General features: G+C 42.8%; 1 protein-coding gene and 1 long non-coding RNA gene across 2 annotated transcripts; one reads left to right on the top strand and one right to left on the bottom strand.

The window, feature by feature from the left end:
• Positions 1-32,269: 32,269 nt before the first annotated feature.
• Positions 32,270-46,833, bottom strand: LOC131478137 (uncharacterized). Its single transcript, XR_009244323.1, has 3 exons — positions 46,624-46,833; positions 33,366-33,449; positions 32,270-32,407 (listed from the first exon to the last, which is right to left on the bottom strand). It is a non-coding gene; the product is annotated as an uncharacterized LOC131478137 (long non-coding RNA).
• A 6,216-nt stretch (positions 46,834-53,049) lies between these two features.
• FAR2 (fatty acyl-CoA reductase 2) lies at positions 53,050-141,044 on the top strand. The gene is made up of 12 exons (XM_004592641.4): positions 53,050-53,165; positions 100,684-100,912; positions 111,756-111,931; positions 112,776-112,955; positions 120,436-120,613; positions 122,293-122,337; positions 125,026-125,144; positions 125,731-125,798; positions 130,553-130,724; positions 134,327-134,456; positions 139,395-139,522; positions 140,726-141,044. Exons 2-12 carry the CDS (start codon positions 100,724-100,726, stop codon positions 140,886-140,888), a joined length of 1,548 nt encoding a protein of 515 aa, XP_004592698.2. The 5' UTR covers positions 53,050-53,165; positions 100,684-100,723; the 3' UTR covers positions 140,889-141,044.
• The last annotated feature ends 3,135 nt before the right edge of the window (positions 141,045-144,179 follow it).

Raw genomic sequence — 144,179 nt, 5'->3', positions numbered from 1 at the left:
CAACTCCTCAGATTGTCACCATGATTTAATCATGGGAGCTCTAACTTAAAAACTAAATCTAATTTCAACGTCTTCTCATGACTCACTTTGGAGTAATATGATTGCATTAGCTTTCTTTTCTTATTTCTTCTTTTCTTCTTCTTTTTTTTTTTAATATTGGAAACACCCAAACTAATATTCAAACGATAGCAGGAAGCCTTAAGGCAAAGGGCCATGAGAAAACACTTGAAAGAAAAGTTTGTGAATCAGTCAGAGAAACTAAAAAGTCTCTACACCTAAATAGTTTCATAAATTAACATGCTGATCCCAAGTCACCTGAAACTCAAAGAAATTTTGTATAACGAACTGAATAGCAACTTTGCTATTATGATTATGTACATGGTTATGCAGCTGTAAGCATTTGTTGTTAACTCTCACAGAACAACACTGGAAACTACAGAATTTTATCATCTGTAAATTATAATTAATGATGTTGCTTCTAGGAACCTGAACACACTTAGCCACACATCACTGTTCCCACACAGTTATTGGAATCTCCAAAGAAAAGTTTTCATTAAAAATTATCAAATCATCACAGAAGGTGGAGGGTGGTGAATAAGCAAGTGGGGTTACAGAGAACATAGTGGAGTCTGATATGAGAGCCCAGACCTGAAACTCACTGGATCAATTCACAAAGAGAGGACTGGCAATCAGACTCACAAGAGACCTCTCACAGGAAACTCTACAGGCCAGAAGAGAATGGAGCAACATAGTAAAGATTCTGAAAGCAAAAATGAACGCCATGGTGTACAGCTCTTGTAAAAATTGCATATATTGGTGAGAAACAAGGAATTATTTCTGCTGTAACACCTGCCTGAAACAAGCAAGTCCCAAGATATATATTTTTCATATTTTATCTTCACATTTAGAAAACAAGTCTGTGTTGGCATTAAACTGGTAATGTTCTTCCAGTTGGTTATATGCCAAGAATTTGCAGCTCTCTTGAAAAACATAAAAATCCTGATGTTGTCATCACAGCATAGCAAATTCTGCTTTCAAATATTCTTGAAAATGAAATGAAAAATATTGGGGTGATCCTAAAGGGTTAACTTTATTAAAGAAAGACCGTTTGCTCAAGAAAAAAAAAAACGCATGAAAATTTAGACTAAGAAAACACAGAGCAGCTCCTATACACATGGACACCTGGTGGCTTAGCTGTAGAGGTGCTCGAACAACGGCTGGGACTTAGAAAATACATTTCAAAATTTGTTTCGCCACATAAACTGGTTAAACAAGACCCTGGAAAGCCCAAAGAAAGTGAAAGAAAATGTTTTGACTTTACCTGACATGATTCTCTAACGTGAAAGTGTTCTTTGAGGAAATGACGTTGCAAAACCAAATTCTTTAGTTTCCAGCTCTGCTTGGGCCAGAGAATAAGGTTGGATAAGTTTCAAATCTCGTTGAAAAGCAGCCAGAAAAATTGCAAATCTGGATTGAATCATAGTTTTAATCTCTTCTCTTAAAACCTTATGCCTGGTCTGACAAGCTGACTTTGGGAGAAGAGGGGTAGGACTTGGTGGGCTGTGCGCACACTGAGATCTGCTCAGATGCCCTCTGTGGGTTTCTGAATGGGGACGGGGTCACAGAAGTCACAGGAAAGCACCATTCAGAAGGTGCGTTTCTTTAGTGGTCTTTGACCTTCAAGGAACAAACAAAAATTTGGGCTGTTGTCTTCTTCAGACATTCACTTCAGTAGTCACTACTCTGCAGTTTTAACTTCTTCGAGTAAACTGTTGAATTCTAAAAATTATTTCTGAATGGGAATTAGATATTAAATTTTATTATATGCTCTTTCTAGCAGCTACCGAAAAAAAATGGCTCTTGTACTTAAGGGCAGAACTACTAACGTCTACATCACATTATTAAAATCTCATGTTACAGGGCCCGGCAGCGTGGCCTAGTGGCTAAAGTCCTCGCCTTAAAAGCCCTGGGATCCCATATGGGCGCTGGTTCTAATCCCGGCAGCTCCACTTCCCATCCAGCTCCCTGCTTGTGGCCTGGGAAAGCAGTCGAGGACGGCCCAAAGATTTGGGACCCTGCACCCGTGTGGGAGACCCGGAAGAGGTTCCAGGTTCCCGGCATCGGATCGGTGCGCATCGGCCCTTCCCGGCATCGGCCCGTTGCGGCTCACTTGGGGAGTGAATCAGTGGACGGAAGATCTTCCTCTCTGTCTCTCCTCCTCTCTGTATATCTGACTTTGTAATAAAATAAATAAATCTTTTAAAAAAAAATCTCATGTTACAGCATGCCTTGATGACATAATTTCCTTTGATTTCCAATTATTGATCATTTAACTGGAGACTCCCTCATCTGTGCTCACATGTATGACATTCTATTGCAGGCTACATGTGTTAGGTCTTGGAACCACATTGATGTTCAGCTAACTGGCTCTTCTTCCTTCATGTTATGTAACATAGAGTGTGTTATAGAAATTATTTCATCTTGAGTTTCAAAAAGTAGAGCAATAAATCCAACAGACCCTAAAGCATTTCCTGAAGATAAATCTTTAGTTATAATTAGACTAAATTAGGCCAAGGATCCTTACAAGGATGTTTTAAATTTTTGCTTGAGGTGTAGAGAGACAGACCTGTAGGCAGGCAGGGAGAAACAGAGCGAGCTGTTCTCACCCCCACAACCCCTTCAACAGCAAAGGCAGAGCCATGGCTGACCCCAGGAGTGAGGAACTCAAGTTTCTTATAGCAGCAGCAGTAACCCACATGCCTGGGTTATCAACAGGGCCTCTCCGGATCTGCAACAGCAGGAAGACAGGACCAGGAACCAGAGCCAGATGTTTGACACAAGTGCTTCCTTACAAGCAGACTGAATGTCTGCCCCCAAACGATAATTGTTTAAAAATGTGTTTTGTTTGTTTTAGAGGTGGAGTCCGGGGACAAGAAGAGAAATGGAGAGGCCTTCATCTGCTGACGGACTCCTGTGCAGGCCACAACTGCCAGAACTGACGTGGTCAGAGCTAGGACCCTGGACTTCAGCAGGGTCTCCTTCACGAGTGGCAGTCCTCAATGGGCCATCACCAGAGGGCATCCCAGAGACCGGAATGACATTGTGCGATGCAAAGTTTAGTTATATCACTTAAGCATAGTTTGGAAGACACTGAGGATAAAGTGCCACAATTCTTAGCTAGACCCCAAATAGAAAATGTACGCTTCATATTTATACAATAACCTCACTGAACCAAATCTCTCGGCACAACAGAAGTGAGGTTTCCCTAGCTTTATGACCACAATCCTTCACTCTTCATGAGACACCTGTGCCTATTTCTTAACATTTTGAATATAAAATGAAAAAAAAAAATCTAGGTTATGTTTTACGTAGAAAGCACTGTATTGCTGTGTTGTTGCTGCTGTTTCAGGTATGTTTAGGTTATAAGGAAGCAGGGAGGGGATTCCAGTTGGATTCTCTGTCATCTTTTCAGGTCTTTAATGTCCTTTCATCAGACTCCTATTCGAATCCAGGATTCATACTTTCAGCTGAAAACTATGGGGTATCTCTTTTGTTACTAAAAGCTGTCCATAAGTTGCCATTTGTTCCTCTGATTTCCGTTTCCCTTCAGGGCAGGCTATGTCCAGCCCTTAGGCTGGCAGATTGCTGATCCATTTTTCACTGACAACAAGAAATAGTAAAAGACCGCACAAACAGAAAAGATTATAATCCTGCCTTATCATCAACACTCTATTCACAAAAACAATAATTAGGAATAACTCTTGGACTGGACACAATGACCTAGTGGCTAAATCCTTGCCTTGAATGCACCGGGATCCCATCTGGGCACCAGTTTATGTTCTGCCTGCTCTACTTCCCATTCAGCTTGCTGCGTGGGGCCTGGAAAAGCGGTGGAAGATGGCCCAAAGCCTTGGAACTCTGCATCCACTTGGGAGACCCAAAGAAGCTCCTGGCTCCTGGCTTCAGAACAGCCTAGCTCTGGCCATTGCAGCCACTTGGGGAGTGAACCAGAGGATGAGAGATCTTCCCCTCTGACTCTCCTTCTCTCTGTAAAATCTGCCTTTCCTATAAAAATAAATATCTCTTAAAAAATAATTCTTATCTAATGTATGTAAGAAATTTTAACAGTAAAGAGATGTGGAGCAATTTAACTTTGGGGTATACATCCAAATAAGTAAAAAGAAAGACCTTAGCTGTTTGTACAGCACTATTCCTAATAACATTTTTTTTGATCACCAACAGATGAAAACAACTCAAACGTCCATTTAAGAAGATTGGATACACAAATATGGACATACTCATACATGCATTACATGTAGTTCACCCTAAAAGAAGCCACAGACTTGGAGAAAATATCTGCAAAAAACTATAAGAAAGGAATAACATCAACAACTTACAAATAATGACAGCTTCCCCAGGCTTTCAGGGACCTGCTCAGTTTCACATCACCCAGATTGTTGGAAAGACTAGCAGAAATGAGTTGTCTGGTGATGGCTATAAAACAGTGACGAAGGCTTGGGACTAGCAGCATCAGTCATGCAGTCATACAATAATGTAGGTCCCAGAAACCTGCTCTGCACAGGACCCTGGCCATCCCTCCCACTGAAGACCTCAGCAGGCCTGTGGCCACCATCTACCCTCTTCCCCAGGACTGGACACCAACAGCCCCATTTGATAAACAGAGAGCCCCAGAAGCTTTGGCCAGGAGGAAACAAACATCCAATCCAGTAGCAGTGATCTCTATGAGGCCCCTGCTGCATTAAGTGCTCCTCTCTCTTCCATTTGTGTCACCATAGCCACAATATACACACCCACAAGCTGCCCCAGTTCCCACCACTACATATGCACCCGTGTCTTACCCATGTGTGTGCACACACACAGGTAGCCACAATCCCAACACTGGATCTGCAGCTGTAACTGTGTATGCAGCTGGCCCATGCAGTTGTACGCACACATCTCTCACAGCCATGTGTGTGGAGTCGGTCCTGCCTTCCATCACTTGCACCCACTGCACCTTGACGTTACAGTTGGCCTCTGAGTCCTGATTCATGTCACTAGCCTCCAATGCCACGTGTCAGTCCTCGGCCAGCCTTTGCACTCACGTTCCTTCACACCACCAGCCCCAATCCGTGGGTCCCCACAGGCACACATGTGTTCACAGTTGGTCACATACCCATCTCTAGGCCAAGCCTCTGCTGACTCATGAATGGCCACAGTTAGCTCCTGCGATCACACATATGCCTATACTGACCCAATTTCTTCATAATCCAGAAGTCAAAAAGCAAGGACAAATGTGTTTTAAAAGCAGCAGAGATAAGAAGCACATCACATACAAGTAAGTGCCAATGAGGCTAACAGGATTTCTCAATCGGCACCTTGCAGGCCATGAGAGAGTAGAAAGTTGTCCGTATAATAACACAAGGACAAAACTCTACACTCTTAAGACTCTGAAAAATTGTCCTTCAGAAAAATAGGAAAAGATATCTACCCAGACAAACAAAGGTGGGGGATTAATTACAAAAAAAGCTACAGTTATTAAAACAAAAAAGTTGTTCATCCATTACTAAAAGTAAGTACATAGTCAAATTTAGAATGCTGTAATACTGCAATAATGATATGTAAATCAGTTTATAATTTAGAATAAATGTTAATGAGCAAACGTATAGAAATGACCCTAGGATATAGGCATTTGGAAACGAAATTAGGAAACCACTTGGCATGGTTACATCCCATATTAGAGTGATTGATTTCTAGCCCAAGTTGAACACTTATAGTATTCAACAAACAAACTATAACACTTAGCTGTATTTTTATGTACTAACAACCATTAAGAAAAATACTACTCTGATAGCATCAAAAAGCAAAAAATACACAGGAATGAATTCAATCAAGAAAGCCAAAGAGCTATACTGAAAATTACAAAACAATAGCAAAAGTAATCAAAGAAGAAATAGAGAACCCATGTTCATAGGCTGAAAGAATTCACATTGATTAAAATGTCCCTGCTATCAAAGTGATCTATACAGCCAATGCAATCCTATCACAACTCCAATCACAGGAAAAATGTGAACCATATGTCCAGTAAGGAGTTAATACTCCCCAAATTATGTAATTCATTCAACTTGACACGAAAAATACAGGAGTATACAAGCCTTAGGAAGGATCTAGGCACATGGAGACCATGACATCCTATTCAGGTGAATGTAAATCAGTACAGCCATTATGTAAGACAAAATACAGATTTCTAAAATAATAACAAATGCACTACCAGGCACCAGCATTGTGACACAGCACATGAGGCTGCCGCCTTCCATGACTGCTAGTTCAAGTACTAGCTGCTCATCTTCCAATCCAGCTCCCTGCTAATGTTTCTGGAACAGCAGTGCAAGATAGCCCAAGCCCTTTATGCCTCTGCCACCCTAGTGGGAGCCCAGGATGGAATTTTTGGCTCCTGGCCTTGACCTAGCCTAGCCCTGGCCATTGCAGGCATCTGGAAGTGCATTATGAATGGAAATAAATAAGAATAGCACTCCATAAAATCTGTTAATCCCACTTCTGGGTAGATACCAAAAGGAAGTAAACCCAGTCTCTCCAAGAGAGTCATTAACATCATTATTTGCAATAGCTTAATACGGCAACAACCTAAGTTATCTATCAACAGACAAAAGGAAATGTGTTGTGATATGATGTGTCTGTGTGTTGGGCATATGCTGTGGTTTGTTGCCCAAAGTAACTGTATTATGGGTTGATGCAACCTATAGATCCTGAGTCCTATTAATCTCAGAAAGGATTAACACCCATTGCCTGGCAGCAAGCTAGGGCTCTCATTTCTGCTTTGTTTGCCACTAGCGCACACTATGACAAAGCAAGGACCCTCCACCAGTGTCTGTTACACACACCTGCTAACTACTCTCTCATGCACCCCCGCAACGAGCTTCACTACATGACAGGAGTGTCGTGCCATGGAGGCACTGACCTCAAGCTGCAGACTCAGGGATACTCTTCTCTTCAGAGAGTGCCCAGGCTCAGGTAGATTGTTGCAGCAACAGAAAATAGGTTAAGACAATGTGTGTGTGTGTGTGTGTGTGTTCACAATAGACTATTTTAAAATAGCAGATTAAGAGGAAAAGAGGACAGAGGTAGAAGGAGAAGAGGAGAGACAAATGGGTGGAAAGACAGTCTTCCATCTGTTGATTCATTTCCCAAAGCCTACAAAAGCTGCGGGTGGGCCAGGTTGCAGCAAGAGCCAGGAATTCCGTTGTAATCTCCACGTGGGTGGCTGGGATGTACCTGCCAGGGAAATCGAGCATTATCTGCTGGGTTCATTAGCAGAAATGCAGGAATGGAAGCACGGAGCAGCCACAACCGGCTCTGGCACTCTGATACGGGACACATGTGCCCCAAGCAGCAGTTTAACTCACTACATCACAATGCCTGTTCCTGCAATGGACTATGATTGAGCACTCCAAAGAAGAAATCCGGCCATTCACAGCAACATGGAGAACACTGTGCCAAGTGAAATAAGTAAGACACAGAAAGTAAAATATTACATAATCTCACCTATACGAGGAGTGCAAAGCCAGTTTAACTCCTAGCAACAGACAGCAGGGAGCTGGGTGAGCAAAAATGACTTGTTGGTCAAAGCAGCAAAGTTTCAAATCTCCAGTTGTAAGTGAGCAAGAACTGCACTTCTAAAGCAGGATGTGATGACCACAGTTATTAAGGAAGTAACAAACTGCTGAATTTCACCTGGAGGAAAAGATCTCACGTTCTCTTGTTACACACACACACAAAATGATGATGGATATGATAATTAGGGTGGAATAACGTAACCAGTTCTAGAGATACATCAAACAACCATGTTTTATACTCTAATTATATACAATTTTTGTCAATAATGCAATAAAGCTGGGTGCTGTAGGGGAAGATCTGGAGACAGTGACAATGGTTGCACAATAATCTAAAAGCATTTTACATTTTGCATTTGCATTATTACATTACATACTACATTTATATTATTTACCATAATAATGTAAAAGCACTTAATACTACTCAATTATAACTAACATAATCAAATGGTAGTATTACATTAGGTTTATGTTATGAAAATTTTTTAAAGTGAGGGGAAAAAATACATTCATATTTTTAGAATACCTGCATTTCCTATGACATCGGTGCCTAATAAAATTGAACAATGATACAGATGATCCTTATGCCCCAGAACCAAGGCTGTATGTGATTTTAGGCTTTGAAAAATAGCTCGGTTTTCTTATTTTCTTCAGCTCACTTTATTCAAAGGTCTAAAGATCTAAAATCCTTTGTGAAAAAGTTTCCATCACAGGACAAACCTGAACTCTCCTAAAGTGTTTTTGCTCTGAACTATGCCTTTGTCAATACCCTTACAACAATCCTGTTGGGTAAATAGGAACTTTCTCCACATGATGAAGCCAACTAAAGAATTTTGAGAAATTTACTTGAGATGAGCACTTGGGACAGAATAGAGTTTTGAAACGGGGTCTAAAACCAAAGATTGTGTTCAGATTTATTACAGAATTTATAAGTATCTCCATCGTGGTCTATATCACGCATTAATATAAATTCTTAAATATATCTTGTGATTTTAAAAACACATCATACAAGGAATAGTTTCCACACGTTCTAAATCTTCCATGTCCTTGCCTGACATTACTTCATTCTGAAAGATAAAATCTTTTTCGGCCCACTTGGCCCATTCTAATTGATTCCTTTTGTGGGAGAAATGGGATATGTATATTCATTAATCCATAGAAATGACTGAACAAAAAGGCCTAGTGTTTCTGATTCGCCACCGTAAGGTTCCAGGAACCCAGCGAACGACATGACATAATTCTACACCTCTCCATCCAAGGCGCACTTTTCCTGGAAATCATTTCCTGGAGATGTGGGTACAACCAGCTCTATCCCTTCATGTGAAACTAGGCGATACAATTCCATCCTATTCTACTTTGGCTCCTAAAATTGCTCAGCATCAGAAATCCACCATGAAGCACCAAAAGTTACCAGGAAGGCTGGCTCGGTGCCTGAAACATGAAACAGAACTCAAGGCAATCCCTGGACAAGTCTTCACTGCAAGGGAAGTACCTCATGTTTTAAATTGATAGATTATTTATTAAGATGTTTTAGGCAAGCAGAAAAAACAGCACAAACCACAGAGGGTTCCCACATGCTCTATACTCCACCAATCCTTTTTTCTTCTTTTTTTTTTTTGAAAATACATCTATTTTTAAAGACTTCTTTATTTTTAATGAAAACCAGATTTGCACAGAGAAGGGAGACAGACAGAAAGATCTTCCATCTGCTGGTTCACTCTCCAAGCAGTTGCAACTTCCTGAGCTGTGACAATCCAAAGCCAGGAGCAGGAGCTTGCTCTGGGTCTCCCACGCAGGTGCAGGTTCCCAAGGCTTTGGGCCATCCTCCACTGCCTTCCTAGACCACAAGCAGGGAACTGGAAGGTAGATGGAGCAGCCAGGATCCAAACTGGCACCCATATGGGATGCTAGTGGATGCAAGGCAAGGACTTTAGCCACTAGGCTACCACGCCGGGCCTGAAATTCCTTTATTTTTAACAGCTTGCATTAATGTTGTACATTTATACATTGTTAAGGTAATAGCAATACATTACTACTAACTAAAGTGAATGCTTAATTTAGGGTTCACTCTTGCATTGTGTGATTCTATAGGTTTAATCAATACACAAGGACATGTGCCCATCACTACAGTGCTGTACAAACAGCCCCTGCGCTTCCTCTGGAGCTCCGGGCAACCACTACTCTGCCACCACCGCCACAGCTTCGTCTTTCCCATCAAAGCACGCAGTTAGGAATCATCCCACAGGCCTTTTCAAATTGGCATCTTCGCTTCACAAAAAGCATTTAAGCTGTTTCCAAGCCATTTTCTGACTTGATAACTCATCTATTTTTAATCACCGGAGAACTGCATTTCCAATTTATCCATCCATCTGTTGAAGGACATCATGGGTACTTCCAAGTTTTGATGATGTATCTACGCCGTACACAGTCCTGCCGGAGTCTGGTAAATAAAATGTACCTTTGGGTAAACACCAGAGAGCATAATTGCAGGGTCACATGAGTGTAATTATTTTTGTAGAAAACTCCCATTCTCTCTTCGAAAGTGAATCTATCATTTTGCATACCAACACTTGTGCTTTTCTGCTTCTCTATATCCTCACTGACATTTAAGGTCATTGGTGTTTAGATTCCGGCATTTTAACAGGAACGTTTTGGTATCTCATGGCTGTTTTAATTTTTAGATCCCTTATGGCACATGATGTTGAGCGTCTGATGTGTTTCATTGTCATTTATGGATTTTTTTGGTTAAGGATCCTTTGTTCAGACCTTTTGCCCATTTTCAATTGAATTTTAAAATTTTTGTTATTGTTGGGTTTTCTGAGATCTTTGTACATTCAATATGTGTTTGGAAAAGATTTTCTTCCAGCCTGTGGCTGGCTTTGTATTCCAATTCATTGTTGTAGTTTTCAGGAGACATTATTGGGCCCAGTGCCGAAACCTAGTGGTTAAAGTCCTCGTGTTGCATGCACTGGAATCCCATATTGGCATCAGTTCATATCCCAGCTGCTTCACTTCCCATCCAGCTCCCTGTTTGTGGCCTGGGAAAGCAGTCGAGGACACCCAAAACCTTGGGACCTTGAACCTGTGTGGGAGACCCAGAACAAGCTCCTGACTCCTGGCTTCGGAGGGGCTTAGCTCTGATCCTTATGGCCAATTGGGGAGTGAACCAGTGGATGGAAGATCTTTTTTGCTGTCTTGCCTTCTCTCTATAAATCTGTTTTTCCAATAAAAATAAATAAATCTTTTAAAAAAGGAGAGACATTATTTAATTTTGATAAAATAGTGCATTAATCTTTTTCTTTTGGTGTTGTAACTAAGAAATATGAGCAAACTAAAAGTCACCTAGATTTTTCTTTGTTTTATTTTGTGAATTTATAGTTAACCTGTTGAACACACAATTTTTTGGGACATCCTCCACTGCCTTCCCACTGGAAGGAAAGTAGAGCAGCCGGGATATGAACCAGTGCCCATACGGGATCCCGGCACATGCAAAGTGAGGACTTTAAGTCCTAATATGCTGGGCCCTTGAACACACAACTTTTAAAGAGTGATGTTTTCTATTACATTTGTCCTGACATTTGAAAATCTGTGGCAAAATAATAATTATAATTATAGTAAAGATGATGATAATGATGATGATGTCTGGCTTTCCTAATTATTTTCTACTCTCTTTTATGGATTTAAATAATTTCAGTCTATTTCATAAGTACTTTTCCTTGAAACAATTTCTATTTCCTCTCTGTTAATTGCCTGAGCTAAAAATAGACTGCCAAGGGACTAAAATTAGAGAAGACTGTTAAATTCACAATAGAAGCATTCCTGTAAAATTTGCACTGTAATTTTATAACCATTTTAGGATGATGATAGCATTGATCCCACCAAGAAGTTCTCAGTATTAGACATCCCATCTTCAAGACTGGGCAGTACCTGGCTTGGTCAGAGAGACATAGGCACACAGAATCATAGAGATAACACCTGCCGAACTCAGGGAGCTGGCAGTCCGAAGAAAATGGACTTCATACAACTCCGGCTGATTGTTTTCACATTATTTTAAGCTCCCAATTATCCTTTTTTATCTTGATATATTTCCAAATAAATCAAGGCTTTAACTGCAGAACAAATAAATGAAATACAAATCTTAAATACATCAAAATGATCTTAAAATTAAAAAAAGGTGAAATACATAAAAACAGATCAAATTCAGTGAACCACCTCACATCTGCACGTTACTGAATTGTCTTCAGCTAGGTATGCAGAGATGCTGCGATAGCTTACAAAACCAGGCAGAGAAATCTGCAAGGTGATTAAGCACCTCAGGGCACTACAGCCCTTCAAATGCTGACAGAATCCACAGTTACCCACTGTCCCAAATGTCTCTCATCATCTGTGAACACATCAAAAGAACAATGACTCCGTTTTTGCACCTTTCTGGCACCTCACTTAACACAAGACTGCAGCAGCTCATCAACCTTGTGTAATGAAAGGCAGCATGTCAATAAGGTCAAGACTTCTTTCAGAAAACACCACGCACGTCCCTTTTTTCACTTGGATATGCCTTTTGGTTTGTTTAATCTGAATCTTTGCTGGAATAAAAACAATTGTTTATAGGATTTTAGGTTGGAAGAAGTGGCTATGTTGTCCAGGAATGCCCATTAATACTCTATACTACATACCCATCTCTGACTCTCTCTTTATGACATGGTCATAGCTGATATTTATGAAGTGCAACGTGCTTTTCCAATGACTGCGATTGACTTGCTGAGAGAGCTCTACTTTCTCCTCACTTTAAAAAAAGATATTTATTTATGTATTTGTTTATTTAAAAGGCAGAGAATCAGAGACTCTATTTTCAACGCCATTGTATACATGAATAAAATGGGGCTGGGAGATGCATGAGTTGTCCATGATCACACAGTGGTAGGGACTACTTCACCCAAAACAACTCGGCTCCACTTGCTTTTATAAATATCGTGGAACCAAAATCCAGCAATTCCTGCCACAATCTCCAAATCTTCAACTGGTTTCTTAATTCCAGAAGTGGGCCTCTCAAAATCCCCCCCCCCCCCACACACACACACTATATCACTGTAATTTAGCAAACGTGAAGCCTACCCAGGTCGTTTCCTGGCTTTAGTTCATCATGCCTTTCCTGCGCACTGTACAAAAAAAGATCAGCCCAGCATGCTCTGTGTGCAGGTGCCTGACTCCTAGCCCTAATAGCCTATGCCCATATGAACACCGAAGCAATGGAAAGTGGCTCGTCATCCCTCACACACACTCTTGTGTTTTATGTGTGGATGGTTCCTCTTCAAGACTTTGCCAAAGACTTGTTCCATCAGGGAAACATTGGCTATTAACCTCCAAGAATCTTTCCCTCATAAAACATTGCCCTACAGTCCACACATCACTGGGGGATACTCTCTTCCTTGCATGGCACAGATAGAATGCATCCTAGAATTTTATTTCTGATGATACAATTCCCTTTAAGATGGCGGGTATAGTATAATATAGAGCATAACATAGTCTCATTAGATGACAGGCTCTTTGAAGGCAGAAAAAACCTCACTCACCTTTAATTATATGAAGGGATTACAAGAGGGAAGAGAGACCTTCCAGGGCTGGAAGATGGAAGAGTCATCAGTGATACACCAGGAATTGGTCCAGAGGTTTTCACTGCTATGAAAACTCGGCAGAGAGGAAACCCAGCAGTTCTCACCTGAGTCTACCTGTGGCCAGCTGCTTCCAGAAAGTCACAGAGCCTCTTCTAGGTCTTCAGCTTTTGAGCAGTTTGCCATAGACTAGACAGATCCTGAAAGGAGAAGCACAGAATGTATTAGCAAATGTAGAAAATGAATTCTCAGCTCAGAACAGGAGTAGAGCTGAGAAACATCCTGGTTGTGGCACTAAGTCAGTGTTGATGAAACTTCACTTGTATCATAGAATCGACAGGAAATTTTGAATTAAAAATAGTCACTTTTTCATGTAGCTGCCAAGACATAAATCTTGCTACAGTCCCCTCCAATTCTTTTTAGAATCAAATGACATTGATTGCCATTCTCTAATTTTTCTTTGCAAGCCTAACATCCGTTCATTTATTTTTTTAGTTTCAATAAGTCATTGGCTTCAGTGTGGCAGCTGTCTCAGAATAGGACTGTCTTGCGAACTTAGAATAAAAGACAGGAAAGCAATTTTTAAATGTAAAACTCTATTTTAAGTTCTTCATAAACACTGAGACTAAATCATGCTATTGACATTAACCCCACTGATTTTGACTTCAATTTATTCATTCAATGGGAAAGCACTGAGTCTCTACATCCACAATACTATTTGAAAATGCATTGTGTTGTTGCCAAGGAACTGGCTCACTAACCTCGTAGGCCTGTTGACATGAATAAGTCCTGATTTATGTTGAATGAAGAGGGTTCTTAGAACTGGGTGTTTGGACATCTTTCATCTAACTAGCCAAGGTGGGACGGATGTTGGCCACAGAGACCATGCTGTTTCAGCTGGCATCAAGAGCTGAAGTCTCTCATGCAGGTGCTTCCTGATCTCAGCCCAAGAAACTCATTGTAAGCCATGGCCAGGTTGTTGACTTGGGATTGTCGTAGTGTTGTTACACTGAGATGCACAATGTGAAAAATGCTCACAATTAAGTAGCACAGCAGAAGGAAGAATTTTAGAGCTTGACTTTCAACCACATTGATTGTTAATTATTCTTGGATTACCCATCTCTTTTGCATCTTGTTTACTGGATAAGAAAAGCTGTTATGTCACTTGCCAAAACCACAAGTAGGATGGAATTGCAAAATATCTGGAAAATGGAATAGGTAAGTTCTTTGGTGTAAAACATTTTGAAATTCGTGTATAATTTTTAAAGATTTATATAATTATTTGAAAGTCATTGCTAGAGAGAGAGAGAGATGATATCTTCTCTTCGCTGGTTCATATGCCAGATGGCCACAATGGGCAGTGCTGAGCCAGGATGAAGTCAGGAGCCAGGAGTATCATGCAGATCTGCCATGTGAGTGCAGGGCCCTGAACACTTGGGCCATCTTCCACTGCCTTCCTCAGGCCTCTATCAAGGAGTAGCCATCTGGGACGCTGCTGTCACGTAAAGTTCCAAAAACTTTATGAAATGCCTTTGTGTTTCACAACCATGATTGCAGAGGGCAAGTTTTGCTCACATTTGCAAACACACGCACACACTACAATATACATTCTCCACTGATAGACATTCTGAATTCCTTTTCATAAATGCAGTTAACTCCAATTAATGTTTTCAGCTGCTGCTAGGTATAACAGTAATGTCTACCTCACAAAATCATTGCAAGAACTAATGAACAAATACAGTTATAACAGATGTTATTTAAGGGTTATATATTGTTATTCATGTAAAAGTCACAATATTTTTAGATATGCCTACAATTTAGATGACATGGAAACCAGGCTGTAGGGAACCCCCTCCCCTAATAAAAACTTTGTCAATTATAAACAGGAGCACAAATAGTATAAAGAATAAAGTTCATCTCCATCTAGGATGATGACGGTATTAAGTTAAGTGAGACCTCTCCAGAATTTTTAATGTTTGTGAGGGATCAAAGATGATGATTGAGTTTCATGAAGACAAAGGGTTCTGGAGTTCAAGCAAGAGTATAAATACAAGAGGCTCACTTACAGGGAGAGAATCCAAAAGACTGCTGGGGATAGAGAACAGATGGCCAACACTAAATTTAATCTTCTGTCTTGGAGTCAAGTTGATCGACAAAATCAATGTGAGAGTTTGGAAACCAGCACCATACTGAAAATTGTAACCCTGCATGTGCTCACCCCACTCCGAGCTCCCTTAGAGAGATGTGCCATGGATGAGTCTGCTTACGAAGTTGTAAAGTCTCAGACATTGTGGTATGGCCAAGTTACGGCATCATGATTGGACAAGCCAGGCTATGGAGTCCCAAGCCACAGATACTACAGCAGGCACAATTATCAGCTTTGGTACCCAATTCCACCCCTCATCAATCTTTGTATGGGAAGAGGATCAATTGAAATTAAACTGGATTCAGAAAAAGCAGCAAGAATCAACAACATCAACTGTTGGAAGGCCACAGGGGGATGGCTGGATGGATGACGCATCAGGGAACTGTTGGGTCTTGACGGCAGAAGCACTGACTCAGCTCTTACTGAAGCTCCTGGAGATACTTGAGATCCGGCCTAAGCCTACAGTTGCTGAAACAAATGTGGGTGCTGGCTCACATGCTTGGCAAAGTCCACACTTCCCCACAACTTCCTAAGCATGTACAAGTCTCTTTTTATCCTGAAATATACAGGTGATGAAAAAACATTTCAGTGAGGTTCCAAGATCAGAGACCGAGACAAAAGGCCTTTAATGGTGAAGTCAAGAAGCCCCAGTTTTATGCCTACTTTTTCCCCATGGGCAAAGCTAAGGATCACCGTAGGGTCTTTTCTGTAGGGTTGTGATGAGATGTAGATGAATTCAAGGCACCATTGGACCACACTTCAACACCAGGAAAATTTTTGGATCAAGCATTTACCAACATCAGAGAGGGACAAAGCTTTGGAGTGCGAGGAGGATTTGGGTAATAAGAATAAAACACACAAAACTTCACAGAAAATCCTGGGTCTCAGAATCTATCAAGTACCTGCCCAACAGCATGCTTTTGCTATGGAATGCTGAAAGTCAAATGTCTTATTTTACTTTTGGTTCAATTTGTTACTTTTTTTTTTTTACAACTCATCAAAGCTTAGTTGTATTAAATAGTGCACATGGACTCTTAAATTTATATGTGACTACAAGGGTATGCTAAAAGATGCATGGAAAATTTAAAAGATAAGTTCCCCTTCAGTGCAAAAAAATGGGTATTATAAAAAAGTTATACATGATTTACATATAAATTCATATTTTATGTGACTTTTTTGAATGGCACTCATATAAGTAATTTTCAATGTAACACTAAATCATGTTACCAATTTGACTTTTTTCACCTTATCTTGGCAATCACAGGAATATTAGATATTAGAATAATCAAATAGAAATTTTCTCTATATACAGGTTTTTAATATTATTTGTTAGTTTTTTTAAACAAAACAATATGGAATCTAAATCACTTTTATTTAAAACAAAACAATATGGAATCTAAGTCACTTTTATTTAAAACCAATGATCAGCGATTCAATTTTCAGTTTGACTTCCGATTCAAACAATTTTTAACCTTTTTAGCAGTATTTTTATAACTTAAAAATACATTTTCAAAATTTTATTTCAACTTAATTCAAGGCTTTTGGAAAATAATTGCAAACCCTGTACCTTCTAAATATAATTTTGCATTTTAATCTTTTTATTGTTACTGAAAATAGAATACAACTAATGCTATTACCTTTGATTTAATAATATAACCAGTGGTTTGCCTAAAGGAAGGCAAGAAACACCAATTTCTGTAAATCAATAAGAATTAGTACATCTTCATATAATTACTCCCCGTAATACTGGCAGCCCTTCAAATCAGTGTTCACACACATACAATAGTGACATTCAGTGATTGTGGTACTTTAACAAGTTTAGTTATACAAAACTCATGCCTTACACATCATTATTTTACCACCCGAAGTTATGCTTGTCAAAGTGGAATTGTCAAAAAGTTTTGATGTGATAATTTGTAAGATGAATGGGTACTGCAGCACAGTTGCGAATCAATATCTAGTCAAGCTGCACTTGGCTTTGGCAACAGATCTCCTAACATTTCAGGCATATTTGCATGGATGTTCCCTGTTTTATAATTCCTCATGTTTCATTATTGTTTCTACCTATCCTCCACTCTGGCTTCTGGTTATTGCCATTACATACAAATCTTTCTGGTAGATGTAGACAAAGCATGGCAGTCAAGTCCAAGTGTACTGAATCATGATTGGACACTTGGAGCCACTTGCCATACCAGTAGATGCTATACTGTTACAAGGTCGACACTTGGAACATTGTTGATTTCAAACTGTGAAGACATACAAAGTATTCTGCATGAATTTATTTGTCCTTTGGGCAATAATTACACCTAAATTCTTTCATTCCATGAAACATGAAGAAAACAATTAAAGATTTATTTGTTTTATTGGGAAGGTGGATATACAGAGAGGAGGAGAGACAGAGAGGAAGATCTTCCATCCGATGATTCACTCCCCAAGTGAGCCGCAACGGCTGGTGCTGCGCCAATCCGAAGCCAGGAGCCAGCAACTTCTTTCCAGGTTTTGGGCCGTCCTCGATTGCTTTCCCAGGCCACAACACAAGCAGGGAGCTGGACTAGAACCAGCGCCCATATGAAATCCCGGCACATTCAAGGCGGGGACCTTAACCATTACGCTATCGCACTGGGCCCATGAAGAAAATTTCTTCCAAGGTCCTATACATTCTAAGTGAACTTAATATTACAAAGTCTCTCTCCCAGAAATGAAAGCAAGTCCTCTATCTGAGAGAATAAAATCAGAGATAAGCTACCAACATCTTTCTTCAGGATTTTGATATCTTATCCTTTTATTCATTCCTAGAAGCCGTAAATTTTCACAAACATTTTCTATCTCATTTCACCCTGGACGAATGTGCATTTAAACCTATCATGATTGCAGTATCACACAGCACAGTTCCGCTGCCTTTGAGATCCTCCGTGTTCTGCAGGCGTAGCCTTTCCCCCTCCAATCCCTGCTCATCACTGACCCCTTTTACTGTCTCCATCATCTCTGCCATTGCCAGGAAGGAACAGAACAGGAATCATGCGGTATATAATCTTTTCATATTAACTTTTCTTTATTCAGTATTATGCTTGGAGTTTTCACTTTTACCTCTGATTCTCTGAAGAAGAGAGAGGGGCTGGACATGCAGTTAATAAGCACTTGTGCCTTCACAATTAAGCTTCCATAAAAATTCCAAAGCCGTGGTGTGTGGTTTGTGTGCAGTAACAGAGTACACCCAATGCTAGGGAGGTGGTGCGCCCCGACTCCAAGACACTGAAGCTTCTGTATTTGGCACCTTAACACAGCCTGCACGGCATGCCTGTTCATCTTGCCACTCACTGCAGTCTCTATGATATGCACAACAAATCAACAGTTGGATTAGTCCATTGCTATGATGAAATATCTTGGGCCAACTAATATTATAAAGAAATTGGTTTTGGGCCCGGCGGCGTGGCCTAGCGGCTAAAGTCCTCGCCTTGAAAGCCCCGGGATCCCATATGGGCGCCGGTTCTAATCCTGGCAGCTCCACTTCCCATCCAGCTCCCTGCTTGTGGCCTGGGAAAGCAGTTGAGGACGGTCCAATGCATTGGGACACTGCACCCGTATGGGAGACCCGGAAGAGGTTCCAGGTTCCCGGCTTCGGATCGGCACACATCGGCCCGTTGCGGCTCACTTGGGGAGTGCATCATCGGACGGAAGATCTTCCTCTCTGTCTCTCCTCTGTATATATCTGGCTGTAATAAAATGAATAAATCTTAAAAAAAAAAAAAAAGAAATTGGTTTTACTTACTTCGCAGTTTTGGAGGCTAGATGTTCCAACAACACTGTAATGGCTCATAGAGAACCAAGATGGACCAGAGTCAAGCTTTTATAGAAGGAACCAGGTTCCCAGCATAAACCACTTAGTCCCTCTTCAAAAATCCAGCTGATATGGAGGAAGAAGGCAGGGAAATAAAGGTAGTGATAACTGAGCTGAAATAGTTTTCGTAATTTCTGTGTAGCGCTGCATTGTAACTCTACCCCCTTGGGTTTAATCCAATATGGCCAATTTCCCATAATACACCTGTATCTTATTTGGACACCAGGGCCACATGGAAGTTGTGCTCCACATGAAGACGCCAAAAAAAATTCCTAGAAAGGCCACAGAAGTGAAACTTCATCCAATTTGTATATTTAATTAGGGGGCCACCCATTACTGCATAAAAGAGGCTGATACATATAGATTAAAAAAAAAAAAAACCTGCTTCAAGATCATGCTCATGGATTGTTCTCTGCCTTCATCCGCTCTTCCTCCTCACTGGCAACTCTCTGGCTCACTCATGACAGATGTCTCTCCATAAGGAGTTTCCTGCTCACTTTCAGGTGCAAATGTGTCTTTGTCCTCTCTATTAAACAAACCCAGCTCTCACTTAAGCACTGTGTCTATGCCTCTGCTTTGAATTCTTCTCTCAGCAGGAACAAGACTTTGGAATAAAAATTAAGATACTCATTCCCAAAACGCAAACACCTCCCCCCATTAGCCTGGACACCAGGCTCACAACACACAAATCTTTACAGGGATGATAACATTCAACTTGCAAGTGCAAGTGCTGCTGATAAATTAAATCAAACTTTCCAGTGGCCAGTCAGAAGTGTGGATAACAAGCCACTACTTACAACTGGCATCAGATATGGGGGCATTCTTGTGAGACCGAACTGTTAACATATGATACCTGATTTCCACTCCAGGTGTGCTGTGTCAGAATTCAGTTGCATTGCAGAATACTCACTTGATGTCTGTTGCAGGACTGTATGGTATATAAAGAAACAGTACTCAAAAAACATTTGGCATCAGAAATGTGCTGAATGTGTGAGAATAGCAAAAATATACTGAGTTTTCCCTATTTGTATACTTTATTTCAAAACTTTGTGACTGCTCTGAAGTTCACAAAGTACATTCAACCTAAATAGATTTGGAGTAATACTGTGATATTTCACAGATGGTGTTGATATTTTCCAATAACACACTACTTGTAAAGCTTCCTTCCTATCCCTCAAGTCAATGCCACCAATGATTTCGCACACACATACACACAATTACACACACATACAATCACAAGTATTCAGATACTTGCATGAGTACCAATCGCCTTATGCTACCATAACTTTATGTGATTGCATCTCTTAGATCAATTAACCAAAAAATAGTAAGTTTCTATTTGGCCTTCAGTGTTTGATAATCTACCTGTCTTTATGTAGTTCTATTTTCCCTCTCTCTGAAGAACTGAACTTAACATTTAAAGTCCTCTGGCAAAGACTCTCAATTTCTGAGAAACCTTATATTTTCCTCCATTTCAGAATTATTTCAAAAGGTACAGAATTCAAACCTGTGGTTTCATTCTCCAGCACTCTGTTGTATTTTTTTTAGAAGTCAGAAGTAATTATCTTTGCTCTTCTGGCTTATTTTAAACATTTTTTTCTTTTTAAAAAAATTTTCCACTGTAAATACTCTATGCCCATGTATAACAGTTTGGAGGGTGCTTTTGGTTTTAGCATTTATCTTGTTTAATCTGGGTAACATCTGACATTAATTTGGAAAATATTTCAGGCATTATTGCTTCGGTTCTTTCTTCTTTCCTTCTACTGCTGGACTTTCCAGTATGCATATCTGATACCGTTTGAAGTTGTCCTGTCCTTCTTTGATATTTCTTTCTTTTTCCCTCTTGTTTGTAGGAGAGCTCAAACACTCTTCCCTCAGCCATGCCAAGTCTACTAAGAAGTCTACCTTGTTACAGTATTTTCTCTAACATTTCTTCCGGATTCTTCCTCAGACTTTTCATTTGTCTGCTTAAATCATCTGTTTGAGCTTGTTCCCAGGAAAGCCCTTCAACAGTTATACTTTTTTTAAATTGTCTGACCAGATAATTTAAGCATTGTTGCCAGTTCCCATGCTTTGAAGCTTGTTCAGCTTCTGTTTAGAGTTGCTTGCTTGGTGTTTGTGGGTCTTTCAGACTAAGGCAGGGGAAATCATTTCACAGACCTGAAGGGCCTGTGCTCCAGGACTGGGACCTTTTCCAGTGAGTCCCCATTTCACTTCTTCTCTTCGCAAGGGACAGCCACGTTCTGATGAGACTCCAGCGGGTGAAGCTGTGGGAAAACAATTTCTCTCATAGGCAGACATCGTTAAGAGAAGACAGGATGTTCTGACAGCTCAAAACGGTTCCTTTTCTCTTCTTCCTACCGGAAATGTGCAGGGCTCTTCCTGATACTCATAAGGAACCTGGTGGAGCTCCTGGAGAAGAAGCCATACACAGGTGGAGTCCTCTGCCTCACCAGGACAACCGAGTCATTCCAGAATTCTTACATCTCAGAGATGCCAACATTGAGCCTCTGGAAATTCACCAATCATACTTTAGACTGATGTCGCCTCTGGAGGTTTCTGCTCTGGTAGGCAGGCATGCCTCGTCCTTCTCTGATTTTCAGGGCAGCAGCTTGCCCTGCAACATCACCTCCCTGATAAATTGAAGAGCACTAAGGTTTCATCGTGTTCTGCTGTAAGGTCATTGTTAGGAGGAAGTGGTAATTTCCAGCATTCTTTCGTAATTAAAATATTTTAAAGATAACTTTGCAAAGATGTGTAGACATGACCATATGATACACTGGTTTACATTTCAATCTCCCATTCCATTTGCCCATCTTGCCTGCTATTACCCTCTTCCACTCTCTCCACCTGCATTCATAAGTGCCCTCTCCCACCACCCAGGCGATGAGGGAGAGGACAGGATTATTAACTTTTTTTCAAGCTTTCATCTTGTACCTAGGGAAACATTCTAAGTTCAGCACATATAAGATGCACCAAGTGATAAAGTTTTGCCTAAAAGGTGACAAAGCCAACATACACACACATAAGCACGGATTGCCCCACGCAAAGATGGTCATAAGGAGTAGGTGGTGGGCCAAGAGAAGAGAGGAGGTTGAGGACAGGATGCAGCGAGAGAACACGCTAGCACCTCGTCCTGTCACAGTCTTCCGTGAGGAATGAGCTCCAGTTATTGGACTTCAGGTTAGGGGGAGGGGAGGTTACCTATACAGGCACGAAGGCATCTGGGAGTTTTATGATACCTCCATAAACTTGGGGGGGGGGAGTGGGAGACTAAACATACATATCTTCACGGCATCTTCCCCAAGGTCCTGGATGAATTCCAGCAAAGGGAACATATCAATTGATAAGGAGAACAGAATGCTTCTGCCATATTAGTAACATATTCATCACCCAGTACATATATTCCAAGTTTTTCCTTTTGCTCTCATGCGCCTAGATATCTATTTAGATATACACACCTTTGACAAAGCAATTGGACCATGGTTTTGTAGAAACAAAATTTTATTATACATGCTTTTTAACATGTTGCTTTCCTCAGAAAATCAACCTCTTCAGACTAGTGCAATTTAACAACACAGCTTTAATTTACTCATTCGTGCATCATTAGGTAGCTCAGCTCTACCCACTCTGTAGCCTCAACCTGAATTCTCTGGATGTCCTCCAGCCCATTCACAGAGCACTCCTGGTGTTCATGAGCTCAGGCTTAAGGAAACCTCAGTGCACAGTGTACTACACTTGAAATCAGAAAACTGGGGTTTACTCTTCACTGTTAAACTCCCCCCATGGCCAGTAAACACACTGTGTAACTTTAAAGACACCTCTGGAGTGTGAACAAAACCTTAACTAGTTGCCTCCAAAACATGGCCAGATAATGAAAAAATGATTTTCCCTTTGTAATAGCAAACAACTCCTGAATAAACGATGAAGTGTTTCTTGGTTCTACTTCCAATTGGGCCATTGTCCATCTAGTGAAAGGTGACATTCGAGGGGATTCCACAGGACCTTTAAATGGTTGCCCTCTGGTTCACAAACCTTGTGTTTCCCTACTTGAATGCAGTGGGCCTGCAAATACGATGGGTTTCGCTGTTATGACTGTATGTTCTATGATGAAACTGACAGCCCCAAACGGGTTGATTTTGAGCTCATCCAAAGGGAGGTGAACTTAGCTAGGGCTTCTCTAAATGAGTGTTGTCCCTTAAAAATGGTGAGAGATTTGAAGAGAGAAAAAGGGAATTCTTTCATACCTGTGCTGATCCTGCGACTGCTGACTCCTGGACAGCTGACCTGGAGTACTTCTGATAACAAATGGGTATTTTTTTCAATGCTTTTCATGCAGCAACAAAAAACTAACACATGGGCCTTAAGTGAGACAAACAGACCTGTCCCCACACTCACATAAAGTGAGGTAGAAGGATCAAACAACCAGCTTTGCAATACTAAAACCACTGTATTTTTAGGATCCTTCTCTAAGTCAAAATCAGAGCTGCATTTCCATGATACTACCAGATGTTGGATAAAGTACTTGATTAATCCAACAGCACTGGGAAGAAAAGACAGTGTTCTGGAACACTGGATTTATTCACAACTTCCGATTTTCCAGGTTGTGGCACATTTTGTAAGTATCTCACTTGTTAAGTGAGAACTTCCTGGCAGGTTTACAGAGGAAGGCTTGTCTTCTGTGGTTGAGGTGAACTGTGGAGCCCGAGAGCAGTGGTGAGAGACAGGTTTCAAAAGCAGAGGTCAGTTATTGCAACAAATATCGGGATTTCAGCGACCAAGAGCAGTGTTCCCTTCTAGTTGAGGCTGAATTCAAACGCATGGGAGTCACACGGCATCACACTGTGTTAGAATTCAGAACAGAACCGGTTGTACAAATTCAGATGCTGGTATCATTATTATTTTAACTGTATTTGGGCCTGAGAGTTTGGTTTGCAAGATGATGATTTTTTTTTTGTCATGTCCTTTGGCCATCTCTTCAAAAGTTGATGAGAATTTTATGAAGATACCCATTTGAAATGGTCTTAAGTCCTATCAATCTTTCAAGACAAAAAAAAAAAAAAAGTTACCTGGATGAATGTCTTTTGGTTTTCCCATGCAGATGGCTTCAATGACAAAGACACACTTCTGTGGTTCTGGAGATGAGCAGGCTCAGGGAAGCTGAAGGGAGGGCTTTCCCAGGGGCTCCACGGGAGCCCTCGTACCTGCCACTTCCAGATCCTCATGGCTGCTGACACTGCTAGTCTTACCTGACTGCCTGTCTTCACATCACCTCCTCCTATCTCCTCTGCCATTCTGTTTCTATAACAGAGGTATCAGCCACTCGACTTGGACCACACTGGGTAATCGAAGATATCGTCTCAAGATCCTTAATTATATACGCACATGCTTCTTTCGAGCAACATCATATCCGCCGTTCCAACAATCTGAAGGGGGATTATCGCTAGGTTAAATCATACTCCCCTCAAAATATTCACCTGCTGAAGTCTGAAAGGTCGTTGCGGATTTAATTAGTTAAAATGGGATCACAGTGCAAACTTTGATCCAGTATGGATGATATCCTTCTTGCACAACGAGGAACCTTGGAAACAGACATGAACACATGGAGAACACCCTACACACAGTCCTAGCTCTACAGCTCACGTGTGGCTGGGTATTCACCCAAAATGACATGAGATTCATGGTACAGATTCTTCTCACCTCAGAATCCGCCTCGGAGGAATCAGCCCTGCAGACAGGTGGCTCTTGGGTGGTCAGCTTCCATAATAAAGCAGTCCCTCCTTCGTGGTGGCAGCTCCTAGCAAAAGGCATGAGACACTAAGAATATCCAGAATCACATCTTAAATGATAACATTATGGTCTTGACATCAATGCTATATTTTAACTAATGAGCATTGCATGGAATGCTTGTGCTTTTTTTTTTCAACTTTATAAATAATGGCAATCAATGTGCAACTCTGTCCCCCTGGGGTTTACTTTCTGCAGGTTATTGCCTGTGGAGACATGCTAAGAAATGGGAATACTTCCTTGAAAGATCTAGAACAATATAAAAAAAATTCTGTTTCGTGCCTAGGGAACACGAGGCTCCTGCTTTCCCAAGAGCTGGAGTAAAATTGCGGGATGATTTCCACACTGCTCACAGGCATCTGGCAGGATCCTGTCAAGGTCTGCCGTAGGCATTTGGGGCTCACCTTCCATGTTCTACCCTGGGGAAGCGGTGGAGGAGTTTGCATTTGTTCGCAGTTTGTTCTCTAGGCCTGGCTTTCAGGCAGTGAGTCCCTAGAGCCAACTGACCACAGTGTTTTAGGGTCCACTTTGCCTCCCAAGTGGCATCGAAGAGAATTCTACGCTGGTGCGATTCTTGTGTAAAAGCCTGAGATAGGTTCTTTCACTAACACCAACCTGCAATGGGTTGGATTCTATTCCTCAGCAGCAGGTGGACTGCTGAACGGAAGAGATTGAAGACAGCTGAAGGCACCATTTTGGCGTTTCCTAATGTTGCACAGCTAACAGCAGAGCCAGGGCGGGCACTGGCAGTCTCCAGCGCTCCGGGGATGGGGGTCCAGGACCGCCTGTCCATCTCGCCACTGGTCTACAGGACCTGCTCCAGCTTTCACGGTTTAAAATTTAACAATGCTCAACACTTCCCTCCCACCCCCCTCCCGCACCACACCCGGAAAAAAAAGCTACAAGGCTAGGCAAGGAAACGCCTTTAGAAAAATCCAGAGAAGTGAGGCCCATCCCATTCCTGCTGCCTTCATCCCCAAACCTACCCTCTCCTGCCTCCCACGCGCTCACACATCACACATTGGCTTTTCCCACCGCCGGCAGGCAGAGCCCCAGGTCCAGCAAACTGCTTCCAGAGGAGCCCCCCAGCCAGGGTCACTGACAACTGGCTGCCCCAGAAGGGCATGCAGGACGCCTCCGCAGCGCCTGGGACAATCCAGGGCAATTGGGGTGTGCAGTGTGGACAATGTAGACCGGTCGGGAAAACCGAGGCTTGGGGCCTGCCTTTCCCGCTAAGGAGCTGAGGGTGGGGGAAGGTGCAAGCCCCTCTGCTCCTACCGGCTGTTCAACCCAGGACAGGTCTCCTTTCGCCAGGTGTGGGCTCTCTTTTTCCAGACCAGGCCAGAGAGGAGCGCCTGTCCGCCCTCGCGCGGGTTCCACAAGCCCGGGTGCCCCCACGCGCGCGCACATCTAGTCGGGGAGCGGGGGCTCGGCGCGCGGCTGCATGAATGGGAGCCCGGAGCGGGCTCGCGCGCGGCCGCTCTGCCCTCGAGGCCGTCGCCCAGCAGCCTGCAGAGGCCCCCCGGACTCTTCGCCCTCCTCTCGCCCGGGCGGAGGCTGCCGCAGGCTCGGCGCCCGGCGGTGGAGGCAGCGGCGGCGGCGGCGGGGAAGGTCGGAGGGAGGGCGAGTTCCTCCCGCCCCACACCCAAGGCTGCGAGCCGGATATATAGTGTCACGTTCGGGAGCGCGACGAGCAAAGCGGCTGTCTCGAGGCGGGAGCGCTAACACGCAGCCACGGGGAAGAACCCGACCTCCGGCCCCTGAGGTGAACCGCACCCCTTCACTCGGAGCCGGAGCCGGAGCCGCAGGTACTCTGGAGAGCCGCCGCCTCGCCGCGCGCCGAGCCCACGCGCGCTCCGAAGGCGAAGCCGGCGCGGGGAACGCCCAGCCGGGAAGGGGGCTCGGGCCGGGCGCCGGGTGGGAGCATCTGGTCAGGGTGGCCGTGAGGCGTGGAGAGGTGGCGGCCTCGCCCGGGCCTCAGAGGCCATCCACGGCCGCGCCCCCCACGGGCCCCTGAGGAGCGCGCGGCCGTCGGCCCAGCCATCCCCGGCGGGGCACGCCTGGAGGCGCGCCCCGGAAGGGGCCTGCTCGGGCGCCGCGCTGTGACTGGGGTCCCCACAACAGCCTCGTGGACCCCTGAGGTTATACCTGGAGGGCGCGCGCAGGTTCCCGGGCCACGTGGGGCAGAGCCGGGCCGCGCCGAGCCACCCGGAACCTGGACTACGTCCTGCACGCCCCCCGCCCCCGACCCGGCCCCACCCGAGGCTGCGTGCGTCCTGACCCTGCGGCTCGCGTCTCACGGGCTTCACGAACCGCAGGGTAGCCCCCGGCCGAGTGAGCTCGCCTTTGGAAGTTTGCGGCCTGGGGCGGGGAGGGGCCAGGCGCAGGTGCCTGGAGCCGCTAAGGCGTGCAGCTGGGGGAAGGACTGCTTAGGATCCCGCGCCTGTGGCTCGCGGCGGGGCTATTACAGTGGATGAAAAACAATGCGTGCGCGACCTTATCCTAGAAACCCCAGGCACGCGTCCCCCTGGCAGCCGCCCACACCTTCTCCTGTGGGCTGAGGGCAGGGAGAGGTGGTAGAATAGGAGTGCGTTTTCCTCGATGGCGTGAGCTTGCGGGTGGAGCATGTAGGGTGCCCCATCGTGCTAGAAGCGAGGGCAGGTTGGGAACGGCAGTGGACTCGGAAACTCAAGTGGATGGTGGTCCGTAGCTGCCAGCAGGCTGTATGGGGAGGAGAGTGACGCGATGCGCTGGGCAGACTTGAGTGTCAGAACTGCTCTTCTGTCTTGTGTGTGTCGAAGTTAGAGATGTGTTTGAGGGCATTGTTCTAGTCTCAAAGTCCTCAGAAGAGGGGAGGGGGCCGAACTGCGGAAACGAGGTGGGAGGTTCAGTCAACCTGGCCTTTAGGACTGTTTGTGTCTGAGATTTCTAGAGATGGCCATGAGGTTTTTGCCCCCCACCCCACCCCCGCGCGCGCGGACACACACACACACACACACACACACGTTTCTTCCCTGGCATTACCGGGATCCCAGTGATTATAGCCTTCTGTCTCCTGCTTTATTAACAAGCCTTCTTTGGGTCTTTGACACTGGGTTGTAAAATAGATGGAAAGCACGAGTTTACGAGTTGCTCAATCTGTATAGATATTAAGGAAATTAATGAAAAGGACACACTTTGCCTAAGGAAGAGAAAATATAACATTCGGTTGGAGGAGAAGTTTCTTTGAATGGGGGGGAATACATGAAACAGGCCGACTTTGGGTATCACCTTGGGGTGTGTAAAGGATAGGGTTGTTTTGATCACCTCTCCCCTGGAGATGCACCCTGGAGTACCTTTCCTCTGAGTGACACTCAGTCCTGTTACCATGGCAACACCCTTGCATTGGTGAACACTGTCAAATTCACAGGTATACCCTTCCCAGAGGGCCCTGCAGGTGACAGCCAGCATGCCTGTTCCTGCCAGTGCGCCCAGTAGAACAGCGTGTGATTTTTGTGAGAACAGTTATTTGTTCTCAGACACGCATTCTGAGTTAACAGCAGCTTGAAGAGCTGTGAAGTAGGAACACATACAGGTGCATGTTAACAGGTGGAATTCCACCCGTACCTGCTGGAGTCCACAGTCTGCTCCATGCACTGCTTCTTTCACGTTGGGTGGCCATGAGCCCAGGCGGGAGTCTTCATGGAGACGCCAGTTGCTGGCCCACAGAGCCCTGGACGGTGAATTCACGGGCTGCAGTCATTGCTGCAAATGGTGGCCTGCCACCGAGGCGACAGCTCGGGCCAGGAACAGCATTGGGCCGAATGGCAGCACTGTCGTGTAACTGTCTCTGGTTTGAGGTGAGCTCCTCCGTGGGAACCTGGGTTTTCACAGCCGCTTACACATGCGTCCCTGGAATTGTCACGGAAGCGCCTCTGTGTTTCAGACTTTCTCTACTGACAAAATGTAGACAACAAACTGGTCACAGTTTCTCCTGTATCTTAAAGGTTGGTGCATTTATCACCTCCGCTACAGAGATAGTAAGTGTAATTGTCTGCTGACCCTGAGTAATTCTGTGCTAATAAAGGTGTTATTGTTGCAGGCTTAACCTTTCTACTCCATTCTTTCTAAAAGGTGCTTGCAGAAATTTGGCCAAACACATTTCAAAGGTCACGGAACATTTATAATGCTTATTTTTGTGAAAAATGAGACAAGGCTGCCTTCAACTGAAGTGTGGACAAACCTTGAGAAAGATTAAGGCATATAGGATTTGACATACTTCTTAAAATATAACACTACTTCAAAAGATCCGTGTTATACTAGCATTAAACTTACAAAGTTTTTAAATTCTTGTAGCTTTTTCCATGATATGAATTTTCCATGAACTTTTTGAAGGTCCCGCACATTATTATTTAGACAGGAGTGGAATTTGCACCTGGAAATACAGAAATTCTTGGATCCCAAAGACGCTTTCTGAACTGAGTCTGAGTTGAACAATGAGCAACCGAGTCCATGATAGACTCAGTTTCGGGGGCGGGGGAAGTAATCTGGGCTTTCCTTAATGTTTAAAATGCATATGTTCAATATCTTCACCAACTTGACCTTTTCAATACTCCAGGACATACCAAATCAATAAAGTATACCTCATCCTTTACTAACTTGTCTTCACGTTCTGGCCTCTGGTGCTGGCCAAAGAGCAGCTCGTGAAACCTGCAGGGGTCCCCAGCACCCCATGTGCCTTCCTTGACCATTTCTCTTTGATGTCAGAACTTGCCTTTGTCCCAGCTTCCCAGTCATCACCCTGCTAAGCCTTGAGGAGAAGAAGGAATAAAAGGCAATGAATTTCCTGCAGTATCAAGGCTAATCATGTTGCTTCTACGCAGCCACTCAGGCCAGGGCTGTGATGGGTACTTTAGGAGAGTGTGCACTAGGCCTTGTTTTCTCCAGGAAATGATTAACAAGGCCAAACCTGTAAGATGCAAGGCACGGTGGAAGGTAAGTTGTTACTGGGCCAGTGAAGATTAGGCATCAAATGAGGGTTGCAGAAGTGCTGTGAGTCCTCAGGAACAGTATGAAAGAGAACACGCCGCCGAGGGTGTAGCCTAAGAGGACAGGGATATGAGGTCACCTTGTAGCTCTGGTCCTGAGATGACCAAAGGAGTCTTTTGGCTGACAATTGTGCAAAAAAGAGAAATCTGGATGGAGCTGCAGTTACATGCAGGGGTTGGGGTGGGGAGGCAGATCGAGGGCATGGGGAACAGCAGGGTGTGTTGGGGGGTGATTGACCTAGGCATTAAGGCATCTGCCTGCCACAAGATGCCAGCTGCAGCTCATGACTCCAGCTCCCAGCTAGTGTAGACCGCGGGAAGCAGTGGTGACCAGTGATCGGGTTCCTGACACCTGTGTGGGAGACCCGGCCTGAGTTCCCAGCTTCTGACTTAGGCCCCCATCCACCTGAGCCTGTTGTGTGCATTTGAAGAGTGAATCAGAAGATATAGGTACTCCTCCTCTCTCTCTGCTTCTTGACCTCTCACATTTAAAAAGAAGCAAATTTTGAAAAAGCTAAAGATGAAATTGTAAGAGAACCTCCCACCGTTTTGCTTCGTTCGCATGACCAATGATTATTAAGCCCATTGCCAACTCTGATGTTCCCACCCATAGTTATAAGCAAAGTGAATGTGCTCCCTCTCCTCCTGGAACTTAACCAGCATCGTAAAACAGACACAGAAAGAAACTGAGAAGTAGTATGGAGAATGGAGTCTGTGCAGTCGCTGGTGACTCGGTGCTCTGGCAAGGGCTCAAGAAAGACGTGTGAGAGAAGCATGGATGTGAAGTTGATGAGAGAGACATGGGTGGAGAGGGAGAGAAGCAGGGAGACTGGGACGCAGGAATAGCATGAGGCAGGGACACCACGTCCAAGGGACAGAAGGAAGAGCCATGCGGCAGAGGCTGGAGGCTGCTCGTGCGTGACCTCACAGGCCTGGGTGAAGGTTGCGCTGTCTTTCAGTGGTGGACACCTTTGAAGGCTTTTAAGCCGTAGACTGTCTTTGTGTGTATTTTTGTGGGGGCGGGGGAACTCTTTATGCTGGGCATAAGGAGAATGGATGGGAGGGATAAAGGGCTGGCTAGGGGAAGCCCAAGTAGGATGTGGTTGCAGTCTAGGGCCCCAAGGCCCAGGAAGATGGCGGAGGCATGCAGACTTTGAGAGTTGAATTGATGCCACAGAGAGATGGCTGGAACCTGGGAGGTGAGTGAGCCAGAACAAAGCCTGAGTCCCTTAGCAGGGTGCTGGATGGTGATTAGCCAGACAACAGGTTCGCATGCGTGTGACTTGGGATGGTTGGACAGTACATGAAAACAGCTAGGGACAGCCCTTGCCAGCCCCTATGGCCAGTGTGTCACTGCTGGCATGGGGTGTCACAGCAAGGGGGGCGTTTTTGCCTTTTGGGCAGAAGTCTGTGCCATGTATCTTTTAAACCACACTTGCTTTGTATACTATTTTGGAAACGTTTTCGTCACAACAGATGTAGCTCCCGCTTTTCTGGAGCCAATGGATAGAATATGGTTTAATGCCCTAAACCGACAAGAACCAGAGGAGAAAGGTCCGATCCTTACAAAGGTCTTGCTCTAAAACGTAATTCACTGCCCTGCTTGAAAGCTGTTTGCTTCTCTCTGTTGGCCTCAGGAGGATTCCCAGAACCCTGTCTGTGGATTGCTGGTTTTGGGGGAAGTTAGTAGCAGTGAAGTGAAAAACCTAAAGCGTCCCTAATCATGTTAGTTTGAGAAACATTTGATTTAACCTAGTTAAGCAGTTTTACTGTGCATTAAGACTCATCAAAAAAAGAAGGGATGTTTTTATGTCACATTTCCTAAACGTACATGACCTTGAAATGCTTTTTTAGCAGGACATCTAAGAGAGCCAGCATTCATCATAACCCCCGTTGGGAAATGATGCCCTATATTAGCAGAGGAAACCCTTTAACTTCCACAGCTCTTCATTAACCATAAGCCTCTCTCGTTTCCTTAATGCCACTTCATTCAGAAAGAGCAGGAGGCCATCCCGAGTCCATTAGTCAGCATTACGTTGATGATGACCACAGTTCTGCAGCGTGGAGGAAACGCACAAGCAAGATACGCAGCCTGATTGAACGACAAATGCTCTCGTTTGAGTCTAGTTTTTCCTTGCCTGTGAAGACTCTGCAGGGTCTAGACTCTAGATTTCACATGTAGAACCTGTACCATGCACAGTGGGGAAGCCTTCCCAGGGCCCCTCTGGTGCTGTTGCCTGTCCCGGCCTTCTTTGGTATTTGCAGCTGATGGCTTGGAGGACGGTACAAGGTGACCGCATGGGCCATCAGTAGGAGCAGTGATTTTGCAGGAAGTCTCCGATGTGTTCTGTCCTGCTTCCCCGTACATGTACCTGGTGTTATGGAGGAGGCGTAGGTGCAATCTGTGACAAAGGACAAGGCAACAGCCTCCTGGCAACTCACCCAGCTCTGTACTGTGGCTGTGGTGTCAGCCATGGGAATGGGCTAGTGACCGCCTGATTGTCCATTCTGGAAACAGCTCATATATTTTTCAGTGGTTGAGAAAAATCAGAAGAAAACTATTCGGTACTATGGGGGAAAAGAGCCTGAAATTCAAATTTTAATGTCTGTACGTGAAGTTTTATTAGGAAGGAACCAGCATAATTTCTTTGGTAATCTCATTGTCTGTGGCTGCCTCAGTGCTCTGATGAATGTCTAATTGTGGCCTCCGAAGCCTGATGTATTACCATCAGGCCCTTTACAGAAAATATGTTGCTGATCCTTGCCCTGGGTTATCCAACTCCCCAACCATAGGTTATTTTTAAGAAAGGTTTATGTATTTCTTTGGAAGCCAGAGAGGGGGAGGAGATGGAGAAATAGCACCATAGGTGATTCGACTGCCTTGCTTTCTTTTTACTTCATAAATTAGAGGGTGAAAGTACAACAGATAAGTTGGGTTCCTTGGAACTCATCAAACACTGACAGCATCACAGTGCTACTTTGGGGGATAACTAGTATCACTAAGGTTACATGCCAATGCAAAGAGCAGAAGGTAGGCTCGACACTTGTCAAACATTGCACCTCATACAAAGGGTGGTCCTTCAGATAAACATGACTGACCACAGCCTCCAGAGGAGGCAGGGACCATTAAGCCTAATGTTACTTTTTTGTTGAAATATGCCACCTCTGAACATGGATTTTCTGAGAGTAGTCACACCTGGGTCTTACTTGGGGTGGAACCATTTTTTTTTTTATTAATGAACATGGTTAGGATGAGTGACGATGTAGGGGAGACAGTCTAAATTCTGGGTGACAAAGCACACGTGTCCATATCCTCACCCTGCACCTTACCAAATCAAAGTCTGGTGTAAGGGTCCTCAGGTGTTTCTGAATTAGCAAATTGGGGGACAGATGGTCCACGCAGTTCCATGGAATCTAGAATCAAAAGGAAGACCCTTAGGGTAGGTGCTATGCCCTATCCATGCTGTCACAGTCTTTCCAGTCCCGGATGTTCTTTGTGATTCAGTGTGGAATAGTGGGCCCATAGTGATTAGAAGAGTTTATTTGCTAGGAGACTCCAGCTTTTAAAAAGAAAAGTGGTGTTGGGTGCCACCGTCATTTTATAGACATTTTCTCACTTTATTCAATACCTATAGCAATTCAAATTATATATTTCTGTGAATAGCCAACAATGGTGTTAAGTAAACATTGAAAAAAAAAGTGTAGTCTTACTATAGTTGCCTGACACTAAGAATAGCATTTCTTTATTGTGTTAGTCATGGTTTCCTTAGAGGTCCTGGATAGTTTTGTATCCTTAACTTCTGCAGTCAAAGAAAAGCATTGTCTGCCTACAAATAACATGTTTCCCATATGGCTTTGACACATTCTATTATATTTAATTCAACTTTATGTTCAAATGGCTTCTCCACAGATGATCCTCAAACTATCCCAGCACATTTGCGAAGAGAAGAAAGGAAGGTGAAGGTTTTCCCAAGGAACTGTAGAAAAGATAAAATTTGGCCTGGCACAATGGCCAGTGGCTAAATCCTCGCTTTGCATTTGCCAGGATCCCGTATGGGTGCTGTTTCATGTCCCTGCTGCTCCATTTCCCTTTCAGGCCCCTGTTTGTGGGTTGGGAGAGCAGTGGAGGATGGATCAAAGCCTTGGCATCCTGTACCCATATGCAAGACCTGGAGGAGGCTTCAGGCTTCCAGTCGGCTCAGGTCTGGCCATTGGAGCCACTTGGGGAGTGAACCAGAAAATGGGGGGGGGTCTCTTTCTGTCTCTCCTTCTCTTTCTAAATCTGCCTTTCCAATGAAAATAAGTGAATCTTTAAAAGAAATGAAGCAAGGAAGGAAGGAGGGGGGAGAGAGAGAGAGAAAGAAGGAAGGAAGGAAGTTAGGGTGGAAGGAAGAAAAGAATGCATTTCCCTAATCTTGTGTTTTAACTGAGGAGTTGTTGGGTAACATTAGACAGCAAATAACAGGATGATCATAGAAGGCAAGAAAAATATCTAAGAAATCATTTTCATCGGGAAAATGCCATGTATTAAAAGAAGGAAAAAGAAAGACAGTGGGGGAGGGAGAAGGAAAGAAAGAGGTGCTGATTAGCTGTTCATCTCAGGTAGCAAGAGGAGAACTTCAATAAAAGTCAGCAAAGTTGCCAGGGATCCTTGACGGCAAGGAAGAGCTCTAAGTGTGGCTCAGATGCACGCATATTTGCAGGCAATAGAGTTAGAGCCACCAGGGCACAATACTGGGAAAAAAGCAAAACTGTTTTCCCGGTAGAATTGAGAGTCTGAATAAAAGAAGTAATAATGCAGTGTGCACAGATGTGTTCAGTGTTTGTTCATTATTATCAAGAAATGGCATTTGACACTAAAAATTGTGTGCAAGTAGAGGTGGTATAGTTTTAGCCAGTAATAAAAGCACATACATATATATATATATTTTAAAGATTTATTTATGTTCTTATTGGAAAGGCAGATTTACAGAGAGAAGGAGAGACAGAAAGATCTTCCATCTGCTGGTTCACTCCCTACATGATTACAATGGCTAGAGCTAATCTGAAGACAGGAATCAGGAGCCTGCTGGTCTCCTATGTGGCTGCAGTATCCCAAGTCCTTGAATAGTACTCCGCTGTTTTCTCAGGCCACAAGCAGGGAGCTGAATGGGAAGTAGAGCAGCTGGAATGTGAACTGGTATCCATATGGGATCCTTACGTTTGCAAGGTGAGGATTTAGCCACTGAGCCATTGCACTAGGCCCTGATTAAGGCGTCTTAAAGATGGATAGTATTCACTTAATAAAAGCACAGAGCTGTTTGTCAGAAGCTTAAAAGAAACTGTCCATTTAAACCTTTATGTCCCTGGAGAATATGAATAAATATTCATTAATAACCATTAATAAAACCAGTCTTATGTTGGTCTTTTTTTAAAAAAAAATTCTTTAGCACTGACACTATTGTCTCATTTTGAATTGACTTTTATTTCATTTGTGTTCCATTTACACAAGACCTCCAGGACACTCTGTACTGATGATAAGCAGATGATCTCAGAATTGATTGTGCACCTGGAATCTTACTAAGAATGTCCAAAGCACTGAGATTCATTTATCAGACTATCCTGAAAAGCTTTAGGATCTTTGCTGCTATCAAAGAGTTAATTTCTCTCATCTAAAGAAGGAGATTGCTTCTTAGCAACCTGTACTTGTCAAAACTCTCCCCTTAGTCCCCTTGTGACATTCCCTCTTCTTTTCTGCTATTTTGGTCTGGTCCTGCTGGAGGCGACAGTTACGCAAGTGCCGCTGAGTGCCTTGCTGATCACAGGATTGCACATTAGGTCAGTGTAGGTCTGCCTCACTTCCCTCAAATTAGACTTTTCTCAACTCCTCAACGCACTGTTTGCTGGCACTTGTCAAATCATCTTGCATATAATCATAGTTGGGACTACAGATAGCTTTATCTTAACGATATTCACAGTGTAAACTGTGGAATGCTCAGGTATCATATCTAATTGGTCCAGGTCCCTCATTTTATAGGTGATGCCAAACACAGAAAGCCAGTCACCATATATCTATTTTTTTTTTAAGATTTATCTATTTTTATTGGAAAGTCGGATATACAGAGGGGAGGAGAGACAGGGAGGAAGATCTTCCATCCGATGTTTCACTCCCCAAGTGAGCCGCAACGGGCCGGTGCGCGCCGATCCAAAGCCGGGAACCTGGAACCTCTTCCGGGTCTCCCACGCGGGTGCAGGGTCCCAAGGCTTTGGGCCGTCCTCGACTGCTTTCCCAGGCCACAAGCAGGGAGCTGGATGGGAAGTGGAGCTGCCGGGATTAGGACCGGCGCCCATATGGGATCCCGGGGCGTTGAAGGCGAGGACTTTAGCCTCTAGGCCACGCCGCCTGGCCCAGGTACAATAACTTTTAAATTTATTATTATATTTTAATTTTTTGAAAGGCAGGATGTGTAAGATGGAGGGATGGAAAGATAAAATCAGGGAGTGAGAGAGGGAGAGAGAAAGAGGGAGAAAAGGAGCAAGAGAAAAAAGAGGGAGAGAGGAGGCGAGAGAGCGGTCCATCTTCCTGTTCACTCCCCTACCAAAGTCAGGGTCCAGAAGCACTGTCCAGGTCTCCCTCACAGGTGGCAGGGCCCCGGGCACTTGGGCTGTCATATGCTGCCTTCTGAGACACATTATAGAGCTGGGTTGCAAGTGGAACAGCTGAGAATGAAGACTCCAACCAGAACCCGTTAAGGGATGCCAGTGTTACAAGACACAACTTAACGCACTGTGCCACAATGCCAAGCTCAGATTCCCAGTTCCAGTTAAAAACAAAACAAAACCAAAATCACCAACACCATATTAAACCACCCCCCCCCCGGTCTCCTGCCAGCCATTTCTTACTGCCTCTCAAAGGAATCACAGTCTTCATTCCGAAGTCATGAGTTACCTAGCTGGAAACATAGATTCATTTTGCCAGTGTTTGGAATTTGTATAAATGCAACCCCATAAAATGCTCTCTTTGGTGTCTGGCTTCTTTGCTTTACATAGTGATTGTGAGACTCATCCTAATACGTGGTGTTCTGTGTCCTTGAAGATTGCTCGTTCACCTGGCTGTGTGGTAGTAGCAGCCTTGTTTTGTTCTCCTGGCTGTATAATACTCTGCAGTGTGGCTGAAACCTCTTTTATTTATTCATTCTACTGCTGAGGACTTGGGTGATTTCCACTCCTTTCTGTTAGTTAGACATGGGTGTGGAGTTGTTTCACAGAGACCGTGTTTATCAAATGTCCCAGGGATTTCCAGACTCATGGTTCGATTTATACGTCCAGCAGCAGTAGTTAAAGAGATCTTCTGCTTCTACAGTCTTGCTAACCATTTTAGTTTTTGTCATTTTTATGTGAATCATTGTGTTGCAAGAATAAGTAGATGATGTATGGCTTTAATTTTCTGGGAGCTGAAGAGACAGAGCCCGTTGTACATGTGTTTATTGGTTACTTGGTGGTCCTCTGTTGTGATGGACCCAGGTTTTTGCACACTGATTACCTGTCTTTTGATAATGCTTCTGAGCACACATATTCTAGATGCAACTCTTTTAGTCTTCTCTAACTCTGTAGCTTGCCTTGTGATTCTGTTTCTTCTTTTAATGAACACAAAGCCTTGATTTTAATTATATGACTTATTTATTTTTTTTCTCTTGTTAGTGATTTTTGCCTGCCTTTAGATCATCAGGGTGTTCCTTCTTAAAAACTTTATTTCATTCACTGTATGGTCTGCTGTCCATCTATAATTAATTTGTATACGATGTAAGAAATTAAAATATTATTTTTTATCTGGGCATCCAGCTTTATTAGAATTCTACATATGATTTTAAATCAGGGGACATAGTCATAGTCTGGGTACACTTGTCAGAGCTAGTACAGTTAAGTCTAAAGTCATTTGAATCATCTCACTATACTAACTCCTGAAGCCCACTAAGACTGAACGAATGGTCTAGTTTGCTTACTGTTAAGGTCAAATATTTATTTGACCTGCTTTCAGGAAATTAAATTTCTGGTATAATGGGTTAGATAACATAAAGTAAATGAATACATCCAATTAGAATTATGTCACCCTCAAAATTAAAGCAAATTTTAAACAAGTTTGGATTCTGGATATAATGACTACTGGTAAAATAATTACCATGGTTATAGTGTAAGAAGTTCATGACCAAACATTAAGGAACAAGAATTGAAAGACTGATCTTTGTCTTTAAGGAAAGCAAATGCAAGCTGACCTTCTCCAGGACTTTTATATACAAAATAGGTAGCATCGTTAGCTCACTGTGAGACAGCAGAGAGAGGCAGAAGAGATTGAAGGCAGTAGTTAGGTGTTCATTGATTCTGTCATGCATTCAACCAGTGATGTTCAGTGAGATACTGCGCAAAATCTTGTGAAAATTAAGAAGAGCCAAATACCGTAGGGTTGGGGTTAGTGTTAGGGTTAGAGTTCTGTCAAAGTGTTTACAATCTATTTGAGATAGCAAACAAATAGGTATGAAAGGTGGGCATGTGGCTCGTTTAACTCGGTCTAAAGTGATGGAAGACTCACTTCCCAAAGGGGTGAGTCTGAGCTTTTTACCTAAAAAGAGGTACAGTAAGATGAAGGATATTTGGACATGTGCTACGGAGGTGGCCTCTAGAGCTAGTCTACAGCCCTGTGACCTGAGATAAGTCACTTTAGTTTCTCTGTGCCTTGGTTTCCTGTTTCAAGGCTGGGGTACTGATTAACTTAGAGGAGAGACCACAGCACCTGTCGGTGACCAATGCTGTGGTCCTGTGCATATAGGTTAGGATGTGACCACTGGGCGAGAAGTACTGGAGAAGCAAGGTATTATTGATGGCACTCTTCCAGTGTGAGCAGATTAGTCTAAGTAAAGAGAGGGGCAGGAGTGGGGCTCTTGTCGTGATTCACTCAGCGACAGCCAACACTCAGCAAGTGGCCAGAGGAGACCCAGAGTTCAGTTCTCACATTCCTTTAACTGCAGCTTCAGTTGAGAAAGTTTTCTTAAACATTATTTGGATTCTGGTTTTGGAGACATAAGGAAATAGCAATTCTGCTTCTGATTCTACCAGGTGAGCAGTGGAGTAAGCCAGTCCTATTGTTACAACACAGATGGGCAAATCTAGCAGGGAATGCTCTGTGGAGACTGGGAATGACGTAGCACTGACTCATGAGTAGGAATTTTGGGAAGAAACAATTTCTAGCACTTCTGGAACTTTTAAATTTTTTTTTTATTGGAAAGTCAGATATGCGCAGAAGAGGAGAGACAAAGAGGAAGATCTTCCATCCGATGATTCACTCCTCAAGTGGCCGCAAAGGCTGGAGCTGAACCAATCTGAAACCAGGAGCCTGGAGCCTCTTCTGGGTCTCCCATGCAGGTGCAGGGTCCCAAGGCTTTGGGCTGTCCTTGACTACTTTGCCAAGTCACAAGCCAGGAGCTGGATGGGAAGTGGGGCTGCCAGGATTAAAACCAGTGCCCATATGGGATCTCTGCACGTTGAAGGTGAGGACTTCAGCTGCTAGGCTACCACGCTGCACCCCTGTTTCTGGCATTTTAATTTAGTGTGGTAGAGGGGTAGGCACTTAAGTAGTTGAGGACAGCCACAGTCCAGTTTGCTCGGATCTTAATTCTTCTTGTACTAGGAAGTTACTTAAGTGCTCTAAGTCTGCCTCTCTTCGCATGAAGAATACAGGCAAAGTACACGTGGACCCATGCGCCATTGCCAGTTACAAATCAAAATGGTTGCATTAAGAAGCGAATGAGTTGATGTGTGGCTCTTGCTTAGGGCAGTGCTTGCCAAGGTCAGAGTGACATGAAAGTGTTTCTGATTACTAAGGCTATTCAGAATGTTCAAAATCTGTAGCACCAAGATGGACATCGAAGCACCACGAGGAATTGCCCACTCAGTTCTCCTTTCAGTCTTCAGGACTGGTCCTGGACATGATTCGTCTGTGTTCTTTCTGTGCTGGAACCCACTGCCGTCTCACCAGTTTGTGGTTCCTTCCTCTCAACAGCCATCGGTTTCTGCTTCAGAGTTGAAGCTAGCTTTCTCTCCCTCCTCTTCCTTCCTGTCCTGATCCTTGGCATCACCAAACTCTTCTCCTTCACTGTGGAACCATAGTGACCCTTCAGCATTCTGGACACCCCCCAGCTTGCCCTGCTGGGGCAGGAAAGACAATGGCTCAGAATAGTCTGGGAGAGAAGCCCAGAAGAGGAGAGAGGTGAGAGGTTGGAGAAAGGAACTCCATTGCGAAGGTGCAAGATGCAGAGAGCAGATGGAAATTGTTGGGAAGCCATGCTCCGGTTGTGTGGCCCTGGACAGGCATGCCTGTCGCTGTGTGGTGAGGATCTAACTGTGCATGGACCAAGATGCAGAGAGCTGTTAGGGACGTAGCAGAAGCAAATGGGCTTTTCCTGCGGTTCCTTGCCCCACTGCCAACTGACTGCTGTCCACGGTCACATAGACACGACCACAATTAACGCTCCTGGGTTATGACATATATGATGGCTTGAAACATCGTCTCAGTTATTTTGGTGCTTTTCAGAGGACAGAAGCTTTTGCTGTTAATATACCTGAATTTACTAACATTTTATCCTAAGGTCTTTATATTTTGCTTAATGAGTTCATTCCCTGTCTGCCTCCGATTTCAAATACTTTGTGAACCCCTCCTGAGTTCAACTGTAGTTTCAGATTCAAGTTTGCAATGGTGTATTTTCCCATATTGTGTCACCCTAGTAAAATATATGACAGGAAGGAAGGAAATTCTTTGAAGATTAACGGCAAGATAACAACTTTTTGCTAACTAAAATCATCCTTACTATTTAGTAAATGCTTAACAAGTTTAGGGCGTTGTGCTAGGTGCCTTATGGAAATTCTGCCATTTAAATTCTGGGGATTGCACCTACACCTGAGGAAACTAAGGCTTAAAAAGTTTAAAATATGATTATAGAAAATATAACTAAAGAAGTATAACTCCAGTTTAGAGGGACACTTCAAACTCAAAAATGTATTTTAATGATTTATTTTTATTTGAAAGGCAGAGTTACACAGAGAGCTCTTCCCTCTGCTAGTTCAACCCCACATGGCCTCATTGGCCTGAATAGAGCCAGTCAGAAGTCAGGAACCAGGAGCCAGGAGCTTCTTTCACATTGAGTTCAAGGACCTAAAGACTAGAGTCGTAAGCAGGAAGCTGCCTCAGAAGTGGAGCAGCTGGGATACCAACTGGCACCCACATGGAGTACTGATGCTGTGGACTCAGCCCACTGCACCACCATGCTGGCCCAATATGAAAGCCATTTCAGGCTCAGGGCAAGTGTATTCTTAAAAATTTTATGTTGAATATGCAACAATCATGGCTTAGTTCTGTGGCTTTCTTAGCTTTTCTCTATTTCTTTAGAAGTCTCCATTTTTTTTTCAAGTCTGACCCAAATTCTGCTTTGTTTTGTTGTCTCCATATTGGTAGGTGGTATGCTATCATCTTTAAGAGCACAAGTCTAAAAATCGAACAGTAGTAAGATCCTGTTGACCATGGTCATTCCTAGTTCAATAACTTTGATGTAGGTCATTTTTCTCACCTGTAAAATGGAGGTAAAGATCTGACCCATGCATTTTCCCCAAAAAATATATTTGAAAAGCCAGTATAGAGATTGGTTTGGGGAGCAGACGTTTGGTACAGAGATGAAGACATCACTTGGGATGCCCACATGCACCCGTGGCAGAGTACCTGGGCTGGAGTCTCACCTTCTGGCTAAAGCATGTTTGAATGAAGACAGGTGGTGGCCCAAATGTTTGGGTCTCTGCAACCAAGACTGGTTTCCTGGATCCTGACTGTGGATCAGCCCAGCCCTAGATGTAGCAGGCATTTGGGCAACGAACCACAAGATACATCTCTCTCATCTCAGTTTTTTTTTCTTTTTAATAATACATATTAAAAATAATGGATAAAATAATGTTTAAAAGGCCTATCGCACTGAAATATCCTAATTTTATTTGGCTATAGCAGGTGGGTTTATGTTAAAAGCAGAATTATAGTTCCCCGAAAATAATTTTTAAAATGATTCTGTGTTCATTTTCAGTGTGCCAATTTCTCAGGAACAGAAATTTGGTTTCTTTTTTTCCTTTTCCAGATTTATTTATTTTTACTGGAAAGCGGGATTTACTGAGAGAAGGAGAGACAAAGATCTTCCCTTTTTTTAAAGATTTGTTTTTATTGGAAAGGCAGAGTTCCAGAGAGAAGGAGGTACATAGAGAAAGTCCTCCCATCCTCTGATTAATTCCCCAAATGACCTCAATGGCCCAAACTGAGCCAATCGGAAGCCAGGAGCCAGGATCCTCTTCCAGGTCTCCCACGTGGGCGCAGGGCCCCAGGGCTTTGGTCCATTCTCCACTGCTTTGTCAGGACCCAAGCAGGGAGTTGGATGGGAAGTGGAGCAGCCAGGACATGAACTGGTGCCCATATGGGACTGTGATGCTTGCAAGATGAGGATTTAGCCACTGAGCAATTGTCCCAGGCCCACTTTGGTTTTTTTGTTTGTTTGTTTGTTTACTCTCAAGATTCAGTTTGGGAAATAATTTTTGTTAATGGGAAAGCATTTGGAGGCTAGATGAGAAAATTAACTGCTCAGAGAAATTCTCCTTGGAAGCTCAGCTCCAAAATATTCTCATGTGTGAAGATTAAGGAAAAAAATACGACTGGCACCATGGTGTAGCACGCTAAGCCACTGCCTGAGGCACCAACATCCCATATGGATGTCGGTTCATGTCCCAGCTACTCCACTTCAATCGAACTCCCTTCTAACAGCCTGGGAAAGCAGTGGAGGATGGCTCAAAGCTTTGAACCCCTACATCCATGTGGGTGACCCAGAAGAAACTTCTGGCTTTTGGGAAGGTGGGTACTCGGCTGTGCACTTTGCAGCTGATGGAAGATATCTCTCTCTGTCTCTCCTTCTCTCTATAAACTCTGCCTTTCAAATAAAATAACTAACAAATTACTCACAAAAATAAAAACACAGACCACAGAGTTATCAGGTGTACTGGTACTTGGACTGCATAAGAGCTGCTGTTACTGGTGAGATCCTGCATCTGTGTTTGTGTATATATAGACTTTACCTATATTGTTTATAATTTTGTCCATCCTCCTCGTCATTATTATTCTTTTCATTTAAACTATGTGAAAGTCATTATTCCTTATTGTGATTCCCAGAACAGCCTGGCAGGTGGGCCAAGTGTCGTGGAGCCTTTTCATCCTGCTACAGCGGATGTCCGCTTTCACACCGAAAGGAAGCGTGTCTTCCTTGGCAGCCCTCTGGAGCCTCCGTCAGTCCTTGGCCTCCAGATCATGCCCACGTCTTGATGTTTACCAGATCTGTACATCTCTCACGGCCGCTGCTCCCCGACCTCTGAGTGTGCTTCACTGCAGAGTCCTGTGCGAGAGCGTGTAGCGCTGTGCTGTGGTCTCACACCTGCTTTGCCTTTGATTTCGAGCTTCATGAAAGTGCCCTATGTTTAGACACCCACTTCCAAGGCCAGTCTTGGGGCTCTGCCCTTGCTCCAGACTGCTGTTTCTGATAAGACTAAATCTGACAGCTCACACTTGGACCATGACATTCTCTTCCTTCAGTTCTCCCACTTACTTTCTTCCTCTGCAGCTGCTCTTAACGGTTCTACAAGACTTCTGTCCATTGGACCCCTACCACACACATAGAGACACACATGTGGACATGCAAACACACACATTCTCATGGTACGTGAGCACCCTCTCACCTCCCTTCAAACTCCGCTACTCAACTCCCTTGAGAGCTCCCTCTTCCTAGTTCAATTTTCCATTTGTTTTCCCTCAACTCTGGATCTTCCCACCAACCCATTTCCTTGCTACCAGAGACAACTGGGAATGTGCTTGCAGGGAGCAGGGAGAGGATCTACCCAGCTTTGACCTTGGGAGACACTGCTGCTGCAGGTTCTTTGCTGGTTACTTGTGTGCTTACTTTTTTTTTTTTTTAATCTGAAGCAGTTTTGTTGTTGTTGTTGTTTCGAACATTTATCTCTTTTCCAAGAACTTCTTCATTTACTCTCAGCTTCTTATAAAAATGTTATTGATTTAGAGAGCTTCCAGATGCTACTTCAGCCAGGGCTAAGAGCAGAGAGTTACAAGTAGGTCTCCCAAGGATAGTGTGTACCAAGGTAGTTAAGCCATCGCCTGCTTCCCCCAAGAGTGCACGTGAGCAGGAAGCTACAATAGGAGCAGAACCATCTTGACCACTAGTTCAAACGCCTGCCCCATACAACACATCATCTCACCTCATTATATCTAGAGGAAAGAGAAGAAGAAACCAAGACTCTGGCTCTCACTTGTCAATTTTTGCCCCTCTGCACACCAGCTCCCTCTTCTCAGGGGCCACCGTGGTCTTCCTCTGTCATTTCTCTGCGATCTCCCCAGCCCTGAGCCTCCTCCCCTTCCTTCCTAGCAGTTCACCTCCGTCTGTGCGCATGCTCATACATTTCATTTCACTAGCAATTGCATGAACTCCCTTCACACCTGTATTTCCTGCGCTTGTGTTCCTGTGTTATGACCCCATCATGTTCTATTGCTTTTACTTGTGTGGCTAAATGTCTCCCAGGGGTAATTTGTCATAGCTGTCTGATGAAATAATGTGTTCACGGGGTGGATAAATGAATACTGTGGTCGAAACACTGCTCATGAGTTAGTCTTAAAGTTAATTTGGTGCTTCAGTTACTTTCTTCTGTGTTGGCATTTTATCTTACTCAATAAGGAAGTTTGCTTTAGATATATCTGTGATCATAACTTCAAACTTTGGCCAGTGACTACAGAGAGTAGCTGTCAAACCTCATGTAAGAAACAAGAACTGTAAGAATAGTGATGGGAAGTGTGAAAAAAAGATCCTCATTTTTTTTTTAACAGAAATGAATTTCCTGCAGAGATGGTGTGTCACGTATAAGAATTATGGTCAGAATAAATATGCATATCCTCACGGAAGAAATACAAGTCATTTCTTTTCTCGGGGTTTTGGAAAGTACTAGAGGCCAGGATGTTGCTAATGTGTCGGTCAAGAGTAAACACAGATGCCAGGGGAACCCTCTCCTTGACAGTTGATCCTGGCTTGAAGCCACAGAACAACTGGGCGTTGTTGAACTTTGGTTTGTTCCATAAAAGTGGAGAATGGCAGCAGGAGAGCCTGCCCGTCTGAAAGTATGTTAGTGAACATCAGACTGCCCTCACGGTACTCCTGGCCGCCTCATTCCAGAGGATGCAGGGTGCAATCCTGACTTACTGCCTAGCTAGATATCTCTGCAGCTTATTTCAAAGGAACAGACTTGGAAACAAGTGAGAAGAAAGTCATTCAGACTGCAAATAATAATTTAGTACTCATGTCACAAAAATAACAGAGCAGAACGTTATAAAAAAAGGTGATGTTAATTGGTGTTATAAAATTATGTTTGTAGATGTAAAGTTTCCAAAATTAGCAAACACAGGAGGTCATTTCTTAAGGACTTTCAGGCTCAATTTTAATTTTAAGCTTTCCAGGCTTTTGCTTCCTCATATGAAAATTTTGGGAAAATGCTTAGCAACTTTGACTCAAGAGGTAGGTAAAGATGCTTGCTTTTCTGTCCTTGTAAAGATAACCATCCCTTTTACAATAAGGTGTGCAAATGCTTTTTGCAGTCCATGTTCTGAGTATGCATGCCTGAGACCCTGGATCCAGAAACCCACCTGAGTCTGAATGAAAACAGAGAAGTCAGGCAGGTCATTTTAGTGGAAAAAAAATTTAGAATAGGCTTATGCGCTTAGCATGATTAATTTTTCAATCGCTAACTATGAAGCTTACTTGGAAACAATATTTTTTACTTAAGTAAAATGAAGTTGGCATGCACCAATTTAAAGGATATCCAGAAAAAAAAATAAACTGTGGCTGAAATTATGGTGCTATTTCCATAGGCAGTTATGATGTATGGATGAAAGGTCAAAGTTACATGGTGGCTAACAACAAAACCTGAGGAAACGAACTTATCAATATAATCCATCCATGCACAGTATGTACACAGAAGGTGGATGAGTTCTCCTGGCCAAGATCTTTAGTCCATTAGGCAGTCATTTAGGCTGTGTTCATGGCTGTTTTGATTCTGCCATGGTTACTGTGAATTTCCTTGAATTTTACCCATTACCATAGAATAAGAAAATGGCAAAAAAAAAAAAAAAAGAGGAAACTTAAAATAACCTACCTGAATACTCTCTCGGCGAGAAAAAGAAAAGATAGGTTTGGTTGTGAGGACATAGAAACTTTAGGTTAAATCTGTATTCCGAAACAAACCACCAGTTTATTTCATTCAGCCACGCTGACTTCCTGTTGTTTGTCAATTGGGTTAGGCAAGAGTGACACACATCTATCTGGTACATGTCTCACACGATGAAGCAATAGCCAGTCTTATCTAGGACCAATGAGAGTTCTGAAAGGTAATCAATTTAAAATAACCCAGGTTAAGAGCCTGAGGAAGTTTGTGGGTGAAGCAAGCATGGATGGACCCAAGACCCATAGAGATGATATTTGAATACCTTTGGATGACAAACATATATTCTCTTGACCTACATCTCATCAGTCCTATTCCGTCTGGTCCAGTTGTATCCATGGTAACAGTGCAGGTGGGCACCTGGTACTTAAATTCTAAAAAAAAAAAAAAAAAAAAAACTGTAGAGCAAATGGCAGAGAGCCTGGTGGGCCTGTGGGTTTTGAGCAGCAAGTTGTGAAGGCGTCCTTTCTGCTTGCATCATATTTTTGGTAGACCGTGTTATCATGTAAGTGCTCCTGTGGAAGGGTGAGCATGCAGAATGGGGTCACTGGAACCCTGCTGGTGGAGCTGTGGACCACCCCAATGGTAGTGCTACTTCACAGCAAGAATGTAGGCAGTGTTCCCATGGCCACTTAGAAAGGGCTGTCCTACAAAGTGACAAGGTCTTTGCAAATAATAAAAGTTGGAGACTGAGCTAAGGAAAAAAAAAAATCATTGAAATGACACAATTTCCAAGTTGGACAAAACCCTCAGAAGATATTCAGTCTGGGCTCTAGAAGGCATCGCTATATCTGTCTTACAGATAAATACCGAGAATTCCCCAAAATTACACACGTCAGCTTTATGATTAAATAGCAGTAGGAATATATGCCTCATATTTCAACATTCATGAATGTTCAGAAGACAGATGACCTCATGAACAAAACTAGGTGAAATGAAATAAGGAGAATGTCAAGCATCCGGGCTGCATGACGTTACAACAGCAGGGCATCCATGATAAAGTGCCTCCCGAGTCCTTACTGAGCTCCAGGTTACCTCCTGGGGTAAAGACAGGCCTTTCCGATGAGAGAGGGCTTCTCTGTTCTTGTTCCACAACTCCAGGGCAACTCCTGATATACAGATACTTAGGAGGTAGCCCATGACTCTTCGAGCTCCTCTGACCCCATTTCAGGAAGTTTTTCTAGTATGAGTAGGAAAACTGACACTAGAAATCATTCAAGTTGCCCTGACCTGATCTGTCTGCCCCAGCTCAGTGATCCCGTGTCTGAAAAAGTTAATCAGCTGTGGACGGTGGTTGCTTCGGGCAGGTATCCTTGATGGGAGTGAGATGGACCATGTCTGAAAAGAAAGCTAACCCGTGCTGCCACCGTGGAGAAAAGCCCCTGCTTGGGGCAGAAAGGGATTCACACCGGTCAAATCGGTGGGCAGAGGAATGTCCATACTGACACAGATTTCCCATGGAAAAATCAGCGTGAAGAAGCTAAAGACAATGAAGTAGTTTACAAAGTCAGGCAAGAAAAGCTGAAACCAACCAGCTTGCAAAGAGCCTAACTCAGCAAAGACTTCCTTCAAAGGCTCAGTGTTATCAGTAGAAGGCACGCTGAGTGCAAAAGGCAAACTTCCTGTGGGTGAAAAAAAAAAAAAAAAAAGGCAAGAGACTGTGTAGGGGAAGCTGCAGGCGGGGCTTCATTAATACAGATGGTAATTATGCCTGTTCGTAGGTTTTATAAATCCCTAATTTAGAAAATACATATTTTTAAAGATTTATTTATTTATTATTGAAAAGTCAGATTCAGCAGAGAGAAGGAGACACACAAAGATGTTCCATCTGCTGGTTCACTCCCCAAGTGGCCCTAACGGCCAGATCTGAGCTGATCTAGTGCCAGGAACCAGGAGCCAGGAGCTTCTTCCGGGTCTCCCATGCAGGTGCAGGGTCCTAGGACTCTTTGGGCTGTCCTCGACTGCTTTCCCAGGCCACAAGCAGGGAGCTGGAAGGGCAGTAGAGCAGCCAGGACACGAACTGGTACCCATATGGGATCCTGGTATATGCAAGGCAAGGACTTTAGCCACTAGGCTACCGCACTGGGCCCAGAAAACATGTAATTAGTATCCTAGTTAAGATCTAATTCTCTACTCTCTTTTAATTTGGATTGTCAAATGTGAATCTATGAGAATTTTTAAGATTTATTAATTATCTATGTTTAAAAGGCAGATTTACATAAAAGAAGGAGCGGCGGAGAGAGAAAGATCTTCCATCTGCTAATTGACTCCCCAGATGTCCATCACAGCCAGAGTTGAGCCAGTTCAAAACCAAGAGCCAGGAGCTTCTTCCAGGCCTTCCATGTAGGTGCAGGGTCCCGAGGCTTTGGGTAATCCTTCACTGCTTTCTCAGGCCCCAAGTAAGGAGCTAGATCAGAAGCGGAGCATCCGGGACAAGAAATGGTACCCAGGTGAGGATGCTGACTTATATGTAGAAAATTAGCCAGTGCAGCATCTCTCCAGATCCAAATCTGTGAAACTTTAAAATATATATTTATTTATGTGAAAGGTAGAGTGACAGAGAGAGAGGGAGAGAGAAAGAGAGAGAGAGAGCACACTTTCATTTGCTAGTTCACACCCCAAATGGCCACAATTGCTAAGGGCTAGCCCAGAGCAGAACCAATAGCCAAAAACTCCTTCTGGGTCTCCCACACTGCTGGCAGGGAAGTTCGCAGCTCCTGGCTTGACTCTCACCTATGCAGAATCCTGCAGGTACGTGGGGAGTGAACTAGCAGATTGGAGCTCTCCCTCTCTGCCTCTCTCTCTCTCTCTGGCAGTCTGCTTCCGAGTGCTGTTAGTAAATAACGATTGCTTTGGATATTATACAATAATGTTTCATTAATTCTTCATTTATCTTCATAAAACATACATTTACTTGACTTCTTTAAGCTGTATATATACAGACCTTAGGTCTATAAGGCCAGCGAGGCTCAGATTTTAAGGTATGTGGCACATGGACCTCAGTGCTTTGGATTGTGGGAACGAGGCAGTCATAATATCTTGTCTGAACATTTTTCAGAGTATGAGTTACCCATGGTTTAGCAAGGATTTGGAAATTACATCCTTCAAAAACAACAAAAACTTGCCCTTTCTACTATGTGTTCATATGTGTCTGTTTCTTCCTTCAATCAAAATGAAGTATGTATAATCAAGATGATGAATATACATGTCTGCTTTAATCGAAACTTTCTGGAATGGTCCAAATTGTGAATATTTTAGGCTTTGTCAGCTCAACGATGTCTGTTGTTCAACCCTGCCTGCCATCGTAGCTGAAAGAAACCAAGACAATTTGTGAGCTACTGGGACTGGAGAAGTTCCTACCTAGTTCTGGTTACAAATGCAGGCAGTGGGCTCAGGCTCCTGGGCTATGCTGTGCTGGCCCTTGGTCTAGACATTGCAGAACTTACCTTATGTTGACTGTATGGACCGGGCCATTCAGCTCCCCATTGTGATTCTGGCTTCATGATGAGTTGTCATTGCATACAAACTCTACAGGTTAAGTCATGACTAATTCTTGTCTAATAAAACTGTAGTTACTGCGTTTCCAGTTGTCTTGCCCAGTATATTATAAAAATTCCTCATATATTTTCTTTTCTTTATTGCATTTCATTTTATGACATCATTTTATAGACTCTGAGGTTCCCCCACCCCTCACCGTGCCCTCCCCCCATGGTGGATTGCTCCACCTTATTGCAGTATTACAGTTCAAATCCAGTCTTGTTTCTTTCATGGCAAGCATGTACCATGCATAGCATCTTATTGTCCAGATCAATTCAACAGTTTCTTGGGGAGACCATCTCTGGTCAAAAAGCAGAGCTGGCAGAATTTTGTTCCAACCAATTAAAAGCCGTAACATAACATCAACAACAGTTTACAACATTATGGGGTTCATTGACATGGTATTGAATGACTGATATGTTAGAAAATGCAAGTTCTTAACCACATCCTGTGACTACTTCATTGACATTTCAATTTTAGTTTATATACAACCAGCTTCTATCCACCTTAAAATGGCTATAGGATACTATCAGCTGTCTCGTGTCTATTTTAGCTGTTTATTGTATTGAAGCATAATTTTTACTGAACTTGGCAGATTTTAGAATAGACCAAACTGGCTTATAACTTTAACAAGGCATGTGCCAACAGTTGAGGTACAGAAGTTTTAGGAGGAGTGTGCAGAGAAATCTTCAATAACCCAGTGAGTCCCCGTTGACCGTTACCTGTCTGGTTCTAAGCTTTCCTTGTTGTTCTCTGTCTATCTATTCTGTTTTTGTTTGTTTGTTTATTTTGTTTTTTTTTTTGGGGGGGGGGCCTCCGGGGCGACCCTGATGGTCATTGCAGGAGAGGGTGGGGATCCAAAGTTGTAACTAAGCAAGGACCAGAGGAAGCTCCTCTCCTGAGTCCCGAAGGGAGTTTACTGTTCTGTTTCTGCAGACCGCGCAGGGCTCCTGGCTGTTGTTCCAATGACACTGGACCCTGCGAGGAAGGATTTGGACTTCTTCCATCCCATGTGGGAGATTCTTTCAGAATAAAATTTACCCCGTTTCTACTGCATGCTTCATTTTCATAGTTCCCATAAAACCCCACCCTTTAGTTGAGGCCTATCTTCCTTCTGACTTTCTACCTTTCTCTTTAAGGTGTTTCTCACTTTGTATTCCTTTGCTGAGTGATGAATAGCACCTTCTAGTGGGCATGTTGGCACGGTGGGTTAAGCTGCTGCCTGGGACACCTAAGTCCCATATCAGAGCGACTCCATTTCTGATCTGGCTCCCTTCTAACAGTCCTGGGGAGTAAATGATGGCTCCCATGCTTGTGTCTTTGCCACCTACATATTGAGATCTAAATGGAGTTCCTGGCTGCTGGTCTCTACCCGGTTCAGTCCCAGCTATGGTGACCATTTGGAAAATGAACTGTAGAATAGAAAAATCTCTTTTTCTCTCTTGCCTCCTCTTCATGTCTGTCTCTCCCTTCAGAAGTTAAATCTGCAGAATAATAGTCCTCTAGTTCACCAAGTAGGGTTCGCCGCAGATATTTCTCCATCCAAAATGGAAGATTGTTTTTATACTGCTATCAGCTAACGTGGACAATTGTGGAGTAGCACACGCTATCACCATCAAAATAGCCAGGGCAGTTTGAAGAGCTCTCAGGAACAGACATGAAATCTGATGTTTTGTATATAGTGATTTGTTTTAGAAAATATAACACTGTAGACTGAAGTTTTAAATGACTGAAAACCCCAGTGCTGTTACAGGCACACCCTCTCTGGTTGTAGATCCTCCGCAAATGGTTGCTGTGGAAGTGTTAAGTGACCAAGTTACAATCGCTATGGGAACTGTCTCTGAAACTTGACCTTTGATACATTTACATGTTCAACCATAACATTGCATTAACAGGCCCTGCGTTTGCCTGGTGTTTGTAAAAGCTGCTTTGTTTTCGGCTCTCAAGGAGATTAACTTGAACTAAAGATTGGGAGGGAGAAAGCTGAAAGCTGGATTCCTTTCCCAATACTCTCATCTACTGCCAGCACCAGAGTTCACTACTGGGGAATTCGTTTGGAACAATGATTTCTAAGGCTTGGTAACAAATTCTTGTATCGACTACTATGCCTTTAAAGGAAATGACGGCTGACTAATTAGGGCTGCTGAGCAGGTGGGTTTTGTGTGGCTTTCAGAAAGCAACAGGAATTGTGATGGCTCAGTGAGTGGTCTCATGTGAGACACAGCCATCACATCAACTTCAAAGATAAGTAAATAGGAGGCAGCGTTGTGGCACAGTGGATAAAGCCAGCACCTGTGACAACAGCAACCTAATGGCCATCAGAGTATGCCCTGGCTGCGCCACTTCCAATCCAGCTCCTTGCTAATGGCCAGGACAAACAACGGATGGGAGCCCAAGTCCTTGGGACCCTGTACCCACGTAGGAGACCTGGAAGAATCTCTGGTCTCTGGCTGGGGAAGTGAACCAGCAGGTAGAAGATGTCCGTTTGTCTCTTGTAGTTCTGCCTTTCAAACAAAAGTAAATAAATCTTTAGAAAATAAGAGTGAACTACCACAGTAATTCTCGCCATTGTTTTGTTATCACATCTGCACACATTGAATCAGTTAAACAGGCCTTTTTGATTCTTCAAATTAGAATATTGTAATAAGGAAACCCATTCAAGGCTTTAGAATACTAAAGCTAAATTTGAATTCGCCTAGGAGGCAGTTCAGAAAGGAGAGGGGTTAAGTACTTCCTATGTGGGCTGGTCTCTAATGATACAATTATCTCTAAGTGGCAGATGATAAGGAACTTCTCAAGTCATGGAGCCAGGAACTGGTAGCGCCAGTATTTGAGCCTGGTTCTGGGTAACTCCAAAACCTCCCAGTTCCTTGAAAGGTCATCTGAGTATTTGCAGATTTGTTTTTCAGCAAATAATAATAGTAGTTACATGTTTATCAGATAGCTCAGTTTCCCTTTGACACCAAGTTACAAGCCTTAATGTATTTAAGAACAGTTAATTGATGGAACACTGGCTTTTATAACAGTTAATGAGGCATGAAGCTGTAAGTTAACATAGAAGGAGAAACAGAAAGTAAGACAGTGTCCATGCAAAGCCCTTAGTTCCTTTAGCCATATGGCTTTGCCTGAACACTCAGGTGTATCTCAGCGGGTGTCTTGCTGCCCCTTTGGCCCTGTGGGGACACAGCCAGAAGGATGTGCCATGGCACCAGGGAACAAGCTCTCGGACTCCACTGGTGTTTGATCCTGAATTTGCCAGCCTCCAGAACTGTAAGCAACATGTTTATGTTGTATATATGCTATTTTTTTTTTAAATGTTGTTAGGGGCTAGTATTGTGGCACAGTACATTACATCTCTGCATCCCACTTGGAATTTTGGCCACTTGGCCAACAATCCAGCCCATTGTTAATGCATTTGGGAAAGTAGGGGCTCTAACACCTGATTTGGGATGTTTGGATAGAAACCTGAGCTCCTAGCCTCAGCCCCGTCCAACCCCAGCCACTGCAGCTTTTTGGTAAATGAACCATTGGTTGGAAGATCTTTCTCTCTATGTCTGGCCCTCTCTGACACTCTGCCTTTCAAATAACTAAATGTCTAAAATAAATGATAAAGACAACCACACATTTAAGCTTATGCTTTTAGCTCTCTAAATTTTCAATCTCAGCATGAAGTAAAAGGCTAACTTTACAGTGCTTTAAACAAAAGAACAACAACAAAAAGCTGTTTTAAAGAGCGATTTTAAGTTCTTAGGTCAACCGAGCATCAGAACCGAGGGTTCGGTAACCTTCCTACTCCAACACAAGCAAGGTTTCCCCATAACCTGGAACCTGTAGCAGAACAATGTGCTGCTGTGGTGTTGATCCTAAATCGGCACATCGTGACTCAAGGTGTATAATGGACAGTCAGGCTCACCCTTGACCTCCGGTACATGGTGTCGTCTTGAACACGTGTGGGATAGCATGTGTCCACTTTAAAATAGTACATATTTTTATTGCCCTAAAACCCCACTTTTCTTCACCTACTCTGGGCTTCCTCAAAAATCATTGCCAATTGCTCATCTTTTACAGCCTGTTGTGATCTCACCTGTCCCAGGGCCATTTAAATGAAGTAATACAAAAGATAGATTTTCAAGCTAGCCTTTATCGTTTAGCAATATAATGCTACCAAGACTCCTCTGAGTATTCTCGCAGCCTGATTGTGCCTTTCTTTATAGTGCTGAATACTAGTACCAGTTTGTTTACCTATCACCTACACAATGACATTTTAGTTGCTCTCATGTTCTGGTAGATATTAGTAACATAAGTGTGCATGTTTATATGTGTACATAAGGTTTACAACTCCTTTGGGTCAATGACAAAATGCTTGATTGAAGAGTCACGTGGTAAGAGCTCATTAAATTTTATAAGAAAACACCAAATTGTCTTCCAAAATGGCTTGTATCATTCTGCCATGTGATTAATGAGTCAGATGGTTTCACTACATCTTTGTGGTCCTTTGTAGTCATCTGCTTTCTGGATCTGGGGCTTTGTGATTGTGAGGAGCGATTCGAAGGTCATCATGGATAACCTGGACCCGGCGCCATTCCTTCTTCCTCACAGCTCACAAAATTCCCGCCGGCCTAGCTACCCACCAATCAGATGTAACCTGGCATTCCACCTGAATCCCACCCCCCCATCTTCCAGCCCCTCCCCCAACCCCGCCCACTCACCAATCATCCCCAGGCACTAATCCCCTGGGGCCTGCCCCCAAGACCTCCCAATCCCCGCCCCCCCACACCTTGCGGGCCTACCTGCATAAAAAGGCCCCAAGTGCTTCCTTTTCCCCTTTTTCCTCCTGATTTTCACCACCTCTACCCGTTCCTGCCCCGTTGGAATATACCTCCTAAGATACCTCGTTGCGTCTGGTGTGTTTCAGCTCACGGTAAAGAACCAGGTTGTGGGAATTAGCTGCGCGGGATAATATCGTAATATCGTATGAACTAGAACTCTGCCAAACTTTTTAAATAACTAACAGTGATAGTTACACTGTCTTGTAAAGCCTGTGGCGTATTTCAGTTGACAATGGAGTAGAGCAATTCCGGATCCTGGAACAGAAGCTTGGTCCCTGATTTCCTTCCTCTTTGCAGGTAGGTTAACTGCTGCCCCAAGAGGATACCTCAGTTTGGACTCCCTAACATAAGACTGTTTTGTTCAATTGGAATAAACCCAATTTCTTAGAGAAATAAGATTTGTTTGCCTACAATTTAAATAGAAGCAAAAATGAAGGTTATTTGTTGTAGTTATCACAAGGGTTGTCACATCTCCCAAGACCATGCTTCAGTTTCTCTCAGATTCTGAAATTCAGACTGAGTCATTTTATCATTGGTTAGATTGAAGTGGAAGGATCCCCAATACTGCAAAGTTGTGAACAAGGACATTTAAACTAGAATTCCCATTTACTGACTTTCTGTTAGATGCAGATTTCTTTCTATATGCCAGCATGTTTCTGACAGCATTCTGAGGGACCTTCCCACGGCTTCCATGGGAATGACACATCTTTGCACATGGTTTCTTGAGGTTAGCAAATCCCATTGAGTTCAGTTATAATTCAGCCTTTCTGATTCTTAATGTTTTAAGGAAACTGTGCACCCATTTTTCTACAATAACTTCCATTCAAAATTGAAAAAGTTGGATAGATGGTAGTAAATTTTACTTCCATTACATATGAGGACTCTCACTGCCTATTGATGCACGATACTGGTCATCATTCCAAAGGGTAATAATAATGTGAATACTGTAGAACATCCGGGATAACACAAGGTTTTCTATCAACGACTATTTAATGCATGAAGAATAAGGTAGCAAGAGTCAGAGCCATTCTGAATAGCAGTGACCTGCTGTTCTCTCTGCTCACAGAGGAGAGAAAATATAATATGTACTCCAAGACAAAAGATTCAGAATACACATTCTAAAAGTCTGTGAATGAAAACAAGGAAAATTCAGAGAAAAACCGTAAAGGACCCTTCAGAACAACCTGCTTTGGATCTGCTCCTACGTGGAAGAACAGCCAGGTGCTTGTTTTTTAATCCGTGTGAGAATTGATGAAAACCCTTGGGGGAGAGAGAAATTCACCTGGAGCAATGCATGTACTCGGAGTGTATAGTGTACTCGGAGCTGCTCAATATTAACTTCGTGCTGTTGAGCAGACGTACAACACCCCAAAGTGCATGGATTTGCTTCATAAGCCGAGTTCTTACTCTAACAGTCTCTCATTTTTGGCTCGCTGTGTTCACTAAGTTTCCCAGTTTATCTCTGATTCTGTCTTTGAATTATGTTCCCCAACTGACACTCCCTTTTTGATCTAATATGTACAACAGCGGTCTTATCTGTCTAGGAATAGGTTGAGAATACAAAGATCCCTCCACCAAGGCATTTGAGCACTAGATATGCAAATACTAACAATGTCTCACTGAGTGATCTGCCACCTGCCAGTCACAATAACAAGAGTGCTCTCTTCTTTAATTCTCCAACAACTCTATTGTGTGGATAAAGGGGCCAATCTCATTGCCAAGTGTTACTGAGACTTTGAAGGGTATATAATTTGCCTCTGTCACTGATAAGCATCTCTTACACATGAGATGCTACAGAGGAAGATCAAAGCCTGAACTCCATAAACCTTCCAAACTAAATGTCTTAAATGAATCATATTTTTAAAACATGTCTGTTTTTTCTTTACTGTAAGGGAAGATATACAGAGAGAAAGAGATAAGGAGAGAAAGATCTGCCGTCTGCTGGTTCACTCCCCAAATGACCCCAGCGGCCAGAGCTGAGCCAACTTGAAGCCAGGAACCAGGAGCTTCTTCCGAGTCTCCCATGTGGGTGCAGGGTCCCAAGGCTTTGGGCTTTGACTGCTTTCCCAGGCCACAAGCTGGGAGCTGGATGGGAAGCGGGGCTGCCGGGATTAGAACCGCCGCCCACATGGGATCCCGGCGTGTTCAAGGTGAAGATTTAGCCACTAAGCTATTATGTGAGACCCAATTAACTACATTTTTAATGTTCTTGTTTGAAATTAAGAATGAAATTAATAAGGTAGTTACTAGCCGTATTATTACTGGCTTATTAACAAGCCTTATCAGTTTACCAATGCCCCGAATTTATGATATGGAAAGCAGATTTTCCCCTGAATTCTGTGACTACTCAATTAAGATGTGGGAAATTTCATCAAGCCAAACAGATATTAGCCTCCAGAAAAATAAAATCTCAGATTTAGGACAATTTGTGTGAATGAAAAACTTGTCTCCCTGGTTCGCACATGTAGGCAGTGATCAACACAGACTGGATGTAATTCAAATAGATGTGACATTTCTGCCTCTTTATGTATAGCTGTGAACAGCTTTGACTGTCAAAATAAACTTTAAAAAAAAAGGAAAAAAAGAACCAAAGAGACAAAAATCATTCTTCCTAATTTGAAATAGTTTTACCTAAAGGTAGTGTATTTATGTTTTGTCCTGTTATAGAAATAAGTTGTTCTTTGCTTCTTTATAGTTCTCTATGAAGGACATATATGTGTTATTTCTCCCAAGACTCTTTTCCGTTTAAATGTCACATCAACTCTCCTTTAGTATTTCGCACTAATACAGCATTTCCAGAAAGGACAGAGGCTTTACAATTAGAATGTTTTAGACACATAACATGTTTGCTATCTGTTAAACAGTGACACAGCACCACCTGCAAGGCCAGCACGGAGTCTTTGGATGGAAAGAGCATCCTTGAGTCACAGACCTACTGCTTTCCCTTGCCAGCTCCAGGGTCATCCCCTGGTATTCCTTAATTATCTGCCTTTGATGGGTGTATTCATCCATCAACTTGCCAGGTGTTGTGCTGATGCTAGAGCTGCAAAGATGAACTGATAATCCCTTAAGGGGAAGACAGGTTGGGGAGCTATTGCAGTGTCCCCTGGTAAGTGCCAGTGAGAGAGAAAGGCTGTTAACCCAGTCTGAGCGGTTGAGCAGGGCCAGGCAAAGAAGCTAAAGGGCATGTGTGCAAACAAAGTGCCGGCATAGGTTAGGAGGCACGCAGCAGCTGAGGAACGGAAGCAGATGCAGGAAACAGCTCCCCTGGGCTGCTCTGGGGAATGCAATGTTTATAGTGAGGCACGTGCACAAGGCATAAAAGGTGGAGAAACGGGAATGGTCAGATAGCAAATGCGTGTTAGATCCTGCCAGCTGCAGAACCCGAGTCACAGAAAGGAGGTAGGTTGTGCGCGTGAGCATGGAGAGGTCACGGCGCCTGCAGTCAGCATGTGACAAGGGCAGGCAGGAAGTGCGCAAGTGGAGGCTGAATCTCAGGATGGAGAAATCAGGTTTGCAAGAGACACGAGTGACATGTGGAAGCCTCCTGCTCTAGTGAACATGTGAGCGGTGGCGGCATTACTCAGGATAGAAGTTCAATTGTTTAACTATTTATTTATTTGGAAGACAGTTACAGAGACAGAAAGAAAGAAGAGAGAGATCATTAATTTACTGGCTTATTCCTCAAATGGCTACAACTGCTTCCGCTGGGCCAGTCTGGAGCCGGGAGCCTGAAGTTTCTTCTAGATCTCCCATGTAGGTACTGGGGTCCAAGGAGTTGTGTCATCCTTCACAGCTTTCCCAGGAGCAGGGAGCTAGAATGGAAGTTGAGCAGCCAGTATTCAGACTAGCACCCTCATAGGATGGTCGTGCTGCAGGTACCAACTTTACCACTGTGCCACCACATTGCCCCCCCAGTTCGTTTTTTTAGTCATCATGTTGATGATTTTTGTGGAAACCCCAGTTAGATATGAATCTAAGTCTCAGGAGAGAGATCTGCTAATGTAGATAGATAACAGATAAAAACCCTAAGTGACTTCATGCATGAATGAGGTCATCAGTAGTTACACTGAAAATGAAAACAAAGAGTGGTGTAAGGTGATGCTCAAGGGGAACCACTGCCTTCTTAGGGGTCAAGTTCAGGAATCTCCAGAACATATGGTACCTTTGTGTGGGTTAGAAAACTCTTTCACTGCCATCAGCCAGAGTAGGGGGTTGTAATGAATTCACCATGGATGAATGAACTCTGCAACTTGAAGAGAAGCCCTTGGAGACATTACCCATGTCTTGAAGCCAGCACTGAGAGCTCAGCTGGGAAAGAGAAACAGAATGGCATCCAAGAAATGAAGGGGAGAGAGTCTTGAGGCCGAAAGAGGGATTTGCATGGCCAGCTGTGACTTGGAGCCAGGTGGTTGCCATCTGAAAAGACCGACAGCCTCCCGTGCCGGCAGGTTCTCGCCTCTGCCTCTCCAGGGTGGTTTGACCCCAGCCACTGGCCTGCTTCCACCCACTCCACCATTAGAACACCCTTGCTTTGTCTTCCTGTGCTTTTCCTTTCCATTTGCTTGAGAGTTTTCTCTCTTCTTGTTTTTGGATCTTGATATTTCTTTTTTCTTTTTCTCCGTACTGTTCAAAGCAACCATCCCTAGCAGACTCAGCTGGCCACATTTTTGGTCTTCACAAAGTATGTCTGATGAGGTTCTCCTGGACATCTGCTGCTCTGTGAATTCACTTGTGGGTATGCCTTCATGTGTGAACAAGGCATAGTAAGGCAATTCAAGGCCTCCCTCATACACAATACCATTTTTTTGAACAGGGAAATTTGTATCAGTCTGATTTCAGACAGCTATAACAAATCATATGCCCATTAATTCAAGTGGGGTTTTTTTTAAAGGTTTTGTTGATTTATTTGAGAAACAGAGAAAGAGAGGAGGAGGAAGAGGATTCGATTCCATGCACTACTTCACTCCTAAATGCCTGTAACACTTGGAAGTGGGCCAGGCCCGATCCAAGAGCTCCGTCTCTATCTCCCATGAGCGTGGCAAGGACTCATGTGCTTAAACCATCACATGCGTCTTCCAAGGGGATACATTAGCAGGGAACTGGATTAGAAGTGGAGGCAGGATACAATCCCAAGCACTCTGATATGGAACTTGGGTGTCTCAAGTAGCAGCTTAACCTGTTGTGTCAGAATGCCCACCCATCTAGTGATCTAAGTATAGACCTAAGTACAGGCATAAAGAGAAGTTAACTTAGGGGCATGGAGGGTCAAGTAAAGAACTTCTCAGTAAAAGAACTTCACTTTTTAAAAAGATTTATTTTATTATTATTATTAGAAAGGCAGATCAGATTTATGGAGAGAAGGAAAGACAGAAAGATTTTCTGTCAGCTGGTTCACTCCTCAAATGGTTGCAGCAGCCAGAGCTGAGCCAATCCAAAACCAGGAGCCAGGAGCTTCTTCCATGGTCTCCCATGTGGGTGCAGGGTCCTAAGGCTTTGGTCCATCTTTTACTGTTTTCTCAAGCCATCAACAGGGAGGTGGATAGGAAGTGAAGCAATTAGGACACGAACCAGCACCCATATAGGATCCTGGTACTTGCAAAGGAAGGATTCAGCCATTGGGCCATCGCACCAGGCCCCAGAACTTCACATTCTTGATGTTTACTGTAAAACTTCTAATATGATTAATTGCTTTGCCATAGTTGCATGTCTGACGGTGAGTGGTGACTTCTCATCAGGAGTGCTGACTATGCTTTATCTGGGTCAAACTTGAGCTCATGATTTTACCCGAACTGTGTTGTTCAGCATGGTGACCATCACAGACATGTAACTACTAAAATCACATTCATCATAATAAAATAAAAACAAGCATTCGCTTCCCAAGTTACACGAGCCGCGTACCAAGTGCCTGACAGCCACGGGTGGCATATCACCTCCAGATTGACTCCATCACCACCACAGGATGTCTTACTTGACAACCTTGGCCAGAGCAGTGCAATCATTGCTCCTCTCAGCTCCTGGCCTTGCTGACCACTGTGCAAACATGCGGGTCCATCAGTGTCCTATACAACTTACATGACACTACACAGCGCACTGTCTGTTGCGTATTTAATAGAATAAAATAAGAAAGATTGCAGGGAAACTTTCCTCAGCTTCTCCAGTGTTCTGAAGGCTTGCCATCTCAGCAAACCCCCGGAATTCTGTGCTGTGGACATCATTTTACAAATGAGGAATGTTAGACTAGGTGGAGGATATGGAAACATCCAAACTCACGTCTACCTGGTCCATGACTCACAGTGAATTCCCATCTACCATCTGGTACCTCTTGATTCCTTTTTATTTTCTGAAAGAAAAAAGGTTGGAACATGATCCATGGATTCTATTCAAAATATAAAAGCAGAACCTTTTAGACTTCTTAGGGCACTAATTATTTAACTGACGAATGTATCCCCAGCTGTAGTATATATACTATTTTAAGCCCCAACTTAAGGATTTATTTCTTCCCATTAAAAACAGCTTATAGGAACATTCTAGTGAAACATCAACCCCAGATCCATCCTAGATACACCTGCATGGAGATGTAAGGATCATTTAAATAATCAGTTTCAGTGATACTTTGGCAGAAGTTAAATAATGTTTTGGCCATATTATGCGTGAGATTCTGAGCAAATTTGTGGAGACAAGACTGTACAATGATGTTTTTTGTTGTTGTTCATGTTGGAGTGTCTTCCTATAAAAGAACTGGTACTTGATATTTAGCATTTTACAGAGAAGAAAAATACTTTACAAACCTTCAGTTTTACTCAGATTTTGCTTTGGTTTATGGGATATTCTAATAAACCAGGAATCTTTTCCTTAAGTCGCACATATTCTCTCACTTGTCGAAGTAACTGTTTCAGTTTCATTTTTATAAGAAAGCAAATCAGGCTGTAGCTCTCTCCTTGCCAAGAATGACTACCTTGGTGCGAGGTTTCATTTTCTTTTTTTTCTGGTTCTTATAGGAGGATCACACACTGTTGTTCCCAATGTGAATCTTAATTGGTGTAAAAGGTCTCCTTGTGTATGACTGCCTCCTAGAAAAGCTTAGACTTAACAGCAATTGTACTAGGAGCTGTGACCAGCGACCGCTGTGATCAATGAAGCATCTGCACTTCCCACAGTGGCTTGGCCAAGGGCTTTGGGAACCTCAGATACCTCTCCAGTGACAGAGTGCCTAAGTTAGGTAAAAAATAGGTCCCAGCAAGATATGGTCTTTCAGTGGGATGCAAAGTAGTAAGATGTGGCCTGATCTTGTAGTCAGTAACTTAGCAGACATCACAGGGTGATTTGCTCCTACTGTCTGGAGAACGGTAAATGGGAAACATCAGCACATAAAGAGGAATAAATTTGTTGTCTGTACGAATGCAGATTGTTAACTTTTTTGCAGTTTTTGAGTGCTTCCAATATAGAACTCTGTTGACCTTGTGGAGACAATAAAGACACAGACTAGGTCTATTCTAATGGGGTGACTGACCAGAGGGGCTTGTAAATTTGAACAACTTCAGATTACCCTCAGTTAGCACAAACATGACAGAGGGAAAGATGAGGACCTTTGCCTGTCCAGGGGAATGTTCAAGATTCCTTGTCTTCTAGAGATGTTGCATTCCAGCCTAAGAACTGACTGGTAAAATAGCAACTTGATTTGTAAAGTGGGTTGAGTGCAAATTGCCATGAAGTGAGATTGAGTATATACCCACCTAGCCACCACATGCCTTTATAAGGTATTTTACTGTAGTGATGACTCCTTTATAGTACTGTGATAGCCCCCAATATTTGTTAGGGAGTTGCTTTGTGGAGAAGTCTAAGATTCTCCACTGAGTTCTACAGTGAATCCTACTTGGCCGGTATTTCCTTTTAGTCATAAAAATTTTCCCCAGGTACTTGTGACTGTGTTAGTTTAAAAGTTCAGGCATTGTAACATGCTGGGAAAAAAAAAGTTCCTTGTTGATTCCATACCAGAGCTGCATCATTACAGACATTTTCAGGCATTGTGGAGAGAGGGGTGTCAAACAGGGAGAAAATAGTACTTTCTCTGCTCCCAGCAAACAGCAGGGCTGGGGGTTTCCAGGATTTCTGGTACGGAATGCAAACATTTGCTGTCTTATTCTACCCGTTCTGCTCAACTAAAGGTACAGAATGTCTGCATTGCAGTTTTTGTTAGATGACTGGAAAAAAAAAAAAAGAAAAGAATGAAGGAAACCTGGGTACTAAAATCTATCCCATGTTCTCAACACCTGCTGTTTGGGTCCGTGCATGGTGGAAGGGCAGCCAAGGGCTCCCAAAAGCTGCAGAGCAGGATCTGAAGCAAAACGAATGGAGCACAGAGAAAGCATCGTTGACACCTCAGCCCTGACCAAGGACACAGGCTCTTGCATAGGGACTCCAGCACCTCCATCCCTAGCACACCGCCCTGGCTCAAAGCCTGCTGCTCAAGGCAGTGGCCTGTTCAATGCTGAAGGGCTTCAGAGCTGAGTTATTCTCATTTTCACTTGTCTTTAAAAAAAAATTAAAAACAGCCTTTGCTTTTCTCAATTATGACTATCAGATGTCCATTAGGAATAGCTCCTTAAAAAAAATAAAGGAATAAATTTCTGGGTCCAGTGTGGTGGCCTAATGGCTAAAGTCCTTGCCTTGAACGTGCAGAGATCCCATATGGGTGCCGGTTCTAATCCCAGCAGCCCCGCTTCCCATCCAGCTCCTTGCTCATGGCCTGGGAAAGCAGTTGAGGACGGCCCAAAGCCTTGGGACCCTGCACCTGTGTGGGAGACCTGGAAGAGCTCCTGGCTCCTGGCTTCGGATTGGCGCAGCTCTGACCACTGCGGTCACATGAGGAGTGAATCATCGGACAGAAGATCTTCTTCTCTGTCTCTCCTCCTTTCCCACTCGCGCTCGCTCTCTCTCTCTCTCTCTCTCTCTCTCTCTATATATATATATATATATATATATATCTGAATTTGCAATAAAAATAAATATTTACAGACAAACAAACAAATACATTTCTGCTGCTTTGAGGAGCCCCCAGTTATGCTGTCTTAATGGTGGCTATCTCCCAGGAGAAGCAGCGTAATAAAGGCACAATTTCCTGAAGTGGTGTTTCTCTTTGTTTACTCAGATTCACATCATTGCTGGATATCAGTGCCAGAACAGCCATACCCAGCCAGGGAGCTCTGTCAGTCACTGCCTATCTGCCTGACTTGTCTCCCCAAGGCACTAGGTGAGAATCACACAGCAGCCTGCAGGCCTCACCCCTGTGCAGAATTGAACCAAGTGGCCTGCCTTTCATCATATGTCCAGCCTTAGCTAACAGGAATCTCTGTGGCCTAATCAAACTTCTTTCAAGCTGTTGCAATGCTCCTGCCCTATCAGAGCCGTGAAGACACTGTATTCAGAAAGTGACCCTCGGATTTACTGGACAGAACTTGGTTCGTCAAGATCCAGGCTGATTGAGAAACTGCTGAAATTTCCTAAACATTGGCTTACTCTCTGCCTGGCAGGAGGCCTCGGGTCCTGAGAGTACCACCCCACACATCTGCACGGCCCACAGCTTTCCCCAGAGCTCATCTGTGGCTACTGTGGATAACATCACGCCCTGCCTTTACTCTGGCCCACTTCTGGCGGTCAAAAACATGTGTCGGATCCTAATTAAATCGGAAGCACTGTGAGATACAAGTCTCATATCTAATTAGAGAATTAAGGCACAGACAAGAAAAAGAACCAGGAGGTGCTGGTCAAGAATAAATTAAGGTGGTATGGAATGACAGAAGGACTGTGCCCAAGGACTGGCTGTGTGTTGGTGACTGGAAACGTGGCTGGCATACCAGAGTCCTAGGAACAAGGGAGCGATGTAGCATTTGGATAGGGCAGTGGTCCTCAACCTTTTATGAAAACAAGACACACTGGGGAAGATTTTAGAAACTGCCTAGTGGGACAGAACTGGAGCATCGGAGAAGTGTCAGGATGGTCAAAAAAAGAAAAAAGTTGGAAGAAACAAAAGCTTGTTAGATCATGGTTAAAAAGTTCATGTCTGGAAGAGAAAGAAGGCTGAAAAGCCAAATTGCTTTTGACTTTTGAATCACCTTGAATGCTTAGCCAAGAAATTTTGGAAACCTTTGGCAACGTTTCTTCTGTTCAGGATCATGAGGGATCCCACGCCTGATTTTACAGCTGGAGAGAGACCCCCAACTGCCTCTGTATCAGAGTACTTCAGGCCCCTGCTTGGGGGCTTACATGGGAGAGAGAATTAAGTATAGACCCATTCTGTTTCCTCTGTTTCTAAGACTCAGGATCCTGGCTGTTACTGTTGGGATGCGATTTACGAACATAATTGCTTTTTACAGTTCCCCCTGGGTCACAGCAAGGAGCAGTCACCACAGAGGCAGGACATCTCAGAGCTCCAACAAGTTAAAGCAGGACACTGAGAGCTCTTGTCCCAGAAACATGATGAGGGACCTGGGCGTGGCATGTCCAGAACTACACGCATTTCCACCAGGATTTCCAGCCACTTGCTACTGGGCTTTGTTTTGCTGTCTCTGCTTCTTTCTCATGTATGTGACTAAAACTCGAGTCACATGATGGCTATATTGGGTTAAAACAAATTAACTAGATGGGTTGATGGGTGGATAATGGCTAACGAGTTTTCTCCTTGGAGAAGACTGACTAGAGAGAATGGTTCAACTTGCATCCAACGGTTCCTAAGAATCTTCGGAGGGGAGGGCATTCGGTTCAGCAGTAAGCTGGTGATTGGAATACCTCCATCCCGGATCAGATCACCTGGGTTTCATCTCTTGCTCTGCTCCGGAGTCTGTCTTGCTGATGATGGCTCAAGTATTTGGGCCGCTGTTATCCTTGGGGGAGACCTGGGTGAAATACTGTTTCTTGGCTTTGGGCTGCTCCAACCCTGGCAGTTGCAGCCATTTGGGGTATGAGCTAGTGGATGGAGGTTCTCTTCATGTCTCAAGTAAATGGAGTGAATTTGGCAAATGGGGGAATCATTGCACATATAATTCTAGATCTTAAAATAATTATCACACTCTTACACCAATTCAGGACCTTGAACAAAACACTTTGATCTTACCTCTGTTAATCACATAAGAAGTTGTATGCAGTACATTTTTTTCCCAGTGGTTTGTGTAGAAGCCTTAGAAGAAATGTGTTGGCTTACAACTGATTAGAAACTTAACATTGCCATCCAGGGCAAAGCAGTAGGCATAAGAACAGCCTCTCTGGGGAGAACTCAGGCTCTGTGCAAACCAAGTCCTCTTCCTGCCCTCCTTCCACTGTATGGAAGTGTAAGGATAGTGGACTGCCAGAACTATTCAGGCCATGATACCTACCCTCTGCAAGCCTCATGGAGTAGCTCCAGGCTGGCCAGTGCTATCTGCAGCCCACACTCCAGTGAGGTGGACAGACTCCCTGCTAAGTGATCCACTGAAACCAGAGGCTAGGAGGCCAGAAATGTAGATTTTGTGTATAACCTTTCTGGCAGGGGGTGGTGTGGCACAGAACTATCCCCATGGATATCTTGTGTACTCATCATTTCTACTATCAGATTTGACTCCAAGGTATATTGCACTGTTTCATAAAAAGAAATGCAATCTGCTGTCATCCAGGTTTCAGGAAAAGTTCATTGAGGACTTTGGATCTTGAGCTGAGTGTTAGGGAGAAGCACAAAAGAAGAGCTGCCTCAGCCAGCTGAGCTCTGGAGACAGAACTGTAGAATAGGAGCCCAATAAGGAGGAAATGAGCACCAAAGTGAGAGCTTATGAGAGCAGCTGCAATCTACGTTCTCCAAAGGAAATGATGGGGTTGCAGTAATGAGGAGGATTACATTTCTTAGTAGCAAGAGGAAAATGAGCAAAATCATAGGAACATGTTCCTATGGCAAAATGCAACCTTCAAGTGGCCAAATAGGAACTAATGTTGGGGAAGCAATCTGCGGCAGGTGGATTCCTCTGGAGAAGAGACCCAGAATATCTATCTTGAAGGGAGAAATGTTCCCTACCAGCAGACAGGCTTAGAGGCTGTGGGACAAATTCAGGCAGCTGGTGACTCAGACATGAACTAAGGTGAAATTGTGGAGGAGAAAGAGAGGACCCAACGGGAATTTCATGGCTGGAAGGGTCCAAGGATTAGATATTGCTTCTCATTAAAAGAAACATTAGTCCTGATATGGTTTAATGGATAACAAAATGTTGTGCCCTTGTCAGGGTTTCAAGCAGTCATTGGCTATAGAAATACAGGTGTGTGAGAAGAAGGTCACACTGCCTTTTCCTCACTTTCCCTGGAAGAAGTAGAATGGGGCAGATCATTCATGTTTGTTTTAATATTGGACTAGCTAGAATCTCTTCAGAAAGCAATGTCTTTTTTTTTTTTGCCACAACATAGAAAAGTCAGGCAGTTCAGGGAAGGTTTTTCACCACTGTAACCTCTGCTCCTAAACTTTCAGTTGTGTTGATAGCGTCCTTGCCACTCATTTTCTAAAATGGGTTAAGTCTTGTCTGCTGCAAAGAAGGATGTGGGCCTGCACGCAGAACAAAGTATGAAAGAAAGAAGGATAAACTCACAATCAGATGGTCTGAGTTCAATCCCAGCCCTACCCCCCAGCACTCATTCACATACCCTACCTTTGTCATCTTTACAAGCCACTTGATTTCTTCTGGCTTCCTATACTAGCCTCATCATCTCATCTCTTCAGCATCATAACCACTCTTCTTGGGAGTTAGTTTATAGATGGTACTGTGAGAAAGACACTGCAGTTGACGAAGCAGGCAGGAACTGCAAGAATTGTCCAAACTCAGAAGCTTGGATGAGTTTGCTGCTAAGACTAATTTACAAGCTGAAGTTATTTGTGCCAGCTCACATTCATGTGGGCAGGTCGAGTTAGGCCACAAGTGGCCACCTCTTCAGTTGCCTTGAGGTAGCAACAACCAAACAAGCCGAAGATGAATAGGACTCTGAAAGTATCCATTTTTGTAGCAAAATGCCTGTGGATAAAATCCACAAAATTTGCTGCAGTACGAAACATCAGAAACCAACAGGGCCACACAACATCAAGAGAAACACGAAGTGAAGGCAAGGACAAGTGTTGAACCATGAAACATACGACTGAAAAGAAGTCAGCTTACAACATCCCAACCACACTCACCTGGAACTGTTTCATTTGCTGCCTTCTTCACAATTTAGGCTCCGGTCCAAACCTTCATGCCTTGTCTCCCTTGGAATAAACTTCCCTTTTACTGAGTCTATGCATATCTGCTCAAATGGCCCCAAACTAGAGCAAAGGTCTGATTAGAAACAATCGCTTGTGTAAGAAGCCCAGAAGAGGCTTGATATAATCATAGATACAACCTGAAGTTCCACTCCACAATTACTCTAAGGCCCTGGCCCAACTTTTCTTTGATGTTACCTTCATATGTGTCCTCATTTTTTAGCACATCTGATCATATTCCATCATCCAAGTGATAGATTTTTCTAAACTTACTTCATTTTTCAAAAAGCTATCAGACTGAGTACATTATTCCAGTAATACTGACACAAATACTCATCTTCCAATTTGCTGAATCATTTTGGTGGATGATATTTGAGAATACCATTTGTTGGTTATACATTGTTGATGCTGTACTTTCCTAACCAACCTTCAGGCATAACTAGGACTGTGTTATACCTTCTGCATAAAGAGAAAATACTCATTCATTTTTCCTTTTAATTTTGTATGTTCTCCAAAGCAGCCTAGTCTCTGGGAAACTACAAGCAACAAAAAACAAAGGCTTTTCCTGCTGTTAGCAAACTTATGCTATTGGAGAAGAGTTGATCTAGCAGATAAAGGAGAACATGAGTGTTCAGTGTGAGAAAAATGGATCTGAATAGATAAAAACAGAAAACGGGGGTTGTGACTGATGATGACAACGTAGGGCAGAGTTAGGTTACCGGGTGGTCAGAGAAATTCCTTCACAAGAGGCTGAGATTCTGAGCTGAAGCCTGAATGTAATGAAATAAGCATTGCTGCTCAGATCTTGAACTAGAGCATTGCACTCTGCAAGAAGCAGGTGCAAAGATTCTGGGTCAGGAATGAGCTCAGTGTGATCAGAGGGCTTGAGGTGTGTCCACTGGGGAGAAGAGGATCTGAGCTGAGAGTCAGCTAACTAGGATCTCCAAGTACAATGATAATGTTTTACTTGATTTGATTAATGACACATGAATAAACATTTCCTATGTAAGTAGGAGGATCCTAGATCATAAAGCTCTATTAAATGTAAGACAGCAGAGTTCATTACTCTTTCCTGTAGTTTATCCAACAAAGAAGCACGAACAGAGAAGGAGGATGAAAAATCAATGATACAGACACTTTTTAGGAGGCTAAGGAAATGAGCCTAAGATGTAGGGCAGCTTCCCAGACCTTCAGCTCTTCCCTGGAACATCCCGACAGGACTCTCTGACAAGCTCCAGAGTGCTGGGACATATGTCATTCAGTCTGGAATCAATGCTTTCCTGATACTGTCTACCCCCAGGTTTTTACTTTACAGTCTTTCTGTTCACTTTTAACGGTCTCTTTTGAAAAACTCTGACTCACAATGTTCCTCCCAATGACTTCCATGCCTCCTTCAGTGTTTTCGAGGATTCTGCCCAGGACTGGTATTGTTTAATGATACCAAGAAACTTCCTGCCTTGGGTTGTTGTCCCTTAGGGCTCTGACCACACACATCTGTGGAGGTCTTGTATTCTTTCACTTGGGAAGTTTTTCTCGTTGTCTTTTACACAAGTGCTGCTATAAGGTAAGGAGTGTCATTGTTTTAAGCCTGGTTCAAGAGAGGGAAGCTTTAAAACTTTTCCACGTAAGTTCCTACCCACTATAGAAGTATTTAAAATATTTATTTATCTGGAAGGCAGAAGCACAGAGAGGGAGAGATCTTCCTCCTACTGATTCAATCTTCAGATGGCTACAACAGCCAGGGCTGACCAAAGCTGAAGCCAAGAGCTTCATCCAGGTCTCCCACATGGATGGCAGGAGGCCAAGCACCTGGGCCATCTTCTGCTGCTTTTCCCAGGCCATTAGCAGGGTGCTGGATTGGAAGCAAGGCAGTCAGGACTTGAACCAACACTTATATGGAAAGCCACCAATGCAGTTGACAGCTTAACTTTCTATTCCGTAACACTGGTCCTTAATACAGAACTTTCTCCAAATAGTCTCTTGATCTTGTCACCTGCACTTTATATCATTTTATCTGAACAACCTGCTGTTAATGAGCAAGAACTGGAAAGAAGGCTGAGGAGCTCAACCTTTACAGTGACTTTTATTCCTTCTCAGAGCAAGAATTCCTGGCATTTCAATATTTTAGGCTTCCAAAATTGCATCCAACTGTAAGTTAACATTTGCTTCAGTAACATCAAGTTAGCTAAGGTTTCACATCATGCAGGGGAAGCTAGCTTGTACTCACAGAGCCCTAAAGTCTGGTGATGCGCAATGGTGTCCGCACCGTGAGAACCTCACATCTCCTTTCCTGAAGTGCATAGCAGCAACACGGTGTCAGGACTTCTCGGTCCTGAAACAAGACCTTGGAGTCAGCTTGCAGCATTGAAAGATTACGAGCAGGACAAATTTCAAATGTATTTTTCTTTTTGCTCTTTAGTTAAAGCTGACCTTGTCAGGCATCTTGTTAGAATGTAGGAGATTGGAATATCCTGTCTAAAATGTATGGATAAAGTACATATACTCTCCATTCCATATATATCTATGTATGGATTATATCTATATATATATATATCTATATCTGAAGAGATATATGTATATCCCTTCAGAAAACCAATAGATAAAAAGCAGTCCAAAGAAATGAAAAGCAGAAAGGATAAGCAGCTTCTGGCAGTAAACACCGGATGCCGCTCTCCTGAAGGCACCTGCTCCTGGGCCTGGACTCCAGCTCAAGCAGAGAGACTGTTCTGAAGGAAGGGGAAACACGTAGAACATGAAACAATGGTTGTAGTTGATGTGACAGCCTAAAGCAGGAAGAAGTACCCCCCGACACACACACACACACGGCTCATTCTTCCCGACTGCTAATTTTGTTGAGTTCATGGAGAAATCATTTACAGAAAGCTGGGGCTGGGGTCAGGAAAGACAGCAAGAGTTCTGCATGAAGTCAGAGTTGTACCGGAATATATAGTCCACATTGGACATACCTCATTCTAAAGCTACTCATAACTACATGGAAACTCAGTCTCCAAGTATCAGTTCACTCTCAATCCAATTCAATTTATGGTTAGACAGAAAAGATTAACCCAGTTATCTAGGAAAGGCTATATCCTCTCAGGCGGAAAACCATATTTATTACTGTCTTTATGGTTCTTTTCAAACAACATCCTGGCATAAAATAAAAATTTGGGAGCCAGTCCTTTCAGTCTCCCAATGATCAAGAGAGAAAAAAAACAAAACAAAACAAAACTGGTTGACAGAAAGAGCCTTTCCAAGGCTCAGAGAGAAGCTCTTCAGATAACCAGTTCACATATGTTAGGAAATTGGTGGAAAGGAAAGGCGCGTGGATTAAGAGATGCAGAATTGCCAAAGAGAAGTAGAGTCTGAAGGAGGAGGAATCACCTTTTTGAGATGGCACTGCAGCCCTGAATTATAACTATCCAAAATTAAAATGGGTTTAGAAGGGTACTGCTCACATCAGAAAAAATGACCCATGAAGTCAGCCTCAGGAATGGACATCATTAAAACTGAGGAAGAAAGTAATGAAACAGAACTGAACAAGAATAAGCAAGGTAAATGAAATATCAACCAGTCCGTATCAACCAGTGTGTGGAGTCTCAGGAAAGGAGGAAAAAGAACAGGACAAACAGAACACTCTGAGAAAGAACCCCAAGAATGTTACAGAAGGAACGGGCCGGAGGCTGAGCCAATCTGAAACCAGGAGCCAGGAGCTTCTTCCTGGTCTCCCACGCGGGTGCAGGGTCCCCAAGGCTTTGGGTCATCCTTGACTGCTTTCTCAGGCCACAAGCAGGGAGCTGGATGGGAAGTGGAGCTGCCGGGATCAGAACCGGCGCCCATATGGGATCCCAGCAAAACAGGTAAAATTGTTACCTCATAGCATTCACATGAGGGTCATATGGGTCAGTACTATAAAGAACTTAGAATTGTTCCTGGCCCCTAATAAATAAGAAAAAGCACTTGTTACAGAAGCTAAAAACTACACTGCAGTTAAGACTGCAAATTGCTATAATGTGTTTTAGAGAAAAACAAGAAACAAAGGAAATCTCATACAAGCAAATGCAGCTAGTATTTATTTTTACATTTTTCTACAAGCAGGATCACTTCTTTTATTAATACAGGACACCTCTAGTAGTATGTAGCTGAAGATTAGCAGGGATTTTTCTTAGTTCACTGCTTTACATCTCAATGCCTGGGACAACATTGGATAAGCTGTGAATTAGCCCAGACCATGAACTGGAAGAAAACTGTTCTACAATTTGTAAAATATGAAACATTTTAAAAAACCTAATATCAGAAATGTTTTAAATTTTAATCTGACTTTTCCATTAAATTAATCTTTTTTTTTTTTAAGATCTGCTTACTTGTTTCTTTTCCATAGTGGAAGTATTTAATTTAGGCATCAAACATAGTGAATTGGAAAAATGGATTTGAAGCCTAGGGGAGCAAATTTGAAAGGCAAAGTAAGAGAGAGAGAGAGAGAGAGAGGAGAGAGAGAGAATGATCTTCCATTCATCAATTCATTCTCCAGATGCCTGAAGCAGCTGGGACTAGAGCAGGGTAAACTCAGATGCCAGGAGTCCAGAAATCCATGTGGCTCTCCCATCTGTCTGAGTAGCAGGAACCCAAGTATGTGAGCCGTCATGTGCTTCCTCTCAGGTGTATCAGCAGGGGGCTAGATCGGAAGGGAGACAGACCTGATATGGAGTGGAGGGCACTGCTAGTGGCGGTTGAGTCCCCCCCGATATGTCCCCCTCTGTGAAGTCTTTGAGGCACCCTCAGAGTTGTTACCCAGAATAAACCCCTCATCAGTGTTTTTACTCTGAATAAACCAGAAAGAGGAGGAGCGATTAAAATGGGAACCAATTAAAATCTTTCCAAACTGAAATTGGATTATTTGTGCCAATAAAGATAATCTGAAAATGCTTGTATCTGTGGTACAAATATCAGCACCACATTTTATTCTCCATAGACCGAAAGGAGGAAGGTAGTTTCATTGTTTCCCTTATCCCTTTAGTGTTTCTTAGAGTTCGGAGATAGGATGCCTTTAGTTTGCTTGAGGTTGAAAAATCGAAACAAAAAAATCCAAACCTGGAAGCTTACAAGTCTGAAATGTTTCGAAACAAGTCTTTCATGCCAGTACTTACTGCTCATTACACGTAAAGAGAGTTTTAGAGGTAGAAGTGTACTTGACAATCATCATCCCTGCAAATTGCAAGTGATCCAACAGAGCACACACAGCTCGCTGAGCTGGGCCCAGAGTCCAGGGCTTATCTTGTTTTTCAGTGGACTGTGGCTTTGGTATTTTTTTTCTTTAAGGGTCTCTGTGCAGTCCTTTGCTCCTTCAGACTCTTTCTCCATTAAATTTTCTCTGCTAATGAATGTCAAATAGAGATTTAGAGCAATCTCAGAGCTGTTTCTGGGAATATAGTGGCAGACTTAGAATAGTTTCTTCTCATAAGCCAAAAGCTATAGAAATCATATAAATGTCTTTGAGCTTATAAGAAAGGTTTTGATATACAGAGTAATTCTGGAGAAAGATGGAATTTGGTCTCATAAATGCTTTGCTGTATTTCTCTATTACTTTATTGGGTGAATTTGACATTAGTAGGAAGAGATTCACAACCTTTCAATGAAGGCCTTTGCCCTAATTGGAAGACTTCCCTCAAAGGATGGTGATTCACCCATTAAAGTAAATGATAGGGGAAGGTGTTTGGCACGGTAACTTAGTCTCCACTTGAAATGCCCATGCCCTGTATTGGAGGTCGTGGTTCCAGGCTCAGCTACTCTGCTTCCAGTCCAGTTTCCAATTGATCTGTATCCCAGAGGGCAGCAGATGGTACTCAGGCCCTTGATTCCCTGCCACACGCATGGGAGAGCCAGATGAAGTTCCTGCCTCCTGGCTTCAGTCTGAGCCCGACCTGGCTTTCACAGACATCTGGAGAATCAACCAGCAGGTAGATCTCTGCATATTTCTCTGAATCTGTGTCTGTCTCTCTGCCTTGCAAATAAAAAAAGAAATGAAAAGTCAATGAAAAAAATCTTATGATATCTTGTATAATTCCACATTTTGCCCATTAGCCAACATTTTTTTTTTCTCTTCAGTATCTTCCTTAACTCATAATTAGAGTTTCTTATGTCTGACTTCTAAAAAACAGAGATGATTTTTCAATTACAGACATGCAAATATTACCCCCTCATTTTCTTTTTGCTCTTCCAGTATATCCGCTTCAATGGAACTTGAAATTTAACCACTTCAAATATCCCATTCATTTGATTTCTTTTTTTCTCTATGGGTAATCAAAATTGTTTTAGAGGCTTTATTTCCTGCTAAATGCTCTGCCTTATAGCTAGTTTTCTGTGGTTGAAGCTGAAGTGAGATGGCTTTGGAATTGTGCAGTCTTACTTCTATAAAATCTTTTTCTCCCTCTCCATGAGCAAAGTCATAGAGCTAGAAGGTAGGTAAAGGGGAAGTAGAACAAGCAGTCTAAAGACATCTGTATATTTTGGCATCATTATCACTAAGAACTCTTATCTCCAAAACCTTGTATTCTTGGATAAACGAATAAATTGACAAGACAGTTTGAAATTCACTTTCTGATCATTGAAGAGATAACTACGTTTTGTTTGTCAAGCTGGTGTGCTGAGGGATGTGGTGGAAACCTTGTAGGACCAGGAGGCATTATCTGTGTGTCATCACACAAGGGTGATTGCAGTTGGCCATGGGAAAGCCAACCCACACTGCTTTGCAGTTTGAGCTTGTGGACAGGTGTGCTCAGGCACAGGGGTATATAACAGAGAGCCTTTCTCCTGGAAGTCCACAGCTAAACTGATGGAAAGCTGGGAGTTGTGGGATGTAATGAGCATCCACCTCATTGCTCTTTAGGTGGGATTTAAATTCTTTTGCCACATTGCCTGCTTTTTTCTTTATTTGTACCCTCTGGTCCCAGAAAAAAACCACTGTCCCAGAAGTGAGGCGGAAAGGTAAGAGAAAACCAAGCGATGCGTGAGTCTCCCATGTGGGCAAAGCTATTAGTGTCAGGGAAACGAGTGGGTGAGAGACTGGTCTTTTTACCTCATTTACACTTTCTTTGGTCTCCACTATAGCTCCACTGAACTTATCCTAACAAAATCAATGCCTAATTTCCTGTGAACCAGAATCAAGCATTCTGCAATGTTTTTCATTGATTGGAAATGAATATACTTGGTTCACATTATTATGTGTAGTGCAAGACAAATATTTGTCACAGGCTTATTTGGGGCCTTTGTATGGAAATAAAATGGAAAAATTTCACTATGCGTAAGACAATCACTCTTTTTCGAGTGTTAGAGGTGGGAGTTAGGAGGCTGGGGGGAAGAAAGGAGAGAGTTGTCTCCAATCACGGAAACTCGACTCTGCCTTGATTTGTGTGCAGCACCAACAGTGCTCTGGCACATCTGGAACCCATTTTTAGTGGAAGGGTTTTCATGTGGAATTCAGACATCGATGCAAGCAGGAGACTCGGGGGCTCCAGGAAAGAATATGACATTTCAATTGCATTGGATCATTTTATTCAATTCTCCTAGGGAAAAATCAATTAAAAACACATCTTAATTTTTGTAGTCAGAGCATAGCTGATACATTCCAGCTTGGGTCTCATGATAGATTTTTTTGGGCTTTCACTAATAATCAACTCTGAAATACTTGGAAGGCTGTTTGTTCTGTTATTTATGGAGGAATTGGAATACAATCTCATTCCATACTTTTGCTTTTTTCTTCATTTGGTTTCCCCGTGAGAAATGTTCAAATCTTGTACATACTAGAGTAGTGAATTACTGGTCCAAAGCAATTTCTAAGGAGATTTTTAAAGTGCAATAGTACAGTAGTGTGAACGAGTGTGATTGGGTGGGGCAATTGGGGAATTACCATGTGAATATCAAATGTTTTATGCCCTTTCATTTTGAAGCAATGGAATATAAAAATAACATGAATGGACAAGTAATTATTCACTTCATAAATAAGAAACTCTGGGTATGTTGCTTAACCTTCTTGACCCTGGGTTTTCTCACCTGGAATAACAATCCCTACCTTATAAGATTGTTGTAAGAATTGAATGGAGTGACACATGTGGAGGCCTTAGGAGAAGATCTGGCACAAAAATCATTAGCTGCTGTTGTCACATTTGGTATTGTGTTATTTGTTGTTGATTAAAGCTTACAAATGCAAGACAGTACCAATTACAACACCGAAACAATTACCATATATTTTTTCCGCAATGAGAAAGCTTGATGGAGGGACCCTGCAAAGTGCCGTTTGTAGAGGGTACGTCTGAAGAAAGGTTCAGAACTCACACAGATCCCTGGCACTAAGACAATAAGAGAAATGCTGATGTGGCAATTCCAAGATAAGCAGCAGCAAAGTTCAATGAAGGCAGTCTTGTTCTCCCCCAGCCTGTGCTGCCACAGCTTTGCTCAACCACCATCACATTAATATACCTCCAGGCACCTCAAGAGCTCGCCTGGTATCAGTTGGAAAAATGATTGCAGCTCGCCTGATTTCCAAACTGAATAACAACGCAAGCAGGTGAACGTGCGTGCCCTTTCCTCTAGAAAGGCCTGCCTGGGATCACCTGCTGGGTTCATGTGGAAGGAAATTCAGGAGACAGGTCCAGGATAGAGAATCCCACTCTTGTTCCTACTGCCCTACTTAAATTACTGAGGCATTCTGGGCCGAGGGCTCTCATGTGTCACCTCACATAATTGTTGTAAGGATGAAATGGGAAAACGAATTGCATGAGACATAGCAAATACTTGGTAAATGTTAACGAGTCCTCTTCACCTGTTGGGTGAGATTTAAACCTAGAACTTAGACATCATTGTTGCAGTTTCCTCCATGCATTATTTTTCACTTAAAGATTAAAGAACTGGGAGAACAAAGTTTTATTTGCAAAACCCATGGCCAAGCCTCTGTGGATGCATTGAATCGCAATTTAATAATTTGGAGTCTGAGGATTGTCTTCAGATGTAAACTTTCATTCTGAACAGGGAAAATGGTAAAGTACCGTGATGCAAGTTTTGGTTCCTAAGGGAGCTCTGCAAAGTTAGAAAAAGATCACACACTGGGAGAGGAAAGGGTTTAAGACACAGCAGCGTCTTCCAAACTATTTTGGAAACAATAAACCTTTGTATGAAGATGACTACAATATACATCCTAATATAGTGGTGATAATGTTGATTTAGTATTGTTCATCTTAGACAGGTTGAATGTGAGTTTATATTTTGTATTTTGTTCAAAAGATTCCATTGTGAAATCATGTTAGTCGTATTCCAATCCTGGCTTAGAGCCTTTAGATTCTTATTTCTTATAACTGTGTGTGTGTGTGTGTGTGTGTGTGTGTGTGCGTGTGTGTGTGTAAAATAGTACAGAACATGACTGAATTCTTTTAGGGCAAAAATGAGTTGTTTGGGAAGATATATAAGTAATTTCCTGGGACGTTGTACAAAGCAACAAGATGTTTATTTTAAAGAGCATGGAACATACTTAGAACTCTGAAGGCTTGTTTTTCTGGGTTCTTTTAAAATTAGTAAGGTGAATTTTTTTCAATGTCAGTGTCACTTCTTCCCTTTCTAAAAGGAGCAGTTTTCCTGTCTTATGAGAGCTGCATGTTCTGGTGTGTGGCGGTGAGCTCACCACATACCCTACTGTGGTTCTGGTTTCTGATATGTGTCAGCAGCCTTGGATCCTTCACTGCTGTGAGCTTGGAAAACGATTAATCAGTGCGTTTTACATTTCAATTTTAGAATGAGTTGCTAGGACATTTGAGGAGGAATTTAAATGGAAGAAAATTGAAACAGCATAAGGAATATGTCTGAAGCAAAACACTGTATGCCTGAATGGTGACTCACCCTGCGTTTCCCAGATAATGGCTCCTTATCTGTTCAACTCCATTAGCAAGCAGTCATCCCTTTTTCATTTCTCAGGGTCAGTAAGCAGCGAATGAGTCATCTTCAAGTCAGAGTAATAAGGAGGTCCTTTTTCTTTCATAATTTACTTTTCTGTTGACCTGATGTCTGTATTTGCCCCAAGGTTTTTTTGTGCCAGTCTTTTCATCATTGTGCCTTACAACTCATTTTACAACTGATTTTCTCTGGGCTGTTTTCTCTAGAGATTGTCTTATTAATCAGTCAATTTCTCAAGAACACTGCGAAATAAGAGACTCTAATGTCAGCCAAGGAAGTATCTGAAAAAGCCACATTTTGTCATCCTCAGGAAGGTTTTCTTTTTCTGGAAATTGTTGTGCTGCGTTTGGTTTCCCAAGGCAATTAAAATCCGCCCTGGCCTAGATTTGACCCTGCACATGAGTAATAGCAAAAAACGTGCACTTTTCCTGTATGCTATGCTCAGAACAAAAATATTGGTTTCTACCAAGTTAGGTTTTCAAGCTTAATTACTTTTGCGAATCTAATTGACTTTCTTCTCACCACAATACTCTGACCCACATTTCGAGCTTTGATATTGGATGTTTTGTCTCCAAATGAAACAAAAAAAAAAGAATTTTTTTCTTTACCATATTTAGGGGGATGTTCCTGTTTACTTTTTTTTTTTTTTGGGAGGGGGGTCGTTTGTTTGCTTTCTTCAGGAAAATAATCTTCCCTCGTTTGGATTTCACTTAAAAAGACTTAAGTTTTTTAATGTTACTGTTTTGTAAACATTGTATTATCCAAAAAAAAAATCACTTCATTTGGGAACCATGTGATAAAATTGATTATTTTTGTAATGATTCTTGCACAGTGTTGTATCATATTTTGGCAGATCCTAGTATTCCCTGAAGCGCAAACGCGCCTGTGAGTGAAACTCACAGCAGAATGTCTAGTCTTGGACAGAAGAGAGGCACACGGACCATGAAGGTCTCTTCCACGCTTCGTGTGCATTCTCTCTCTGTTGTTACTCCGTTTTGCTGTCCGCTGCATGACATCAACATCGGCTGTTTGTTGCATTTTCACCCATGCAAAGCTGTACTATAAAACCCATATTCCCCAACAAACTGAGTTTCCATTGTTATTTCAACTATGGTATGAAAATAGGTTGATTTTGGAACTATAGCCTGCTTTTAATTCCTGTTTTGAAGGAGAAACACAAGAAGGTCTGATTTCCCTGACACATGTGTGGTCATTTTAGTTAGTCCAGACAACCGACTGAGATGTGTGGCATGGAAATCACATTGTAAACAAGCTCCACAGATAAGCCAGTTATAAACATCCCTTCAGCCACACCATGTAGTAGTTCCAAAAACCAAAAAGAACGTGGTTGTTGAATTAAATATGCCAAAAACTCAAAGAAAAAAAAAGAGAGAGAACATGCCTTTTTTTCCCTTCTTCTCCTCATTCAGGAACTCTTTTACTGAATATTTGACAAATGTTGGAGATATGAGATGAGTAAAGTGTGAGTGGGATCCCTATCCTCAGGGTATTTAAAGTACAGTGTGAGGAGCAATTATAACCAACATGTCATGAAAAGAGACATACAATTTCCGTCGTAAGGGTGGACACTTGGTACAGCGGTCAACTGTAACTCACAGTGAGTGTCCTATTCAAAACTTAGCTACTCTGCTTCTGCTCCAGCGTCCTGCTTGCACACACCCTGGGAGGTTCAGGTACTTGAGTGAGGCTTCAAGTCCCTGCCGCCTTTGTGGAAGGCCTGGATCGAGTCCCCAGTTCTGGACCGGAGTCTACATCCAACTTTTACAGGAACTTGGCAATGGAAACAACTGATGCAAACTCCCAGTATCTATCTCCTTGCCTTTCCTGCAGAAAGTGAAAGTTAATGATAAGATCCCAACTGAACTGACTGTTAAAAGGGAAAGGAGTCAAACCAGGCTTGGGAATGATTAGAACGGCATCGTTCAGCATCTCAGGCTTGGTCTGGAGCATACTGCAGTGGACAGAGCAAACTGCCTGCCATTACGGAGCCTCTGTTTTGGTCTGGGGACAATCAGGCTGTAATAAAATAACCAAACAGATGTAAATCATGCCAGGTAATTAAAAGAGCTATAAAGAAATATCAAAGATAAACTAAAGGGGGAGTACGAAGTGTGCAGGTCAAGTGGATTCATTGCTAAGAAGCCCTGGAAGGCCTTGCTAACATGCAGCCTTGGGGAGTCAGACCTGAGGCCAGGGCCGCCTTTCATGCCACCGTGAGTAGAGTGGGCTCGTACAAAGAGAGGGAATGTGACTGCAGGCATGGAACAGGAAAAGGAACAGGCTAGACGGGAAAGATCACAAGATGAAGGGGCCTTTGCAGGATCCACATGGCAATGTCAAGAAAGCAAGCTATGCACCCAGCATGTCTGAAAACTCAACGCCCTCTCTGGGAAGACGTTAATTTATAAGCCGTTCCAGAACCGCAAAGAAAGATAGTATTTTAGAGGGTCAAGCTGATGAATAAGAGAGGGAAATAGCCAATCATGTAGATTCCCGAGTAGAGTGGAGGGAATAGAGTTCTATTTCAAGTGGAAGCATAAGTCTTATGTGCCTACAAATACACGTAGGTGTATTTGGCTCATTCCCCCAACGAACATTGTACACCTGCCATACACTATGCATAGCTGAAAATACTGGGAATACAGAAATGAAACAGGGTCCTCAGTCTCATGACAGAACAGAGTCCACGGGAACCCTGGGCATGGATGTAACACATCCTGAAGCTTTGGGAACATGGTTTTGCCAAGGTACAAAAGAGATAAGGCTTTGATGTCCTGGCCTTTGTGTTGAAAAAGAGCACGTTGCAGGGGGTTTAGACTCTCCTGAGTGAGAATCTGGATTGTACAGTTAATTCCTGGGAAGAGCCAAATGCAATTTCCAGTAATATTAAAAAGTGAATTAAGTACGTGTTATCCTAGACTAAGATGTCTTTAAAGGCATTTTCTCACAGATTTCTTCCTTGAAAACCAGAGCAAAGGCTTCAGACTCTGCATGTCTTTAAGCTGCCAGTAACTTCTGGGGTCTGCCTGGACCCCAAAATAGCTTCACCTTTCCAGTCTCCCAGCCTTCCTCCCGCTGGCCGGTGTCCGCTGTGCCAATCTCTATAGCCATCCCTCCCCACTCTCTCCCCTGCACAGCCTTTACGCTTCTTCCTTCCTCATGGTCCCTCTTGCTCTTTTCTCTCTCCTTTGTCTTTCCACAGTGCCTGTGGAAGTGCTCTCTGTGTTGACTCCTTGCTGTAACTTGTAATTTCCAACAGAGGCTATTGATTCTTCCCCAGAGTTGGGCGACTGGAAAGCTACCCACTGACAGTTTCCACTGATTGACACTGGTGGCAGCCTCATTTCTGCATAATGGTTTAATTAAATGCCTCCTTCCAGGACTGCCCTTTAAGTCCCAGTTATTGAACCTGAGGAGCCTTTCCCTATTGTCTTACTTGATGCCTCTGCCCCCTTTGGCACTGGGATCATCCTCCTCATTTGTTTTCAGAGTCTCTGCTTCCTCCTCTGCCTTAGCTACACTTTCTTAGGTTCTTTCAGATTTTTCCCACTTGTTCTATAAGCATTTCTGTCACACCATGAGATAACTTCACTGAATTCCGTAAGAGTCACTTCTCCCATACTAGTGACTATCCAAGCACCCTAGAATCTCTGCACAAATGTATGAGAAACGCCCATTCCCTCTCTCACATGTCAAAATGCAATGGAAATTTTCTGTGAAAATTCCCTCAGACCTCCTTCAGCAGATCCAGTTAATACCACAAGCACCCATTGAGGTATCTCAGCCAGAGCCAGGGTTCTCCCCTCTCTGCCTCAGTGTCTACATCCAGTTGTCAGCAAATCCTGCTGTCTTCCCTTTGCTCACATTTCACTCTTGCATTTTCAAGTAGGCTCTTCAAAGCTTTGCTGATGCATCACTGTCATAACCTCTTGGTCCTCTTCCATGCCTTTACACTGTGTTCTCCTAATCTGCACTCTGCACTGCCCAGTTTCTCATTTGCAAATCTGCTCATGTCCCTCCTTAAGGCGCTGAAGAAAAAAATACCCTCAGCCCTCAGGATAAAATTCTCCCGTTGTGATTCAGCCCATGATAACAGCTGTTCTTTCCACCTGAGGCAACTTTCATCTTTCTTTGTACTGCTCACCCTTTGAGATGCCATGCACGTGCTCTCGGAGTGATGTCTGCACTCTGTGATGTCTTTCAGCACTCGTCTCATGGAGCTCCATTATTCACTGCTTATTTCTATCCCTCATCACACTACCTTGTTGTACATATCCACTTTCCACAGAATACGAACGAAGCAATTAACAATACCATATCTATGTGTATGGTATATATACTATATATACTATATACCAAGTCTTGTTCTAAGTGTCATACTCACATTGACTCATTCTGTCCTCACAACAACCATTCTCTCCATCTCACAAAGCAGAGATCATGTTGTTTTCCACTTCTGTTGCCCTGGGACCACTGACTAATGGGCACTCAAAGAATACTTCCAGGCTGAATGACTGCATGAGTGACTCTGTAGTATGTTGGGAGTAGGAAAGAAATGCATGGAGAAGCCAGGTTAAGATTAATGACTCCAAGTCAGCTTTCAACGGTCCTAACTTAAAAACAGTGGCTGAAATTTTTTAAGTGCCAATTAGAAAATCTCCTTCCAGCTGCACTTGTTGTAGCTGCGGGAACAACTTCAGCGATTTCCTATGTTGTAGAAATGTACCTTTGTGTATTTCCCAACAGTTTTCTCCAGTTCACTTTCTTGAAAATTGGCTCTTACTGACACATTCGCTTTAATAAGCCCTAACATGGGTGATTGGTCAAGAAGAATATTGAGGAGTCAAGCCATGGCAAGAAAATACATCCAGAAAAACATCCATTAATGGTTGAGAGATTTTCCTTTGAAATAAACCTACTACCTGTGCTGAAAGTTTTTGCCGCACATTGTCTTTTTACGGGTGTGTCTTAGTCACTGTACTTATCAGTTCTGCCAGTGCTATACCAGAGGCTGTGCCCAAGACTAGGGAAAAAAAAACGTAGTAATGGGAGCACACAAGGAACGGGTTAACTCTTTGACAGGAAGTAAGTATTGCTGGTTGATACCACATTGCTTTTCTGTTAGTTTCAGTAAGTTCTAGGTAGAGTTTAAAAGCAGGAAACCTTTTATAGAATCAAGCATCCAGTTGAGAAACAAGGCTAATAACAGAGGTGCTTTTGTTCCTCAAACTTGAGTGTCCCAAAGAACAGCTCTTGCCTTCTGAAGCATCAAGGTAAACCACCAAACAAGGAAGAGAAATAGGACAGAGCTAAGAGAGGGAGTGAAGCCAACTCCATTGCTAACTTTGACCCCTTGTTTTTGGTTTGGGCACAAAAATATTGAAAGTAGACAAGTTTTTGAACAGGGAAACCAGAACAGCAAAGAGGATTGACCACATGAACGGGAAAATGTGTTGTCTTTAGCTTGAACTCAAGTGGCTCAAGCCAGTTTCATGGGAGGTTTCAGTCCTTGCTGATCAGCAGTCCCATCTTGAAATAATGTTTCTGCCTGGTCCTAACACATTTCCGTAAACGAAAAATATGGACTTCTATGCTCGTGAGCTCCATTCAGCTTGGAAGTACGTGACGAGTTCTAAACTCAAACAGAAAAACGTAGAACAATCCACCCTGAGCTAAAGGCGAAAGTGACTGGAATAGTACCCGCAGGTAACCACTGGCATTAGTGGTTCTCGTAGTGCAGTTTGTCAGTTGGCATCCTCCAAGACACTACAGGATTAAAACGATTTCCTAAAAGGACTGATTTGTCATTGCACTCATGGTGCAAAGACACAGTTAAAGCAGTGGTCCCAAATTCTGCTGGTAGTCATTTCGTCAGGTGCTCAGAGTTATTTTTGTTTGTTTTTCATGTGTTGTTTGACAGTGCCAAAGGGTAGGCCTTTGGTCTAGCTGTTGTCAGTGGTGCAACCTACATCCCGTACTGGAGTTCCTAGGTTTCGTCTCTGGCCATGATTCTAGCCTGTGGTTCTAATACCTTGCAGTAAAGACACCCAGGACGCAGCAGGTAGTGAATCAAGGGATTGGGTCCCTACCATCCACATGGGTGACCTTGGTTGCATTTCTGGCTTCTGGTTCTGGTCTGTACCAGCCCATGCACTGTGGACACTGGTGGAAGCCTTTTTGTGTGTTTCTATGTGTGTATCTGTCTCTTGAATTAATATGAGGTTGTTTTTTTTTTTTGAAATGTCCACTATACCTAAGAGTATCATCGAAGAAATTGCTAAAAATATTTATGTTCTATTCCAAAATATCTCTAATGGTGATAAAATGGAAACTGCACATGAAAAATTTCTGCTGTATACCAAAGTAGAATTTTATCACAAAGAAAAGCATTTGAAGGATTGAATTATATGCTGAACTAGCTAATTTTTTCATGAAATATCAAGTTTACCTGAATGGAAGATGGATAGAAAACCATGATTATTCAGGTTTGTATATCTAGTAGATTTTTTTTTTTTGGAGAACAAACTTTGTGAACCTGTCACTTAGAAAATTATGAACAGCTTTTTCACCAACGATAAGCTGAGTTTTTGGATGAAAATTGCAAAAATAATGTATTTATCACTCTTTTTATAATAGTTTCCTGATATTTTAAGAATTTTCTGGTGAAATTAGTGATGATATTAACAGATGGGATTTCTAAATTATGTAGTGTAAAGTGTTAACGTTTGGAAGCTCACCATAACTCAAGGAACAGTTATTTTCCTAATCAACAATGCATTATCCTTAGGCTAAAAAAAATATTCTGAGGAGGAACACAAACCAGTAAATATTCATGTAACTATATGAAAAGTTCATTGACAGGTCATGTATTTTACATTGTACAAAATTTTAAGAATTAGAATTTTCCCAGGAGTTTGGTATAACAGTATTCATAATTATCTTAAAAGGTTTTAAAATATTCCTCCCTTTTCTAACTGTGTATCTGTGTGATGCTGGATTTTCCTGCTGTGTTCAACCAGAACAATATCGAGCAGCAGATTGCAGCCAGAAACAGATGTGAAAATCTAGTTTTTCTATTTAGAAAGATGATTCAACATATTTTCAAAACTGTCCATCTTCTCAGTGTATTTTTAACAATATAGTCACTTCTTTAAAGATTTTTAAAAACATTCCATAAGTATATCATTGTTTTCAAGGTCCAGTTTCATTTTCTAACATGCTACATATTTTTGGACATCGCCACAACTCAGTAATTTTAAGAATATAAAGAGATCCTCAGACAAAATCATTTGCGAATCCTTGGCATAGCAGCCATATTTGAAGGACAGACTATTTTATGCCCAGTGAACTGTAGATAGCAGGAAGAAGCATGCTTAGTGACATTTAATCCCCGAAAGTATAGTTGGTTTTGTTGTTTACTTATCAAAATATTTGTATGCTACACAGATATCAGTCAAGTAATTCCTAAGGAGCTTTAGCATTATTATATGACTAACTTCCATGATGCCCTTACAATAGCATAGTCCTTCACAATCAATCCAAAGTCCATCATTCTGCTGTCTAAGTGTATCCTGACATTGTAGGCATGGACTGGGACTCGGTCTTGCCTATTCATCTCTAGTGCATCACACCATTGCCCTCCCTCTGCTGCTCCTCTCTGAATTTGCGCTGCAGAAAAGCTAAGCTCCGTATGATGCGATTGCTGGTGCGTGTTTGTGTCCCTGAGCCGACAATCACAGCTCAGGTCTCCTCCTCTTTGCCTCCACCTAGAATTGCTGTTAACTTCTCACTTCATAGGAGAATAATTCCAACAGCTTGTGGAAAATGGAGCTGAAAGATAGCTTTCCTTTAATGCAAGCAGTTTTGAAATCAAGGCCTACACAGGGTACCCAAAAGAAAGTCAGGGAAAATATACAGTATGAAAATATTATGATTGGATTTGAACATGTTTACACCGAAGTAAATATTTCATTTAATTGCATCTTTTTACCTTTTTAAACTAGCCTTGTATTTGACTGAAATCTAGGAAGATTTTCTTTACAAAGTGAAGGTTGAAATTTATGTTTATTTGGCCTAGATATTATGGCAACCATGGTGTTTGTTTTCTGTATATCTGTCCTCACCCAGTTTTTCCTTCTCTTCTGAAAAATTTCTTCTCCTTCCTCCTGTTTCTCCAGCCTAAACTCTCTCTCTCTCTCTTAATTTTCACATACTGAGGTGTTTTTTTTTTTTTTTTTGCACACTCCACTGCATCCTGACAAGCATCCCAGTGCGCCCTTTGATGTCCAAAAGGCCCAAGAAGTGTATGAACTATAAAAATGTGTCCTTGCTCCCCTGTATCAACACTTGAAGTGCAAGGTCGGGCAGACACCTCCCTAGCAGGCGGTCTCCTTGGTCCTCTCGTGTGCTGCAGCAGCAGGGCGAGTGCAACTGGCAAGTTCTGTTGTTTTTCGTTCCACAGGAGGGGCTGGGCAGAGTCCGAGACACCACATCAAAGTCAGTGGTGACAGCGTGAGCAGGGATTTCACCCTCTGTGGATCTGTCTGTACTGTCCTCACTACTCAGCCTTTCCATTACACAGGACCCCTGCAGTTGAGCATGTGAAACGTGAGGACTTCTTTTTTATGTCCATTTAAGCAAATTATTTTTTTAATGTTTTTGAGAGAGCATATTTTCAAATTTACCTCTGAGACTTCACCTGTCCCCTCAGTCAGTAAATATACGTGTGCTCAAATTCTGCCTCCTCACGCTGTCCCTACTGGGTTTTAGTGTTTTAGAGTTACAGAGTCTAGCACTGGGGAGCAGCACATGTGGGTAGCACTCTGTCTCATGAAACAGGGACTGCACAGGCAGGCTATTAGGAGGATATTTCAGAAAGTTCAGGTGCAGAAAATGAAAAGATATATGTCCTTTAGTGCAAACTTTTGAAATCCACGCATAGCTTTTTTTAAGATTCACTTATTTTTACTGGAATCAGATCTACAGAGAAAAGGATAGACAGAGAGAAAGAGGATCTTCCATCCACTGGTTCACTCCTCAAGTGGCTGCAACGGCTGGAGCTGAACTGATCCAAAGCGAGGAGTCAGGAGCTTCTTCCAGGTCTCCCACGTGGGTGCAGGGTCCCAAGGCCTTGGGCCATCCTTGACTGCTTTCACAGGCAGGAAGCTGGATGGGAAATGCATCAGCTGGGACATGAACCGGCATCCACATGGGATCCTGGCAGATACAAGGTAAGGATGTAGCCACTAGGCTACTGTGCTGAACCCCATGCATAGCTTTTTCATAATATACATTAGTCATGACCTTTTTGAATACTCCTTCACATACATAGGTTTCAAAAACATTTTTGCATCAAAATAAAATTATCTCCTAATTACATTTTTTATAAATGTCTGAAATATCCTCTCCCTCACTAGTAACTCCAGTTGTACCATGTACTGGCTCCAGACCTGTCCATATATTCAACATATGGTGAAGAAGTACGTAACAGCTGGGATGCTCATTTCCCACATTACATTGGCTGGGATCAGGTCTCTGGTTCCAACCTGTTCCAACCACCCTGGGACGCACCAGGTGATGACTCAAACACTTGGATACCATGGAGGAGACCCGGATCAAGTTCCCGAGTGCAGGTTTTGGTCTGGCCCAACTCTGTTGTGGACATTGAGCGGTGAAACAGCAAATGCAAACTCTCTCTGTATCTTCCAAACGACTTAATTGTTCTTAACAACACAGAATTAAGGTTGCCATTATTAGCCTAAATGTCACCTAAACCCTTAACAGTACATCTGAATTCACAGGTCTATAAAGTTAGCCATCTCGAAAGCTAACATTATTATAGCTGTAGTCACTTCCTCCTAAGGAAAGAGGAAGGTACTCAGGGTTTCACGGAATCACTTTGCAAGTTATGAATCATGTTCAGACTTTTACTGTGCTACATATGTGACACCTTTAAAAAGTTAATTTCTAACAGTTCCCTTATCCGTAAAATGGATTTGATAGTTGTGTGGAAACCAATAAAGACCAAACAAAGAAACAAGATCAAAACTGTTGATTCTGAGTTTGTTATAGCACTCGGGTCAGACCCCATTGCCTGTGATTTTGTGGAGATGTAAGGGTCAGCAGAGGCAGGGACAAGAGTAAGTTTGTAGTGGAGAAAAGGACGGATTCAAGTGTGCCTGGTTTGATATGCTAGGCTGGAGGAGCGGGAGGCAGGCTGGTTGCAAGTGGACACGCTGCTTGAGTGTTTAGGACTTGCTCCAGATAGCACCGAGTTGGAAATGGGGAAAACAATGAGCGGGTCCATCAGTAATAGATGAGCCAGTTGTTCAGGAAAGCACCGTTTCTCTTCCTGGCTTGTCACTGGAGACAGCAAGCCAATTTCTTGCAAGGCTGACTTCGAGCAGGCTGCTTTCTGCGGTGTTCATTGTACATAAGCAGTTGCTTTCCTGAGCAGGCTGTCTCAGACTCTGGGTCAAAATTCTGTTTAATCATTATCCCCTCTTTGTACTGAGATCCCATCTCTCAGCTGCAGCTCTGCTAAGTGCCCATCACCGTGGCATCATGCAATAGGTGTGCAGTTGATAGCAGTAGTCTCTTCAAGTGCTTGACATTGTTGCCGTCACATACATTTTGTCTGAGCTTGGAATCTGGAGCATCCACGGGAGGGTGGGGAGAAACTGAGACTCAACAGATACAATTTGTTCCTTTTCTGTGACGTAAGCCACAGTTGGAATGGTGTGTTAACTGAAGGCACCCCTGCAGTCTTTAAGAAAGTCTGAAACTGTCCACCCAGTTCATTTCATGTCTGGGAACTGTCAAAAACACGGAGAGATTTCAGGGCTCCTAAGGTCATGCCAGATGGAAGGTGCAGTCTAGGGCCATGAGTGGACTGTGGAGATCTCCTTAGGGAGAGCTATTACAAAGTTCTTTGTCCTCAATAGATAACTATGTTATTCTCCACTGTGTTGCAAGAATTGTCTACCTGGCATCTGCTACACAGCGTTCACTGAACAGCTGTGTCAATGTATTTCTCAATTTAGATCCAAACCTGTTTGAAGATACTAGGTGAAACCTTGCTCTTGCAGGCAAGGCCACTTGGCTTTTCCTGTACATCCTTATGGGACCAGTGTTCCCGATATCTGACTGGGTTAAAGTGAATCACAGAGTTTACAATAATAGAAAAAAAATCGAGAATAATGGTGTTGATCGCTTCCTTCCCCAAAACTGCTGAGTTCCAGAAAAAAATGTGCCAGTAGCTGTGTTAAAGGGAATGTTAAAGTCTGTTTCATTTGAATAGGAAAGAATAGGCGACTTGAAGTGCTTGCTATTAGGGTCAGTGTGAAGTGATGATGAATCTCAACTTTAAACACTAAACTCAATCAAATGATTTTGCAGAAACACAGTTCAAGCCAGTTGGGTCACACAACCTCCAAGGGATTCTTCATCTCAGAGTGACAGGCAGACCCTGCATTTGAGGGGGAGAATTGCTAGAGATTGGGGATTTCACAAATTAAAAATCTGGATTACCATCCAGCCAGCACTCGTATGCATTTCACCCTCCAAAGATCTGCCCAGCCATGCATTTATTCATTTATTCATTCACTTAAACGGCATTGATTGCTTATCATTTAGCAGGCACCAACAATACAGAGTGGGTGCACTGCTCTCCTCTCAAAGAGCTCAAGCGTGTGATATAAAATCAATGATTAACACAAATACAGCTAAAGACAAGATCTAACCAAACTTACTCAATTGCACTGTCAGGGGACAAAGTGATGACTCTAGTCTCTGCCTTTTGATGAATTCTGTGGCAGAAAGGTGTGTACATAAAGATGCTCCTGCAAGATGGAACATGGTATGTGCTTCAAAGAAAAAAAAATTAAATATCTCAAAAAAATAAAATGTCTTTCCAGCATTTGCTCCATTCCAGCCCCGTCGATCCAAACATAAAGTGAGCCAGGTGCTATACATTCTTTTAAAAGAAATCCTCCCACTAATATTGTTTCCGTTTGGCGAGTGCTGTCACTTCCCTAAGAACTAAACTTCAAACCTGCACTGCTCTGCATAGTTGCCAGCATTCTTTTCCATCCGTGGGGCCTTCCGGTCCAGATCCACTGAATCAGGATGTGCGGGAGGGCTTCCCATCTGCAGTGTTAATGAATGAACACTGCAGATGGTTCCTATTTACACTGAAGTATGACCGCCCTCCTGCCTTGCCCCTGGTTCAGCTCTTCTGACCTCTGGCCTGGACCACTGGAGGGCCTCCTCATTGTGTTCCCCTTCTGAGTACCTCCTCATCATTCTAATTCCTTTGCCCAGAGACATTCAGTTCATGTAAAAGCTACACCTTTAAGTGGAAAGGAGAGTTTCCCTTTTTCAGGATCGTCTGTTATCGATTCTAGCCTGGGATTTCTTTCTTCTTGTTATTTTCTGCAGCCGTATTTTACACTTGTAATACATGTTGAGCTTTTTCATATCCGCTGTGCTTGACTCTCATCACCATCTCCAAATGTCTGCTTGCCTTTCTGCCTCCCCGTCACACCCTTCTGATTCAAACAATAGCTTCACAATCCCACCATGACTTCCTGCTTACTACCGAGAGAAGTCAAACTGCTTATTATAGTCACCTTAATGTTTTAATGTTTTATATCGCTGTGTGTTATTTTAGACCACATAGACATGGTCACATATGTTATTATTTTTGAGAGAAATATTGCACTCTGTGGAAAGGTCAACATAAGGTTGATTCAGGATGCAATATGAGGAATAGCTGCAGAAGCCCATTGCTTTTTAACGAATCTTGGGGAGTGTTTCCAAACTGGTCAGATTCTAGTGAGCATTTATGTGGTGTGAGTGTCAATTTTAACTTTTCATCACACAGTGAACATATTTGGCATGACCTGGAAGATGATCTTTAAGTAAGCAAGAGAGAATGGCAGATTGGAGAGCATGATTGACTACAGACATCTTTCAGAGACAGAGTATGCCAAAAAGAAGGCTACAGATTAATTTTTTCTAAGATTTAGTTGTTTTTATTGGCCAGGCAGATGTACAGAGAGAAGGAGATGAAAGGGGAAAGATCTTCCAACAACTGGCTCAATCCCCAAGTGGCTGCAACGGCCAGAGCTGAGCCGATCCGAAGCCAGGAGCTTCTCCCAGGTCTCCCACATGGGTCGCAAGGCTTTGGGCTGTCCTTTACTTCTTTCCCAGGCCACAAGCAAGAAGCTGGAAGGGAAGTAAGGCAGCTGGGACACAAACCAGAACCCACATGGAACCCCAGCGCCTGCAAGGCAAGGATCTTAGCTGCTAGGCCGCCGTGCCAGTCCATACAGATTATTTCTAAAACAGACATTTCTAGGAATGGATTTTTTTAGTGTATGGATAAAGAATAACAGATTGGGCAAGTTTGGACTCACATGAAATAGACGAAATGTGCACATCACTCAAGTCCCATTGACATAGTAGATCTCAAGTGTTCATTTCTCTTGAATGCTTTTTAGGCTTTTTAGGGTAATCTGTTCTCATTATGCTTGCTAGATTTTTGCCTTTTACCCTTATAGTGCATTATTTTTCTTCCTGGTTGGAGGCAGGGCCTTAGAAGACAGATAGAAATCCAGTCGGGAACTATGAGGTTCCTTTAGTCTTATCCCTTTGTTATAGTTCAAGGTGTGGAACACAGAAATCAGAAGGTCTTTTTTAATTGATTCAAAGTCACAGGTATTTGCCCTAGATACAAAACAGTTTCAACATAAATTGCGTTGACCTAAACATTCAGAAATGAAGGTCCAGATGAAGAACTAGCTGGCATATGTTAGTTCTACTTAAAGACAGGTGTCTCATTCTTGTGAAAAATATTCTATCCTTGTCCACAGCAACACAGAGGATGGGTCCTACAGTCTACTAAATGCCATGAGAAGTATAGGAAACTTAAGTGTCAGGATTAGACAGTATATTCATTAGCATTGAAAGAGTGGAGTTACGATACAGTTAAATAACAGTAACCCAGAGGGAAAAACAAAGTGTTTTTCTCAAAGTACTATTAAAAAAAAAAAGGCCTAGAAAGTCATCCCAAATTCAGCTTTAACGGATTGTTATTCTGAGAGTTCGTATTTTGATGTGCAAAATATGTATTTTTCTTTTCATGTTCTATAGTTGCTTCCCACTGTTTCATACAAAAATGAAATGTATTTTGTAAGTACTTTGTTTTAAAGGCAAATGTCTAGAACCTTATTGGCTGAATAGAAGTTATCATACGTCATTAGAGAAAAACAGCAATGCTACTGGTAGCTTACTGTTCTGACGTGGAGGAAGGTCTTGGAGAAACAATTTTGATGGGGAAAGGATTAGCCCTAATTCAGAATCTGGGTCTTTCTAAAAACTTATTTGCATATTTTCAATTGGTATGTTTACAGCTTCTCAGATGTTTCTTTAGATACTGTCAATTTATTGGAACAGGATGGAACATTAGTTCTCAATGGGAAATAAGGTTATCAGATTACATCAGTTTTCATGTTAGTAACTAACTTTCATGTTCATCTTTTTAAAAACCATAATTTCTGCCTGGTTCAGTAGCCTTATGGCTAAAGTCCTCACCTTGCACATGCCAGGATCCCATATGGGCTCCGGTTCGTGTCCTGGAGGTCCCACTTCCATATAGCTTCCTGCCTGTGGCCTGGGAGGGCAGTCGAGGACGGGCCAAAGCCTTGGGACCCCTGCATCCATGTGGGAGACCTGAAAAAAGCTCCTGGCTCCTGGCTTCGAATTGGCTCAGCTCAGGCCATTGCCATGTAATATGCCAACAAGACGTTATTAGGACTGGCATGGTGATGCAAGAGACCCCTGGCTTTGACTTCAGTTTGACCTATCCCAGGTTATTGTGGGCATTTGTGGAGTGAACCAGCAGATGCAAGATCTTTCTCTGTCTCTGCCTTTTTCTTCATCACTTTGTTTTTCAAAAGTAAATATGCAAAACTTTAGAAAGAGAAGGTTTGGTTGGTAGATATAGATAGACATCATTCTGTATCTGTTTAGACCATTTGGAGCAATAGTGTCTCCTCGACCTTATTTCATTATGAAAGTATTCTGTGAGGCAGGTATAACAGAAGAGACAGTGGCAATAGCTGTTACTGAATTAGTGACTTTAAATGCAATGGGAGCAATTAATTCCAGGCTTGTCAAGTGGCAGCACTTAGATGCCAAAGTCTAGATATAGATGGCCACCAAAACAAACACAAGAGTCGTGGAGGAAATTAGGACCATCTGGCCTGCAGGGAGTTATGGCACTGACAGTTAACCATGACATTCCTGGATATGAGAAAACTGGGAAATTTACTAACTTCTCACATGATCAGCATGAGCAGAAAAGTTCTGGGTCAACTCAACGCAGGGTGTCCTTGAATCCTCAAAAACAGAGATTCACAGCTCCCTGGTCGGTTCCCAAATTTGTGCCATTGTTCAGATCCAGGCAGCCAGCTCCCCTGGAAGAACAACCGTTCCGTTTCTACTGTTAGTCTTTCTCCTAGTCTTCTTGAAAGGGGCATTTTTACCTGGGTGACTAGTTGAAGAACAGGAAATAATTAGTCATTCTACATGTGATTGGACATGGGCAACAAACTGCAGGTCTCTTGAGTAGAGATTTCTGGAGGTAAAGAGATCGACGGGTTTTAGCCCAGATACATACATGTACAGTCACTGACAGAATTCTCACACGAATTCCCCAGCCTGTGGAGTGAGCTCTGTTATGATGGGAAAGCCCAAGTAGAAATGCCAGGACTGCCTCTGCCTAGAATAACAGTAACCCAAAGGAAGCACCGGAGAGGCTGCAAAGATCAGTGACACAGCCAGGACTGAAAGAGGCAGGGGTGTTGGTTCCCACTCTATCCCCAGGCAACTCACCTATTTGGCCTATTCAGAAGACAGAAGGATTTTTGGAGAGGAGCAGTCCACTTTTGTAGGTTTAGCCAGATGGTGATCACCAATGATACGCATACAAGTCATTTAACTTGAGCAAATGAATACAGCCTTGGGAGCTGGTACGCAACTTGGATCTGGAAACCTGTATTTTTCTTTACTCTTTTTGATGAAGACCACCGGAATCAGCCTGCGTCACTCTCCCACTTCAGGGATATGTCAGTACCCCCAGCACAGTGTCAGAATTGGGATTGCATAAACTGGGGTTGTTTTGTTTTCCCACAAGACGCCACACTAAAACTAGGACTCAAGAGATAACAACTACCCTGACCTCACTGATAAAATATTTGCATATCAAAGGACAGGAAATAAGTCTGGCAAAACTCTGGAACTTTCTACCTGAATGAAATTTCAAGTGTTTTAGTAGTTGGGAGCTTGTCAAGATATTCCCTCTTGGTTCTCTACCCACCTATCTACTGACTGATCCTACAGTTCTGTTGGTTTTATCTCTAGAAATTTCTAAAATAATGTAATGATAATTTATATGTTCTTTTAAGTCTTTAATTTTACACAAGGGAAAAAATTGAGTGGCTTACTATCCATTCCGGTGGATTCCTATCCTCAGTTGACTAGCACAACTACCTTTCTTTCATTTGATATAATTTATTAGTCACCAGGAGGAAAAAGGAAACATAAAGGCTTGTGTTTGATTATGGCTATCTTGATATTACTTTACAATCTTCATGTATCAACTGATGCCTGACTCACCTTTTATGATCAGGGATAACAATTGCTTGTGTTACAATAAGACATCACCACTGATCAGGGATCAGACCTAGTTACCTATGCTGAACATAGTATTAGCACATAGTAGATATTCAATACATGTTTAATCAGGTATGTAGATTTTGGGTCATTTCTGTCCCTTATATCTGTTACACTTGACTTTTAAAAAGACTTGCTTGCTAATAAGCTATGCAGAAATAAATTAGAAGGAATGTGTCTCATGGTGCTTACCTAATCTGGAGTTCTTCCAGCCAGGTTGGCCCATCTTTTTCCAGCTGGCCCATCTTTTCCAGCTGTTTCCAAATGGATTTTTCTTCACCATGGAGAACCACACATCCAATTAGTGAGACCTATTCCCAACTACTGCCTACAGTACCCCTGGGGGTTGAGCTTATTCCTTTTTACGGAAAAGTTATATTAAACAGGCCCTGTGAAAAGTATCTCAATTCACTGCTGAATTATATAACTTAGGATATACTCAGGAAACTTCAACAGTAAAAAGAACTTGCTAATGAAAAGCACTTTTTTTCACAAAGTGCTTGGTAAACAGATGTGTGGGTTAAAACATAACTTTTTTAAGCCTGGGGTTAATAGGGTCATCAGGAACTATCTTTCTATACTTAAGAAAACCGAGATTCAATATCATGGTTTTTTTTTTTTTTTTGGACACAAAGTGAGAAAATGACACAGATATGTTGGCTACATGATAAAGGGTTATTCTAGAATTGAAAAGTTTCATGTGAATTATTTTCAAAAGGTACTCTGCTTGCAAATGAAAAACTGAGTCCATTTCTCTGTTTATGAACATTATTAGCATGTGGGATGGAGTTTTCTCACGCGCATGCCACAACCTTGGATGGCTTTAAACAACACAAATGTAATTGTTCACAGTTGTGCAGGCTGGAAGTCCACAACTGGGGTTGCAGTAAGATCATTTTTTTTTGTTTAAGCATAGCCTGTGTTCCAGCTTTCTGACTTGGGTTCTTGCTGTGTCCTCACATGGTCTTTCCTCTGGGCCTGCACTGACAAGCGAACTCTGGTGATTCTTCCTTTTATGAGGAAGTTGGTCTGATCAGATTAGCACTATAGCCTCGTGACCTCAGTTAACTTTGATCACCTTCAAGTGCCCTACCTTTAAATATCTAGACATTAAAACGTTAATGCAAAATGCCACCTGGGCCATCCTTTCAAAAATAATTTAAATATGTCTTTACCATGGGAGTTTGTTTTGCAAATTACTTTACACTTGTAGTGCCCACAGCAAACAAGGATGGGATAAAATACTACCTACCACTGCTTTCTAAGAATTTGTTGATGAAATATATGCTATTAGTTACCTTTCTAAAACTATAAAAAAATACAGATTTGTGTAAGACCTCTTAATCCTCCCTCGCAATTATGTCATTTTGTTCTCTCCCATCCATTACACTAATAGAATCATTGAGTTTCATAATGCAGACCAGTATGTGTTACCTCTTTAATATTACTTCATAAGTGCTTTTCCTTCATTGGTATACTTATTGAAAGCCTTTGAATGCTTCATTTCAATGAACTAGAGCAAACTTCATTTCCTGAGCGTTACAAGACAGTGTTGACTTCTTTTGGACACACCCATCCATTCAATTGTGCCTGTCACAAATCCAAACTCCATTTGTCTGTATGAAATATCTTTGAACATATACTATTCAATGAATTCTCATTTTAAAAAATGACAACAGAAGCAACTATAGGAGAGACTGAATTGATCACTCCAAAATAGCCACCAATCCTCCGAGGGGTTTTGCCCTGCTGACCCAGGCAGGCTCCATTGCCAGACCTTCCTAAGTTGGCCTCATTGGGTTTATGCATGACATGAGTAGGTTCAAGCTGTGTGAAAATGGGGTTAGTGCACTAATTTACAGCCGAGAGATGGAAAGTTTGGTTAAAAATTGGAAACTTTCTCTGAAAACAAAACATATCCCAGCACTACATATGCCCCATGGCGGTGAGATTATTTAAATTCTAAGAAGGCATGTGTTTACTTGAATTGACTATTTTAAGGGCTAGCAATTCTACACACTGCAAAGTTGTAGCATAGGAAGTTGGGTTTCAAGGAGTCAGGAATCCAGTCGTATCTTGTAAATGGAAACAGGAGGCAAAAGAAAGGAATTCTCTGATGTTATTCAGAATCACTGGAGTTGAGAATCACAGCCTCAGTCCTTCGGCCACCTACTCATGTCAAGCAAGGAATGAGGGCCAGGTTCCTGCTTTGTTCTCCTGTTGCAGTACTCAATGTCCCCTGCCAGAGGTTGTGCTGTGGTTGAGAAGTATCTGGGCTCCAGATACAGCAGAAAAATTCAATTCTTTGGGGGCATATTGAGCCTTCTTATATCACAAGAAACAGGCTAAACAGGCTCATTAGCCATCTTCCTTTCTCTTCACGACTTAAATCCTAAATTGCAAAACTGTATCTGGAGCTAAAATAACAGCGCTTTTACATTTATAGAAAGTACCACTCTGCCCTAGTCTATGATGTGGGAAAACAAACATCTTCAGAACAGATAAGGTAGGGAAGTCACCCCACCCATAGTCAGTTATCTCTCTTGCGTTTATACTCATCACATTCTTCGATGTCTCATGTGGTATTGAAGGAATGTGGTATTTAAATGTTCCATATGTAAAGGAATAGGCAAGATTAATCTCCGAGTACTGACATAATTAGTCAAAGAGCTTCACCTGGCTGTTACAATTGGTTAAGTTATACATTCTCTTGTTCTTAATTCCAAGAGGGTCTATAAAACATACAAGACAGAATCTTTACAAATCAATGTCCCTTAAATACCCTGAGTTGATCATCACACAATGTATCTACACAGGAAAGATGACCACATGGGACATGAGTGTATTCAATAAAATAAACCTCAGAAAAGGCTGGAATTGTTAAGAGGAAAAATATCAACCAGTGACTACATACTAAACCAACAACTGAGTGTAAGCAACAGGTGGTTTCTATTTCCATGGAATTTACATGGATTAACTCATTCCAACTTTGCATGACCATCCCATTTTACTAAGGCAGAAACTGGAGTATGGCAAGGTTAATCATTTGCGTAAGTCACACAACTCCTCAGTGTGACCTGGGATCTGAGTTCAGCCTTGCATGCAACTCGCATGTTCATCTGGCATCCCTGCTGCCTTCCAGACTTGGTAAGGCCACTTTCCTGAGCTTGAACCTTGACAAATAAAGAATACCCAACATTACTTCTTTTTTTTTTTTCCTTTCAAACGTTAGGGTTTTTTTTTTTTTTTAGTTCCATATTGTTTCCTTCATATATCTGATATAAAAGGGGATTTTAAGGGAGAAGTCCCACCCAGTCTCCCACCTGCCCCAGGTCCTTGATGAGGGCATGCTCCGAGGGTCTTGATCAAGCAGTTTTGATAGTTCAACAGTTCTGAATTGCTGCCACTCTCACCACTCCAAGCACGATGAGGTTGTTGGAGAATCCACTGATTGACATAGTCCATCATAGAGTCTCCATTTGCCCAGTTTTTCACTGCCAACATATAGCTGAGGTGGTTGATTGACTTGTTCTGTCCTCTGTCTTTTGATGGTTAGGGTTCTGAGTCCGAAAGCTCGATTGGGGGGATCCCCAAAGAAACTTTGCTGAGGTGTTCCCAGACCAGATTCTTGTATGTACTAGCAAGTACAGGGCCTGGCACAGTCCATTGCCCCAATCAGCTGGTGGTTGCAATTGCTGGGTTGGTTCTGTTTCCATCCCTGTCTTCCACTGGAACCAATGGGTGCCGCAGTCCAGCCTGGTTCTGCCCAGCACACACAAACCAATGTGGGCTGCAGCCTAGTTGGAGTGACCCACAACAACCCCCACCAGGCCTGCTTCCTACCCTGGTTTGCCAGTATGTGCAGCAGACTAGTCCAGTCTGACCCACATCCCCTTCTGCTCTCATACATGTCAATGGGTATTAAAGCCTTGTTCCATCTAACCAGCTCAGTTATCCAGCCTTCATGGATGTTGTTGGGTGTCTCTCAAGCCACCCCAGCCCCTGCCCTAGTTGTTGTGCCCTCCCATGGGGGGTGGTAACCTAAGAGGGAGGAGCCCACTATTTCCCTCCCAGGCCACTCCCACTTCCTGGACTATGCACTCTCCAGGTGGTTCTGTGGTTTAACTTGACAGAATTAGCCCCCAGTGCCAGCTTCTGCCAGCTGATGCTGCAGCTAAGCCCCAACAACTCTCACCCACTCCAATTGTAGATTGCACCAGTAGGAATAATCAGCCCCGTCTGGCTTTTCCCTGATGTGGTCCACATGAGGTGCACAGGTGTTGTAGCCCTGCCTAGTCTGGTCTGTCCCCGCCATCCCAGCTCACTCTCTCCAGCGGGAGTAGCTGTCCAGCAAGGGAACCACCCCTTATTCCCTTGCCGGCTCTGCCCCCTCCCTTCCTGGTTCTCACGCGTGCTGGATTGTCGCTGCAGTCACATCCGGTACGGGCAACCTCACCTTGGCATTCCGTGTTGTGTACTGCTTTTGTCGCGACCGAACCTGGCTCGACCCACACTCTGTTCTGGTGTTTGGATTTGCCAGTGGATGATGTGAACTGATTCAGCCTGGCCTGCCCCCAACCCATGCCAAATGTATGCCAGTGGGACACTTTCCATGACCTCTTCTGGGCTATTTCCTTCCATGCTTCTTGCACTTGGCAGGGTCTGTGTCCTGGCAGAGGAGTTGTCCAGGCTCCTCCATCAGAACCCCGTACAATGCCAGATTTTGCGCATACCATTGGGTCCATCAGCCAGCAGTACTCAGTTCACCTGTCCTAGCAGAAACAGTGGCTTTTCCTAACTGGCCTTCAACCCATTCTGGTTCTTGCTGTTGGATGTTTCAGCCCAGCCACGGCTGGTCCATACCCACATACGGCTCATACATGGCTCAGTTTGGAGTTGAAGCCTAGCCTAGTCCGTCCCACATCTACCCTGGTCCTCCAGAACACCAGAAGGTGTTGCAGTCTGGCCCGGCCTGGTGCGTCCAGTCCCAGTCCACACTTGCCAACACTACTTCTTTAGAAAGACACTGGGTAGATTGTATGACAACTAATGTGTATAACAATGTGTATCTGAAGTTTGTACAAGGCCCAGAAATTTCCTTTTAAAAATATCTATTTCTCAGGAAGTGAGCATTTAGTCTGTAGGTTAGGGTTTCTGTGTGCCATGTCAGAGTGCCTGGGTTTGCCTCCTGTCTTCTGACTCCAGCTCTGGCCTATCCCTAGCCTTTGCAGACATTTGAGGAATGGATAGTGGACAGGATCTCTTTCAGTCTGCCTCTCTTCCTATCTCACAAAAGAAAAAAAATTGTGAAATCAACTCTTACTAAAAAGGGCTTTAATGGTAACTCAGTAACACGGCTAATGTGATTCGAAATCTGAATTTCCTCAAGTGAATAGCACTGATGGTTGGGCGTAGTTCCTGCCCTTGACACCTGCTCCCCCCTTTTTATTTACTTCAGAGCCTTTGCACTGATCAGCAGTGAACTTGCTTGTGCTGTTCTGTGTTTGTATTGCTGGCTTCTCCTGCTGGGGTGACAGCTGGCACCTGCCAACCTTGCTTTCCTGTATCTCCAGGACTCAGTGCAGAGGATGGTGCAGTCAGTGCTCAACACTGTGCGTGAACACCCGTCTCTGCCTCCAGGTTTCAGGTCACATGTCACCAGCTATGGTACCTTCCAGAAATTTTCAAACCTTGCCATACATCCGCTCTTCCATGTTTCCTTTGTTCCAGCCCTTCCACGTCGTGGTTAACCATCTCTCAATGGTGTCTGACTCCTCTATGAGATTACAGGCAGTTGTTCAAGAACAGGAACCTTATGGTGTTCATTTCTTGCCCAGAGTCTCACGAGGGAGCTGAGCACAGTAGTGGCAATGAAAAAAAAAAAAAAAAGATTGCTTTTAGAAGCCATGATGCTCTCTGGGCCTGATCCTTCGTTCATGCTTTCAAAGCTCACATCGAACAGGACTTGGCATTTGCGAACGTCTGTGAAATAAGCTTCGTTATTTCTCCACCTTTTCAGGAATCTCTTTGGGAAGCTACCTACCAGAAAGTGAGGAATCATGTCCATGATCGCAGCTTTCTACAGCGGCAAGTCCATCCTCATCACGGGGGCCACGGGCTTCATGGGTAAAGTGCTGATGGAGAAGTTGTTCCGGACCAGCCCCGACCTGAAAGTTATTTACATCCTTGTGAGGCCCAAGGCTGGCCAGACGCTGCAGCAGCGTGTCTTCCAGATCCTCAACTGTAAGGTATGCCTTGTGAAAAGGACCTAGAGCAAGACTAACTGCTTCATCCCACGGAGCAGGTGGGGGACAGAGTACGTACACAGGTAACGGAAGGAAGCTGATTCAAGTAGCAGCCACCTGCTGATGGAAATCTGTGGGTTTTCCCAAAACAGAGGAATCCCTGCCCAGACGTAGTTGAGGACAGATGAGTATCATGTCTGTTCTGAAAGTCAGCAAGAATCAAAATTCTTGGGATGCCTGGGAGTCTGGCACAGCAATGAAGATGTTGCTCTGGACCTGGGGGCTGGCATTGGGACACATCTGGTAAAGTCACTGCCTGCAACAGCTGGCATTCCATGTGGGCACCAGTCTGTGTCCTGACTGCTGCACTTCCCATCCAGCTCACTGCTAATGACCTGGGACAACCAAAGATGGGAGACCCAGATGAAGTTTCTGGCTCCTGCTTCTGACATGGCCCAGTTCTGGTGGTTACAGACATCTGGGGAATGAACCAGTAGAAGGGTGATCTCTCTGTCACTCTCTCTCTCTCTCTCGCCCATCCTCTCTATAAATCTAACTTTCAAAAATAATAAACTTTAGAAAAAGAGCTGCCTGGATATCTACATCCTATAACAGAGCCCCTAGGTTCTATGCCTAATCCAGACTGCTAATCCAGACCCTGGCGGGCAGCGTGAGATAGTTTAGTGCTTGTGTCTCTGTCATTCATGGAGCTTCGGGTTGAGTTCTGGGTTCTAGCTTTGGCCCAGCCAGCCGTTGCTGTTACAGGCACCAGAAGAATGAACCAGAGATGCATTGGCTCTCTCTTCCACTATCTTGCAGATAAAATTAAAATAGATACATTTTAAAATAAAAAAAAGTCCTCCTAGAGTGGGCATTGCAGCTTCAAAACCAGTCTCAACTCACCTAAACTCTTCACTAATTTCATACTAAATTTAACATAGTATTTTTTTAATCCCTAAATTACGTTTTAATATTCTTATATTCTGTGATGTATGGAACAGGTAATATTCCTGAGGAGCCTGGCAGAAGTGCTGTCAGTTGTTGCAGTTCTGCCAAATTTAGCAGTTAAATGTTTTATTGATGGAAGCTTGCTATTTCTGTCATCCTGTAATTTGTTTCTAAGGTTAAAAAAAAAACATTGGGAATGAAGTATCGTGCCTGTGAATAAGCACTGTGTACTGAACTCTCTGCTCCAAAAAATTATGCATATCCTCTCCGGTTTTAATTTATCATTTCCAAGGCAGTACGGTTTCAATCTCAAGCATTCTGAGTGCAAATTCTGATTTATCAATTAGCTCCAGATTTCCAGCATTTAAAATAGAAATAAACAGCACCATCCATCTCCCATAGGACTATGTGATGTGTACAGGACCACTAAAGGCTAGAAAAGGGAAAATTTAAAGAAGCCTCTGATGTGTGTATATATATATATATACACACATATATGTATATATATACATATATATGTATGTATATGTATGTATGTATATATATATATAAGTTTCCTGTGCAGCATATAGGAATGCTAGGATCTAACAGACACATGTATGCTACACAGGGCTGCACATTATGCACGCAACTGCCCACAAACATAGTGGTATCACCAGGGTAAGAGTTTTTGCCATACACTCAGAAAGGCCTCCTCCTGCCCGTCACTTCTTGACTCAGCAGCCTGACAGGTGGTCACAGGAGTTCCCTGGAACCTCATCCCTGGAAGGTACCATTCAAAGGGCAACAAAGCTGTGCAAAGTAAGAACTGTCAGTAATACTCTATGATAGGTGGGGGCATTAAAGCTTGATATGTTGGCTAACCAAAGGTCACTTACTGTTAAACGAGAGAGTCAGACTTCAGGGCTGGCCCACCTGCTTCCTCCCCACCCTGTATCCCTGTGAGTAATGCATCATCAGACTAAGGCTAAAAGGCTAGCAGACATTAAACCAAAACCACACTTCAACCTCCGGATCCCTGCAGACAGCACTGCTCAGCCAGGTACGTGGTCCTTGTCATCACACAGCAGGCATACCTATCTAGTAGGTCGGCTTCCACCTGTCTGTGTTTGGAGGAGTATTGAGGCTGTGCCTTGTGGTCAGCACCATCTTCGCCTACAGCTCTTTTTGATGCCTTGTGTTTGATAACACAGCAAAGTTACTCTGATTCTGGAAATCATGATTATGTGGTGAAACTCATACGCTGTGAAGACATCTATAGATGTAGATCCTATCTGCTTCCACAGGTAGGCTATTTATTGTCATCTATTACCTGTTACATGACAGTAAATACAGACCAAGACAAGCAAGGTGTCACCTGGGAGCTCAGGTTCTTGGGCTTCCACTTCCTGTCCAGCGCTTGCAAACATTCCTAAAAGCAGCAGATCATGGCTCAAGTTCATGGGCTCCCACTATCCATGGAACCTGGGCTCTTGGCTTTGCTTTGATTCAACCCCAGCTGCTGCTGCAGGCATTTGCGGGAGTAAGTGGATGGAAGATAACACTTCCTGTCACTCTTTTTCTTCTTTTAAAGATTTATTTATTATTTTTGTTGCAAAATCAGATATACAGAGAGGAGGAGAGACAGAGAGGAAGATCTTCCATCCACTGATTCACTCCCCAAGTGAGCGCAACGGCCAGTGCTGTGCCAATCCAAAGCCAGGAACCAGGAACCTCTTCCGGGTCTCCCATGTGGGTGCAGGGTCCCAAGGCTTTGGGCCGTCCTCGACTGCTTTCCCAGGCCACAAGCAGGGAGCTGGATGGGAAGTGGAGCTGCCGGGATTAGAACCGGCGCCCATATGGGATCCCGGCACGTTCTAGGTGAGGACTTTAGCCGCTAGGCCACGCCTCTGGGCCCTTTCTGTCACTCTATCTTTCAGGTAGATTAAAATGCACAAAAAATATTTTAAAAATTAATATGATGAAGTGAGATGTAAAATAAGTTTATCTTACTCAGTATCTAAACATGCTCAGTAGCCATATGTGGCTAACAGTGTTTTTATTAGACGCAGCAGGTATATTTCTATTGTAACGGAGTTTTACCAGACCATATGCGCCTAGAGGGGTGAGTGTTTTGTAGATGAAGACTGTGTTGCAATTCAGATTTCCTTGGTCCCCATAACTTTTATTAATTGTCCAGTCACGTAGTGGAGGGCCTGCTCTTTGTGAAGTGTAGGGAAGGCACAGATGTTATGGAGACAAAAATGACATCACCAAGTCAGAGAGATGGGTGTGTGAGGTAGGAGAACATCACCAGGAAGGGTCAAAGCAGAGAGCAGCAACCTGGGCAGGTGGAGTGGTCATGAGCTGCGCCTGCACTTGTTAAGCTCAGGTTGCCCCAGTCTGTGAGATCTTCAGCTCTATCATTTTGTTTTGTTTTTGTGCCCTTACGAATACGCTAGTTGCCATGGTTTCAGGCTTCACAAGCAAGGGCGCTTTAAAAATTCATGGGAAATGGGATTCAAAGATAAATTGATTTTGGTGCAGAAATATGTTGAAAGGTATGCACAGTTTTCTTCATACTGCATATTTTTCATGGTCCTTTTGAAAATATGTGGCAACTTGAGATGGCCAGACGCCAGATCTCCTAAACTTATGACCTAAGGTAGGTGTTTGTGACGTAACCTGAAAACACAGCTGAGATGGAGGCAAAGTCAGGAAGCTTCTAGAAGTCTAGAAGTAAGAAGGAAATACATGCATTACGGGTGAGAGAAAGAGAGAGAGAGAGATCTCAAATGAATTTGCAAATATGGCAAATATTTACTGTGAGCCCTGTATGCTGGATGTTATGGGAATGGGTGGATAAAGCAGTAAACGAAACAGACTTGGGAGCTGACCTCACAGGTATCTGGACAAGTTTTGTAAAATCCAAATGTGTATCTATGCATTTTGACAAATGGCATACAAGAAAAGCACAAGACGCTTTGACGCATTAGCCAGTGGGACTTGTTTTAAAGTTGTGTATCCAAAGGAGGAGCTAGGGACACCACCAGTGAAGTTCAGAGAGGTGATTGCATTCAGGAATATGCCAGAGGGTGACCATGGCTGTTGTATACGATTGGGGCGGGGGGGACACATTATAGAAAATGTCCCCATTTTGTTAAATAAGCTTAGCTTTTTTAGAATTCTTTTTTTTTTTACTTGAAAGGCAGACTTATAGAGAAAAAGGAGAGGGAGATATTCCACATGCTGGTTACTCCCCATGGTTGCACAGCCAAATCTTGGCCAGTCTGAAGCCTGGAGTTTCCTCTGGTCTCTCAACTGAGTGCCAGGGTCCAAGGACTTGGGCCATCCTCTACTGCCTTCCCAGACCATTAGCAGGGAACTTGATCAAAATTGGATTAGCTAACCAGCACGGGTGTGGGAAACTGGTTTCACAGGCATGTGGCTGGGCCAGCTACATTACAACACTAGCCCCAAATGCCTCATGTTTAAAAACAAAATCCAGTGCTTAGGGTAGAAGGAAATAAAATTAAGAAAATAAGATTTCATGTGGAGTATTTTAACTGTTTAAATAAAACATAGCAAAAACACTAAACCACATTGTTCTCCCACTTAGTACAAATCTAGCCTCAGACTGTTTTATATGCTTTCATCTGATCAGCTACGAAAAAAATCTGCAGAAAGATAATGAATGCCTTAGCCATAAAACAGACCGAGACTTAACGGATTTTCTGTATTTCCATCACTTGAGCATTTGGATGCTATAACAATTGTTTCCTGCAATGACGCTTATTTGGGAATGTTTTCAATAGTTTCACTGAAACAGCAAAGTCTCTTTGAGGTTGAGGACTGACTTTCAAACAGGCGGTGGTTGAATATAAGAGTGTGAGGAAGACTGACTGAAGAGGTGGGTGGATGAGGCTGCTGCCTACAGGTGGCCAAGTTTGTAGCTGGATTTCTTGGTATCAGGGGTGATCCTAAGATACTCGGGAAGAAATGTTGAGAATTGGTTCAGGAAGACAGTGTGTGGGTTAGCAAAGTTGAGCTTAACGCGTTCAGGAATTTGACACGTGGCTACTAGCTGAGGCTTTCATGTTGTTAGGATATGTTATGTAATACAGTGATACCACTGAGCCCTAGTAGAGTTACCTCTGAACTGGAACTGACCAGTCAATGGGTGTGTTCGAGATTAGTGGAAGAAAAGCTGATTTTTTTTTTTTATTTTACATGGACAAAAATCCATAAAAGTCATGGATATGTGCTACCTCCGGGTTGATGATGGTAGAGAAACAAGAAAATAAAGATAATTCAACAAACAGGGGCACGCACTCCAGTTGTTTCACCCCGTACATGAGGACATTCTGCCTGGCAGATATTGAGATTGCCCCTACTCTGGACGTGGGGAAATTCCTGAGGCAGCCTCTGAATGTGTTCAGGGGGAACCCTCTGCTCCATTGCTATCTGTACGCAAGAGCTCCACCTTCTGGAAGGTTCTTCCCTATTTCCTACCCCCCCCAGGTGTCTGCAGCTTTTGTAAGGGTGGACAGTAATGGATATTTTCATGGTTAAAGTTAATCAGTTCCTGAGTCATTGTTCATGGAAAAAAGAAATCTCTTGGTCCATGCACAGCCTATGACAACTTGATAGAAGTGATAAGATTTGAATAAAAATAGTAAAAAAATAAAGAAGTGATAAAAGGAAGGAGTATGCACACATGCAGAGATATAACTATATTTATATAATCAGGCGCAATAACACCTTAAAAACTGAAAAACTGGAATTCATTGAACTTGTTCATTGAACTTGTTCTTTCAACAGATACAACTGAGTACCTACTAAGAATTAAGCACAGCGCCAGACGTGGAGGACACGGCAGTAACGAAGGGCATTAATGACAATGAAAAGAGTTTAGATTCAAGTTAGGGGGGAAAACTGGAGTGATAATGCATTCCTGCTTTTGACAAACTTGAAACATTTGAGAAAATGATACAACGTGTGCCAAATCTGAGACTTCTACTCTCAGTGTGACTTAAATGAGGGAAAAAAGAAGCAGACAGAAATCTCAGAAAGTTAGTTTTGTGGCACTTTTCCCTTAATTAACAAGTGCATATTGGAGAGCTGGTTGGAGGACCAACACTTTTGAACTAAACCACCTGTGCCTACATGACAATTCCAAATTGTAAACAAGTAGAAAAAGAAGCAGAGATCACCCTGCTGCAAAAGGGACCCAGGACTGAAGCGCACACCGGTGGAAAATGTGTCAGGAGCCAGTACTGTTGCTTAGTGGGTTGAGCCACCGTTTGCAGCCCCCACAGTTCATGTGATTGCTGGGAGGACTTGGTTATTTCACCTCCGATCTAGCTCCATGCTAGTGCATCTGGACAAGTGGATGACAGCCTGAGCCCCAAGTCCCTGCACTCTCCCAGGGACCTGGATGGAGCTACAGGTTCCTGGCGATGGCCTGGCCCGGGCTTGGCCATTGCAGAGTGAACTGGCTGGTACGACATTCTAATTCTTGTTTTCAAATACATTAAAAAGAAAAGAAAGGAAAAGAAAAGAAAACTGTTAACTATTCAAGAAAAGTGTGGTTTTCTTTCTTTAATAATGGTGCAATCATGGGAGGTAAGGGCTTTGATCTCAGGCAAGCGCAGTCTCAGCATAGCAGTTGCTCAGTGATTTCTCTGGGTCCATACCTCTTTGTCTTTTGGATGGACACACTCTCTCTGGTTTTTGGTCTGAAGAATGAATGTTCCTCTCTGGTTTGGAGCCTTTCTGATAAGACTCTGATTCTGCAAATATTTATCATCTTCTTTGCATTAAAACCCAGTGCAGGTTTTGCCATTTAGCTGTTCTGACATAAACACGATGATTTAAAGGCAGTTGTAACCTATTTTTCAGTGGGGCCTGGTGTGGCTTCTGAGCAATATTTCTTGCCAGCCATACTCAGCATGAAATAGATTCTAATCCACCATACGTATTACTGCATTCCTAAAGGTAGATTAATCTCCTTAGGGATGTGAGGCTTGGTCATGGTTCCTTAAAACATGACCAAAAAATATTACCAGTTTGTCTTTGATGGCCATTATGTCTCTAGGAAGTACGTGCTGAGGAAATCTATCCCCAGGAAATGCCATCAGCAAACACATCTGTTCTACCCATCAGAATCCATACGTCTGCTGCATTCCTCCCCTTCCATAGCGACCACCTCTCACTTCCTGTTTCCTTGCTCTCAGAGGATGAATTGAGAGATGTTTGGGGTAGACAATGGCAGTTCACAACTGAAACTCAGGAATACAAAGGCAGAATTCATTTTCGTTCTCATGGCTGGGTTTCTTAAATATTTCGAAAGCATTTGAATGATATAGAAATTAATAGGAGATTCCTGAGCACTTTCTCATAAGAACAACGAAGGTGATATTCTTTAAAAAAAAAAGATTTATTTATTTTTATTGCAAAATCAGATATACAGAGAGAGGAGAGACAAAGAGGAAGATCTTCCATCCGATGATTCACTCCCCAAGTGAGTGCAACGGCCAGTGCTGTGCCAATCCAAAGTCAGGAGCCAGGAACTCTTCCAGGTCTCCCACACAGATGCAGGGTCCCAAGGCTTTGGGCCGTCCTCGACTGCTTTCGCAAGCCACAAGCAGGGAGCTGGATGGGAAGTGGAGCTGCCAGGATTAGAACCGGTGCCCATATGGGATCCTGGCACGTTCAAGGCGAGGACTTTAGCCGCTAGGCCACGCCGCTGGGCCTGAGGGTGATATTCTAAGAAAAAACCTCAGGCACTATATATATATATATATCCAAATATCCAAATATGTTTAACGTATTTTTCATAATAAAAATTATCCTTTAAGTGCTGAGAAATGAGTAGATAAATAATAATAATACACACAGTGGATGCAGTCCTTAAAATATCCTATTTTATCAAGTAGCAAATTATTTGAGGAAATATATAATATGAAATATAATATAATATATAATATATGCCTCGCAAAAAAAAGATGCAAAGCTAGATTCAGCAAAATTTCAACTAATGACTCAAATGCTAATATAATTTTGGATTGATTTTACTTGTTTATACTTTCTTACTATAATTAAAGAGCCATGTTACTTTCCTGAAGAGGAAATGAGTACCCTTTTTTTAAAGTAGAATTATCTGTTTTCCATGCTTTCAAAAATACAACTATAACGAGCATGTTGCATTTCTAAAGTGAAGAACACTGCACTTGTCCTTTAAAATAAATGAAGCAGGAAAGCAGCCATGAATTTGAATGATGGTCACCGGGGATTCGTTTTGCTTGATTTTAGCTTTGGAAGTTGTTACTGTTTTGGGGTGTCCTCCAAAGTCCCTTGTAATAAAGTCATGTTCCCCAGGATCTGGTGTTAATGATCGAAGCTGGACTGTCACTGAAATCTGGGATCTGAAGGTGGGTCCTGGAAGGTGGCTAGGATCCATGTTAGCATGCTTGGTTTGTGTTTATCAGAAATGTGATTGTGAGGATTCAGCTTTGTTTTTGAAAATTGCTTTCATGTGTTCCACAAACCCTGAGGTGCTTCTGAGGAATATCCTGTTGGTAGGACACTCAGTCTCCCGTGAGTACTAAGGCCAAAACTTAGTACTACTTTGCAAATAGTATTTAGTAACTTCTTGCAGATGTACTTTCCAGGACTTTTCCGAAATATGTTTTTTCTTTAGTCATTTTTATTTCATCTGGTTTGTCTTATTTTGGATTAATGCTTCACAGTCCCAAGGAATTCTGAAGGAAGAGCTGATATCTCTCCAGAATCCATTTGTACCGTTTTCTCTTGTCCTTCAGTCTTGTCAGTGCTACAAAGGCGGAGGGTCTGTTCTGAGCACTTCAAGCTCCATTTGTGATTAGTACAGAGGGCCCAGCAAACACTGCTCTCTTCTCTCAGCACTAACCATACGCTTCTTCCATCACGCCAGCACCAGGGAACTGTTGGCCAAAGAGTTCAGTCATTAGGCTGCTATCATTCCTCCCTCACTATTCTTTCTGGAGTTAATTTCAGTTCAACAAGCAGAACTGTAAGTCTTTTCAATGAATTTCATACTGTCACACAGAGAAACAAAAAGAGTCAAAGCGTTAAAAACTGAGAGGAGGGTACACGGTAGCCTACTGGCTAAAGTCCTTGCCTTGCACGCACCAGGATCCCATATGGGCGCTGGTTCATGTCCCAGCTGCTCCACTTCCCTTCCACCTCCCTGTTCGTGGCCTGGGAGGGCAGTGGAGGATGGCCTAAAGCCTTGAGACCCTGTACCCATTTGGGACACTCAGAAAAAGCTTCTGGCTTCAGATCGGCTCAGCTCTGGCTGTTGGCGGCCACCTGGAGAATGAACCAGAGGGTGAAACATCTTTGTCTCTGTTTCTCTCTGTAAATCTGACATTCCAATACAAATAAATAAATATTTAAAAAAAAGAAGCTGAGAGAGTTACCTTCCATACTTGTATAGTACTTATTTGGCATAAGTTTGAGAAAGTGAGTGTTTAATAGTTTCCATTGTCAACACTCAAAAGGATTCCTAATTTTCCATGTTATGAATCATTGTTCTTTTTGATGATTTATTTCATCATTGACACATTTTATGCAGTCCAATATGATAATCTGGTACATATATGCACTACATAATGACCAAACCAGGATACATACATAAATTACAGGGTCATTGTTTCCCCAGGTTTGGTACCTGAATCATCAAATCCGTGTTGGAGATGTTTAAGAAATACAACTTCCTGGGTTATTCACCAAGCTACTCAGTCAGGATCTCTGAGAATGGAGTAAAAAATTAACTTTTAACCTGGTTTTGTGATTATTTTTAAATAGTTTGAAAACCGATGATGTGAAAACATTTTGGGAGATTGTAAAGGGGAATGCTCATTATTCCTCCTTAATTGTGCATGTTCACTGGGTAAAATCGTATCATTTGTGTGCAGGAAAATCAAACGTGAACTTGATAATGAGATGCAAATGCCTGAGTATGCTGGAGTCATTCTTACGTAGAGGATGTGAGCAGAGCCCCAGGGATCTACATGTTTGCTGTGTGTAGTAACAGTCACAACCCTTTGGAGAGGTGCTGACGGAGACGACCATTGGTTTGATGGCAGTTGGCTAGCACCTTGGCCACCTCATTCAGGGCGCAGCAACATTGAAAGAGTGTTATTCTGTTAAAAGCTATATTCGTATGGTGACTTTCCAGAGAGGGAAACCCGCATGATTATGGCAAGGCTCATATAGTTAGTTAGATGGAGTCTTCATCTAGCACTGTGGTTTGAGTTTGGTGTAACCAATTCACTGACTTACCTCTACTGGCCATGATCAACTATTATGTGGCTCAGAAAACACACACACATATGAACGTAGTGTTTGTGTGTATATATATATATTCAGCCAGACCTGCTGTTTGATTTGAAAATACAATTCCTTGTGTGGGACACAGAATAGCACTTCCTAAAAGAGCAATGACCTCTTAAAATAATAAAATTATAAACTGTGCTTGCATGAGTTGTCAAAAAGTACAATTTGAATAGCAGCATGCTCTGCTTTTTAAAGCCTTAAAACCAGAAGCAAAAAAAAAAAAAAATCCATGTGTGCCAGCTCACATTGTGTTTAAAAACTCCATTGCTACAGGGTGGAAACCAAAGTCATCCCCCACCTCCTGTTTTTCTAAAACTTGTCATTGACCAAAGTCAGAGTCCGCAAAACCCTAAATAAATCTGCAATGACTAAGGTCTATCAGGCAGACTCGAAAAGAACCTTTTACAAATTCAATGCTTGCCAAAGGAGAAACTGCACAAAATTCTATGAATATGCTTACATGCCCAAACTGATCCAATCAGCCAGCACATATTAGAGTGCCGTGATATTGGTAACATGATCTCCATTTGTGTTCCAGCTGTTTGAGAAAGTCAAAGAAGTGTGTCCCAATGTGCATGAGAAGATCCGCGCCATTTCCGCTGACCTCAACCACAATGACTTTGCCATGAGCAAGGAGGACCTGCAGGAGCTGCTGTCTTGCACCAACATCATCTTCCACTGTGCCGCCACTGTCCGCTTTGATGACCCTCTCAGGTGCAAAGCCTTCCCTCTCACCACCTGTGTGGCTGCATGGACGTGTGTGTGTGTGTGTGTGTGTGTGTGTGTGTGCGTGTGTAAGCTGCAAGGTGGCTTCTATGGGCAATGCATGTATCCTCAATACAAAATACAAGAAAGCAAAATCTGAAACTCCGCTGTGCATGTAATGCAATGTATCTAGCTGTTTACCACTAAGCGTGACATTCAGCAAGCAATTTGATATGAACATTGTTTAATCATTTCGTTCTCATTTTAGTAAATTAATTAGATTGGGATTAGATGGCAAATGCCATTCAAAACCTTTTGTCTATATGAGTTAGTCTTTCTCTTTCTGAATTATTAGATTAATAGGTTTTCTGATGTTAGATAAACCGAGTATTCCTGTAATGAATCATTTCATCGTCAGAACACCTTACGTTTATGTAACTTTGTTAGCTACAGTGTAGGATTTTGATACCAATTTTCATACTTGTCTTGGATCTTCATAAAGGCGTCTTCACTGCTCATTTAAAAATTTATTGCTGCTCCCCTCAAGTACTTTTGTAAATGTGATGTTAATTTATGTAGAGAAGCCTTTTCACACATGCAGGGGACTGTCATTTTTTTTTCTTCCCTCCAGTCAATTCAGATCAAGTAACCTCTAAATACAAAATATATAGTGCTAAGGTGAAGAGGATTTATGTACACAAAACCCAACAGCAGCGTCCAGTTTTACCCAGTGCAGCCAGGATCCATCTTGTTCTTCTGGTCCTTTGCAGCTGTCACTCAAAGTTCATGTCAGTTATAGGAGTGGGCTGTAGGGAACTGATGCACTCACTCTGTTCATGCCTCCTCTTTCTAGACATGCTGTGCAGCTGAATGTCACAGCCACCCAACAGCTCCTGCTGATGGCCAGTCAGATGCCAAAGCTGGAAGCCTTCATCCACATCTCCACCGCCTATTCCAACTGTAACCTGAAACACATCGATGAAGTGATCTATCCATGCCCCGTGGAGCCAAAACAACTCATCGACTCCATGGAGTAAGTTGGATCAAATGAAGGGGAAGGGAAAGGAGAGGTTGTGTTCCAAGGCTTGACAATCCTTCATTAATGGTGGACAAAGTGGGATACCTCTCAAACCAAATACTTCCACAGGAGCTATCTTGGCTGCCACATCCTGCTGCTTTACTGAGGCCCTTTTGGGAAGTACTGAAGAGGAAGGAGGTACAAAGAAATGCTTTATTATGTGATTTACGAGTGTATGAGGTTGTATATAGGATATATGTTCTACACCTGGAAGTGGCGTCACACTTCTTAAGCATTGTCACACTAACTTGGTTTGACATAACTCCACAACCATCCAACGGGAAGATGTGGAACCAGTCTCTTGACCTCACTGAGCCCTGTTTCCTTCGTTTATAGTTGGGAAGATGAATTACGTTACAAAAAATATTTACTGAAGTGCAGTAGAGCTAGCCATTGATCAAGTGGTTGGCACAGAAGACTAGGAAAGAAAGGGAATTCCTTTGAGTCTGTGCGAAAGAGTACAGTCTCAAACAAATTTAAAAAAAGAAAAAAAAAGAGTACAGTCTCTTGTCCTAATTGTCTGAGATATACTTTCTCTATTGTTTTATTGCATAGGAAAAATAGTTCATTATCTTCTTCTTGCCAAGTAATAGGAATCATTTTCTTCTTAGGTATCGGATGTGGTCTCAGAAGGAGTGTTTTTCTATTCTTTCCTTCATTGTCTTGTTTATTTTTATCAAGTTTATCCTGTTTTGTAAATTTTTTTAGCTCATAAAAAATAGTACAGCAGAAATGTAACTATTGACATTATCATTTTGTGTAATGCTGTATTTATATTTAAAATCAACTCTGTAAAATATTTAGGCAACTAAAAAGTCTACTCCCTTCATGGAAATTATTTATCTCCTCCAGCTCTAAGATTAGATTTTTTTTTTACATGTCATTTAAAAATATCCCGGACATTGTGGCGTAACAGATACAGCTGCTGCCTCTGCTGCTGGCATCCTGTAGGAGAACTGATTCATGCTCCTGCTGCTCTACTTTGGATCCAGCTCCCAGCTCATGCACCTGAGGAAGCCGCAGAAGATGATCCTAAGTGCTTGGGCCCCTGTACCCATTTTGGAGGCCCAGCAGAGGCTCCTGGTCCAGGTCTGGCACCTCCCAGCCATGGTGGCTATTTGTGGAAAGTAGATCGGCACATGCAAAATTTTTCTCCCTCTCCTTTGTAACTCTGCCTTTCAAAGAAATAAATCTTTTTTTAAAAAAAATCCAGAACAAAGAATCAGAGTCCCCTGAAGGATCTAAAGGTTGCTTGAAGTTTCTCATAAATGCTCAACTGATGTGAAAGAACATTTAGTAACTCAGAACCAGAATAATCGGAGAAAACGCAGATTTAGCTTGCTGTTAAACATCTACTATAGTTTGGACGTGAGCTTGGATGTCCCCCACTGACCATGGGTTGGTCTCCAGGGCAGTGGCAGCAATAATAGCCAAGATCTCGTGGGACGTCCGTGAGTCCTTGGGGACTTGGCTGTGGAGGGCAGTTAGCACAAGGGAGTGGTTATAAAACCCTGCATCGAGCCCAGACACTCTCTCCACCTTGTGGCTCACCACGAGCTTTCCTCTGCATGTGCTACACTGGACTCTGAGGACATCCAGCCCAGGGCCCAGCCGTGGATTTGGACCTTTAAAACCACACGTTAAAAAACCTTCCTCCAGCAGTAGCTTGTCTCAGGTGTTTCCCTGCAGTGCCAAATAGCTGAACCATATAAGGCCCACCCAGCTACGTGTAAAGCCTTGGTGCATTTACAGCAGGGAAGTTGCTGGTTTGCAGGAGGTTCCCTTATCCAGTGTTGTCTCCTGGTCAATACAGTGCAGACAGTGAGCTCTACAGAGAAGAGGCAGACCTGCTGTGATTCCTGGAGCTCCCTCCAGTGCAGATGCTCAGTACGTGAGATCTGAGCAGTCAGAAAAGGGCCAGGAGCAGCTAGTTCAACTGGTGCGGGGCTTCTAGAGGCCCTCTCTGCCACCTCCTCCCTCCCTCACGGAGTCCATCGCCAAATACCCCTGACTTTTTAAAAGAAGAGTTGGCACTCAGCGCTTGGCACACTCCCTCAAACTGCAAATGGCATTTGAAAAGAAAATAAATACACTTTATGTCAGGCTTTCATTTATTGTCCTCCAGAGATAACAATTATGTGAACAAACATACAACCACACAGAAGTAGAAATGAAATTAAATTCCACCTCCACAAAATACTTTTAGAAATCAATTACAGTATTAAAGTGGTTTTTTTTCTTTTCAAAACTCAATAGGAAAAAAACCCCTTATATCCAGGTTTCTAAATCCAGGCCCAACTGTCCAGTGTCCCTTCTCCACTTGCATCTATGCTGTACCCACAGGAACGTCACGGCCCCTCCCAGACTTGGTCACCTGGGCTTAGTAGGTCTGTTCTCAGAGCCTGCCTCCAGCTCTGCTTCATCTGCGTTGTCGCCCACTCAGGAGCTCTCACCCGGGGCTTCCCAGGTTTCTGGATCACGACGTTTAACGTAATTCATTGTAACTATCCCATTGCTTCTCGTTGTTGTCCACTGGACAACCAGCTGGTCAACAAAGACGGCGTTTCTCATGCCTCCTTCTGTCTCTTGTGCCAGTACACATTAAAGACTCGAATACTTGTAGAATAGATGAAAACGGTTCTCTGTTGTTATTGGAAGACATAGTGGCAGAGGGAGACAAAGACAGAGGCCGTGAGTTCCCAACCACTCCCTAAGAGGCCCACAACAGGTGATAGCAGGTTGGAGCCACACTTGGGAATCTAAACCACATTTTCTATGGGAGAAGCAGGGACCTAATTCCTGGAGTGATCGCTGCCGTCTCCCGAGGTCTGCTCTGGCAGTAAGCTAACTCGAGAGCCAGAACTGGGACTCAAGCCCAGGTGCTCCAAAGTGAACACTAGACTAAATGCCTACTTTGGGATGAAGTTTCTGATCATGTTGTTCCAACCTTTTTTTGTTTGGTAACACATAAGTTAGAATAGATGACTGAATTTCCTAAATGTGAGATTTTGGATTGTGGAAGTCTTGTGTGCCACATATCTTTATACCCACATTACATTCATTACAAAAAAAAAATTTATTTCAAATGCAGATTTACAGAGAGATGGAGAGACAAAGAGAGACATTCTACATCTGCTGCTTCACTCCCCCATTGACCACAGCAGCTGGAGCTGGGCGAGTCCAAGCCAGTAGCCTGTCGGGGTATAGGGCCTGAAGGACTTGAGCCATCTTTTATTGCTTTCCCAGTGCATTAGCAGGATGCTGGAGCCAAAGTGGAGCAGCCAGAACTGGGATCAACACCCATATGGATGCCAGGGGTTGGAGAAGGCTTAACCTATTATGTCATAGTACTGGTTACCGCCCCCCCCCTTTTTTTTTAAATCTATACTCACTTATTTGAAAGACAAAGTGACAGAGGAGGATACAGAGAGAATTTCTGCCTATTGATACACTCCTGAAGTGTCAACAATGATCAAAGTGACCAGAAGCTGCAACTAGATCTTGAGTCATCTTACATTACCTTCTGGGTACATTAACAGAGCCTGGATCGGGAGCTAAGAGCAGCCAGGACTTGAACTAGACACTCCACAATGGGATGTAGATATCCCAAAGGGACAGCTTAATCCATTGTATCTTAATACCTGTTCCTTAACTATTTCTGATGGTCTGTTTTTCCTTCTCAAATGTTTAGTGAAACCTGTATGTAACATTTTGGATAATATTTTAAATTAAGCCCAACATCTCCTCAGGAACAAGGTCATCTTTCAAGACTGGTTCCATAAATCCTGTACCAAATGAAATTTTGGGGTGATTTAGAATAACAAAGAATATTAAATTAAATATTCTAAAGAAGTCTCTGACTTCTTATTGCTTTGGTAATAGACCCGGGGTAGCAGTACAGAGCTGGCACGTTCCCATGTCATTTGGAAGTTTTAATTTCCAGGGCAGCTGTGACAATACTGGTGCACAATGAGATCTGCTAGAATACTCAAAGAGCCAAGGCTCAAGACAGGATGATCCAATCTTGAAAGCAAAATCATCCAGGAACATGTGAAAATTGGGCCTTTGCATTTCCCAGAAAGTCAGTTGAATGTGACTCTCCTTTCCAGCAAATAGGAGAGGATCTGAAGGTTTCTTGCCATGGATTTTCCCCATCGTGTGGGCCACAGGGACGCAGCTCAAGGCCCTCAGAAAAGCCAACGCATCTGTGAATACAGCTCACACCTGGTCCTTGCCCCACACTTGCAGACCTTAGATCTCCCCTCACTTGCTATCCACCCAACAGCTTCAGGCTTTCAGACCTCAGCTGTCTTCCTTCAGACACTTTCTGAAAAGTTCCAGTGTTGTCTTGGTCTGGAACCATTCCCTATAACTGGAATTGGATTGCATTAACAACAAGAGCTAAAGTATGTTAGCATACACACATTTTAGTGACTCAAATGATGTTTGTCGTTAGTGTGACTGCCATGACTGGTAACCAGTCGCTGTTACAGCTCTCACACTGCAGTTGCCCTCTCCCCACATCTGAACTGGTGTGGATAAGCTGTTGTGTGATGGTGTTGCCAGTCCTAAGTATTTCTTTATTGTCCCAACTTCTACACATTGGACAACATCTGCCTTTAGAAATGTCAGTGCATTAACGAACTCCAAATTTCCAGTTACCAAAATGATAGCTTAAGTAGAATGTTTATTTCTTAACATGCACATAAAAGTTCAAAGAGTTTTCTGGCTGATGCTTTTCCTGTGTTTCAAGTCAGGATAACTCAGGGAAGCTGTTAAAGAAGACAGGGAACTTTTGTACCTTAATACGCAGTGTCTTCTTGAGAATAGACTGCAGTGTGTTCAGACTTAATGACTGAAATGTGTAGAATCAGTTTCTTTCAATAATTCCCTAGTATGCCTGACAATAACCGGGGCTTGAAGATTGACTTACTCTTTCTAAAATGTTGCATAGGAATCTGCATTTATTCAAACCAGGATGTCTGTGTCTTATCTTTTAACAGACAAGTTTGGAGTTTAACACATCTTTCTTTAACAACCTACACCCCTTCCTTTTCCTGCTTATCTCACCTTCTGTGGCCTTTGAATTTCTAGAACCTTTGAGAGAATGCAGTCCCTGTATCTGCTATGAATCACACTTCTGAAGTTTTCTGGCTGCCAGCAGGCTTGGTTAAAGCCACCACGTAGAAAGGAAATGGTGTTTCTTCACCAAGCACTGGGCGAGGGCAGTGGGATATGGTGGGTGCACTGAAGGTCAAGAGTGGATGAAGAGGGGCCTGAAGACTGCAGGCATCTGACAGGGGAACCAGGAAAAGAGTTCAGATGTTCAAATTTTGTATGTTGTTACATTATGAGTTGAACTATTCTAGAAATCAGGGGAAAAATAAATTCTAACACTTGTGCTTTTATTTTCAGAGCCTCACAAAAGCTGACAAAAAGCTGAGAATTCTCCATACCTTAACATTTACAGATTTTATTTATTTATTTTTTTTTTCTGGAAAAGAAAAAACAATCAACTTCAGTGTTTACATTTTCTTCGGTATGCTATTGTTATCTGGACTTAGAAAAAATCCTTTGCACTCTTGCCTCAAAAACGAACAAACTGAAGTAAATCATGTTACCAAAGCAAGGTTTATTTCACTCACAGCTTTGGAGGTGCCAGGGTATGACACCTGTTGTCATATGACACCTGTTGTGGGGAGGACCTCAAGGTGAACGGTGCAGGCAGTGACAACTACACGTTGAATCAGGAGGTCCCATTTCAGATCAGGAAGCCGAAAGACTGGTGTCCTGCAATTCGCTTGTGAGCGCCCACCCCAGTTAACCTGAGAGCCTATGAGTGAGCACCCCAGTTAACCTGAGGATCTGTGAGCGACCACCCCAGTTAACCTGGGGATCTGCCACAGGGTGCTGAGGGGTGTTTGGTTCATTTTAGAAACATGCTTTCTCTTACAGGATATCTTTCCCCTCATGCTAATGGATTTACTCTTGTCAAAACAAACAATGGCATTGTTGTTTCAGGAGCCCAAACTGAACAGATGTCCTGAAAAGAAAATTGGGAAGCCAGGTGGATTTTTTTTTCCCTAAATCACACTGGTGTCTACTCCTAGAAAGTGACTGTGTGATGTTGTGGATGGTCTTTTGGGCACTGTTAGAAAAGATACTTTACAATGGACTCTTGGCCGTGCGGCTACAAGCCCATTCGTTGTTTTAATAGGAGAAAATAAGAATGCCTTCATTGCACTGGTTCTTTTCAGTTCATCTAGGAGCTGTAAGTTCAGTTGTGAATATGCCCTTTTGTCTCCCTGGTAACCTGAGAGGTTGACAGTTATTGCCATTTTTTCACAAGTGGCATCAGGCCACTTGTCATTAGTGTTCAGCGATTCATCATGGCAGCAAAGCAGTGACAGCTAACAGTGTCTACAACCAGGGTACGCATGATGTTCTCTCCCATAGGAATAGGAGCAAATTCTGAAAACCATGCTAACATATCCAGGCAGCAGATAAAGCATGTTATGGTAGTAATTTTCCCAAATAGCTCTGCTCCCTAAGAGAAACGTTAGCTGACAGTCATTTTGTTGTTCTTTCCTTACAAACGTTGTAGATTCAGGGATCATCGAATAGTTCTGACACATTTTGTCAAAGGTTGGACTAATGCTATAATACCGTGATTATCCGTGACACATGTCATCTTGTAAGTGGGAGTATTCAGTAATCATGCTATCGTGGCTGTTTTAGTGTGCTGGGCTGTCATCACTACACTTGACAGGCTCCACAATGCATCAGAAATCTCCGGGAATAATTATCAAGTTATTACCAGAGACACCAAATAGACCTTGTAGCACTTTTCATAGATTTGCTAAACATGAATTATTATGTATGAAACTGACAAATGCCATTGGCTTCAATCTTCTGTGGTATTGAATGAATCTTTTAAAATTAAAAGCTGAAGATCTCAGGATTGGCGCACCAGGTTTTCATTAAACTCTACAGAATGATTTTGGGGGCTGTCATTGCAGTACCTGGAACAAAAGAGCCTGTAAGCCTGTGAAGTCAGCATCTAGCCTCCCTCTGGGTGAGAGGCCAGCATTCCAAAACTACACTCCATGAGGGTACTTATGAGCCTGTTGGAGAAGTAATTAGAAATAATGGTAGATTGTCCATAACGAAGTAGGAGATTGCTTGTCTGCTGACTCTGTCCATATGTCTATCATCTCGCCTATGTGTCTGGTTTGGAGAACTTCAGTTGTAACTAATACAGTTGAGCTTGGGACCAGGAAGCCAAGATTTCAGCCACCAGACCTGATTGGATCATGTGCGTACTTGGTATTCTGGGACCATTCTGCATTGCAGAACTCCAGCCAGAAGGCTGCAAGACTTCCTTTCCACCTGTTGTGTAACATGCCTTGCTAGAATGGTTTTACTCTACCGACAGGTGGTTAGATGATTCCATCATTGCGGAGATCACACCGAAGCTGATTGGGGATCGACCCAACACTTACACCTACACCAAGGCCTTGGGAGAGATAGTGGTGCAGCAGGAGAGTGAGAACCTCAACATTGCCATTGTGAGGCCCTCCATTGTGGGGGCTACCTGGCAGGAGCCTTTCCCAGTAAGTTCCCTTAATTTGCTTTTGAATTTGGGTTTCAAATTTGGGTCCTTCTAGCCCAATGTATTTTCCTTTGTTTTGTCGTTGTTGTTTTTGGAATTTGTAGGTAAGTGCAACAAATCAAACATGAATCTGTTACATTAGGGCCAAATTCCATATGTGGTTCAGAATTTATTCAGTCCGGGGAGTTAGTCTGAAGATCTTAAATTAGCTTCCATTCCTGGCCTCAACAGTCCAGTGGGAAATAGATTCTGTTCTTGGCTTTCCCACCATGGTTTAAATATACCAGAATGTTCTTCACGGCCAAATTGGTAGTACTTCAACTGCCAGGGCAAACAGTTTAGACAAATAATTTTGATCTGTGTTGGTTTGAGAAGTAGTTTGGATTATGCCAGCTTCTTCAGAGCAGCTCTGGGAAGATGAGAGCTACTGCCTAGCAGCGACGCAGCGGCCGTTCAAGGATCTCAGCTGTGACTCTGGGCTGTGGGGACTCATTTGCAGAGCCAGTGAAATGAGACCGTGTTTGAGTAACACCTACTGAAGTACTAACAGCTGATAGGTGGCACAGAAAATATGAATCCCTTTATTTTCTCCTCTCTCCTCCCGCATTATACAGACACGTTTTGACTTTTATAGATAACCAAATGGACATCATAAGGTCAATCGTCTGGCTTAGGACTTAGAAAATATGCCCCAAAAGACATTTCTTCTAGCTGCTCTTAAACATATCTTTGCTGGACTATCTCTAAGTAAATATCCTCTCTCTCTCTCTCTCTCTCTCTCTCTCTCTCTCTAAGTAAATATCCTCTCTCTCTCTCTCTCTCTCTCTCTCTGTCACACACACACACACACACACACACACACACACACACACACACACACAGAGGCAGAGCATATAATATGCTATGGACCCCAAAGCTGTTAAAATATCCAAAAACTGAATAATCCTTACAAATTACATCTGTAATGTTCCCCCAAGGGAGGTTAAAATCAAATGTCAGTGGTAAATAAATTATGGTTGATAAATTCTTTAGGAGATGATATTAATACCAGTTCAATTTAGTCTAACCCTAACCATGAGATACTGGGAAACAATCTCTTTTTTTAAAGATTTATTTTTTTTGAAGTCAGATACACAGAGAGAGGAGAGACAGAGAGGAAGATCTTCCATCTGAAAATTAGCTCCCCAAGTGGCTGCAAAAGGCCGGAGCAGTGCCAATCCAAAGCCAGGAGCCAGGAACTTCTTTCCTGATTTTCCACGCGGGTGCAGGGTCCCAAGGCCCTGGGCCGTCCTCAACTGCTTTCCCAGGCCACAAGCAGGAAGTTGGATGGGAAGTGGGGCTGCCGGGATTAGAACTGGCACCCATATGGGATCCCGGCACATTTAAGGCGAGGACTTTAGCCGCTAGGCCAAAGCACTGGGCCCCAGAAAATAATCTTGACCTTCTGCTATGAAAAACACTGTTAGCAAGATCTCTATTTTTGGAGAGTCAAAATAGATTGCAGAGAATCCAGTGTTATGCCACTGATTTTTGTTGGCGGTCATGGGAACACCGGGTTAGATACACTATTGGCCAGGGCCTCAGTGCTCGTTTGAAGTTTACTAAGATTTGAGTGCAGGTGCTCCAGATGCACCTTGGTTTTCTGTGACATGTAACTAATAGAGATGTTCTCTTTTCTAGGGTTGGGTGGATAATCTGAATGGACCTAGCGGGCTGATTATTGCGGTACGTATCCCAGTGAGGAAGCACCCACTGCTCCTGTAATGGAGGAATGGTACCAAAATGCTCAGCCACTAATCCAAAACCCTAAGGTTCCTGCAGTAACAACCAAGGCATCTTATTTTAGTTTCACTTACTGGAAAATACAGACGGAATGAAATTCTACTCCTCGATAATTTTATTATATATAAAACAAGTGATATCATCACTTGTGTGTTTTAACTTTTTGTTAATATAGAGGGCAGATGCTGTGTGCTCCATGGTTACAGCTCATGAAGACAAGCACCTCTCCCGTCCCCTGCTTACCTCCCTCCCTGTCTTCAACAACATTGGAAGAGTCTTAATTGTAAGCCACTCTATTTTCTCAGAGTTAATTGGCCACTAATCATAATGTTCAATGAGTTAAAAAGGCCCCAAGACCACATTTCCACTGGAATATAAACATAGGCTAAACATGACAGCCCTAGCCCAAAGCGAGTCATTTCGTTTTTGTGTGTCCCACATTAGCTGTCATCTATCAGAGAACGCATATGCCATTTGTCTTTCTGAGACTGGCGTACTTCTCTAAGCATAATGGTTTCCAGTGGCATCATTCTTTTTTTTTTTGGTGGCATTTTATTTCTAAAAGTCTTTGTTCATCCACGGTTTTCCTTTAGTGACCACAAGGTGGGGCTATCTCATCGTTTCCAGTGTTGATTCGTAGTTTGACATAGAGATTGGTGATGCCTTAAAAGGCATGGCCTCCAAGATGATCAAGTACTTGGTGATGAGTCGTGCAAGAGTTTAGTTTACACTAGGAATTAGCCATCAAAAATGACAACTACCAGTGGAGCAAACTTCAAATACACCAGTGTTGGGAACGCAGAAGGCGTCTCAGTAGGGCAGGCTCCCAGCTCCTCCTGAGGCATTCAGAGCCACATCCCCACCTTCCTGTGCAGGAGACTCTCAACAAGTGGGCTTGGATAGTGCAGAATTCACGTTGTCAGATGTCCTCCGTTCTCCCCGCAGCTAGGTACAGCCTGAAACAGAGTATCCATTGGAGGTGGTGAATTGTGAGTGTTCCCAACACTGAGCATGAAGTGACATTTGATTTTTCAGTGGCCAATCTCTCTGCTCCCGACCTGCCTACCTTCAGCTTTTCCTCCCTTAACGTTTGCTTGGAGTTACACCAGTGTGTTCACGTGATCCCAGGGCAGATCACAGTATCATGCACAGCTGGGCATTGACTGAGAGTATTTTTTCATAAATTTCCCAAAAGGAACCAGTTGTGAGTGTTGATCATTGCAAATCAACATTGGAAACATATGAAATATCGAGAATCAGTTTCATAAAGATAATGGCTTATTGACATGAGTAACTCCTTGTTATTATATCTGTATAACACCCATGATGAGTGAGTTAAACAGTTGAACAAGGCAAATAATGATGGCATTCCCATATGTAAATAAATAAATTTTTGTTTTATTAAATGGTGGAATTTTGCCAGTTTTTAAATGTTTCTTAAATTTGTAATGTCGCTAGTGCTTTTAAGTTCATAAACACTGGAAGAAAACAAAATCATTTAAGAAATGGTCAAGAAATATTACTGGAACATTTTGGAAGTCATACATGTTAAAATGTCTTAGGGATTTTTGTTTGTTTGTTTCAGGTAGCATTGAAAACAACTCATCTTTCATTTTTGGTGATGTTTACATAGTTGACCATGATAGAAAGAGTTGAGGTTCGGGGAAAGTAGACAAGACCACTGTTTACACATTTTTTTTCTCTAGGAATGACTTTTTCAATGTATTTTATCTTCCGTTCATTAGAGATACTCCATTTTCTGGGTTCATTTCCCCAAATGCCCACAGCAACCGGGACTTGTTCAGGCCTAAGACAAGAAGCTAGGACGCATCTGCCTCTCGTACAGTGGGTGACAGAGACCTGAGTACTCAAGCCATCTGCTGGCGCCCAGGGTGTGCACGAGTGAAGAGGTGGGACTCGAACCAGGAGTTCCAAATGTGGGACACTGGTGTCCCAGGCAGCAGAGAAACCACTGCAACCAACACCCACCCTGTGAATTACTTTCTAGATGCAAAAAAAAAAAAGTGTGCTTATTAGCCGAGTATATTTACCTGTCACAAATGTGAGGAAATGTATTTCCTAAAGGAACCAGAGGACTGCCAGTCACTCCCAGAAACATTGCTAATTGATGTGAACTTGACAGGCAGGTTGGCTAAGCTGCAAATCCAAAGTAGCACAATAACCTACTAAACAGCGTATCAGTGTAGCTACTTTCTTTTAAGATTTGTTTCATTTTTTTATTGGAAAGTCAGATTTACAGAAAAAGAAGGATACATAAAGAGAAACATCTTCCATACACTGAATCACTCTCTAAGTGGCCACAACAGTCAATCCAAAGCCAGGAGCTTCTTCTGGGTCTCCCACGTGGGTGCAGGGTCCCAAAGCTTTGGGCCGTCCTCGACTGCTTTCCCAGGCCACAAGCAGGGAGCTGGATGGGAAGTGGGGCTGCCGGGATACGAAGCGGCATCCACATGGGATCCTGGTGTGTGCAAGGCGAGAATTTTAACCACCGAGTCTTCGTGTCATTAGCTAATTTTGCTAACTGTACTGGTCTCTTCTGTTTAATATTTACTTTAATCCAGCCATTACCTGTAAGTTAGCTTAACATGTTATGTTCTTTATCCCACGCAGGCTGGGAAGGGGTTTCTTCGGTCCATACGAGCTACTCCAATGGCAGTGGCAGATCTAATTCCAGTCGATACAGTTGTCAATCTCACTCTAGCGGTAGGATGGTACACTGCAGTTCACAGGTACGCATCAAAGTGTCTCAGCTTTTTACATAGTTCTTCATGCAGCATCTCACCCTTACATGCACTGCCACGGTTTCTAAATACTGCTTTTACTTAGTGGATCAACATAAAAATCTTGAGACTGCCAAAGCTTTCCCTTCTATTCTGTAAACTAAAATGCAGCTTCCTTTTTTTTTTTAAGCGAAAGAGATAGAAGTAAAGGAAATGGTAGCTTGTTTTCCACTCAGTTCAACTTCCAAAAGTTCATATCACCGTGTGTGTGGAAATTTGCCAGTGTAAAGGAAAAAAATATATATATAGGTTGATTTTACTTGGAGCACTGTCAGGAAATGTTTTTTTTTTTTTAACGAAGCCAGGCATGTGTGCTCTCTAATATGCCACACTTGTTGTATATCTCTTACACACACACACACACACACACACACACTTATCTTTCCTAGTCTTCTATTTTACTTATTAACCCAATGCAAGAAAATAGGAAAAAAGAGTTGTCCAAATTACCTCATAGAAAATGATACTCCATGTAAATGTTGGTGTTATCTTTCTTGCATTTGCGCCTACCCACTTTCTACTTAATTTTTTTTAGACCTAAATCAACGTTGATCTACCACTGTACGTCTGGTAACTTCAATCCCTGTAACTGGGGCAAGATGGGTAAGTTCCCACAGCAGGGAAGCTGTGTCGCAGGGAGGGTGTGCCGAGGGATCTGTGCGATGTCCCTCAGAGCTTAGAGCCCAGGGGGAGGTAGAGACACGCTCCCTGACACTGTGTGGCTGTGTCCCGGCTGACTGCAATGTCGCCGAACAGCACAGTTCCCGCACATGGCCACGGGGGCCGACTACAAGGATGCCACGGATGATGGAGTAACAAAGCATTAACAAAACCAACAGAATGTGGTCAGGCCAGGGCAGTGGAAGACTGCTCCTATCGGTACAGCCATTGCCCTCCTGCTGTGCTGTTAAGACCCTGACACAGTCGCTGAGCGGTCCTTTTCCAAGTCAGTGAAAGTCTGCGTTCAGCCATGCGCCTTGTCCCTTGTGAGTGTGCACGAAGTGTGACCCTGGACATTACCTTACTGAAGACATTAGCGTCGCGTACTTAGGTGACCAGCTAACCAGTCTTGTATTCCTTGCTCAGTTTAGGAGTTGACTTTCTTTAAAAGCGTGAGAGTTTTATTGTTTGGATACCAAGCACAGTTTTGCTTGAACAAGTCAAATCTACTTTCTATCTTCTATTTTTATAGTTCTTTAGGTCATAGATTCAGGTCTCTGAAAACATCTAAAACTCAAAAAATCAGATCTCTTCTTCCTTAGTAAAAGTATTAAGATAAAATACTACCAATTTGAAAAAGAGAGAGAGCATCAATTGAAAGTAATGATACATCTTAATCTAAAAAAAAAGTTCTACAAGTAGATGTGTAAATTCTATTTCTGGGATTGAATATGATCTTATTCTGTCCTGAAAATTTTAATGTGTGTTTCATGGAATTCTAGAATGCCACAGTGCAGAAAGCCTGAAGCCACCTCATGTGCTGCACTTCATCTGTCACGTGAGCCCGTACAGAGAGAGTGGTTTTCTCAGATTCTGGTCTCTGAATGGAAGTAGAAGCCAGGTCTTGCCTGCCACAAGTGTGCAGGAGCCACTGTGCCAGTTATTGGCAAAATGACTCTAAAACAGGCATTTGGCCCTGTGGTTAGATGCTGCACGGGACACCCACATCCCATAGCCAAGCCTGATTCAAGTTGTAGCTCTGTTTCCAATGCCAGCTGCCTGTTATGGACACCCCTCTCATGTGCTTAGATCCCTGCCACCCGTGTGGGAGATCCAGATTGAGTTCCAGGTTCTGGACTTCAGCCTGGCATGACAAATAAATGCATCTGCTGTAAGAGGTGCTTCGGACACTGGGACCAAGGTCTCAGGCAGTGTTGAAAAAATTACCTTAAAGGAGCGTCCATCCACAGGAGCCTAGATGCTGGGGAAGCTGCTTTTGCAAACCCTGTACTATACAACCTGTATTAATTTGTCTGCACGTAAGGGGTTGGTCTCATCGGTTCTGTAAAACCCACGGAAATAAATTAACCAGTGTAATGAAGGCATGGAGCTATTTAATGAAACATCTCACTGCGAGGTTCCGTGGCTCATTCTCTTACCGCTTCCAGCCTGAATGATGTCCAAGAACCATGAATACCCGGCATACCTGTCCTATCTACTTTCCTCATGCCCACAGCTCCACTGTCAGCTGGCTACAACACCCTTCCCTCATGCTGGAACTCATGCTAGAATCCTTGTCAGTGGAACCTTTTGGGGAGCTAGTACGCATTAATTTCATTTTGAAGTCAAGTTGAAACTCATGTGCGCTTCCTAACTGCAGTGTAGGAGTGGGACCAAGGGCCGCGCCAGGGCCAGGAGGGTCACCATCCCTGCTTCTAGAAGACATTACAGAGTGGTCGACAGCTGCATGATCAGCAGGGGTTTCTCTTCACTGAGTTGTGGCCAATCATGTTCTTTAAGAACAATATTTGATCTTCTGCATGCAAGTCTCCAAAAAAAATTTTTGCCCACTTATTCATGGTCCATTTATTTGAGTGACATAGATAATGACTTGAGAATGACAGACGGACAATTCCTACTTGCTCGGTCACTCCCTAAGTGTTCAGAGTAGTGCAGGCTGGGATGGGCTGAACCTGGAGTCCAGAACCCCAATCAGATTCTCTGTTACAGGTGTCAGGGACTCAAGCGCTCACCTGCTGCTTTGCAGGGAGTCCGGAGCTTGAGATGGATGAACACGGAGGCACCTTCTCTCTTCAATGACCCAGTGTCCTGCTGCTTTGTTTTCTCTTTTTGCTCTCATTTTTACTAGCCTATTATCCCATGCCTCCCATTTAATTTTCCCTTCTCTTTGATGTGGACATATTCAGCTTTTTTCATTCAAACATGTAACTGGACATCTTCCCCCCCACCCCCGCCCCGTGCTGTTAGCTTTAATTTCTAAGGATCCGTGTGTGTGTGTGTGTGTGTGTTGTTTGACCTGGGAATCTGTAGATGCGGTGTTTAACTCCCACATATGCTTAGCGCTTACGTGCCCTTTAGGTCAGGGGGACAGTAACCTTGGATCTAACAGTTGTAGGCTTTGAAGCCACAACGCCTGGGTTTGAGTCATACCTCTCTGCTTGCTGTATTCGGCGATGAGGCAGTGGACTCAGGCGGGGATTAAGCAGAGACCCAGGCCTACTGGGTAACTTTCTTAGGAAGCTCTTCCTTCTCCATCATCACCCTCCTGCCCTGGAATCCAGACAAAGCTGGATCCTTGTATCTATTCCTCTGAAACACATTGTGCTAATCCCTTGTGTGAGATGCAGGTGCAGTTATATGACTTCTTACTGTCCACTTCTACCAAGTTACCACCTCCCTCTGGATAGGGACCACATCCCACATGCCCATGTATATATACTTGCACTCTTACTGCACCATGTAAAACTGCACCTGGCAAGCACTGAGTACTCAATGGATGCTTTTTGATTGACTAAAGGAAGAGCAGAAATACAGAGAAGAACTGTGTGTTATTGAGGCATTTATTCATTCAGAATCATTCACAGCTACCCACTTCCCAAGGTACTGTATTGATATCAACAGACAGAATCCTGCTGTCATGGAACTGCCGTTCTAGTAGGGAGAAGAAACTCGGATAGGGCTAAGTGCTTGAAGAAGCATAAAGGAAGGAGGTAGTATCCTAAGAGAAGGCTGTTATTTTATGCTGTATGCAGTGACCCAAGAAAGCCTCCAGGTGAAGTGCTATCATAGCCGAGTTGGGGTTCAAATCAGAGAGCTGTCTGGAGGAAGTGTTCTAAGCTGAAGGAGCAGTAGATGCTGAGGTTCGTAATTCATATTCAAGCACAGTTGGGTGACCTGTGAAGTTACAGCAGAAGCAAGAAGTGTGCTAGGAAATAGAACTAACATGAGACACACAGATAACACAAGGCCCTAGCCACTCCCATTGGAGTCTGACTTTACCCTCCAAGGAGAGCTGTTTCTTGTTAAAGAGTCAAAATGGAGAAGTATCACAGCCAGTCACAGCTGAGAAGAATCGATCTCACTGCTCAATGGAGAGCCTACTAAAGGCGGACAAAGACTGTAGCAAAGGCCGCCTGGACACAGCTGCACTGTCCCTGCAGTTGTCACTTGGATAGTAGCAAGGATTAACAACAAGAAAGAAGGATTTCTCTCCCCTCTCTGTAATTCTTTGAAAGAAAAAAAAAAGTCTTTAAATAAATCACCACAAGGGCCCGGTGCGATAGCATAATGGTTAAGGTCCTGGCCTTGAATGCGCCGGGATCCCATATGGGCGCTGGTTCTAATCCAGGCTGCCCCACTTCCCATCCAGCTCCCCGCTTGTGGCCTGAGAAAGCAATCGAGGACAGCCCAAAGCCTTGGGACCTGCACCCACATGGGTGACTCAGAGGAGCTCCTGACTCCAGGTGTGGGAGACCTGGACGAGGTTCCTGGCTCCTGGCTTCGGATAGGCACAGCACCAGCCGTTGCGGCCACTTGGGAAGTGAATCATTGGATGGAAGTTCTTCCTCTCTGTCTCTCCTCCTCTCTGTATATCTGACTTTGTAATAAAAATAAATAAATCTTTTTTAAAAAATTAAAAAAATAAATCACCACAAAAAAAAAAATTTTTTTAATTGAAAAGGAAGCAAGCTTTTCTGTTAGTAACTTTCCTTATGATTCTGATCCAACTGCTGCTCACCTCTCTTGTGTGCAATCTCAGAAAATACTCGATCACCTTGCAATTAGCGATATTTCAACTTTTCTGAAGTATGCTTCCTTGTGTGGACCAATTACTTCCCTGAGAATGTGTTTTGAAATAAATGTTTCAAGAAAAACACCAATTCTTAAACAGCTTGTTTGCTTTGTTTTTCTCTTTTTTAAAAAAAAAGATCTTCCATCCACTAATTTACCCCCCACCCAATTCACTATAACAGCTGGAGCTGAGCTGATCTGAAGCCAGGAGCCAGGAAATTCTTCTGGGTCTCCCACACAGCCCAGGGTCCCAAGGCATTGGGCCATCCTCTGCAGGTGTCCCAGGCCATGAGCAGGGAGCTGGGTGGGAAGTGGAGCATCCAGGACATGAACCATCATGCGTAAGGGATGCCGGCACTTGAAGGGCAGGATAAGCCAATTGAACCAACATGCCATGCCCTAAAAGCACAAATTCTTAACCCATAGACATTATTTGATTTTTATAGATAGATCACTTGTTGCGCATGCAGTCTATCTGGCGTTCTCAGAAACTGATTGTTTACATGGCAAGTCCTTAGTCATCGCCATTTTGACCCATTGCCAACGTCCCTAAAAGGATGAGTTTAGACGCTCCTAGACTTAACGTTTATGCTCTTTTTGCCCAGGATTGCAAGTCTTGGCGACTTTTGAAAAAGTCCCGTTTGAGAGAGCTTTCAGGAGGCCTTATGCTGACTTCACAACCAACAACTTCACAACTCACTACTGGAACGCCGTCAGCCACCGGGCTCCTGCCATCGTCTACGACTTCTACTTGCGGCTCACCGGGAGGAAGCCCAGGTGAGAAGCTGCGTCAGTGGCAGGGAGGGGTCGCTGCACGGGAGATGAGGGCCCTAACATCTTTATTCCTCCCGTCTGCTGAGGATAGAAGGGGATGGACTGAATCTCTCTCTCACACACACAACACATCTTTGGGCAATGACAATGGTGATAAGAAACCAAGGTACACTCCAATCTTGAAAAATCCTCCACCCTAATAGTTAACATGAGGCAACTTGCTTGATGAGTTCACGCAATAAGAAAAGCAATGGGGACTCGGCTAGTGGGATTTCCTAACAAAACACCCAATGACCAAGAGGTCACTCTGTGGTTCTCAGCGTGGGCTAAGGTGATGCCCAAGGACCTCATTTTCATTACCACTCAAGGGAAATCTCTTCCACATCCCTGCTTTACCAATGAGAACACACCTGAAGTGGTCTCATTGGGAGTGGGAGGGGAGCGATGACTTTCAAAGCCGGTGTTCTGTACTGGATTTGCTGCCACCTAGAGCTGTGAGAAGAAATGACAGGAGGCATTGGTGTAATCATTGGAGCTGAGGCACCTGGGGCACATCCAACTGTGGAGCTTGGGAGAAACTCTTTATAGCCTTGTCTCACTTGAATATTCTACACGTCATAGGACTCCACAAGGGATCAATACTAATAGCAGTTCTTATGACCAAGAACCACAAACAGAATTAATATTGCCTCTCTGTACCAGCCCCTTCTTAAGGGAGGAAGTTTTCTTCAACATTTATGATTTTCATCCTTGTAGCCAGAGAAAGTAACTAAAGCTGGGCAGTGTAGAGTTTTTCTTTTGAGCTCATTACTCAGCTCTTCTTGATCAAGTAGAAAAAGGTATGTAACAATTTTGGACAAATACATGGGTGGGGCTTCTTAAATAAGGATATGAGAAAAGAAGAAACAAACAAACTTGGTAGGCAGAAATGCTAACATCCCAAAACTATATCTGGATTGGAAGAAAACCTGAATAGGGCATAAAGTTCAGTAAGTAAAAAAAAAAAAAAAAACATAAGCAGAAGAGATACATAAAAACCTGTCCGACTTTTCTTTGTGAGAGGGTAAGCTGTAATCTTTGTGGGAAATGGGTTGATTGGTTTATTGATACCAATTTCAACATTCATCTTGATGGACGAACATGCCGAGATTCTGCCAGACCCATTCACACTGTATGTGTGTGTAAGTGTAATCATTGGTGTGTTTATGTCTGTGTATGGACATATATAAACATCATAGGGCTTTGAGATAGGAGTGTGTGATGGGTGCGGTTCCCACTTTTTTCCAGCAATTTCCTGTGAAAAAATTCAACTCGTTTTGATGTCCTTGTTTCCTTCCCCAATGGGGCAACAAGATAGTACCCAAGGCCCTCCTCATCTGGCCGTGTCCTTTTTACTTGTGCCCCTAATATTGCATGCCACCTTATGGAAGCCAGCCTTTCCAAATGCCAGACTCCCCTTTGCTGTTCATCCCCCTGACTGTGAGAGGGGCTGGATTATTATTTACTCATTGAATAGTCATGTCTTTTACCCTGTGTTGTTCCTGGCCTATTTTTCTATTGGGTTTTGCATGTTCATTTATAGGAACTTGTGTGACTGAGTGAGAGAGAGGATATATTCACATATATTTCTAGCAACTGTTTTATTTTCTACTTTAGTTTTGATTTCAGAGCTTTTGTGATGCAAATGAAAATTCATATACTGTAGCTCTTAAGAGTGTGGGGTTTGGAATCAAATATGATAGGATTTAATTCTTGGTTTATTGATTTACCTCTATGATACCTGAATTATTTCACCTTTCTGAAATTCTGATTTCCTCTTTTGTAAAAAGAGAGAGAGAGTATGGTAATTAGTTCTATTTTATATGGTTTTATTTAAGCCCTTAGAAGGTAATAAACACTATAACTACTAGAGCAGTTTTGACTTTTTATGCGACAATGAGTTATTCTTTTCTGTATAGCTTTAGCATTTATGTATTAATAAGGCCTTCTCTCCCTGAAATGCAGTCTTTTTTTATTTTTAAAAAATCAGTAGGTTGATAGTCTTGTAGTCAACAGCCACAGCACTATGTAACCCCTATTTTATAAAAATTACATCTATTGAAATTACTTCAGTTACATCACAGTTGAGGAACAGAGTAAGATTTACATCACAATAGTTAAGTGAAACCCTTTGGCTCTTATGTCAAGAAACAGTGAAGTCATCCTTATGCCTAAGAAACTTTACATGAGTCATGAGGTACGTGGGCATTCAAATTAGACCAGAAATAAGACAAATCCCCAGAAGGACATCCAAAGCCTTTACTAATTTGACTGCAGTAACTACCCAGTAACTAGTGGTGTACAAAATACTTTATTGGCCGAGCATGACTTGTAGCTGAAAGGTCAAGATTTGAGGATTAGTTCTGTGTGGTAAAGCAAAGATTAATCATGTATTGTGAGGCTGAAATAGGAACATATGAAGTATGTAAATTATTATAAAGTTGGAGGATTTACATAGAAGATCTAGCTTAAATTCTGACGTTGGGTTAGAAAATGTGGTCCATGTTAAGTAGTGGGACATGGGTAGTGAGACCACACATACACACATGGTTTTTGAAATCTATCAAGACATTGCTGAAATTTGGGCTTTGCCACTATGTAAGGCTCATGTTGCCTATACATCAAGCCAAAGTCAAATGCCTAAGAAGGATGTTTGAAGATCAGCGGAGACAATAATTTTTAAAATTTTCAGAGTAGGCCTAATACGAAGTGGATCATCCACAGTAAGTTCTTTTCCCCTTAGATCGACATTGAAATGGACTGCTATTGGTTCACCAATGCTAATACCAGTCAGCCCCTCTGCTCAGAAGTTACAAACTAAGAAGTCAGATCCTGCTGGTGTTTTGTTAAAATGCAGGAACATATGCAGTAAAGAGGCTAATAAGCGGGCCCGGCGGCGTGGCCTAGCGGCTAAAGTCCTCACCTTGAAAGCCCCGGGATCCCATATGGGCGCCGGTTCTAATCCCGGCAGCTCCACTTCCCATCCAGCTCCCTGCTTGTGGCCTGGGAAAGCAGTCGAGGACGGCCCAATGCATTGGGACCCTGCACCCGCGTGGGAGACCCGGAAGAGGTTCCTGGTTCCCGGCTTCGGATCGGTGCGCATTGGCCCGTTGCAGCTCACTTGGGGAGTGAATCATCGGATGGAAGATCTTCCTCTCTGTCTCTCCTCCTCTGTGTATATCTGGCTGTAATAAAATGAATATATCTTTTAAAAAAAAAGAGGCTAATAAACTTTCCGGATGTTTGTCTCAGAACTGGGAACATTGGAATAGGTCCATAAGGGTGAATATTGCCAGGTTTTACAAGTTGATTATTGAAGAGGGGAGAGTGGTGGGTAGTAAGATACATGACAGATAAGAATGCTTCTCATTGCCCTTGTTTTCCTTCAATCCACAGAGACAATTTGGAAGGGAAAAAATAAGGATTTTTAAGTGGAAATGGGAGAAGAAGAAGAGGAACGGTTTTACCATTTGCTTAAAACAGTCCATCCCTGCGCATTGCTGACGGCGCAGGGACTGGCCCTGCAGGGGCTTTGCTGACCTGGCCTCTGTCCATTCTGCCCTCAGGATGATGAAGCTCATGAATCGGCTTCTACGCACCATCTCGATGCTCGAGTATTTCATCAACCACAGCTGGGAATGGAGCACTTACAACACGGAAATGCTCATGTCCGAGCTGAGTCCCGAAGACCAGCGAGTGAGTACTGCGCCCACTCACACGAGTTCCACTTAGGGTGTAGGGTGATTAGACTGGAAAGCTGATGGTCAGGAAGTTTAATATGTAGGTGTGTTTAAGCAGGTTGTTGTTTGTTGCTGCAAAGTCAGTGCTGCGAGCACAGTGGCAGAACACAGGTGCCTGCGGGACCCTTCACGGCACTGCCCTTCAGTGTGTGCTTGTTTGCACTTCCGTCTTCCCTTCAGCCTTCAGGAGTTACCTCTCTTAGACGCTCAGCCCCTGAATACCTCTGGCTTTGCCCTGTCTGCCACAGCATATGGCACCAATGAAAACTCATTGTTCCGCGGCTCAAGAACTCTTCTATTCGCTGTACTTGTCCCATCAGGCTTGTTGTAGTACCTTCACCTTCTCACAGCCAGGCCCGCTTCCTGTCCTGACTCAGCCTTCCGCTATGACTGTTGTCTTTTCTGGCATCGGCCATCTTCCTCCTTGGAGCATTTCAACAATTTGGACTTTGTTTTCTCACGACAGGCCTTCCCTTTCAATGCTTCGGCTGAGTGCCATGTATTTCTTTACCTGCTTGGTCATCGCAAAGAATAACTTCTGAAATCTTTGCACATTCAGAAAGTCAAGTTCTAGAAACCTTTTGCTGTCTCTCGTGTCACCAATTGGTTTTCCTCCAAGAGCCACGTGTTCCCTGAGTGTGTCTTTAAAATGTCAACTACATTTTAAAGTTTTCACTTTCTGGATCAGTTAGTTGTTTCTACTGCTACAATTTTTTCAAAAATATTTCCTGATGTATTTTGACCTGATGCATGCTAGATGGCTAGTTAGTTTTCACTGGCTGTCCAGGAGTTTCATTCACACCCACCAGTCTCCTGCAGTAAGATTTCAATCCAAGCCAAGACAATTTCAGGTTATGGAGACTGAAGGTTACTTTCATTGTCAAACATTGTATTTGTAGGTATGTGAATCAGGTGAGATTTAAAAGGATGTTTTAACCTGAGATCATTGATGAGTTACTCTCAATGGACAAGAAATGGGACTGTCCAGAAATGTTTACCTTATATGGACAAAATTCACTAGCACTGATGTTTAAACTACATGGATAAAGACCAAATTAGCTCAAAAAAAAAAAAAAACCCACAAAAAAGCCTCAAACTTACAAATTTGTTTTTTGATGAACAATTTCAAAACATACATAGGCTCATATTTATTGCTTTTTCTCTGTGGAATTTTCTCCTACCTAAATAATTCAAAGGCAATATGAAGCTGTATAAAAATAAAAGTCTGTGTGTGTGTGCATGTAGATAAGTAATATGATGAATAAGTAATATGTAGAAACATTATAAAAAACATATCCAGGCAAAGTAATAATGGAATAACTTTTGGAAAGTTTGCAAAGTTTCAAGTTTGTGAAGCACTTTGGAATGTTTCCTTTGTCAATGCTCTAAATTCCATAAATGTTTGAGATATCTTTTAATAAATATGTATAATAGTAAAAACAATTAAACCCAAGCTAAAGAAATACAAACCCGTTTAAAATATGAAGTCTTAGAAAACAAATGTGTGCATGTAAACCAAAATACCCCACTAAACTGCTGTGGGTTTTTTAAAATGTTCATTTTATTTAGTTTCTTCTACCTGGAAGGGAAAGAGAAAGAGAGAGAGAGAGAGAGAAAGGATTCCATCTGTTAGTTGACTCCTCACATACTTGCAATAGCCAGGGCTGGGCAAGACCAAAACCTGAGGCCTAGAGGAACAGTTAATTTGTTGTTGAGTTTTTTGATGAAAAGGTCAAAAGACCAGGATGAAGAAGTCATTGTGTAACCAATACCAGTATTCTAAGAGAAGCAATATTTTTTATCCTTTCACTGTAAAAAAAAAAAAAAAAAAAATTCATGAAGGGTTTTCTACAATGCACTCTGAGACACATAATGGGTAACATTTCTTTTTTTTTAAGATTTATTTTTATTTTTATTACAAAGTTAGATATACTGAGAGGAGGAGAGATAGAGAGGAAGTGGAGCCGCCGGGATTAGAACCAGCGGCCATATGGGACCAAGGCGAGGACCTTAGCCACTAGGCCATGCCGCCAAGCCCAATGGGTAAGTAACATTTCTGAAACACATCTACTAACAACTTGTCAATAGTTATTTCTTGGCAGGTTCCTCCATGAAAGTTGAGAAGATGAACCGATATGACTGGTGAATCAGCAAAGCTGTCACCCTTTAAATAAAGGTTCACCAAATGCTCAGAATTAAATAGACATATTAATATTCAGTTGCTTCCTTTCCGGGTCTAAGATGGTTTTATGTGATTAATATGTAACATTTTCATTTGCATATAAAAATTATACAGCCCTAGAGAATTACTAAATCTTCATGATGTCAAGTTCAGTAAAATTATTTAAAAGTCTGAAATTTCCTGGATTTAAAAAAAAAAAGTGGAGCTACTCTTAGACTCTGGAGGATCGATACAAGTCCGGAAACAAACCAAGAGATTCTCAGACCACTTGAAGTCCATCAACGTGGCTTCTAGTGGTGATTGGTTTTTTGGTTTTGATCATCTATGTCCTGTTAAGCCTCCACCAGAGACTAGCTGTGTTCCAGGGTACAAGCATGCCTTGGGATGCCCATATCCCAGCCTGGGTTGCCTGGTGCAAGCTCCAGCTTCCTGATGATATGTACCCTCGAAGGCAGCAGGTTATGGCTCAAATCCTTGGGTCCCTGCTCCCCATATGTGATGTAGTTCTGGGGTCCTGGCTTCTGTCTAGCCCAACCCCAGTTATTGCAGGCATTTGGGGAATGAAGCAGCGGATGGAAGGTCTGCCTGCCTGCCTTTCCAATTGAAAGCTTTATAAAGGGACTGAGAGAAGGAAACTGAGAGAAGCTTCATTAGGTGAGATCCATACAAATGTGACTCAAAGATTAAATAATCGAAGAAACTGCTGCATAACAAGTAGTCTCAACTTTGAAAAAAAAACAACAAAAAAGCACACCACAGTTTCACCTTTAAAAAAATGACATTACAAATTAATGTGAAATTCTGTAACTCATTCATATACTCAGGAAGCAATTATTGAATTTCTTTGTGCCCCCTATTATTCTAGGAGCACTATTTATTCCAACTGCAACTTTTTGTACTAAGATTAAAATTGTTCCTAGCAAGGTCTCAACAGATATCAGTTCAGTCTAATTGAGCAAATCTTGATCTTCTGTGAAGAAAACTGCTTCTGAGAATAGGATTTGAACAGGCCACATGAGGTCCATGTCCAGGGAGTGAGAATGCAAGCCTTTGAAATCCTCCTGGGGCTGAAAGTCCAGGAAATGTTGCAGCTTTATATCTATTTAGCCACATCCACCCGTGTGAAGCCTGGTGAGATTCCTTATAGTCTTCAATGTTATTTCAACAGGGTCACAACTAAACCTTTCAAGAGCCTCATCCGTTAAGTGTTTCCAGATTTATTCAAATAATTTGGTATATGTGCATAAAGATTGTCTTCAAATTACAAATTTGAATTATACTCCTTTCCTAATAATGTATTTTTTCCTAATTTTATGATGACATGAATTCCGAGACATATTATTCATCTAGCCACATCTGCTTTTATTCTTTTTCTAAGATTTATTTTATTTTTATTTGAAAAGCAGAGTTACAGAGAAAAGGAGAGACACAGAGAAAGGTCTTCCATCCGCTGGTTCACTCCCCAGAAGGCATAAAGGCTGGAGCTGAGCCGAGCTGAGCCGATCTGAGCCGATCTGAAGCTGGGAGCCAAGAGCTTCTTCTAGGTCTCTCGTAGGGGTCTAAGCAGTTGAGCCATCCACTGCTGTTTTCCCAGGCCATAAGCAGGAGCTGAATTAGAAGTGGAGCAGCCCAGCGTCAAACCAGAGTGGTTGCTTCACCACAGACAGAGGCTTAGCTTACGGTGCCTCAGAACCAGCCCCTCCGCACCTGCTTTTAAAAATGCACGCATATGTGTATATTTATTTATGAAGTAAACATTGCAAAATGCTGACAGTTTTTAAATCTGTGTGCTGTTAGGTCATATTTCCTCTATTATTTGAAATATTTTAAAAGACAAAAATATCCCTCCAAAAAAGGTGTTTTTAGTTTTTGGAATCAACCAAAGTTATTTTTTTTTTTCTATTCCATTCAAGGCTCAAAGATGAGCTTTCGGCTGCTCATACCAGGTTTTCCTAAACCATCTGCTGGGCCCTCCAAGGATCCTGACCCAGGACAGCAGCATTTTCCAATTGGAGCAGAAAGAAACCTGCTAAAAGACACTCTGATCTTTACCTTACCATTTCAGGAACAAGCCAGAAAGAAAACACATTTTTAACATGCACGCCTTCCCCCTCAATCCTCTTCCGCTACTATCACTTTCATGTCCATATTGTGTTTCCTTCCACCAGTCTCCCTTCTCCCCATTCTTCCTCCCCACTCCTCTTGGATCTGTCCTCTCCTGGTACCACCAATCACTCTCATTTAAAAATGTAAATATTGCTAGGCTAGTCCAGAAGGTGTTGCTCCTGAACGCCTAGTCTCTCCTGCATAATGGAGTGACAGTGCTGTAGGAGAAGCAAGCCAGAGGGATTCCCCCCTGAAACAGAGAGAAGACAGATGCACTGTATATTCTGGCCAGCATTCTCCCACAAGTGTACTTGGAAAGCACATTAAAACAGCCACAAGCTTTCAACAGACTCAGGTGCCTTCAATTTTCCCATGAGCTTCTTGCTGTCCAATGTTGGTGCCACTTCATGTCAAAGCATTTCAATATAAGTGGCTATCTTCAGTAACAACACCTTTGAACTAACTCCCTTAGATAATCTCTTCTTTGGGGAGCACACACCACCTCCTATTTGAGTGCCACTTACTTAGGTAAAGAAAGCTCACCAAGCGGACCGAGTGTAGCCAGCATCACAGTTCTGCAGTCCACAGTCTTCTCTCGCTTTTCAGGTATTCAACTTTGATGTGCGCCAGTTGAACTGGCTGGAATACATTGAAAACTACGTGTTGGGAGTTAAGAAGTATTTATTGAAAGAGGATATGGCTGGGATCCCAGAGGCAAGGCAACACTTAAGAAGGTAAGTACAGTCGGTTGACATTTATGGAGAGCCTGTTGCTGGCTGTGTGGCTGATTTTATGTCAGCTGTAAAATTTGAGCAGAGAAGGAATGAACATTTCTTAGAGCATTTAGTTTATTGCTGATCCTGTGTTCTCTGCTATGATATCCCATTAAAACTATACAATTGCATTTAGACTTCACCACGACACTTAGAGGCAGGTTATCATTTTTGTCATTCTATTTTCATCACAGAGGTATTTGGGCTCAAAGCCTGCAAGCGGCTTGTCTGTGGCAATGTGTATGTGTGTGTGTGTGTTAAGAGTTATTTATTTTTATTGGAAGGGCAGATATACAGAGAGAGAAGAGACAGAGAGGAAGATCCTCCATCTGATGATTCACTCCCCAAGTGGCCGCAACAGCCAGAGCTGAGCTCATCCCAAAGCTAGGAGCCTCTTCCTTGTCTCCCACGCAGGTGCAGGGTGCCTAAGCCTTGGGCCGAGGAACTGCTTTCCCAGACCACAGGCAGGGAGCTGGATGGGAAGCGGGCCGCCTGGATTAGAACCAGTGCCCATAGGGGATCCCGGCGCTCAAGGCAAGGACGTTAACTGCTACACCACCACGCCGGGCCCTGTAGTAATGTGTTTTAAGTACAGGAGCCAGACTAGAAGTCACATTTTTGTTTCTTCCACCACGCCCCGCCTGCAATACGATACAAAGAAAATCAGACAGGAGACCTGATCATGCTGTGGGACCTTGGAAAGTAGCATAGCCCTTTGACATTCTTACATTTCGTTGTCAACATCCCCAATGGACAAAGAATTCTAGCACTGCAAGGAAACTGGTTAGCAGTGTAGGCGCTGACGAGGTTGGGAGAGTACAGACACCAAAGTACCTTGACTACCAGGCAGTGACTGAAGAACCCGTTAAGACTTATGCTGTGGAAATACGGTGCAAAGTATATTTAGGAAATATACGCTGGTCATGTTTGTGAAATGGCTTCAGGCAGAAAGTATCAGAAACTAACTGGGAAATATGGTGGCATTCAACATTGAGCAAGAAGGCTGCAGAAATGCAACCAGAAGGTTGCAAAAGCATGGAGTGTGTGCTGGGAACACTGGATATTTTCATGCTATAGCCAGGAAAAGACGCACTTTTTGTTTCACAGCTCATGGTGGAAAGGGTATTTGGCACTGTTTTAACTCTGCTTATGTCTGTTTCTCAGGCTCCGGAACATTCACTACCTCTTTAATACCGCCCTCTTTCTTATCGTCTGGCGCCTTCTCATTGCAAGATCACAGATGGCTCGGAATATCTGGTTCTTCATCGTGAACTTCTGTTACAAATTCCTTTCCTACTTTAGGGCGTCCAGCACGCTCAAGGTCTAGTACCATCCGGTGGAGCCTCTCAGATACCTCGGACAGAGAGCTGTGGTTGTCACCATTAGCAAGTAACAAGGACTAGCCCAAGGTCAGACAGCAAGCAAGCTGTAGTCGATCCATCATTTCTTGACACAACTCCTTAGCTTCCGTGAGACGAGGGAAGTCACACACTACCCTGTATCCAGATGTTTTAGGAGATGACCGGTTCCATTCTGTGTCAGCAACAATCTAGTGTATGCCTGCCCTTGCACATTAAACCTGAAAGTGCTCCTGTCTTGCAATATTTAGCTTTTCTTTTCTCCTCGAGATTAATTTCAGTCTAGTTACATGGACGATGCATGGCAGATGCAAAGCTAGCTAAAGAGCAGCAGTACTGACCCTGGCGTCCGTGAGGCACCCATTCTGAAAGCTTAACAAGTTAGGTTAAGGAAGAGTGGGCCTGACACCCTTCCAAATGCTGTAAGGCAAGCAATGCCCCAGGAACGTTGTCCCTGTTTCCTTCTCATGATATCTGTTGGAGTCCTGGCTGGAGGGTGGGGTAATTAAAAAGGTGCATTCATATTAGCCATTTTTCTTAACTCTATATTCACTTCTTAACCTTACAAAGGAACAAGAAGTGTGAATATTTATACAAGGAAGGCTTAAGCATGTTTGAGAGCTCAAGTTTGTTACGCTTTTAAAATGGTTTCTTGTACTTGTCAGCTATGATTTCTACATCCTTTGAATCCTAATAATCTATTTTCCCAATTAAGCTTCTTTTGAGGCTACTACTTGCTTGTTCAAAGTTGCCAATCCTTATATTTATGCTTATTTTCCAAAAGCTAACAGGAGAGGACAAAATCCTAAGCTAGAATTATATAAACATGCAGTCACCTGATTTTTGCCACTGAGGAAAGCAAAATTCTGAATAAAGTCTTAGATTCTAGTTTTAGCCTTCTTGTGTTAGCTGCAAAGGATTTACTGCTATTTGAATCATTCGAGTTACACACGGACTGTGGAGTGTACCACAGAAAAGTGGATCCACTTCATAAAGTGACTCTAAACCTTAGAGAATAGGTGTGAGGTTTTTTGTTTTGCCTATTCTAAGAATATACTATTGTCCCCACGTTCCTTCATGTTTCGAAGGTGAGTTGATGTAGAGTACAGCAGTTCAGTTTAGCATGAGCTCGACAACAGCCTCTTCCTTAGATGCAGAATCCGGGCCTAAGCAACCAAAGTGTCTTCTCAGAACCCCCCGGTAATCACACAGGCATAATGCATCCTCCAAGGATGGCAGCTGTCTCTGGTCATCTTCACGAAGAGCTGCTGATGTTCAGATGGGCGCATTCAGGTGGTCTGAGGGCACTAGGCCATAGGACGGTCTCTCAACTGATATTAACAAATATTTAGGGTTCTTTTGGGCAGTCCCTTCCCAGTCACCGAATATGTAGAAACTACTTCCCACAGCAGACACTTCAGCTGTGAAACGTAAGGCTGGTGACATTCAGTTGTCTAGAGGGTACTTCTGAGGGTACTTCTGTAGACCAATAATTTGAAATCAAGATATATCTCAATGGGATTGGAAAAAAAACATGGTAGCTCTAAGGATTCATGTTTTGATTATTGTATATCTCAACATCTCAGTAATTCTACTGATCAGGTATTCACATCTTGACTGAATAAAACTTGGAATTAAAAATGGCCCCTTTCTCTTCTAGTATGGTGTCTTTAACTACTTCTTACTGCAGTGGCTCTTTCTACAACATCCACTCTGGAGAAAAAAAAAAAATAATGGATATAACCTTCCAAAGAACTCTTTCAACCAAACCAAATTTCAGTCAAATCGCAGGAGTAGTGGCTGTCAGGTGAATGCCCTTCTAAGACATGGGTACATAAGTTCACTTTTCCTGACACGGGTAGCAGGGTTACATTTCTGTGCGTGTTCTCTATGCAGCAGCACAGAAGTGACTCGACTGAAGTTCTGAGGACGGGGCGGTAGAAGCAGGTGGCTGTATGAACATCCTAATGTGTAACTGATTCCCATCAACAAGTCACAATTACCCGAATGCCTAAGGAACACAAAATAATGAAAAATGCTTCCATTCCGGAAAGAGGAAAGAATGGACAGAGAAAGCAGGTGTGTGATTTAAAAATTTTTGTAAACCCTGTATTTTGCACCTGCAAGGCAGCTGAGAGATTTCAGAATAGAAGACAGTCCCCGTCCGGGGCTACTAGTGGCAGACAAAATTGAGGCAGAGGCTGGGACCTCAAAAGCACTGCTTAAAATTCTGTACTAAATACCATCATCTCCAGGTGACAATGTAACTGACTCATTTAGAATCCAGAGGAAGCTTATATAATACTCACTGTATTATCTCAAAAGGGACATGAAAATTAAAGTACATTAAACTTTCACAAGCATCAATTCTTCAAAAGTCATAGGAATCCCATGCAAATTTCCACCTAGCTACTTTTCTAGAACTGCTGTTCTAATAATCTGACTGTAAATAGTTGCTTATGGGAAGACATAATTGTGTCCTACATGACTGAATGGAGGTATGGAAAAATATTGCCTAGATAACTTTATGAAAATATATGTATATAGAAGTTGCTGGTTTTCAGTTGTGATTGGTCTGAGACAGCAGATCCCTGAGAAGTGTAGACATCTGTGGTGGCAAAGGATGCTTAAAAGTGAGTGTCAGGAATCTGCGATATCCCTTTTGATACACAAACATTTTATCTGTGTCCTTGTTTGATTCTAAATACTAACTGTAACCTGGAACTGCAATTGGGTGGGGGAGCGTGAGCTAGGGCAACTATGGATCCATTTTAAATTACCTTAATGACATCAAAGATCAGTATAGTACAAGTCAACACGTAAGTGGCTTTCCTACACTGCTAAAAGTATAACAAAGAATTTACAGAACATTTATTCTGTAGCCTGTTAAGGTCTGCTTTCATCCATGTATATTTTTTCACTATGCTTTCCCATTCTGGGTAGTTTTTCCTTAAGACAAAATTTAATTCCCTGCTCTAACTCCTGACTCCAGCTGAATGAGGACACATTCCCTGGGAGGCAGCAGTGAGCACTCAGATGGCTGTGTTCCTGACACCTTCATGAAGTCCTGGATTGAACTTGCTCGTGAAAGCCCTGCAGGCCATCGTGGCCATTTTGGGAGTTAACCACCAGTTAAGTGTTTACAAACTCTATGCCTCTCAAATGAATTAAAAATTGAATATATTTTTAAAAAGAGTAAGTACTAGCTTAAAAGATATGTTGATATGTTCAAGGTACTGAGGTTTTTGAACTCTAGCGTA

Source organism: Ochotona princeps, chromosome 27, assembly GCF_030435755.1.
Source record: "Ochotona princeps isolate mOchPri1 chromosome 27, mOchPri1.hap1, whole genome shotgun sequence".
Classification (NCBI taxonomy): Eukaryota; Metazoa; Chordata; class Mammalia; order Lagomorpha; family Ochotonidae; genus Ochotona; species Ochotona princeps.
This window is presented reverse-complemented; position numbering and strand designations above follow the sequence as displayed.

Bases quoted from the DNA above. Each gene is read 5' to 3' on its own strand.
- FAR2 (XM_004592641.4), top strand. From the start codon at position 100,724: ATGTCCATGATCGCAGCTTTCTACAGCGGCAAGTCCATCCTCATCACG. The intron at 111,932-112,775 runs GTGCAAAGCCTT...TCCTCTTTCTAG, and splicing joins CGCTTTGATGACCCTCTCAG to ACATGCTGTGCAGCTGAATG. The intron at 125,145-125,730 runs GTACGCATCAAA...AATTTTTTTTAG, and splicing joins TGGTACACTGCAGTTCACAG to ACCTAAATCAACGTTGATCT.